Below are 144,179 nucleotides of genomic sequence, written 5' to 3'. Positions count from 1 at the left end.
CCACACTGGTATTTAGGTTGCTTTTGTTGTTTGTGTGACATGAAACCATGGTTACACACATTTCTTCTTCCTCAACCAGAGCGAGGGGAGTTCATCTCAAAGCTCTGTGTTGTATTTAAAGATAATTTTTATGGCCTTTGGGTTTATTTATAGGACAGCTGAAGATAGACAGGAAATGTTGGGAGTAGAGAGTGGGGGATGACATGCACCAAATGATCGACAGACCGGGAGTCGAACCTGCGATCAAGTGCGGCGAGGACTATAGCCTCTGTACATGGGCGGCTGCTCCACCGACTGAGCTAAACAGCGCCCCCTCTGTGTTGTATTTAATCCCTTCATCTAAAAGAAGGGTGCTTCATTGAGCTGCAAGAGTGACGTCATACGGAGTGGGAAGGGTCCTGTTCGGGAAAGGCCCAATGACTGCTGCCTCCACCCAGTCATACACAAATCATACATAATCAATCATACATACACAAATGACGATGGCAGGGTGTGGCTTCATTTGGCTACAGGCCGACCAAGACTTGTGTTGACCCCACCATAAAATAACCATGAAAATGACCAAGCAGAATAAGTCCAATTTGACTTTGTCACCTTCCTTGGCTGACCTGGTCAAACATTCCAAGCTCCACCATCTAGTATCTTTTTTTTTTTGATGAGAGTAGATGTCACTCTAGAGAAAAAAGTTATTTTTGGTAAAACTTTTCAGAGTTCATGGCTATTAGCCTTTCAAAGAATATTCAAGAACAACAAAGAAACACCAGACATCCAACTAACCTATAGCTCTTCAAATTCTTTGATATTAAAAGCAAACACTCTGTAATTATGAGTCTCCCCTGCACTCATTTTACCATTGTACTCATTCGACTAGTTTTTGGACTCAAAAGATGGAATATATGTTTTGTCAAACTAAATATAATGCGTCGGATTGAAAGCAAAAAATGTAATGGTGCATTCTGAACATAAGTATAACATTTAATAAATTGAAAACCTGCTGATAATATATGGTACATTTCATATTGTGGGCAGCTGTGACTCAGTGGTAGAGTCAGTCGTCTTTCAATCAGACTACATGTCGAAGTGTCTTTGGGCAAGAGACTGAACCCCAAATTGCTCCTGGTGGCATAGCCAACGGGTATGAATGTGATAACTGATTGACAGGTGAGCCTCTGCCATTAGTGTATGAATGTGTGTGTGAATGGGTGAATGTGACATGTAGTGTAAAAGCAGCTTTGAGTGGTCGCAAAGACTAGAAAAGCGCAATATATGTACAGTTCATTTACCATATGCAAGATGGTAAAAGGCATCCCCAACTTTACTGGGTTTTTAATGTGAATTTAAACAATACATTTAAACTCTGAAACCAACAAACACTTTTTCAAAAGAAACAAAACAGTGGAACTTTTTTGAATTAGCTTTTCAAAGTGGATTAAACACTGCCATACGTAACCTTTTCCAAATTGATGCAATGTGTTTGTCCAAACTCTGTTTTCTTTTTTCATGAATGTATTTTTTATTTAGCGGTACTTTGGTAAAGCCATATTATCATTACCCTCTTAGACATTTATGTTGAGCACCTACCTGCAATGTTTGTATATTGACATATTGATCAATAAAAAAGGGAAGAAGGCAATAAGTAACCATGTAATGTGTATCTCTCAGGCATATTTGTTAACTACAAATTAAATGCAAATGATCCTATCCAAATATATCTTAAAATGATCTAAAAAATAAAATTTAACATAACATGAAGGCAAATGAATAGGTTGAAACTATGCTGGGCAGTTTAAATGGACTGTACTTAGGCACTCTTCTAGTCTTTGTGACCACTCAAAGCTGCTTTTACTCTACATGTCACATGTCACATTCACCGATTCACACACACATTCATACTCTGATGGCAGAGGCTGCTATGTGAAGTGCCCAACTGTCAATCGGTCTTTACATTCATACCCGTTGGCAATGCCACCGGGAGCAATTTGGGGTTCAGTGTGTGGCCAAGGAAACTTCGACATATGGACTGAGGGAGCTGGGGATCGAACCTCCAGCCTTCAGATTGAAAGTTGACCCATTTTATCACTGAGCCACAGCCATTTGAAAGCTTAAAATGTTATGTGTTAAAATATGAAATCAACACATTGGTTGTTAGTAACAAGCAAAGTAATTCTTTATACCTTCATAAATGGTAAATGATAAAAGATGCTTGCAATCATACTCATTTAGGCTAGCAGGTTAATAGCAAGAAATCAAGGTTGTTCTACTGAAAAATGTCCCAGCTAAAGTTAAAACTAACTTACAGTTATTACTTTCCTGTCAGCTTGCAAGGTTAATTGGTTATGGCTACTTTCAGTTTAATCCATACTAAATCAAAACATGGCTTTTAAGAATTAAAGAAGAAGCATTCATAGGTTTTCTTATAGGAGCCATTTGTATAATGTTGCTCGGTTTATCAAAATGAGTTGCAAATGGACATTTAAAGCCGCAGTAACTAGCAGGCTCAACAAGACAGTGCTGCTACATGACAACAAAACATTATACAGGTTTCCATTTGGGTCGCTGCATGTCTGACCAGCTCCAATCTACCATTCTGAGCTGTCCTTCACAACTGACTTAGCGGACTTTGTCATAGCTTTGTTATTTTTTAATTTTAAAGTTTGAGAATTGCACTCAGCTGTCATGTTTTCTGTGATTACTATTTCACGATGTCTTCATTATCTCTATTACTGGAGTACTAGCATGATAAGTTGAAGAGGAAAATAAGAATAAAAACCTGAGACACCTGAGACCTGTGACACAATTTTCCAGTGGCATTCTCTCGTTCTCTCGAATAGTTGTTGAATAGAAAGCAGTAATGTGTTTTTTCTGGCATCATTCTTTTAGGGCTTTGGCCTGTAAAGCAGCAGAAAAATAGAGAAGTTATTATCATTGCTGATGATAACTCCAGGGGCCATTCATGTAAGGACAAATCCCAGGGGAGGGTACGCCTGCAATGTGAACATTATTATCAATATAGGCAACTCCCCTGTGAAATTCCAACCCCACCCCCCACCCCAAAATAGAAAGGAAGCGGTGAGGGTAGATTTCAGTTTCATGATCTGTGGAGAATGTGCTCAAGATCCAGGAATACAAACTACACCAAGGGCAAATACGCAGTTATCAGAAGCATCGACATAATTAAAATATTCATTTCATGTAATTACTGCCTAATCCAGTGGGACACCAAGTGCTACATTATGCACTTCCTGATATTGAACAACCTTTGCACGTGTTGCAATGCTCAGTAATATTAGATGGTTTCAGTCATTTGGTTGAGAATGTGACTTTTGTTATTTTAATTGCCTTTCTGTAATCGTTTCTATAGAAGTAGGTTCAGTTTTGCCAAGCAATTCAGAAGATTTTCTTCCGTCCCAATCATTGTTGAGAATGAATTTAATAGAGATATTTGATTCCTTAGGTTCACTGAGCAAAATTAATGCAAAACTAGGTCTTATAAAAAAGTACTTATTGGAAAAGTGTGTTAACCCACTTATTAGAACCACCAGACGCCATCTTCTGTCTAATATAAATAAAGTCCTAAAGCCGGGATATACTTCACCAGGACATGAAGGCACCAGTCTTTTATTTCAAAATGAGAGGAAATTTTCTCCATAATTTCTTCATATTTGGGGATTTTTACATTTTCCTTGACGATTCCAAACTATATTGATTAATGTTAGTATAATTTCTGAGCCTTATCTTTCCACAGTCACCTCAGTATTGTAACTGATATAAGCTGTCTAAATAAACATTTACATCGGCAATTTTTCATCATTATTCAATATTTATTGGGGGTTTGTTGTACTGAAAATAATGTTTATTTCTGTTTGTATGGTTTTCAATGGAGTTGAGATAGCACAAAGATAGAATGCAGTGAGCAAAGTGAGATATACTGCATCATTTCTTTTGATATTATTGTATCAAATGAACATGCCTTTTTGTATGTGCTGATAAAAGAGCTACTACTGCACTTGTTTACGCACTGAACTGATTTACTGTCTTCGAAGATACAGTTTTTGATGCTATAAAGCAAAGTTTTCTTATGCATTCCCATAAATTCAAACCTACCTGTAACCCTCTTCCCATCTTTCGCTGCCGCATTCTGCAGCTCTCCCTTTCACTCTTTGCTCTCTCCCTATCTCTCTCTTTCTTCTCTCTGTTTCTTTCTGTCCTCCTATCCGTAGGGTCCTGAGGGGGGTCGTTTTGCTCGGGTGCTACAGTGGATTCCCTGTAAAACTTCCCTAAAACGCCAACTGCCAGAAGTGTGACCTCTCCAAGACAAAGCATTGTCATCAATCTCATTTATCAATAAATTGTCAAATCACATCCTGTCACTGGTGTGGTCCTTGCTAGTGAAAGTTACTTTAAAAAGAGTTGATGATCCACTTCATTTCAGCCTTTTTATATACTATATTTGTCAAATAATTTGAATGTTTGAAAAGTGTTGCTATTTAAAGTGAAACTTCAGTCAGACTTTTTTTAATCGTTATTAAATTTGCACATTACAATTAAATTGAATATTACTCAACCAATGTGAAAGTAGTCTAGAAATAAGCATCCCTAAATATAGTCTTGTGTCTGCTGTTATCTATCAGGTGGTAAATGATCAGGTGGCACCAAAGCTTGCAGCGCAATGTCTTTTATGGTCAGCACACAAAACTTTAATAAACATAAGATCCTGTCTGTCTGGAGATGTAAATAATTAATGCTCTGCCTCATGCGTGATTATACACAGTGTGCCTCTTTTCATTTTCGTTTCTGTTGGGCAGTGGGATCGCTTCAGTGGCTTTAACATCAATCCGTGCTTTGACATGTATCATACAGTAACCTGTGTTTTTTTCAGTGTGTGCAGGGGCACAGTGGAAAGAAATAAGTTGAATATGTCGGTCAGCATAAGAAGAATGACTGAAATCCGCCGTATAAATACCAATACGCCTGCCTCCAGGCACACTGGGCTCTTAAAGGGAATGAGAGCTGACACTGTGATTGGTTTGATTTATGTTAGGCCAAAAACACACCTATGAATAATCCAGGGACTTAAGCCAACCTCTTTGCGCCTTGCGCCTCGGTTTGTGCCCAGATTGTGCGCCTTGTAACTAGCAAAAGTGCGTCAGACACGCACTAAATCACTTTTTTAGACTGTGCAACTTCCGCCGTCTAAACAGGGCCCTTGGTCTGTTCGTTTGACAATAAGGTTCAGGAAGCGTTAGCTCACTCTCTTCGACCTTCAGGGTCAGAGAGCCCCTGCACACTGCACATGTTTTAGAGTTTAGTTTTAGATTTAAGCATGGAGAACTCCAAAAGCTCCATATGCAAAACATTTCAAATCATTTTTGGAGGCTGCTAAACTCTATAAAAGGCGCCAGCACTGTGAAAATAAAAGCCACACCTTTCTTGTCTTTTATTAAATTAAATGTGTGTAAACTGTATTCAATAAATGTTTTTTTCTAAATTATAAAACAATCATTTATTCCAAACAGTTGTTTGTCTCTACAATAAACAATTATCATGTCTGTACTTTGTGGGACATAGGCAACAGGTTGCCTGTCACTGCTCCAACCACAGAAATGTGGTTGTCTCCTACTGATAACAACCCTCAGACAGGCTGAAAGAACTGAATGTCACTGATGAGGTGCACACACCCAGTGTCATCCAAGCTGTACAGTTGTTAATAATGATTCGTAGCATTTCCACCCACTCAGTGTGAGTAACATTTCAGAGAGAAGAGACAAATCAGAGATGCTTTTTATATCTAGACCTTTCAATCAGGACCTGACCTGCCTGTAATAAGTGACACCCAAGCCTTGCTGTGTAATTTATGTGATGCCTCAACAAATTGCCTCACAGGGGACCAGAGGAGAGTTTCTTTTTCTGGTAGATAAAACCCTGCAGAGACAGAGACTTCTCATACTCTGTTTCACTTCAAGCTGTTTTTAACCTTAACTTCACCTCCCCCAAATATAAAAGCTGTTTTTGAAGATGATCAGATAAAATATATGTCTATAAACAGCTGTAAAACTGCAAAGAAGCACAATGACTCTGATTATATGAATCTCCACCACCATATCATTGAAGCTGTTGCAGCCTTTATCAGTAAGTATCTGGTAATGTGTCTGTGGTGGCTTCTATTATTGCCTTAAGTCACACTTCTGTCTTATTACATCTCTGAAATTTTATTTGTTTGTAGAGGCAACACAGGTTTCCCACTATAATTGTCTCTCCAGGGACAAGGGTCTTCATGTGGGAAGGAAGGAGCAAACATTGGTTTTTGACCAATTTTTATTTGACCACAGATGAGACCTGGGACTAACAGGAGAAACTCTGGGTTTGTTGGACCAGAAATGCTGAGCTCATTTTGAAAGTATCCCAAATATTTAGTCTGTTCATTCAGATGCACAATATTTATGTTTGATTAAATTAAACATATTTGTACATTTTCGGTCTTAGCCAAAAAAATAAAGATGGTAAATAGAAAGATCACAAGCATAAAATTGTACTTTTAGTTTATCCAAAGGGCAATAACTAAGGTTTTGAATGAATGTTTATAATATTCTACATGAAAAGCTAAAGATACTTTATTATATGTAATTGTGCAGTACATCTGAATTTAGTAGCATGTGGAAATTACGTTTTTTACAAATACTTTTGATTTCCTATTCTCTTTAGCAAGATATACAGTATATCCCTTTAACATTTAGATTTGCATCTTGTTCGTGATAAAGCCAATGGAATCTGTATTACAATGAACAAAATGTACAGTCCCCAACTCTGTTGCAGTGTGTCATAGCCATGTGCTGTTCAAGATTTAAAAGGGATGGACAATGTGTCACTTCTTTATAAAAGCTATCCTTGTGATGCCTGCTATCTTTTCGTACTTGCCACCCCCAGAGTTTCAGAGAGACATCTTTGGGTAGGAGATAAAGCATACAGGGAGAGTGAGATCCCCTCGCAGTGTTACTTCAGAAGGAGAGCAATAGATTATCAGATGATCTCCTCTCCCACATCCACATTAAACACAACAGCTGACTGAGCGTCTGCAGTCAGACCCTGAGACAATCCGCCAGACAGAAAACAATACGTTTCATAATAAAACAAATAATTTAATCTTGAATTTGCAGCATGTGGTTGCACTAAAAGTGTAATACGATGTTTGTCTTAATGGATTTGAACTATTACTGAGTGGACTTTTAGTGTCAATTGTCCTTTTGGTTTGCATCTAAGGGTGTTCATTTAGCTTAAGAACTATAAATTGGACTTTCAAACCCATAATAGCTTTGTCGACATTTATTTTAATTGTAATTATAATTTTAATTACTCATATTATATTTGGCAGTAATAGTGGGCAAAGTAGCATTTAATAATGCAGCCCGACAACAGATATTGAAGACTTTGTTGAACACATTAAAAATCTTTCCAATAAACTCCCTCTGTCAACATCCTTTAAAGGACCCTAAAACCACTTAAATGTAGAATGTCTGAGCATCACGGACAGTGTGTTAACATGATGCATTCAAGAGCAGCAAGTAAGCAGTGCAGCTGCCACAGCTTCAGTGCTGTGCATACGAGGGATGTGTTCCGTCATAGTTGTGAGTGTAGGTCATGTGCGGTAGTTAGCACACAGCTGAACAGATAATCTCTGTAGTTACTTGCGTACATGGAAGTAAATAGGCGAGAAACACAAAAATGACTATGATACAGTGCTGATACAGTGCTGATGCAGGGAAATTGCTTATCATATGTTACATCATACCTTAACATCCTAACATTACCTAACACTATAAAAGGCTTCCTATAGAATCTATTCAATAAAATTGAGGTAACAATTTGCACTTTACTGGATTGAGTACATTTTAATCTATGTTTTGTATGAAGAGGAACTAAATTTAACAACTATGACACACTAAAGTAAATAAGGTACATTTTACTTAACATTTCTCATTAGATTACACAACTAATTACTTTATAAAAATGAGTTTCAATAATTGTTGACAAATAGGGACAGACAACTTTTCATGCTCACATTCACACCTACAGGCAATTTTAGAGTCCCCAATGAACCTAGTGAGCATGTCTTTGGACTGTGGGAGGTGTCATGAGTTTCTAGTTTGGTTCTGGTTTTGTCTTGTCTGTATTTTCTGTGTTCAGTTATTATTTCTTGTTTTACCTTGTCACTTTTTCCCTTGTCATGAGTTTTCATTGTTAGTTTTGTATTTAGTATATTGTGTTCTTGTCTTGATTTAGTCTTCACCTGTTCCCTTGATTGTCTCACCTGTGTCTAATTAGCATCACCTCCCAAGTTTATTTAGTCTTTGTGCTCCCTTGTCTCAGTGTCAGTTTGGTCGTTTTTTGTCCAGGTATATGATCTCTATGTTACCAGTGTCCTTCCTTCTCATGGCTCCTCGTGTGTTTGGATTATTTGTTACCTGTTCTATTTCATTCTTACTGACCGCCAGAGGCAGTGCTTAACACTGGATCAAACTTTATTTATATAGCACCTTTCATGCAAAAAGAAAGCAACACAAAGTGCTTCTACAACACAGAAAAATTAAAAACATAGAATTAAAAACACATCACAATAATACAAATACTGGAAACCTACCCCTCCCGACCCACCCGCAGAGGCACACATACACTTTATCACACACAGATACAGACAGACACACATGTACACGTATGCACATACACACTCACACACATACACCCACCCACACACACGCACGCACTCAGGATAAAACATGGTAAAGAGACATGGCAGGACACTGAGGGGAAAACGCTACCTATGGGAGCCATCCGCACCGGGAGGGGTCACAGTCTTTGCCTGCAGGGAGTGCCACCCACAGAGACCATCCCTACCCGGAAAGACCGGGATAGACTCCGCACAAGGTGCAGAACCCCACGGTCCTCCGGGCCTGAGGGATCTCCAGGACGACGTCCCCGCGGGCAGACCAGACACAACTCCCAGTGTGGAGGGCTCCCATGAGGAAACACTGGAGCTAAAAAGTAAAAGGCTAAAAGACAATAAGATAGGCTGAGATAAATGTAAGAAATAAAATGATAAAAATAGAACAAAAATAAAATAAAATGCATTAAACTTTGAGATAGAAAGATTTTAGAATAAATAAATAAATAAAAATAAAAACTAAGGCTTAGAAGATCTAATAATAATAAAGTCCAAAAAGAATTAAGAATAAATCAATAAAAATATTAGATATTAAAAATAGAATAAAATAGTTAAAAGAATAGGATAAATCAACAGTCTCTGCGGTCCTGATGCTCTCCGGCAGGCTGTTCCACAAACGTGGGCCACAGTAACTGAATGCTGCCTCACCGTGGGTTTTTGTCCTAAAATGATGATGTTATCCATCTCGCGCATGCGCAGATCGAGTATTTAATATCAACAAAGTCACAAGTGACCTAGGATGACGTAGGGCAGCCCTGCCTACATAAGCCCACATCATCATCAAAGATGTCCCTTGTATCTTCTCGCAGGTAATCCGCGAATGCAGGTTGAAACTATAAGCTTGAAATAAAAGCAGATAGCCGGTGACTCTTCGCTGGTAGCCCTGTAACCACATGGTTGGAGCCAGGGTTTCGTCCTCTAAGGGCTGCGTTGGGTATACTACGGCTAAACTTAACTTTGCTGACAAACCGGTGTTTTCGCCCGTCCGGGCAGCATGACATTTCGGGTAGGCAAACACAGGAGCGTCTTCTCCGGCTCCGAAGCTCGGCTGGAAGGGTAAGTATTCACCTTTGTTAGCGTAAAGTAACGTAAGGATAATATATTAAAAGAGGCCTGTTTTCGGGGTTCCTCTAAACTTTACTGTGGCTGAACGGTGTGTTAGCACTTGCAGTGAGCATCAAAGGCTGGCATCGGGATAGCACTAGCCTGTGCGGTTGGGTTATTGATTTATTGATTTATTGATTTTTTCCAGAAGGGACAACGTATTGTTGTAGTTAATTCACTGTGATGACTGTTTTCGCTCGTTAAAGCGTGTATTATGTTCCTCAATTGGGATTTCAGAGCGGATGCTCCCCAGTAGCATGTGTTTCGTGTTATCGCTCCCTGACGATTGTTTTCGCTTGTTAAAGCGTGTAGTGTACCTCCTTAGTTGTGTGTTTTAGAGCAGATGCTCCCCAGTAGTGTGTGTTGCTAGTGGGTAAAAGCTTCCTTTGTTGCACTTAAAATATTGCTCCCTGACGATTGCTTTCGCTTGTCAAAGCATATTATTTACCTACAGAGAGTAGGGTAACATTATCTTAGTGATTTAAGTTTTTGTTACTGAGTATAATTTCATTTGTGATCGGCGGAGTGTCCGTAGTGAGTATATTTCGCTGCTATATTAATGAGGAGTATGTGTTACTAAAGAGTGCTTTCGCTCCATAGTAATCTGTTACTAAAGAGTGTGTTTGCTCCCAAGTAATTAAGTGAACTGAGTAAAGGACGAAAAATACATGCAGGCTGGCCCTATCATGTTAGACTCACATGCTTGCCGCACCTGCATGGCTCCACTGCTAGCTGCAAATGGACATGATGAATGCCCCACATGTCTCGGTGTTGTCCAGCTGAGGGAGGGGCTGTCTGATAGTCAGTGCATGAACTGCAGTTATATGCCGCGTGGGCTAAAGGTAGCCCGCCTGGCTGAGGTAGAGGAACGGCAGCTTGAGGCTGCCCCCGTCTGGTACGCTCTCCTCCTAGGAGTGCTCCACCAAGAAAGAAGGCCAAGAAAGTTGACTGTTTGGCAGCCAAAGTCGACACACTAACCTCTGAGTTTGCAGTGTTTAAAGATTTGCTCCTTAATCTTCAGCCTGGCAGCGGGACTTCAGTCCCAGTGCACAGCCCTCAGGCTCCTAACCCACAAGGATGGGATGAGGACGTCCTGTCTACAAGGGCCTCCTGCAGCCAGTTTTGTGAGGACAGGCCTGGACTGGGAGAAGGGGAGTCTCCACCCATGTTTCCGACACCTCTTCCCAGCAGTCTGGAAGTGGGTCTAGGGCGGGCTCGGAGACTGCCCAAACCACAGTGAAGCCAGTTGTCCGCATGGCACTGGCACGCTTGGGGTTGGATGAGGCTCCAGCAGCAGGCACTCCAGCTAGTGCATTTTTTAGGTGGATCCTGCCGCAGGCTACTTTTTCTGTGCCGCCCTCCCTGCCATTCATTGATGAGCTCCACAAATGCTGGCCAGACCCCAAATCCTTTTCTCACCACACCAGTGACAGCAGGGCCCTGGCTTCCATGCAAAATACCAGCAGTTACGGACTGGATCGCATGCCAGCCGTTGAGCCATCTATTGCCTCCCTGATTGTGTCACCCGAGGAGGCACTGAGACGTGATGCTCGCTGTCCCAGGCCACAGTGTCGCATCACAGATGACCTTCTGTCAAAGTGCTACGATACGGCAGCACGCATGGGCCGTGTTGGGAACTCCCTGTCCCACCTGATATTAGCCCTGTCCCAGTCCCTGCAAACCTCCAGTGTAGACGCTTTCGTCCAGAGTCTTAGTGATGCCTCTGTGCAGGCATTCGCCTTCATAACCCGGGAGCTTGGTAGGCTGATGTCAACACTTACTTTGACTCGCCGCCAGGTATGGCTAGCCCAATTTCCACTTTCAGAGCCATGCCGGAGGGTCCTCCGCACTCTCCCTATAGTACTGGGGGAGCTGTTTGGCCCAGCAGCACAGCAGACCTTGGAGTGGGAAATCCAGGCAAACCAGACTAGGCAGCAGTTTGCTAGCCTTCGGGGACCTACACCCCTTCCGAGACAGCGGCCTCCACAGGGTTTTGGCACCAACCGCCCTCAGCTACCAGCTCGTCCAGGTGGCTACCCAAGGACCTCACATTTCTTCGTGCGACCTGATAACCGCCGCCGGGCTCCCACACGGCAGGCGCCTCAAACGCAGAGGGGTCGGGGGTCTGGGCATCGCCCCCCCAGGGCCTGAGTGCTTGGGGTCGGCTGTCGGACACTTCTCCCAGCAGCACCTCAGCTACTGGGAGAGCTGCACTACAGACCCATGCCAGCCCCCAGTTTTCAGTGGGATCTGACTGACCACAGTCAGCGATCCCATAAAGTCTCGTGCACTCAGCCAGGAGATATCCACCCTCCTGGAGAAGGATGCCATCGAAGGCGTAGATCTTCAGACACAGCAAGGTGGGTTCTAATTCAGTTTATTTTTTGATTCCCAAAAAAGAGGGTGGGTTTCACCCTATACTGGACTTACGAGGGCTGAACAAATTTCTAAAAGTGTTGCCCTTCCACATGCTACGTACAGCAGACGTGCTCCAAGCCGTGACACGGTTGGTTCACATCAATCGATTTAAAGGATGCCTATTTCCACGTCCCCATAGCACCTCATCACAGGCAATACCTGCGCTTTGCATTCGAAGGACAGGCCTATCAGTTCAAGCTCCTCCCATTTGGTCTTTCCCTAGCCCCACGGGTCTTCACGAGGTGCATGCAGGCAGCACTGGCCCCGATGCAAGCCACCGGTATGCAGATCCTCCCTTATTTAGACCATTGGCTGATCTGTGCCCCCAACCGGGAATGGGTGGGGGCACACAACAGCCCTTCTATGCCATGTGACGCGGTTGGGCCTAATCGTCAATCATGCCAAAAGTTGTCTTGTACCCAGCCAAAGGATAGCGTTTATTGGGATAACCCTAGACTCCTGACAAATGCTTGCCTACCCAACTCCACGACGGGTAGAGGTCATACAGCAGCTACTCCTCTGTTTTCGGAGGAACAGGAGGTTAAGGTACAGCCTATTCCTCAGGCTGATGGGTATGCTGACTTCTGTAACATCAGTGGTGCCACTGGGTCTCCTCAACTTGCGGCCGTTCCACGTTTGGACCAATGGCCTCCATCTAGATCTGAGGTTGCACGGATTCAATAAGGTCAGGGTGTCCAGTCGATGCCTCCTGACATTGTGGCCATGGAGAGACGGGGCTTATCTGGCCAAAGGTGTCTCATTGGGTTCAATCCCTTCGTGCCACGAGGTGGTGGTGACCGATGCTTCGGCCTCCGGATGGGGGGCAGTATGGCGGTGCAGAGCAGTAAGGGGACTCTGGAGTGCACAGGAGGCTCCGGAACACATAAATGTGCTCGAGCTCCGTGCTATACATTTGGCTCTCCGCAACTTCCTACCATATTTGCGGGGCAGGCATGTTCTCATACAGTCCGACAACAAGTCAGCCGTCTACCATGTCAACCGCCAGGGAGGCACCAGGTCGACACAGTCATTACACGTAGCACGGCAACTCCTTGTATGGGCTTTCCCTCACTTATCCAGCCTCAGAGCCATGTACCTGCCAGGACCACAGAACGTGGTGGCCGACTTTCTCTCCCGCCAGAAGCCTCCCTCAGGGGAGTGGAGACTCCACCCAGAGCTAGTAGAGGCAATATGGGGCAAATATGGTACAGCAGAGGGGGACTTGTTCGCCTCGGAGTCATCGACACACTGCCCCCTCTGGTTCTCACTGATGGAGACAACAAGTCCATTGGGACAGGATGCCCTGGCACACCCATGGCCAGATCGCCTCCTTTATGCTTTTCCACCATTTCCACTCTTAGCTGTGACGCTACACAGAGTTCAGCAAAGCAACCACAGACTCCTGTTGGTGGCCCCGAACTGGCCAGGGAGACCCTTGTTTCCAGCAATGTACAAGCTTCCGGACGGGGATCCATGGTGCCTGCCCTGGAGGAGAGACCTACTCTCACAGCTGGGGGGCCAAATCTGGCATCCGGACCCGGAACATCTGCAGCTTTGGGTATGGCCCCTGAGACTTTAGGGTTTCACACTCTGGTGACCCGTTTCCTTAAAGGAGCCCAGCGGCGGAACCCCCCACAGGCTCTCAAGGTTCCCTCATGGGACCTGCCTCTGGTGCTGTAGGTCCTTCGTCTCCCCCCTTTGAGCCTCTGGAGCAGGCAGAGCTAAAGTGGCTTTCAGCAAAGGCTGTTTTTCTTCTGGCAATGGCGTCAGCGAAGCGTGTGAGTGAGCTTCATGCCTCGTCAGTGAGTGAAGCATGTATGTGCTGGAACTCAGACGGCACAGGGGTGGTACTTTGGCCTAACCCGTCGTTTCTCCCAAAGAGGCTGGCTCCGGCCCACTTTAATCAGGTCCTTGAGCTAGCAGCTTATGACCCCGCTGGCCTACAGGATGAGAAAGCTAGTTCAGCAGAACTACTCTGCCCAGTGAGGGCCTTGTCACATTATATACAGGCAACTGCTGGCTTTCGCCACTCTAATGGCCTGTTTGTCTGCTATGGTGGCCCTAGAAAGGGGCACGCCCTGTCCAAACAGAGACTTTCCAGGTGGATTGTTGAGGTAATAGGGGAGGCATACAGGTCAAAGGGACTGCCTCTGCCTCTCAATATCAGGGGCCACTCAACCAGGAGTGTCTCCACTTCCTGGGCAGCACTACGGGGGGTGCCTCTAAATGAGATTTGTGCTGCAGCCACCTGGGCTTCACCGTGTACCTTTGCCCGTTACTACAGGGTCAATGTCGCTGCTCCCAACGCATTGGCGGCAGCGGTTTTTCAGGAACCCTCAGGCCATTTCCGGTAAGGTGGGTACTGATTCCTCGTGACTATGTTGGTAATAGTCATCCAGTGTTAAGCACTGCCTCTGGCGGTCAGTAAGAATGAAATAGAACGAGAGTTACGTATGTAACTACGGTTCTATGAATTCTGGATGACCGCCAGAGTTCTTTGTCACTCAGAATCTTGGCGAAGACAAGCAAAAGCAATCGTCAGGGAGCAATATTTTAAGTGCAACAAAGGAAGCTTTTACCCACTAGCAACACACACTACTGGGGAGCATCTGCTCTAAAACACACAACTAAGGAGGTACACTACACGCTTTAACGAGCGAAAACAATCGTCAGGGAGCGATAACACGAAACACATGCTACTGAGGAGCATCCGCTCTGAAATCCCAATTGAGGAACATAATACACGCTTTAACGAGCGAAACATCAGGGAGCGGTGAATTAACTACAACAATATGTTGTCCCTTCTGGAAAAAATCAATAAATCAATAAATCAATAACCCAACCGCACAGGCTAGTGCTATCCCGATGCCAACCTTTGATGCTCACTGCAAGCGCTAACACACCGTTCAGCCACTGTAAAGTTTAGAGGAACCCCGAAAACAGGCCTCTTTTAATATATTATCCTTACGTTACTTTACGCTAACAAAGGTGAATACTTACCCTTCCAGCCGAGCTTTGGAGCCGGCGAAGACGCTCCTGTGTTTGCCTACCCGAAACGTCATGCTGCCCGGACGGGCGAAAACACCGGTCTATCAGCAAAGTTAAGTTTAGCCGTAGTATACCCAACGCAGCCCTTAGAGGACGAAACCCTGGCTCCAACCATGTGGTTACAGGGCTATCAGCGAAGAGTCACCGGCTATCTGCTTTTATTTCAAGCTTATAGTTTCAACCTGCATTCGTGGATTACCTGCGAGAAGATACAAGGGACATCTTTGATGATGACGTGGGCTTATGTAGGCAGGGCTGCCCTACGTCATCCTAGGTCACTTGTGACTTTGTTGATATTAAATACTCGATCTGCGCATGCGCGAGATGGATAACATCCAGTGTTAAGCACTGCCTCTGGAGGTCATCCAGAATTCATAGAACCGTAGTTACATACGTAACTCTCGTTTTGTTGGACCTCTTTTGTTGGATTTTTGTTACTGGGACTCTTGAAGTAAGCTTTTGTTTGTTGCCTGTTTGTTTTAATAAATATCATTGTCTGCACCTGGGTCCTCACCTTTTTGGTTTAATCTGAAACTGTGACAGGAGGAAGCCAGAGTAGCCGGAGAGAACCCACGCATGTATGGGGAGAACATGGAAACCAGAATGGCCCTTTTCGTCCGATCCGGGGTTTGAACTAGGAACCTTCTAGCTGTGAGGCAACAGCACAAACCACTGCACCACTGTGCAGCCTTTTGGGAATACAACATGCTCAAATAAAAATATTAAATACATTTTTATTAAATTAAATAAATTAAAATAAAATGTTAATCAACAACATTATCCTGCGCGTGTGAATTTACTTCCTAATATTCAGGAAAGTCAGCCAGTGCAACCGCCAAGAGAGGGCTACAAATTTAAATTTCTTGTCATATACAGACACACCGACTACAAATTGTCTGGTATATCTAACTAATAAATATATAAACACTTTCATTCATTCTATGATACACAGCAAAATGTTGAACAGGAATCTTAACCTCAACCCTGATGGCACACATACACTCGTGATACACGCACCGATGAATCCAACCCTGGCCTGCAGCCAAGAACAAACGTTGACGCTTGCACAGTTTGCAATACAGGCCTGAAATTTTTGGGTAGAATTTATCATGTTATTTTGGGTTGCAATTGTCACTGTTGAAAATTAGGTAATGCAGGTAAGCTTTACTGATTTCAATTAATTCACTTGCTGACTTATACATTTAGTATAATTTACATAATTTGCATGGATTTTATTTACTACCCTCAAAAATCATTTTTTTTATATGTGCACTTGCATGTTATCATTAAACCGAAGTACAGATGAGGCTTTAAAAAATGCAATTTAATTAATGAATATTTTATATATACAGTACTGTGCAAAAGTTTTAGGCAGGTGTGAAAAAATGCTGTAAACTAAGAATGCTTTCAAAAATGGAGTTGATATTTTATTTTCATCAATTAACAAAATGCAGTGAATGAACAGAAGAGAAATCTAAATCAAATCAATAATTGGTGTGACCACCCTTTGCCTTCAAAACAGCATCAATTCTTCTAGGTACACTTGCTCACAGTTTATGAAGGAACTCAGCTGGTAGGTTGTTCCAAACATCTTGGAGAACTAACCACAGATCTTCTGTGGATGTAGGCTCCCTCAAATCCTTCTGTCTCTTCATGTAATCCCAGACAGACTCGATGATGTTGAGATCAGGGCTCTGTAGGGGCCATACCATCACTTCTAGGACTTCTTGTTCTTCTTTACGCTGAAGATAGTTCTTAATGACATTAGCTGTATGTTTGGGGTCGTTGTCCTGCTGCAGAATAAATTTGGGGCCAATCATATGACTCCCTGATGGTACTGCATGATGGATAAGTATCTGCCTGTATTTCTCAGCATTGAGGACACCATTAATCCTGACTAGATCTCCAACTCTATTTGCAGAAATGCAGCCCCAAACTTGCAAGGAACCTCCACCATGCTTCACTGTTGCCTGCAGACACTCATTGTACCACTCTCCACTCTCCAGCCCTTCGGCGAACAAACTGCCTTCTGCTACAGCCAAATATTTCAGATTTTGACTCATCAGTCCAGAGCACCTGCTGCCATTTTTCTGCACCCCAGTTCCTATGTTTTTGTGCATAGTTGAATCGCTTGGCCTTGTTTCCATGGCGAGGTATGGCTTTTTGGCTGCAACTCTTCCATGAAGACCACTTCTGGCCAGACTTCTCCGGACAGTAGGTGTGTGTACCTGGGTCCCATTGGTTTCTGCCAGTTCTGAGCTGATGGCACTGCTGGACATCTTCCGATTTGAAGGGAAATAAGCTTGATGTGTTTTTCATCTGCTGCACTAGGTTTCCTTGGCCGACCACTGCATCAAAGATTCTCAGTGTTGCCCGTTACTTTGTGCTTCTTTAAAAGAGCTTGAACAGCACATCTTGAAATCCCAGTCTGCTTTGATATAATTGGTTGATCATACACCTGACTATCATCCCACAAAATCCCTGACTTTGTGCAAGTGTACCTATAAGAATTGATGCTGGATTGAGAGCAAAGGGTAGTAACACCAAATATTGACTTGATTTAGATTTTTCTTTTGTTCGCTCACTTATCATTTTGTAAATTGATAAATATAAACAATAATTATTTATATATATGAAGCATTCTTAGTTTACAGCATTTTTTCACACCTGCCTAAAACTTTTGCACAGTATAATTTTTCTTTTACAGCATTAGGAGCATTACTAATTAGTGTTTTTAGTTACTTGTAACAAACTCACTGAGAATTATATCCTGACACAGATATAACAAGCATTTAGTGTTTTTAGTTAGTTCGTTTTGATTTACAGCCAGTGTTTTTTCTTGATTTTATTGAAAGTCAGCAGCAACCTCCGGTGTTAAAAAAATGAAGCCAATGGGGAAGTGCAAAAAGCTGCAGTTCATCAGGTGTCCACTTGGGGCTGGTTTTAGAAGTCAAGAAAACAACATTATTGCAGATGTGAAATGGGGAATTTTTTTCTAAACTCGTTCAGTGTTTATCATATATTTATTTATTTGTCAGCCAGAGCATATAGGAGTCAGGAGTTGTTGGATTTTCCCCGGAGAGGTTACAGCAGATTTTATTTTAATCTTAGTTTCCTGGTACATGTCGTTCACCCCGCTCCCTCTCCTCTGGTGGAAGCACATAGTTAGAGACATAATCTCAAAGTTCTCAGTTTCGTTCTATTTGGGGGCACCTAATGGTGATAAAAGGCAATTGCAGGTGCATACGTCCCAGATAACCAGACGTCTACAGTTGGCTCCCTTTGTTATGGTTGTAACTCTTGATTTTCCTCGCTGATGGTCACTTTCCTTTTTAGACTGTTTGCCTTCATCTGAGCGTCAAATTTGTTTCATTTTTCTTTGGATTTTCACTTATTTTTGAAGTTGTATCTATCGTCATCAATCTTTTCTTTGTTTGTTCAGCCATAGTAGATTACTATTTTCTTGCAACACTTCAGAGACCGGAAAAGCAGCAGCTTAGCTCCAACCACGGCTGGGTGATGAAAAAACGGACAAACATTTATTTAAATGTAAATCTTCAAGATTATTTCTTTAAACTAGCTCTTTCACCAGCTAATGAATCAGCCACGGGTACGGACTGTTTAGTTTTGATAACCAACCCCTCGATCCTCTCCAGCACCACCCTCTCTTCCAAATAATTTCTGGCTCCAGAAAACGTAGCAGTGGCCAAATCTCGAACTTCAGGCTGCATTTACGCATTTGAGGAACCAGTGGGTGGAGTAAATTGGCTACATTCATTATTTATGCATGTTCTATGGCTGAACACAGTTGTTCACAGAAGCAACAGAAGCAGCAGCAGAAAAGCTCTGAGAAACGCACTGTTCACTGTCAGCACCAGCCTGTCCATACGGAAAGTATTATTAACAAAAAAGGCACATAACGACAATTCTTCAGAGGATAAAGAAACATAGACAATCAAAGTTGTAAAAATTAAGATGCTTTTTTGTTTGTTTTTTAAAGACAAGACACTATGATTCTTAAAACTACCAAAATTCATGATGGTTACATTAACCAATAGTAGTTACTGTAGAAGAGGTATTGGAGAAGACTGCCAATTATACCTTAATATTTAAATTGTCCAACCAATAAAGTCTAAATTAAGTAAGAAAATTTGCAATAATAATTCAAAGCAAGAAAGTGCCATATGTAGAAATCAAATCAAATCAAATCACTTTAAGGAGGAATCAACAGAAAAACACTTTTGTTAAATGCACATCATTGTATTATAATTATTACATTGACTTGTTTCAACATAAATATGTTGTGCATTTATTCTGAGCAAAATGTATGGATTGGCTTCTCTTAAAATGAGCTATGAAAACCTTCAAATAGTACCCTGTTGAGCTAAAATTAGGTTAGCATGTCAGCTGTGGCTATAGCATGCCTGAGACACACTCAGGCTCCTGGTATCATAGGACAAACCTGCTTCTGAATGACTTCCCCTGTTTGATTCCATACAGAAACAAAGGCAGATTAAAAAAGAAGCAAGGTATACACTGAGCCAGAAACCCCAGCATGACAGAGGAGGGGACACCTCATTAACAGTGGCCGCCTGGACTGATCCCAGTACTCAATCTGGGGAGGAAGAGCCAACTCACTCCATTACAGGGAGGAGAGAGACTTCTAAAGGGCATGACCATCTGGAGCAAGCTTCACTCATTTTTTCTGAACTGCATATTGGTGGGAGGCAAAGCCCAGACTCATCAAGCAGGATGATAATCAGGTGCCACATTCATTCATATTGTGGGTGAAATATTTTCATGGAGTATTCATTGCTATAAGTGTGAATAAGAACAACATAATCTTTTCCCTCCTGTTGTTCACAGTCCATTATATGTCAGAGGAATATCATGAGGTTATGAACACTCAGTTTCCAGTGTTGGGATGACATTCGTCCCCTAAGGACAAATGGCTTCACATGAAAAATTGATGTGGGGCAGAAAATACATTCAGTCTGATACAGAATAAGTGTGACTATGAGACTTGTACAGTAGTAACAACTTACCCAAATAGATTTTTTGCTGAGCAGGCGCCTGGCATCAGTACCAGACAAAGACACGTGGTTGAGCACGGAACAAATTTTATGAACATGGCATACTGATTCATGGGTCACACTGAGTCCTGGAGCTATTGTCCTGCATGTAGTTCACTGCTGAAATGTGACATGACTAGGCTTTTGCTTATAATTAGAATGAGTGAATATAGTATTTTTTTCTGTAAAATTAGAGACTAGATTTGTGGTGTATTTTTTGAGTAAATCCTTGGAGTCGGAAAAACCATTACCTCTACAGTATAACATCACGTTATGTATGTACATGTATTGCCCTTAAAATGCCATCACAGTAATCCCATTGCTTCCTAACTCTGTTCAACATACTCACAAGTGATTTTGGGCCTTAATAAGTCAGCTGGCAACTGGACTGCATGGAACGCAGCTTCCATGCTAGATCTGTGCTCCGGATAAAAACATTGATAATCAAAGCATGACAGTAGGTTTTACATTTCAAATAACCCACGGTGCATTACCAGCAGTTATTTACAGTGTAAGCACTGCTCATTAATTTTTAAACAGGCCCTTAAGGTCTGGTTGACAGACAAAGCTGGCAAGCAAAAGCAGGAGAACGAAGTGTTGTTGTTGTTCCATTCACAATATGAAACATGGTAATGGCACTGAGCAAAGTGCTACACAATGCATTAATAATATGTTGATGATGCAACATGTAAAGGTCATGGCCACTGTCTCTGCACACAGTCGTTCATTAAACAGTACATATTTATGTACGATGATATTTAATGTGGGCATCAGATTAACATTTAAGATATTTAGCAGATGCTTTCGTCCAGATCAACAGCTGAGATGCACCTAAAGATTCACGAACATTACCCTATATTAATCCCCCTTGGTCATTTACTATCTGGAACATTTTTTTCCTACAGACTACTCTACAAAGGAGACAGCTTTTCTTGCCATGAAATTGATGCCACTGGGAGTACTGGGAGTCCCAGATAGCACAAATAAGATCGTACAGCTGCCATGTCGGTTTGCCGTGTTGTTAATGTTAGTCTGGTTGTACGTACAGGTGCGTCTCTGCTCTGCTCTGCAATAGTGAGACTGTGACAACCTGTACATTGTAATCCTCCTTTCTAGCTTTCCCTGCTACAGCTTTGTAATGCCATTACCCATGCATGTCTCATTAATTCCCGTCATGGCCGAGTGGCCCATCACTCCTGCTGTCACCACCTCATAAGAACCTCCAGTCACCACACTGCAACCCAAGGCCTCTTACAAAGCATAGGGTGAGTAGGGAAAATGGTGACCCATGTAGCAGCCACAAATCATTGATGAGGGTCAGGCTGGCTCAAACTGTGAGAACTCACCTTGGGCTTGGCTTCTTGCAGCCCTATAAATGAAGACTGTTGTGCTCTGTGATGGATGGACTGCAACAAATAGAAGGGAATTTCAGCATTGTTTGGCCATGATAAGGACTGTTTTAAATTGCCTTAGACTCACATATTACTTGACAATATATTTGAACACTGAGTGCATTTTTTGTTATCAGTCAGTGTACTATACATGCTCATGCTGATGCCAAAAACTGTGATTGACAAAGTGAATGATATTATCATAATCATTAAAGTAAATGGAGCTGTGACTAGACTTTGTGCTGTGTTGTGTACTGAGGGTGCTAATAATGCTTTAAAAGTGTTTATTGAAATGAGTGGTACTGAGTGCTTTGTTCACTCTTCTATTACACAGCTTCTTAAAATGGCAGTATTTGTCATTGTGATAGCAAATGCAAAGCCAATCCACTGCAACAGAGTTTGCAAAGTTAAACACAAGACTGCGGAGCAGATGTTTTTTTTTTCTTTGAAATAAATATGAAAAAAAAGGTATAATCTCACAGTGCTGATTAGTATCTACCCAAATGTGTTTGGGTCCAGATTTGCAACTCAAGTTTTCCTGTCATATGCATGGACATTTAGAGGAAAACATATAAACTTTCAACGAGAATTTTGTAAAGTTGTATTGTATATCCATATATATTATTTTAATAATATACTGTAGTTCAAAGGGACTTAAAGATCGCTTCCATGTTAGTATAAACTTTTGGCTGAGCTGTGGTAACTCCATTGCATCACTAAGACTGTATTAAAAATGGACGACATGACAGCTCCCTAAAAGTGAAGCCAAAACATTTCGGGTGCCCCCTGCTGACTGGGTGCAGTATAGGTCATAAAGCCCGCCTTCTCCAACATGGAGGCAGGTAGGTATAGCTATAAAATCAAATTTTATAGTTTGAACCGCTATTTTGGCAACACTTTCATACAATGGGAGCAGATGGAGACGTGTCGTCCATCAACAGATACAGTCATTGATCAATGAGAAGAAGTCGTACAGAAAGAGACACAAGCAGAAGGCTGACATCTCATGTTTACAGCAGATATAGATGTGGATAAAGGTATTTGAAAGAGTAACAAAGCAATACTCATATACGACAACAGTTTACTGGCCCGCATCATATAAGCAAAACCGGTTATACAGACATCGTAGCATTCACTTTCATGCCAGGATAGTTAGCCCCACCTGTGTTGTGTTTCAATGTCTAAGTATGCCCCGTTATATCTAACTATCAACCAAACTGCTGCAGGAAGTAAAGTCTGCTGGTAGCTGTTGACTTCTTAGCTGTAGAACATAAAGCCCCCAAGCCCCCCCCAAAGTCTCTTAAGTATTCCTTAGCATATAGTAGGTGTGTGAAAAGTGAGTATGTATGAGAGCTGGTATCAGCAGAGTCTAGTCAGGTAGAGAAAAGGAAACGTGTTTTTTTTACTGAACAGTCAGCTAGCAGCGCAGCTCCTGAAAGAAGAGCAGAAAACATGTCACACTTTGTCACACAAAGCTCAAAGTGAGTTTTTAACACAAATTTAACTTAGAGTGCTTTGCTTTATATGAAAGGCAGTTAACTTGATAACATAAAAAATTGGGTCGACAAGAGAGCTTTTGTTGCAGAATTCATCATCAGACTTAATGTAAGCACATGGTTATTTCCTGGAGGCAGACCAGTGCAGGGCCAGTACAAATTAAAATCACAAAAGAATCAATTTTTTTGTTCACAATAACTTCCAATTAGTTTACTCGAGCAGTTTTTCACCATTTTGCTGCTCCGGATTGTTGATTGAATGAAATGCTTTAAGCTTGGCAAAACCTTATATTTTTAATGTGCGATGAAGGATATTATAACCTACATTCCTAGCACACACCATTTTCATTTTACCTCCAAATAAAATGGTTCAATTTATCTGTTATGATACAATACATCAACAACATCCATCCATCCATTATCTATACCGCTTATCCTGTTCAGGGTGGCAGGGGGACTGGAGCCAATCCCAGCTGTCAGTGGGCGAGAGGTGGGGTACAACCTGGACTGATCACTAGTCAAGTTCTAGTTTTTACAGTAAGTCTTGATACATTTTGTATCATCTTGTATATTGCATATTTTTCTTTCTCTGTATACCAACAGTTACTAACTCTTCCAAACCAAACTTTCCAACAGAAGAGACATAAACAACAGAACCATCAATCTGAGTAAAACCTCAGGCATTATTTGACATCAAATCACTACTGGGTCTTCTGTATAAATAAGGGCTCATGCTACCATTTTCATGACGGCAATGGAAATGTGTTCAAATCTTTAGCAAATAATTTCCATAAACACTCTTTATGAAAATGATGAAGTGTTGTGTCCTGACAGCATGTCCCTGTACACACTCCAAAGCTAAAAAGCAGTTCCAAAACCATGTCCGAGGTGGCTTAAGTGTTGCCACAACTGGAAAAGGTGTGGATTTGAGAGTTTTAGCCCTCCAAAAAAAAAAAATTCTACATGGTTTGGTATATACGATGTGCAAAATTGTTTGCAGAATTTTGAATTATCATATGGCACAAACACACAACAGATTGCTGTTCAGGCCATATGACCAAGGCAAGACAAATATAAAGATGGAAAAAAAAAGTAACATCATGTTCTAAATGTGTGACATGAAAATAAAATATGAAAGAAAATTTCACAAATTGTGAAAGTATTCATTTTAACATAATGCATTACATAAATTTTAGTTTTCCCACTGACCATGCAGGGTTTAGGCTGCCTGAAAAGGTTATTATAAAGGAAAATATAAAATAAATGTTTAATTTTAATTAATACTCCACTCATCTCTCTCTTCTGGTATTAATTATTCATTCCAATCAAGTCAAAGTGACATGATTGTTTTATGTTGTACACAATAAGGCCCTAAAACTGACAAAAGACATCAAACAAATGAAGGACTTCAGTAAATGACTAGATAGGTAACATTTTCGTGATTACAGACTACGTCTACGTGATGTTAAAACTCCTCTGATCTCTGAAGTCAAAAGCAGCTGATGTGCACAATCGATCTATGTGGCTTTTATCTGTGTGGTCAAAAACAAGCTTTAGTATCACAAATTTTCAGCAACATGAAACAAGTATAGTTATTTTTTTGCAATTTGGCGTAACTACAGTTCCAGAGTAAAATTTTCTCTCTTGTCAATGAGTAAAAGACACTTTTCTGGTCTCGATCCCAGCCATTTTCCTTTTTTCTCGACCATCAACATCCCCTACTGTCTCTTCGCCTCTGCCATCATGCTATACGGACAACAGCAAGCTAACACCGGAGCTGTTTGCCTTCAGGGCTTTCTGCCAGAAAAACCTCCAGCATATCGTACCCACTCAACCCAAGTTACAAAGCGCAATATAGCATGTAGAGTGCAAATAAAAGATGTGCTGCTCTCCCTATTACAAGTATTAAATAAAAAAAAAATTCAAGCTGTTATGTTAAGTTGAAATATTTATTTTAATCATTTTACACAGCAGACAATGACTATAAGTGTGCTCCAAAGGAACACTTACCAGTCTGAGATTCTGTGCCTCACTCAAAGTTGTGTTTTTTGTCAACATGATGAATTTTAGTCCAATATATAACTTTTTTTTCCCCTTTTTCCTTTCAAAGCTGGAAAGGATATCATAGCAGCTATTGAGCATTGTTATTGTAAACACACACACACACACACACACACGCAGTGATGATGTACATGAAAGAGGGTGAATTTAAACAATGACAATAAATATAAATAACACATTTTACATGCACAGTGGATTTTTGTCCTTCACATGTACAACTGATCTGGTTATTGTACATGAACTGTTTCTGACACTCTGACTGAGTTAGGAGTTCATCAGAGTGACAGCCTGTGGAAAGAATCTGTTTTGTGTCTAGTTGTTTTGGTGTTCAGTGCTCTATACCACCTACCAGAGGGGAGGAGATTGAACAGCTTGTGTCCGGGGTTGGATGGGTCTGCAGTGATGTTACCTGCCTGTTTTCTGACCCTGAAATGGTATATGTCCTGAATGGAGGGCAGGTCAGTTCTGATGATCTTCTCTGCAGACCTGATTGTCCGTTGTAGTCTGTTCCTGTCCTGTTTAGTGGCAGACCCAAAACAAAGAGTGATTGAAGTGCAGAGAACAGACTGGATGATGGCGGTGTAAACATAATCATCAGCTCCAGAGGCAGGTTGAACTTGAGCTGGTGCAGGAAGGTGTCCACAGTAGACACTGTAGTGTAAGTGTGGTGCTGGGGGGGTCCCACAGTCATTCAGCTCCAGATGGCTCTGACCACACCAGAGGACCAGCTGTTCATCTAGATGACCAATGTGTGTTCCGAATATGCTGGAGATAGTAATAATATTGGTTGAGTATCAGCCATCACATTTTAGACGTGACAAGTTGGATGAGCTACCCATTCTACCCATTCCTAAAAGGCAAAGGTTTGACAATTAGTTGTACTCCTTGCGTGTCTTTTCTTAAAGTAATAATCTAGAAGATTTATATTTAAAGCTGCTCTAAGGAACTTTGGGTTTGTGTTGATTTTGGCACAGCCTGTGGACAAAGCCATACCTCTATATCTCTTTGCTGATTTTGTCCTGTACATGCTTAAGTGGTGGTTTTTAACAAAAAATTGTATCCTGCTTTCTGTAACCGTCATATGTATCACTCACTTTAAATAATAAAATCCACTCAGATGAAGGCAGTCTAAAAAGCGACCGTCAGCGAGGAAAATCAACGGTTACAACCGGAGCCAACACATGCTACACTGTCTGAATAACTGGCAGGTGTGCTCCCTCAATTATGGATTATCGCAATAGGTGCCACCAAAGAGAACAAAACTGAGATCTTCGAGATTATATCTTTAAAAAAAGACAATTTAAATAACTTTCCTCCACATGCTGAAAAGAGTTCTAAAATAATAGAAGTGTGAACTCACTATCTCCGATCCTCTGTCTACCATCCTTTGCCCCCTGCCGTCTGAAAGAGAGTCAGAGATTACACGTTAAAATGCAGAAAGCCACCGGGGCTTTTCACAAGACAGTTGAAATATAAAAGCTGCATTATACATCCACTCTTGATAGAAACTGTCAGAGATGATCTTGAAAAACTCAGAGCTTTTGCTGGATAAAACTATGTTGGTATATGGAGTTCAGACTGTGATGTGTTGTAAGTAACTAGAAACAGTGGAAGAGAAAAGCTCCCTTTACATCCCATTCTCTGACAGTGGCAATTGCTTTTTCTGCTTTTATCAAGTGGTTCAGCCTCACTTAGATGCAGAACTCAAAACTGTGAAAATTGTCAGCACAAGCAAAATCCCACCCCGTGGCAAAAAAGGCGTTCCCTATTTTCCCGGTGGCAGTCACATAAAAACAGTGAACAGAGCAGACAAATCATTCCCTTTTTCATATTTTCTATTTCCTCAAATCGACTGTCAACAGATCCTCATGAATTTGAATTTCATGACATTTGTGGGCAAGCAATTCAAAGCTGAAACACTGTTGAGAAAAGGTGTTGATATCCACAGAGATGCTGGGAAAATGCTATAATATTTCCTCACAACAAAAAACCTGGTAAATTGAAGTGTTGAGAGAGAAGGCAATGGCCTCAAACAGAGCTCAAAGACATGGTTACTGGACTGTTCAATACTAAACGAAGACTTTTTTCTCTGGAGACCACTGAAGCCTTCCTGGAGAGCAGCGCTGCAGTCTTCTCCTCTGTGGCAGCCTTCAAGGTGCAGAAGATAAGAAAAATGAGAAATGACACTGTGGGGAGGCTGAGCACTTTTCTGTCGAAAAAGTAGACATGCTCCCGCCAAAGTATCTGTTATTTAGACTTTTTGTCCCATGGAATGGTGTTTTGCACACTTGATGATACCTTGCAAAGCTTTCAGCAATTAATTTATGTCCTGCCATATTTGTATGTTTAAATCTGTTTCTATTTAAAGGTCTTATGTAACTTTCAGAAAATCCCCATTCCTAGTGACACGGTCGTTGAATGAACTGCAGTCAACCTTCTTGTACACACTGTCACTGACACTCACGCATGAACGAGCATCTGGGATTTTTGCAAAAGACACACGAAACTGAGCATGCTCAATCTCGGAACTCACCAGCTCTGTTTACTTTTCATTGATGAGACGTGTTTATTGACTGCATCATCAAAATCAGCACTGTTTGTCATAATACCTAAGTTAGTATCATGTTAGCTTTCCAAGTTATCTGTCAAGCTAGACTGACAACACTGACACACACTCAGATGGTATTTTGGTTGTCATAACGTTAGCAAGCTAGCAAAGGTTAGCCAGCTAGCTCTAACTTAACTACACTGCATGGATCTGGCGTCTGGCAATTACCATCCAGATCAGCCTCAGGTGTCTGCGTGATTTAGCTGATGTTATCCACTCGACGGCATTTTGCTACGTTGCCGAACTGGCAAATCGTCTGTGATAGCAGACAAGCTAACGTTTGCTTGTTTGCTAACGGTAGCTTGTTGCCAGCTTACAGCTAGCTGGCAACAAGCTACCTTAGCCTAGGCAGATAATACAACGGAATTAACCAGCCCATGTGTGTGTGTGTGTGTCAAAACTGTATGTTTACTTTATGTCATTTCAGTTTTGCAGAGCTTGTTGCAGGTTTAAATATTTCTGATTATTCTAAACCTATTATTTATCCTACTATTATATTGTTTCCATGCAAGTTTAAGATCTATAAAATCTACAGGGTATTGGTTTTGTTTAAGGGGAACAAGGAAACGCCTCTTATCTTTTTGTACAGGTCATGGTTGACTGCTTATTTAATAATAATCATGACCAAGGTTTTCCAAAGCCCTAACACACGTGAATTAGTGTGTCTTCCTACTGATTGGGCCCTATCAGCACAAATGCCCATATTGGTCTCTTTAACACACAACAAAATTCATTTCTTTTGAAGCTCAACAACTTTCCCCAAATGTCTGTATTCAATGCTTCCCAGAGGTATTAATTTCTATTATTCCAAACTTGCACATCACGTCATGACTTTTCAGCTTTTTAAAATTAAATTACCATTTTCCAATGGACTTCTAATTAACCTCAGTTTATTCTACCTGTGGGCAGTGATTATCCAATGAGTATACCCATTTAATTGGACTTTAAAAAAAAATAAAAAAAATTAAACCTCATCTTGAGGCAATTAGGCAATTATATTTTGTCTTATAATTGTGTGTTATTTTCATATTTATTCCACATGTCATTACATTTGATGAATTCTTTTTGTATGTTAAACACAATGCAGCAGAATCCTCTCTAAAGTAAACAGAGACTGAAAGAAAAGTTGCCAAATGACACATATAAATCTTTACTTTCTATCCCATGGGTTCTTCTGAGTCACCCGTGGAGCAGGAGCCTTAGCTGGAATCACAGCTCTCCATTTTAAAATTGGCTTCACAGAGGGTTTGGTGCTCCCTGTGTTGGCGGCTGTGTAGAAGGGATGGACAGCATCTGTGCTACCAGCTGAGTTGACTTAAGCCTTCTGGCACTAGTTTCATTTAGAGAGCGGATGTGGCATGCCGTGTTTGTTTTAGTACTACATGGTTTGTTCCAGTCAAACTTCAGTCTGTCTGTAAGTCTCTTTTAGGCAGTATTTTTAATTGTGGAGGTCTTTTTGAAAAGGTGTTGCTTAGCAACAATAGCTGTGGTTCAGTCATGTGTACTTGTTAATTGTTTTGCGAAGTTTCTGCAACGTCTTTAGAGAACAAAAGGAGACGATGTTACAGAACACATGTAAGCAGCTATAGTGCAATATTATAGTTTTTCTTGATTATATCTTTGGTTCTAACCGTCTTTAGAAAAAATACAAAACAGTTTCAAACTTCAGCACAGGGTAGAAATAGTACAGAAATACCCTCATGAAAACCTGGTCCAGCGAGATTCACCTTTTACATAACATGACTCTAAGCACCTGACCAACACATCGTATGAGAGCTTAGTGAATGTCCTTGAGTGGCCCAGCCAGAGGCCAACGTTTCCCATCCAACCTGACAGAGCTTTAGAGGAACTGCATAAAATCCCTACATCCAGATGTGCAACAATTGTTGCATTATGCCAAGGAAGACTCAATGATGTAATTGCTGCCAAAGGTCCCTCAACTAAGTACTGAGTTAAGTGTCTTAATACTCTAGTTAAAGTCTTTTTTTTTTTTTCTTCTTTGCAGGAATTGTATTTTAAATGTGTGCTTACAACTACTATTTATCTTCCTCTTTGTAGGATGTTCTTTAATCAGAGTTTATATTTATCTACCACAGTATATTTATTTCCATGCATACCTGTCTACAACATGAGTGCATGTATGAATATTGATATCCAAATTTCTGCACTGCTCCCTGGCTATAGATATACTGTAGATATTCACTGTAATATTTTTGGATATGAAGATCTTGAACTAACTGAAATCCCATATTGAATCATCTAACCAACAAATGCACATTATGTTTATACGCTTGTTAAGAATTGTCTTACTCAGGACTCCCAACAATAAATCCCAAAAGTTTGTCAACTAAAACAAAACTTTACATGAACTTTTTACAAACTGTTTACAAAAGTTTCAAATTTCATAAATCTACAGTGTGACATTATTATACAAGCAAACAAACATGATCATATGGAGAATTGTTAAGCAACCTTTAAAAAAACTAAAAGGAATGTCTGTGTGGTAAATTAGGAGAAGGGAAAATATCAATGGCAAGGTTGTTGGGTGACAGGTCAAATTCTTCATTAACATCAACTGGAGACATTTAATTTAATAAAGAAAAAAAGTCTGTTCAGTTTTCAAATTGAAATAGTCTTTCTTGATCATGCCTTTCATGCCATGGTCGGATAATTTTCCCTATTTCAACACTGGAGTTTTGAGGGGGAGAATGTTTGCCTCCTCTAAAAGGAAGAAAAACTGATCTGTGTTCAAAGACTCCTAATCTCTATTGGCAGTGATGGTTTGATTGACACTCGTTGGTGAAAGGTTAAAAAGAATCAGCCCTGAAGCTCATTGACACAGAAGAAGGCGACGTCTGGGCTCTTACCCTCTTGAGCTGAGCTTCAGAGTCAGAAAACTGAATCTAAGGAGCAATTTGATAGATTTCGGATTCAAACTTTGTTGTATTTTTGGAATATGGTTGTACACGCCCATGCTCTCTCACTTTTTCATTAGTTGAGCATGTTGATTTTATTCACTTTGCAGCATGTTTGAACTTGTCGGCCGCCATAACTTTGAGTTTAATAATTAAAAAAAGATTTAAACATCTGTCTTTGGTATAAATCTGCATTAAAAGGTCAGTCAGATTATGGATTCTGGCTTCAAATAAACAATTTTTAAAGCACTTAAGGTGCTTTTTATATGTGTGAAGCTGGCAACACTCCATCATGATGTAGAGTCATAAATAATCAAAATGAATGCTTATTGCTAAGCTAACCTTGTAGCTGCCCCAATCACGCTAAAATAATGGAAAATAAATAAATAAATAAAATGCAGGACTAATGTTAGTTCTATACTCAAATCTACATACTGTAACTTTGAAATTATATGTATATCTACACTTTGTGTAGATTTTAGATCATATACTACTAACAGATTTTTTGTACACTACCACCCAAAGTGTCTTCTCTACAACTCGGTTAAATCAAATGTTTTCTATGCTGCAGGTAATTGGCCACTTGTGACTCATTCAGAACAATAGCCTGCAGCTTCTGTGTTGGGGTCTCCGCTGTCTCAAGCATTGTCTCTGATATTGCCTCTGCTATTTGGGTCTGCCTTGAGGACACGTTTATGGCTGTGCCTACCACAGAGGAGTGGAGCTCTGTTGCTCAGAGCGGTGCTGGAATTTTCCTTTCGGCTGTCAAACGTAGTTCTACGAGGCCTTGCTACTTCTGCATCCCATCTCTTAAATTACAAGGATACTTTCTCATGTGTTCTTTTGGCCGCTGTGGATGCTAATCATTGTTTCTGTGTGAGTAATGGGGGAACAAGTGATGGACAAGTGGGACTCTGGCCAACTCAGTCTTTGGCCTGCCTGCTGATCTGCAACTACTAGAGCTTACCACTGAGGACCCTCACCACACATTTGTGTTGCAGATGAGCCCTTCTGGAAAAACCTGATTTTGAAATTTCCTGGGCGCACCTTTCCACATGGGTGCTAACCTTCAACTACGTCTGTCCCAAGTTTGGCTTGGTTGTGGAGCATGTTTTTAGCATCCTTTTTTGTCATTAGAGGATGTACAGGGTTGCCACGGAGGTCCTTCAGTGAGAAGGATGTAAATGCAGGAAATTTTGGTGATGAAATTACGCCCACGTATTCAACCAAAACTTGAATGTCAACCCTTTTTTGTAAAACTTGAAACAAGTTATATTTGACAAAATAAAGTGATATTATTTGAATTTTACAAATTGAAAAAATTCAGATAATAAAACAAAAACATTGATCTACCATACTGCTGTACGTATGTGCTGTGAATGGTAAATGGACTGTACTTATATATCGCTATTCTAGTTTTTGCGATCACTCAAAGGGTGCTTTAACACTACATTTCACACTCACATTCATACACTGATGGCAGAGGCTGCTACGTAAAGTGCCAAACTGTCAATCAGTTAGCACATTCATACCTGCTAGCTACTGAGCCACAGCCGCCCCACTGTGTGTATTGTGCGTATGTGTGAAAGAAAGACAAGGTAAGAAGATAGATAAAGAAAGATAAGAAAGCCTGGTTCATTCCCTGCTAATAATTTGACTCATACATTTTTTTTTTTTTTAAAGATCATTTTTTTGGCTTTTTTTGCCTTTATTCATAGGACAGCCGAAGACAGACAGGAAATGTGGGGAGCAGAGAGCGGGGGATGACACGCACCAAATGGATCGGCAGACCGGGAGTCGAACCCGCGATCAGCGCGACGAGGACCGCAGCCTCCACACATGGGACGCCCGCTCCACCAACCGAGCCAAACCAGCGCCCTATAATTTGACTCATAAATTTGATTGTAAATATGAAATTTAACAAATTCCAAAGCTGATCCTGTGAGGAGGGTGGTGGGCGAGGTGGGGCAAGTGGAAGATGCATTCTCAAAGCCAGCAGTATGAGCTTTTCAATATCACCCTCTCTCCCCTTCTCCTCTTCCACCAAGTGTGAAATGCAAAATCATCTTGTGAAACAAGTGCATTTGAAGAAGTTCAGTCAGGACTATTTTGTCAAAATAATCTTTATTTACTTTGTACAAGTTATATTTGGCGGTATGTTCTGTTCTGGGACCCCCTGCTCTTCCACGCACTTGCGTGGAAAGCCCGAGGCAGGAAGAGCACACCTTCCTGCCCTTCATGAGCCATCATGAATGGGAGCGCAGTGGCAAAGACCCCCCAAACAGAACAGCATGAATAACAATGCATGACAGGAGGAGCTGGGGTGGAGGTGGGTTGCAAATCAGCCAGCAGAGGAAGCAGCAAAGGAAGCTGGGCTAGAGCTGTTTAAATAGAGCCCTCTGAATGTAATTTTCCAATAGAAAGCATAGGGGAAGTCAGCTGAGCCATCAGCTGATTGAGGATTGGCTTGGCTTGCTGTTGACAGCTAATATAGAGCTTGACGTCGTGGCCTGCCAGTTTTACCAAAAGTCAATGGCTCTACCACAGTGCTAGCTCTTTGAGTGATGAAGCTTTTCTGTAGTTCAAATTTTAAGCCGTTTTAACATTTTCCAGACAAACTGACATTGTCAGTGTGGGACGCATTCTCAAAATACTGTTTAGTTTAGACAAAGGTGGCACCTGACTAGAGCGAGCAGGAGGAATCTTCCATTTACGACTGTCTTTATGTTAACATCCCAACAAATGTATCGGGAAGAATTGTCCCGACAATTGCCGGCTGTTTCACTTATCTAGGGATACTAGGGGGCTGGCAGAGTAAAGAACATACATATGTCCACGACCAATGAATCGGGACATTTGGGCTGATACAATTTTTTATAACATGTTCCGCATGAGTTTGCTATGAGTTGTGTCTTCACTTGTCAACCAACCTCCCATAGCCTGTGATATCCCTGCTGCTGCCTCTGCTTTCTGATCCTTCACTGGTCCTGCGTCATACTCTGTGGTCCTCACCCCATGTTACCACTAGTGTCTCTTTGAATAACAAAGAGGTAAAGGACATACTGGACCGCAGAACAGTTACTACTTAACTTAGTAGTTAGTACTTTATGCCTAGCCCTGTCGTTTACACACAATTTTATTTACTCTCCTTTCTCTTCTCCTTCAGGTAAGTGTCCCTAAGATCTTTAAATGGCTTAAGGCAAACATCTCCTCTGACAAAAAAATGCACATTAATGCTAGTTATTGGTAGTGCTAACTCGGTTCATTGCAAAGTACAATGGCTAGCTGGGAAAAAGTAACAAACACGTATTTGCAGAACTTACCAGGTTTCCAGATTTCTCTGCTCACTTTCTGCCAAGCCTTCTCCTTTTAAGTTCTGTCTTGATTCATTTAGTTCTGTGCAAAAAATTTGGTTTGCTTTTTGTCTGAAAAACCTTGGGAAAGAGAAAATAACTTTGGGGAAAAAAAACATCGACTGGATTGATACCAACATGTGCATTTCTCAGCAGAGATAAGAAGGAAGCAAATGGCTCACTAACTAGATTTATCAAGACATTTCTTTTCATGGAACTAGTGGTGGAAGTTGCTGTGAGCCATCTCGCTTTCTTCTTTCTCTGTGGAGAGTTACACATCCGCAGTGCCAATGGTGAAGGAAGTAGTTCAAGTCATAACCGCTTCTGTCCTAACATGTAATATGGAAAAAGTTTTGGTTTAAAATGAATTAGGATGTCATAACTGATGCAGAGGTCACACATAATGTTAAAGTCAACAGATGTACTTTGAGGTGCACAACAAAGTTATAGATAGTTTTCATTAGCTTATATGCTAGCATCGCCACTAAACCAAGTTTTAGCTCAATTAAGACAAGAGTGACATTAAAATGAAATTAAAAAAAGGTTAAAATATATATTGGCTAGTCCAATATTGGGTATTTAAGAACCTTTTTATTTCTTTAAAACCTAAAACATTACATGATATGAACCCTTTCATGTCTAAGGCAGGAGACTGCATGAGGGCCATAAGTCAGTGATGAGAAAAAATACAATATACCTTCCAGTATAAGGTTTGAACAAATATACATCCTTATTGTGCTTTATCTACAGTTTCATCAGGCACTGAGGAACATGAATGATGTGCGAGGAAGCTCTGTGGCTGTGTGAAGCAGTGGCAGCCCAGGCCGTGCTTTGTAGTCGCCAGGCCAGCAGCCATTTGTCACACTATTGGCTTTTCAGCATACAGTAGAGCACACAGCCAGAGCTGCTCTCTCATTCATCAAACCTAAGCTAAAGAAGACATTTCACTTTAAGTGGACAAAACTTAATAGAGTATATGGTATGAACTGCACGAACATAGCACCTTTCTTGTCCTCTGACCACTCAAACTTTTCACCACATTCTATTCTAATCTTCCAGTCCACATGTATCAATGGCAGAGGCTCCCAAGCAAGATACAAGCCTGCTCATCAGGATCTACAGTATTCCAATACAACCTCAAACACTTGCTTAATGTTACTGTCTAAAAGAGCAAGTTGTGGTTCAGTGTCCTAGCAGCATACATGGAGCAAGGGATAAAACTACTGCTCTTCTAGGGGTGCTGGTTTAGCTCAGTTGGTAGAGCAGGCGCCCCATATACAGAGGCTACAGTCCTCGTCACACTGATCACAGGTTCGACTCCCGGTCTGCCGATCATTTGTGCATGTCAGCCCCCACGCTCTACTCCCCACATTTCCTGTCTCTCTTCAGCTTTCCTATCGAATAAAGGCAAAAGGGCCAAAAAAATAATCTTTAAAAAAAAAAAACTACTGCTCTTCTGATTAGTGGACGACCTACTCTACCATTTAAGCCAAAGCCACGCCTGTAGCCGTTTCGCTGTCCCTGCATGAGCACCCTGCATCATTTAAATTCCTACTTTAAAGGCCTACGTTACTGTACCAGGTCTCTGCATGCACAGAAAAATACACAACGAGACAAAATTATCATTTAAATGAGAAGTAGTTATGTTCTTTGTAACAATATCATTATCTTCAAATACGCCAGGCATAAAATTGCAATATGGTGATTTTCCCTCAAATTATAAGTGAAACAAATTAGCATGACACTGATATGAGCGTGCTTCAGTTTTGGTTGAGGCTGAGTTTGAGTGAGTTGTCTGAGAAAATGTGTTACAACATTAGGAACTAAACAAGCACTATAGTACTTCTGGCCTGCTGGCAATACAACAAGAACAATTGGACATGTTGTGCTGGAGAATGCTGAGATTTCATTATGCTGTAATTTGAAAACAAGACAATTTTCTGTGTTACAGCTCTCCCACGTTACATGTCCAACCTGCCATTTGACCACTATTTGTATCCGTGCTACTGGTTACAATACTGTAATAATTTTAATAGATTGATTACTGTGTACTTACTGAAGGTGAAATTACAGAGAACCCAAGCAGGTGGATAATTGCTATGCTGCCACGTTTAAGAGACAAAAATAGAAAGTTCTACACAGTCCAGACAATGTATTTGCTTTACAACTGTTGATTAACTTTTAATTTCTCTTAATGAATAAAAAAGACATAATTGTAAGTCCACATAATATTGTAAAAAAAAAACAGAGTAAAGATGTGTCTTTGAGTGTTTACCCTGTTGTTATTATGATGCCATATAGGAAGATTAAAGCTGCATAGTAAAATTTTTGACTGTGTGTGGATATACTTCAAAACAACCTAAAAAACATCCACCACTGAATTATTATTATTATAATTATTAATATTATAGATTTCTAATGTTATTTTGGCTGTAGGCAAACCTTGAGCTCTGTGTTGGTGTCCATCAACTTTTGAGGAAAGTATTTGGATCTATATCTTACTAGTCTACCATGTTTATTAGCCCCTCACTTTCTTAATCAGCCTGTCCTTTATTGCTTAAGTGCTGAAGTTGCAAACCTTCCAGTCCTATCCAATTTATTTAAATCAACACTTGAATGCCTTGTTGAACGGAGACTGTAGTTCGTGGTAGACTAGGAGTAGCACGCATGGAGAACAGAAGGGAGGCATGCAGAGAGGTTATAATGACAATTATTATTGTATTGTATTATAATGACAGCTTACAGATACAAACATCAACCCATGCAGTTGTAAAACAAAATGTACAGTTACAACAAACAATGGAAGATGTAATCAGTAAAATCAGTAGTGTAGGAGTTTAGTGTAATGTTCTATAGCACAAAAAATAAGCCAAACGACAACAAAAAGCCAAATGGATATCTCGGAGACGAAAGGGGCAGAGTCTGCCATTCCAGGGGTAGAATAAATTGCCTCCTCAGCGAACAATGCTGGATGGAATTAAGGGACAGGTTTGTTTTTTTCCTACAGAGCATTATTATTAACTGTTTGTCACTTCAGAGCTGAAGTAACTACAAATGTAGATTGGACAATTCCAACAGCTGCTTCGGATTAAAAGCTGTCAATTGGCGAAACATTGAGTATCCTTTTATAACTTGAATGCCTACATTATATTGCTGTACAGTTGATCCATCCTGCTATTGATGGGATGGAACTTGAATTTCTTTAGTAACAAGACCAATGTTGTTTGTTAATATCACTAGTATGTTGGAAAATATGATTTGAGATCAGTTTATCAGCTACACATGCCTGCAGCTACAAGGTTACTGTCTTTGTCATAATAATTAAAATCCTGGGAAAGATAAGGATCTATTCCAATACAAATAGGACTCTTACTCTTGTCTGATTTCTTTTTCCCACAGTAACACCCCATACTCAATTTTCAGTAAATAAGGTGAACCAGGATGACAGGTAAGGTGTCTGAATTCAAAGTGAGAATGCAATGTGTTTTCCCAACAGGTAGAAAACACATTGCAGGGAGTGCAATACTGGGTATATAACGAATTTGCGTGGCTGTTATGTTGCTGCGACTGGGTTTGCCTCTTAAGATATAACTAAGCATTTAATAGGATTTGGCATCTTAATTATGACCTTTCATTTCAGATGATGGTATTAGGCTGTTGTGTAAACCTGAATATGTCCGCATTTCCTTAAGTAAAACCTCTTTATCTTATAGCAAACAGTATTTTCCATTGCTTGAGGCATTTGTTTTGTCATTTCAAATGCCATCTGGGTAAACACAGTTACTGCTGCCATCTGTTTGATCAAATTTAGTTTTTGTTAATTTCAAAGACAACCACTGTTCACCCTGCTTATGACTTGACAGGTGGGAAAGGTGTGAAGTTGGCAGTGTGCCACAACATCATACCCAGCAGGCCAGTTGCTTCTTTGTTCGACACCCTACAATATGTTACTGCAGACTGAAGCTTTGGGGCTAAAATAAGAACAGAATAGAATAGAAAACTATTGTATTGTGTACTTTTTGAATGCAAAATGCACAAATGTGTCTATGACTTGCATGTGCAAATATACCTTATTTAAAACACATAAGGTTACACAAGGTAGCACATTTAGTTTAATAAAAACAGAAACAGTAGGGCTACATTGAAGGAGGGCACCAGGTTCCTAATGGTAAATTTTAAGGGGTGTTCAATAATAATAATATTTGGTGCTATGTGCAGTATGAGGTAGCAGGCTGACTTTAAAGTGTCCTTACTGATTTTGGTATTTTATGGCAACTGGGACAGTTTTTTCTTTTTCTTTGCAGCAGGGACACTGTACCTTTCGCCTGAAGGCAGATGCTGAAAGTGATTAAATGGACCTCTGTGGTCCTCCTTTCCATGATGATGGGACAGTTGAGTTTGTTTGCAGCCTGTGAGTAGGAAGTTATATGACATTTGATTTTGTAAAGCTGGAGCTATTTTATTCATCATCATAGTTTCACTTGAGCACTTGAGTTGCTGCACATTTCTTTCCTTTCAGGAAGTCTTCTTGTTTTGTTTATTTAATAATTAATTCAACATGATCCGAAAAGGTAAAAGACTGGTCTAACGCCTTTCCCAGGTATTTAAAAGTAAATATGATTGGTGACAGAATTAACTAAATACTAAAACTAAAAAGTTGTTCTAAAGAATAATATGTCAGATAAGTGCAATGTGAAGCAAAGTCATGAATACGGACAAAATATTCTGAACTCAAGCATCTCCCACTAATCTTTGAAACACGTTTCAGTTCAGCATAGGCCAGGTGTTTTTCTAAAAAGACTAAAATCAACAATGTGCTCAACCCAGTCCAAGAATGTGTTACTTCTAGCAGGATTATTTTAATTCCTTATTATCAGGCTGCCCCAGCAAGTCTCTAAAGCCTCTCCAGTTGGTCCAAAATGCTGCAAAATTTCAAAAAATCACCCCACTAGAACATCACCTCCAATTGCATGCTTTGTTGAAGTTTGATCCTTTGTGTTTATTTGCATTGGTTAAACACGATCAATAAATATGTCAGCGAAAGTAAACAACATCATGTCTGGGTTCATAACATTCCCCCTCAGAGCACACCACAGTCACTTTCAGTGCATTCTACAGAAACTCTGTTTGGATTAACTTTACTGCTGCTTTCAGTTTCACTTAAGCCTGTCAAAATCCATTTTCATGACCTGTTAGCCTGTTCATCTGTCTACGCTGAGTTTATTTTCTCTGTTACTAGCTAGTCACACAGAGGCATGCTGGCAAACTATAGTGACTAATTTGGTCTAAAGGATACCTATATAACTACATAATGGTGCCGATTTGTAAAGAAAAATCTGATATGCTTTGTGAGGTCTGTCCGAAAGAGGACAAGCAGACAGCCTTTTGAAATGCTTGTTTTTTCAATGGAGGCCATGTAGGCTTGGCTGACCCTGGGTCGTGCATCTTTCTCACTTGAGTTTGAAATATTTTACTCACGTGTTGCCTAACACCTCTGGCTAGAGGGAGCTCTAGCAGATCGTGCTTGACTAATTGTCCAGATATACTACGAGCGACCCTGCAGTGCTGCAGAGAGAAGTTTGTTTTTGGTGTTGCTTGTGATTTTCCGAGTGGCAACCTCTAGTGTTAAAAATGAATCCAATCGTGAAGCTCAAAAACCTGCAGTTTCTCGAGTGTCCACTTGAGGCTGGCTCCAGAAGCCAAGAAAATAGCATTATGGCATATGTAAAAATAAAAAAAATTAAAAAAAACTGTTGAAACTCTGTAGTTAATAGATAATAAGACCCTTATAAGTCCTTATTAGATGCTTATTAACATTTTTTTCACCAAAACATTCTGTATCTATCCATCTATCTATCTATCTATCTATCTATCTATCTATCTATCTATCTAAATTGTATCAACCTTGATCCCCCATGTAGTGCTCATTACAAATGGGAGCCACAAAAAGCAGAACTTTTACTAAGTGCACAATAAAGGATTTATTAACATTAATAAGGCACTGTTCTCGATCCAGTAGCTGCAAGCAAGCATAATTAACTGTTAATAAGTGCATAGTTATTTGCTCATAACTGCATAGTTTAGTATGTATTAATCTTGATAAAGCAACTGTAAAGTTTACTAAAGGCTTAACAAAGGCATAGTAAGTAAGTGAGTAAAACTCAATGACGTTGAGTTTGTAATGCTATTATAAACAATTCTAAGAAACTTATAAGGCTTTTATTAACGCTCTTAAGCTGTCTATAAATTATTTACAAGTTTCTTATATGTGCTTATAAATATCTTATAATCTAACAAAAAAACATGTTTCTAATACTATTACTAACACTTATAAAGTCTTATTAATATATATTTAATGTTAATAAGCATTTTATAAGGACTTATAAGGGTCTTATTACCTATTAACCAACAAGGCCTTTAATAAAAAGCGTTTTCAAAAAAGTTTGGTTATAAATAGCAAATTTCTCTATTCCTTAGAACTGCATAGGGGCTGAATCTGTGTTAATTATACGAAGCCTTCATTTATACAGTAGCAGCAGGGTCACTTAATTGACAGGTGGATGCTGCTGGCTGTCTGCTAGACATCAACACAGTCACAGTCACTGAACTTAACTGTGCCATGTTTGTGTTGTTGCTTATTGGGGATTTTTTTCAGGCAAAAATCAGATAACTAATCTGGCTTGCTGTGTGATTTGAAGAGCTATCTGACCTGAAGAAGTCTGTGTATAAACGTTACGATAAGCTAACGAATCAGCCACGGGTGTAGACTGTTTAGCTTTGATAACTTGCCATTTGCCCACCCCTCCCTCCTCTGCAGCCGCACCCTCCCACGCAAATATGTTCATTTCTAGCTCCACAAAAACCAAGGCGGGCAAATCCCAAACTCAAGGCTTCATATATGCAGTCAAGAAACTAATGGGTGACGAAACGGTGGCTACATCCATTATTTATACAGTGTATGTAACTTCCCCATCTGCAAAATAATTGCAAGCGTGCAAGACTTTGTAATAAAAAATAGCACATCACTCAGCCTGTTCTGTGACACACCCAAGGACATTCTTGCTGAGAAAGAATAGAACTGTCATATGTTCCCTTGCTTGCTTGCTTGGAGTTCTTGTGCTCCCTTGTCTTGAAGGTTCCTGGGGATCGTTGCTGCAGACCACCTGCTGCTGTGGACCTGCTCGACTGCAACAACTACTAACATCAGTCTTCCCCATAGTATCATTATTGTTGCTGCTAATGCTAATAGTAGACCTGTTGACTTCAACTGCTACAATTACGATTACCTCAGCCTTTATCATTACTCTGCTTCTCTCGCTAATTTATTTATTTATTTATTTTGCTAATCTTCACCCTAGTCTACCACTATTATTGGCATTGTAACCATAATTATGTGTCTGTTGTTGTTTATGTAACAAGGACATATGTTGTTGTAACAAGAACATATGTTGTTGTTTCTCTCTTTGCCTGTCTCTATCCTGCATCTCCTTCTATCCCATTTTCGGCCCATCCAGTCGAGGCAGATGGCTGTTCAACATGAGTCTGGTTCTGCTCGAGGTTTCTGCCTGTTAAAAGAAAGTTTTTCCTTGCCAATGTGCCGAATATTGCTAAGTGCTACTCATGGTGATTCATGTTGGGCCTCTCTTTAAATAACAAAACAAAGAGTCGGTCTAGACCTGCTCTTTTTGTAAAGTGTCTCGAGATAACTCTGGTTATGATTTGGTGCTATACAAATAAAATTTGATTTGATTGATTTGATTTGTTCACATCACTTTAAGTAAGGAATCGGTGGTTTGCGCAGATGGTTTCTCAATATTGACTTTTGCATGTAAATTGTCGTGCGAAAAATTTCAATTTCACGTTTCAAACACAAGGTCATGCACATTATGGTTTGCAGATATACTTCAGATCTGAAATGTAGGAAAATAATAAAGAAGGTGATAAATACCTAAATTCATTACATTACTCACAGCCTTGTAAAGACAAGTCAATATGGCAGCAACAAAGGGAGGCCTCCTTTTGAAAACAGACAAAAATTTATATTGGGATGTGTTGGGATTCACTGCATCTCCTGTCAGTACCCGATCCGTCCTGGCTGCCCGATCCGTTCTGCGCATGTGCAAAAGTCAGCGCGTGCGCAGAATTGAACCTGTTTTACGACACTGCCCGATCTGTTCCACGCATGCATCGCTCGACTCGAGAGAGTTGTGTTTGTGTGCTGGCGGTTGAATTGGCATGTAACATTAGATTAGAGAGTTGTGTCATTGGGTTGGCTGTCAAATTAGCTAGTTTTACCAAATTAGCTAATTAGTATGTATGATACAGAGTTCTCTTAACAATCTATGTTAATAAAACAAGCAGTTGTGCAACTTTTCTGTGCTTTTATGTTGGCTAATAACGGTCACGTACTGTTATTTGTATTGCAGTGTAGTGTATTTATCTAATATTGTGTTGTTAATAAAGTTATAAAACTTGGCTTGCTAACAGAGCAAGGCCTCAGCAGCGATGCAAGATCCTGCTGAAAAGATTACCGGTTTACTCAGCACAAACTAGTTACCGTAGTGTAGCAGCAGCTGAAAGAGTCTGCCCGCTTTTCAAATAAGGACAACGGAGCAACGAAGGACCAGTTTCCCTCCAACCGGACACCAACACAACAACTGCAACTTCACCACAACCACTGCTCCCCCAGCCCGGTTGAGCAACAGGATCATCGGCCTAACAAGCTGCAACACAGCACAGCAATGCCTTTCCATCCACGGTCAGGTAACGCAACATCTGGGCATAGCTAAAATAACTCACAGTACCGGCTAAGCAGGAATGTTTACTGTATTGTAATGTTATTGATTTGATTTGTTACCGAGTTGTATTGTTGTAATGTCTGTTTAGTCAGGTATTGATGGTAGTTGAGGTTACTTATGCTTACACAAACACATAGTCTGCATGCTAAATTAACCTCGCTCTTTTCTAACCCCGCATTCTTAAGACTCATAAACATACAATATTTTGGACGGACCTTTTGACCTTTTGACCAGACTAAACAGCCAGGAATTAAACCTCCCAGTTCTTTTTCTGGGTCTCGACCCGTCCCATGTGCTCAGTGCAAGTTGGTTGAGACAAAGGACAGCATTCAGTGGCCATCTTTGAATCGGCCTTTTTTCGAGTTCTTTGTCTCCCCTATTTGCCACTGAAGCCATGTGGTCTCTTAATGGACACAACCTCCATTTCGGTCTCTGCCTGTCCTGAGACAGACACACCCTTTTTCTCTCTCTCTCTCTCTCTCTCTCTCTCTCTCACACACACACACACACACACACACACGTAAATATTAGCATTAGTTAAATTACATGTTTCGTGTTTTAATTCTGCTTTTGTTGTCTTTTTGAATAAATCATTGTGTGGAATAAAATGCTATCTATTTCATGTTGCACAAGAATGAATACTGCCAGCCTCTTTTGCGTTTGAACTCCAAATCCTTCAACCTACTAGCTATCAATAATTGGGTTATAGTTATTAAGTTAATTATTAATCGAGTCTATATTGATAGTCTAGGTTATTAGATGGTTATTTTCTTAACTTCATTAAGTGGTGCCCCATACAGAGGTGATTTAATTTAGATTAAATCATATCATTTATTTAATTAATAATTATTTTAAATAATTGTTAATTTCTTTTAATAGCCATTTTTAATACCTCCCTTTACTTATGGAATCTGACTTAGAGGCATAGTCCGGTCCGAACAGATGTAATGAAATACTGCATGGCAATAAACTGGTCTTGATGCACATTTGATTGTGAAATCTCTGCTCTAAAAGACAGGATAAAGTGATTTTAAATCAACCATAAAATTGCAGATGGTTATCCAGTCTACGCCAGTAAATATGTTAAATGACTATCATCATTACTGCCTCCCCCTGCCTGACCAATGGCATACATCATTACCTTACCAATGAGATGGAACTTCATCTTTCTCGGTGGAAAGTGTTTTATTTGATTTTCACAACAAAGCAGTCATTGTGGAATTTTGTCTTGTGGCATGATTCTTTTTAATACGCATAAAACTCATATTTAGTATTCCCAATACTTTAGACCAAGAAAGCAACATATTAATGCTCTGATGAGGCTGTAAAAACATATCATATCTGTCATCAGTGAACTAAAGGCTGTACTTTTATGGATTAACCTTTTACATTTTCGAGAACATTCTCAAGACACAAAAATAAACACAAAGCCTCAAATTGATTTATAGACCGAGATCAAGTTAAGTTATGTGAGCCAGAAGAAAACCGTAGCAGTAGGGTTCCGGTCAGTTAGACAATGAAATCAGATAATCTGCTCCAACATCAGATAAGTGTCACCTGTTAGCTTCTTGTCTCATGCAGAGAAGATCAATGTCAAAGAGGTCATCATTCTCATCTTCTCAAAGTAATCTCTCCAATGGCACTGTGATTGTTTAATGCCCTTTGAAAGATTATTTTGGCTGTCCACTACAGTGCAACGTCAAAACACAACACAGTGTCACTATAAACTCGTATGTGCATTCTCCGTAATCTGAGGAGGAAAGATACAGAGGATACAGAAAGGCCTAAAATCCATGTGCAAGCCATCCCATGTGCTTTCAGAACATCTGGCCACAGAAAAAGCCATATATTTAAAAATAATAATAATAATAATAATTATATAGATATATATATATAGTTTTTGCATTAAGAATGTATGTTGTTGCTTCATATGTAGTGGTTTTAGCTATGCAAAAAGTGTGTTTTAATATGGATAGATTTTGGGATATCTGTCTTTGCAATTTCTGTTTTGACCAGAAATGTATGAAGAAGGATGTTTTTTTTTTTTTGATGCATTGCAGATGATGCAGGACTGACAAGGGATATGTAAACAGTGAGGGGTAGAAAGTTGGTTTAACTTCATTCAAATGAAGGTGGAATTCGTGTAGAAAGCTCTTCATATCTTTTCCAAAACTCACAAGTGATGCTGTGATGGATCAGAGGTTTAGTATCATTAGTATGCATCATCTCCTGTGGAGGAGATCTATTGTAGTTTCTCTCACTTGTGTGTCACTTTCCTCATGCAAGAAACACTTGCACAGACACACTTGCACAGGTTCACTGGTATGTCTGAGTAATTTAAGAGCATTTGTGGTATTCAGTTATTTACTCCTACTTATAATTTCTTCCGAAATACGCACAAAATAATAAAGGACTCTCATATGAGTCATGTACAGATTGTCTGCCTCTCTGCAAAAGGGTAAACCACTCACTTAACCTGAAATTATAATGCTCTAATCTCAATAATTATTAATTAATGTGACACATCATCATAATAAAATATATTACAAAGCTTAATGCCAGAATGACATTTTCATCATTATCATGTTTTGCCAATCTACTGTGAGGTTTTAAGTTTGAAGGATATCATTCTCATATTCTGACACAGCAAATCCTGCAGTTCAGTAATTACATAGAAATGTCTCACTCCGGCATTTGCCCAAGGGTCTGCTCAGTCAATGTGACAATATAATAATGATAATAATAATAATACATTTTATTTGTATAGCGCTTTTCATGGTACTCAAAGTCACTTTACATAATTAAAAACAACTAAAGAAACAAAATATGAACTAATAGAATATCTGCTGAAAGCAATGGTAACACGTCCCTGACTGCCTCGTGGTCGCCTCTGTTATTAATCATGGACCGTGTTCAAAACACATTATTTAGACTTAATGTTTAATCTTAGTTTATTCTTTCACAGTTTTTTTTTTTAAATGTCTTCTTCTGGTGCCTGAATCAACAAAGGAAGTGCAAAAGCCTTCTTTTAGGGGTATTTTTTCAATTTTATGGATGCTGAGTGTGCTTATCAACAAACATCACAAGGGCACACCTCATTAAATGGTTTGGTTTCTATGATTAGGTTGAAACAAACAATTTAGGGCAAGTTTGTCTTGTTAAGAGGCTTTACTGAATCCAATTTGGAACACTGTTGCGCACGAATCTCAAAAAAGAGGGTGCTAGAGGTTAAGCTTAAGGACAAGAAAGGATATTTGTGTGAGGCCCTGTGTCTCAGAAATTGTTGTAGGCTCACTAGGGTGAGAAATCAAGAGCAACAAGTGAAAAGCAGAGGAGTTGATGGTGCATGATTTATTCATTTGCATGGGGTCTTTCCAAGTGCATGATCTCCTCCGCAAATGTGTGCACACTACTCGCAATAATTATTGTGTACCTGGGTTAGCCAAGCTTTCTTATACTTTGATACCCACCTTGGACTAATCTATGCTCTTTACAAGAACTTTTGGTGGCTACTTGGTTCTTTAACAATGTTTAGAAGGTTAAAAGGAACATGCCAAGTGCAGGCCCCAGCCTGCACTTGGCACAGAATTCTACAGAATTTCTAAAATGCCATTTTTCAATAAATACAGATTTTCTGAGAACACAAAATTGACACTGTAGGCATTGCCACATATCGGCTGAGCAAAAATGAGTAAACTCTTTTTTTAATCTAAAAACCAGATAGCTGGGGCCGAGGTACTATTGCCCGGAGGAAGTTGGTTATTCTCTTAGCTACCACTGAGAAGCAGGTCTTGATCTTGAGCAGTTGAGCACGATTTGTACATTTTAATATAAAAATATTAATAGTGCAGTTTTAAAATATAACTTACATTTTTAGGTTGTGTGTTATTTATTGCTTTTTTCAAAATGCAGGTATAGAATTTAATTTTGAAACCCAAGATGCCTCATAACACTTGAAAATGCTAGACATGTCATTATTTGTCCTTTCCCCTCATAGTTCAGAATGACATATTTTGCATCTTCATAAAACCATGGCATTGTGTGGAACTCTGTGAATTGAACAATGCTTATATGCTCAACATTCATTTTTAATGATGGACATGTCGTCTGCTCAAGCAGAATAGAAGAAAAAAGAGATGCTGTGCATGACAAATTTCAGGTGAACGAGAGAGAAATTGTATTGGAATATGTATGCCAGTGATCAACTATGACACCAGACTAGCATGTTTATATCAGGTGGAATAGGTGCCGCCACCTGAGGCCATTTTACTCTACACACAGAGAGAGCAAAGGACAGAAACTGAGTTTTGACAACCTCTCATCTCCTCATCTCATCTCTTGAATTTATGAGATCAATCCCTCCCTTATATCCTTTATTCTGGCCATTTCATGGTAGAAGCCAGCAAAAATAAAAAAATGTGATTATTATTCCCTTTCTGATTTATCTATTTTCTTTTCCTCCTGAAGGCAAGAAGAAATAGACCCTTCCTTTCTATTTCTGTTCCTGTTCCTCTCAAAGTATGTGGTCATTTCAAAGTGCCATGTTAGGGGCTTATCCAGCTTATCCATCAGAAACTCTTGCAGAATAAACAAAAAACGTAAAATACTTGAAAGATTGTTTTGTAGAGGGATATCTACCGGTGGGTGATAACAGAGGTGGAACTCTAAGACGTCAGTGTGGACTTCTTGAAAAGTGACAAATTTGCTAGACAACAGGACTTAGGCATTGCCTGGCTGTTTGTCTTCAGCAATCTTATCACCCAACTGCAACAACCTCCAGTGGCTACAGAAGAGCAATGTGAGTTTGAGACAGAGACTGAATCATTCGTGGCACCTTCAGAAGTAAAGGTTAAGGCAGACAGATCACCATTTGTGGCCAGTAGACATGTTGCTGCTTTTCTGCCTCATAGATAATTCAGATGCACAGTGGACTGATTCTTACTCAGACTGTGATGGTAGCTACAGCTCACTGTGCACCAAACTGATAAAGGGTAAGCTGAGAATTTCACATAAAGAGAAGAAATTTGTACTGTCCTTAAGATAATCAAGCAGGGAACCTTTAAAGCAATACTGATGCCCAAAGATGGGCCAACTATAAGTGAGGTTAACTGTTAAAGAGCCGTGCAGTGCAGTTCAGGAGTTTAGCTATGAAAGAACAACAGGACAGAAAAAAACCCCGACAGTACATGAACCTGTCAATGGGGCTAAACAGGTTGAAACTTGGTAATTAAATGATGTTAAGCTTTTAGTTTAAAATAGACATCAAAAATGTATATGCAATATTAACCTACAGGTCAATATTTGTTTTGTACTCTTTTCTCCCTTCAAACTCCCCTCACTACTGCTGCTGTTTATTGTTCCTGAGTAAGTCATCTTATGGTCTGCATTGGCACCCATTGAAATAGAGGCTCTACTCTTTATTGTCCTGTTGCCATCATGAGTCACAATATGAGTTTTATTTTTATTTTTCCCATCACCACACACATGCTTGACTCAGAGTCAACATACTAGCTTAACAACAGCTTCCGGAACCAAAAGTTTTCCATCGCAGGGTTAGTCAGGGTTGAAGACTTGTTAATCCCTACTTTCTAAAACAGGCCCCAGTGCCAGGGAAGGGAGCAACATTGGCACCAGATAGCACAAGTCCCTACCTGATTTACTCAAAGCCTTCTTGTCAGCACTGCAGCAGCTTGGAGCCAGTGGGAAGGGCCACAGTGAGGCTCTGGCCACTTCAGCCAGAGAGTCATTAGTCTTACCCTGAGCTAAGACCGGGGCCCAGGGGAAACACCTCCCCTCCTACCGAGCACAGTGTCAGAAAGAGGCTTTGTCTGATTGATTACACTACAGCTTTTTTCCACGATAAAATACATTATTAAAATTAAAGGACCATGTTACAACCCATATTCATCTAAAGATATGCTGACATGGAAACTGCGGCACCTGACTACATGCGATGGAAAAGATGCTGCATTTTTTCTTTCTTGTTCAAAAAGCCAAAGACTTTTTTTTACTACAATAAGCTCTATTTATTTAAACATATGTATTGAACCTTGCTTTGCCTTCACTTTTGATGCATGATTTTTTTCCTTAGCTTTGAAAATAAGGTATCTTACACCATGGATTCTCCCAGTGTTCCTTGCTGCACAGCAATAAAACTTTTTTAAAGGAGAGTAATTGAACTGCTAAAGCACTGAAAAGCATATGACAATTGATACAGTATATTAACATATGTATTGCCATACACTTACAATGAAAGGTCTATTTGTGCTGCAGAAGACCTTGTATACAGGGTAATAATCTTTAAACCTAAATACACTGAAACAGGATTTGCAAGGAGCCATTTGGACAGTAAAGAGCATTTGTTCAGTGCCCTCAACAGCACTTCAATAAATAATACAAGCAGCACTGAAATTGCATTGTTGCTGAATATTGCCCCGGGCAATTCTGGATTACCTGTTTCTCTGCCGTATTAGTTCACATACAAAGAGATAGGAGGTATTGTGGAGGAACTCTGTGGGATATAACCATGATTTGAACTTAGACTTGCTTTAATTAACCATTAATCCAGTCATTACATGTAATCAATGCTGCACCAATTTTGTTGTGATTTCATGATTATTTGCAACATATCTGGGGCGGGTTAGTAATAACACAGCAGCTACACTGAGTCTGCATGCTGAAACCTGCAAACACTTGTTTTCTGGCCACTCGGGCAGCAGAAACAATTTGTGAGTATTACACTGACCTTTTAATTATATATGGCGAACTTGTTGACCAGCGGTTGCTTACTTACACATCAAGCAGTGATGGAGTAACATATATTTGCAGTTATGTATAAGGCCACCCAATGAATGTTTTAGTCAGATATCTAATACCTTTTAGTTCTTTTTCTGGTCCCTCCAAACACCGTAGGGATATTATGTCCACTTTGTTAAACAGCTAGACTCAAACTGTGTCTGTATGCTGCTTGTTTAGTGTTTAGCAGCTGAAGAGTCATATATTTCCCTCAGGAGTTGGTGGAGGTCAAAAACACAGAGCCAAAAGCAGAGTGAGCATTGCACTAACATTACAAGACTCAGATGAATGTTAATGTTGCTCACTATCTTCTTGTTTGTGTAAATATACAATATATTGTTTGCTACCACAAAATATATTTTGTAAGCTGATAATGTTATCAGTTATCAAATAAAAAGAAAAACAAATAATGAATTGAATTCATAAAACAAACACCTTCTGACTCCTCCGCTCCTTAGGTGAATAATAACCCTCCAAATGTGAATACAATTCTAAACCATCCTTGCTGGAAGATATAGCAGGCGTCTCATCATTTATGCTCATCGATGCAGTAAAGAACGAGACATTAACACATGGCTGCAGATGAATGCAGAAGTGAGGTCAAACATGGAGCCACCTGGATCTGAAGAGGCCAATGCCTCACTCTCTGACCTGACTGTGTTGGGCTGCGTCCAGGGAGAAGCAGAGCTATCTGAGGTGTCTAATATAGGCCCATCTGCCTGCCTCCCTTGGGTCCCCTGCTACCTTTGCCCCGCCATGTGTTCCCTCATAGCCTACATTCCAAAATTGGTGGCAGCCAAGCCCACATTCAGCATCTGCCTGTGCTAGATACGTCAGTCTGTGCCGGCCGACTCACAGCGCCTCCACAATTACTGAGAGGATATTCTTGCACTCCAGGCTTCCCACACCTCTCCAGTAAATTATCACCTCCCCAGAAAGAAACGCTGTGGTGCCTGAGAGTTTGGATTACACATCATCAAGTGCTGGGTCCAGACAGTTGACATCGCTGTGTAATCATCATTACCCTCACAACTGTTTCTCAAGTAGGATCAGAAGGAAGTCAGAGCTCAAGTATTGTACAATAAATGCAATGTAAATGCCTCGATGTTCAAGCAATCCTCGTATGAAAAAGCGTTTTTTTTAGTGCCTGTTAAAGCTCCAGTGAGGAGTATTTCGCTAGTTATGAAACAGACCGATATTAATTCCGATTACTCTATATGACCTACAAAAGCAAACCAGACCATCAGCGTCAAGATTGGTTATTTATTTGTAGTTATTTTTAATGCCTGAAACTGCTGGTGGGGGGTAGGTGACAGACGAGGCGATAATCTGCACGCTGCCTTTGTTGACATTTTCAAGGGCAAAGTGAGTGATACATAAGACTGTTAATGAAAGCAGGATGAGATTTTTTGTTAAAAACCACCACTTAAGCATGTACAGGACAAAATCAGCAAAGAGATAAGAGGTAAGACTTTGTCTACAAGGGGCGCCATAATCAACACAAACCGAAAGTTCCTCACAGGAGCTTTAAGCTGAGCTCCAAAGATTTGATAAAGTGCGGTGATAAATGCAGCTACACAGCGAAATTTGAAAGATAACCATATTAAAATGACATAGAATACAATAATATCTGTTGAATGTGATTTAGGGAAATTAAATGAGTGGTTGACCCTGAAATGGTTTGTCTTGTTGGCCAGGATTTAAATATTTACCTATAATGCCTTGCACAGATTTCACCCAGACCCAAGTATCGTAATATTCCGTTTCAGAATCAGAATTGGGGATTATTGCCAGAATTAATTAATTATAAATAAGTTCATGTGTTATATAATCCATACATTTTATTTACATCATTTTCCTGTGATAACATGTAATTTCCGGTTGCTTTCTTGAAATCTCGACTTATTTATCTCCTTATTTCGAGAAAAACAAAGCTAGTTTTCCCATTAAAACGGATTAATTTATCTTATTATCACCAGATAACAAAGCTTGTTTTCCTAGTAATAACGGGATAATTTTCTGGTGATCTAGAAAACAAGTAATTATAAGTATTGGTTAAAACAAGCAGTAAGTATACGCTTGGTAAGTGTTTCTAGGTTGCTTATCTCTCTCATCTATGTGTGGTGGGGCTGCAAGCCAAGTTAATGCTACCTGAGGTCAGCTTGTTTTTAAGTGCTCTGTCTTTCTTAAGGTTAGGATAGCTTCAGTGTTTAGTTTACAAGATTTTTTACTGGTAGGCAGATTTATGGTCCCTTCTGGTCCCATTAACATTACTAACCATATATCTTCCCGGGAGTTCTTGTGCTCCCTTGTCTTGAAGGTTCCTGGGGATCGTTGCTGCAGACCACCTGCTGCTGTGAACCTGCTCGACTGCAACAACTACTAACATCAGCCTTCCCCATAGTATCATTATTGTTGCTGCTAATGCTAATAGTAGACCTGTTGACTTCAACTGTTACAATTACGATTACCTCAGCCTTTATCATTACTCTGCTTCTCTCGCTAATTTATTTATTTATTTATTTTGCTAATCTACACCCTAGTCTACCACTATTATTGGCATTGTAACCATAAGTATGTGTCTGTTGTTGTTCATGTAACAAGGACATATGTTGTTGTTGTAACAAGAACATATGTTGTTGTTGCTCTCTTTGCCTGTCTCTATCCTGCATCTCCTTCTATCCCATTTTCGGCCCATCCAGTCGAGGCAGATGGCTGTTCAAGTGATTGATTGATTGATTGATAAAAAAACAGGAAAGCAGTTTCACGTTAGCATTTCTCCAACCCTCTTCAGGGGACACAGGACGTCAGAAGGGGCTGGCAGTCAAACTGCTGCTAACATCTGATTGCTTGTTTCTCAGACAACTGTTTACTTAAATCTTTTTTTCTGATTAAAAGATATATAAAAGTGATGCTGTCATGTCTTGATTGGGCAAGACATTTGTCGGCTAGAAGTGTTTTAATGTCCAACCTCTCAGCCAACGGTGACTTTCAAGTAATTGCAGGGATTTTATCTTTCCAGAGATTTAAAAAAATGTATTGTGTTTTCCTTCTTGAATGGCATCGGCATATAGCATATTTTGCAGACCATCTTCATTTGTGCTTTTACTTTCAAGATATCCAACTGTAGAAAACGCAGATTCACTTTCGCTGCATCTTTCTTGCTCAATTGCACTTATTTTTTCCCCTTTTAGTCCAGAGCTCATTCACTTTTTTTTACCAATAATTATTTTTAATCGTTTAAAAAAAATAAGAAATCAAATGTAATTTTTATTGACTCTTGTGGAGCTTACGGCTTATTCTGATGTCTAATAATATCAAACAATTGTAAATGAAGTACAATTTGCCTGTAATGTAAGTCCATAATATTCAGTACAGTTATTAATTTATTAAGAAGAAACTGATGTCCCTAGAGGTAAAAAATATTGCTATTACCTTACCAGAGAAATAAAGCGACCTGACAGGAACCAGTTCATAATTAAGTTCCACAAATGTTCCACATTGCACATTGATGTTCAGCATGCCAAAATGGGTAAAAAAAAAAGAATACAGTTTTGCTATATTTCTCTCTGACTTTTTTATAAAAGTTGCTGCTCACAGCGAAAAATGTGTTGATGAATGAAGCTCTCATACAACGTGAGTTGCTGACAGCTCTGGAGACCTAGGGGACCAATTCATTTGCAGCGCAAGTGTGATATGTTGAGATCAGTCCCTCAGATGTCCCAGACGCCTGACTTTGAAAGAGTCACATGCCTAAGCTGGCACTGGAAATTCAGCACTGCTCCAAATGAATGAGTGCTTTAGAGTGCAGAGCCTTTGTTGCCACTCTAACACAGGATTTCTCATTACCTGTATGAATCAGACATCCATGGGGTGAATTTCCACTCATAGTTTCTGATGTGGACTACAATAAGTAAGCACCAATACATGTCTGTCTGTTGAAGAAAAATATGTATTGTCTTGCGTTATCAAGGAATATAGAGTCATTCAGCATAAGGCAACAGCATATTTACACTATGAAAGGATAATTGGATCCACTGTTTCCTTTGCTTTTGTGATGTCGGCCTCCCGGCATTTTTTTGGCAACATGGGAAGATTTATATGGCAGGGGAAGGAATCCATTTTTCGTCTTTATTTAATGCTGCTATTTTTTCCCAGTGCAAGACCTTCGAGGCAATTCTGACATTCATTTGAGTCTTGTTTTATTTATAACTCAGATTTCGATAAAATACTGTTGGAGCACTTTGTCTGAAAAAAGGCTCTATCACGTCGTTGGAGCTCTTAAAAGTCCACCTTGTGCTTGAAGTCATTGACCCTCCCTCTCCTCTATTCATCACTCAACAAATGGCAATGCCCACAGAGAGGCTAGCTTCTATTCCCTGCTGTGAATTCCATTAGAGGTACAAACACACAATAGAGTACTTATTTTAAGACTTTGACATTGCCATTGTAATGGACTGGGGTCACAGGAGGGTGTAATAATGCATAAAAACTGGTTAAACTTATGCAACTGTATGGCTTTAACATCATAGGAAAATATTTTCACCTCTATCCTGCATGCTGCTGCAGGGGTCTAAACGTAGGAGTTTACCTAAATACATATATCGGAATGAATTATGTGACCCTGTGACCCAATGCGCACAACACAATGGAGCTATGTGTGAATTGGTGTGACAGTCATGTTCATATCAGTCTACATGAGCAATGTTCTCTTGGTACAGCCAGGCTTGTACAAAAACATTAAGCAGACATAAATTGAGAAACCTCTGTATAAAACTATGTGTTTATTCACTTGTTCACTTTATTTTATTCACTTGATAGCACAAATAAACAATACTATCCCAGGTCTGTTAGTGTTTAGGATTATATTTAGTTTAGATTTCCACTTAGGGTTATATTTAGTTGAGACAGCCAAACAGGGTTAATATTTCAATTACTTTTATTGGCAGTTTTATTTTATAGAGACTGACATTGAGTTGATAGTTCAGTTTGTTTGAAGTGGGGTTGTATGAGATACTTATCAATAGTAAGTGTACTACATACAGTGGAATCTGGTCAGCACGACCCCTGTACTGAGAAATCGGCCGTAGTGCCGGCAGGGAAGCAAGAATATGCCGCTGCAGATAGGGTCAATTTTATATGTAATTTATCCACTTATAAGGGAGTCTCACCTAAAAATCGGTAGTGGCATCGATTGTACGCTATATTTGAATATTTTACCTCATTTCACTTTTCAGTAAGAACGACTTTGTGTGGACCACAACACATACCTGTTACTACGCCTGCAGCGTGCGGTGTCGGATCAGCTGTTTGTGTCAGCGGCTTGTCGAAGAGACAACAAATAAAAGATAATAAAATATTATGGAAACAACAAAGTGCTGTTCATGCTGGGGACCAGAGGACATTGTTTTCCTTCATGCTGTGAAGTGTTTTATACTGTTGGGTTACAATGGTGTTAGATAGCGGTGGCTAGCTGCACTCAATATAAACATCAACATTCTCGGCACAACAGGCCTGTTTCTAAACACAGGGGCTGTGCTGACCGGCATCCATTGTATGTACACTTACTATTGATAAGTATCTCATACAACACCACTTCAAACAAACTGAACTATCCCTTTAAGTAGAGTCCCCTGTCTACAAAGAGTCTTACCTGTCGGGGGCTTCATCATGCATGGTCATCCAATGTTTAACCCACCTGTTAAACGTTGGATGACATCATCAGTATGCTCAAGGGCACTACCATTACTGGGAAGGAAGCTGCTGACATTATTAATATGCTTTCAATATATGTGATCCGAATGGCAAGAATAGCACATGGTGAGATGCATTCAAGTACCGTAGGAAATTAGACATCTTTTGTGAAATATTCCTGTGTGCGTAATATTTTTCTGGAAGAGGATAATTGGCATGCCCAGCCCAGGAGTGAGGATGGTTAGGGCCAAATGCTAGCATATGGAGAGGTATGCCACTTTATCTTCCATGGCGTGTGGGATGCTAGAGATAAAGTTCAGGAACAAATGCCAGGACTTATGCTGTTATCAGTTGATTTATCCCAAGTTTATTATATTAATAGTGTACCTGCTGCAGGATAAGTATAAAAAACTTTATAGTGACTTAAAGCGACAGAGATTGGTGGTATGATCCCTGGCTGCTCCAGTCCATATGTTGCAATGTCCTTAGGCAAGATGCCAAACCCAAAATTTCTGTCCATGTGTGAATGTTTTTTAGGTGTTTCATCAGTGTGTGAAAAGGTAAATTGTTGTAGTAAAATGCTTTAAGTGGTTGGATGACTAGAAAGGAGCTGTATGCGCAGTGCATTAAACATTTAAAGCTTGCGTACAGGACTGTCACATAGAAATGAATGATAACAAAGGATTAGTGTGACATTTTCTCTGTGTGTTTGTTACTATTTCAGGTTATGTATATCTATCAAGCTGAATTGTGTCTTTCTGAATCCTCAAAATCATACACGTCAATCCTGCATTGGTTAAAAAGAGTCAGGTTAAGCCTGCCGGACATGATATACTCCACCCTGAGTTTCTCATTGAAGGACACATAAATACCACTCCCACCCTTTTTTTCAGTAGTCAAAGGTGCACTGTTTGTATCAAACACTATGAATTACTTATATCTCCATTTAACTTTCGTATGCTGCATGCACTTAATGGGTAGTGGCAGCACACAAGATGTTAATGAGGTTGAAACAAACATTATTATGAACTGTGTGCATGTGTCATTAATTACATACATATACCTATGCATTCTGTAAAAGCTGGAGTTGTAATGATGCCTTTTTTTTGTCTCTGTTTAAAGTCTATTCATTATTTTGGTGCTGGGGCAGATATGGCATCAAAATGTTTGAGCACTTAATTTTATCTTTAGTCAGTCATGTTTTCCAGAAGTGAAAACTCTAATATAACGATATGCGTCAACATAGTAGAATTTCCAATTCATTTTCAATCCATGTTAAATATTTAAACAAATGAATGACATATGTTATTTTTAGAATTGAGTGGGAGGACATTTTTTCCCCATCATATGTCTATGAAGGGGCCTCTGCCAGTGTGGAGAGGCTGTCAGACCCAGCGGAGGACATAGACCGCCCCGAGGAAGACTGAGGCTCTGTTTACATGGAGCCTTGTATGTCCGATTAATATGGATATAAAAGCCTTAAAGTATGAAAATGCTCCTTATAAACACCTCAACTGGAATAAATGATTTTCAAGGGATTGTAGTGCCGTGGTTAAACCTCCATTTTGTCATAAGTGCTGAAGTGAAATGCGTTGTCTGAAACATGTTGTAAGCTGTTGCTTGATTTACAGCAACAAAATAACAGCAACCACCAAAGTGAACAGGTGATAGATTCCCATCTTCAGGGAGCTGATCAACAGATGCCAAAGTGGTATTTGTGCTGTAAGATAGTTGTGGAGGAAGAAATATGTTTGTTTATCACTTTTTTGCATGTTGTTCAATTGATGACTTGTGACTTGACTTGACAAAAAATAAATGACTTGAGACTCGACCTGGACTTGCAAGTTAATGACTTGAGACTAGACTTGACTTGAGGCATGATGACTCGGATGACTTGCGTGTGTTCATAAGTATGAATGTTAACTGCTATATATATAAAATGATATAATTCAGTGTTGTAGAGTGTCTGTCTAAATATCAGTTATGTATGCAGCGCAAAATGGGAATCATGATTAGACGACTCAAAAAGCTATGTAATTGTCAGTCAAACTCCTCGCAACGGCACTCGTAACGTCAAAGACCCCCGCTACCTGATCTTTTTTCCCCAAAGAGAAGCCTCATCAGTCGTACTCATTACTATCTGGACAGATAGTACGGTCTCAGACCAGACCATCATCATGGTTGCGTCTGTGCCAAGAGTCCTCACTTTTGGATTAAAAAATGTCAGTGAAGGAAAAAAACGAACGAAATAAACCTTCTAAAAAGGGAATATTTTTTGGGTTGAACGAAATTTAGCTTATTTGTATTGTGTTTGACGTTGTAGTCTAGCTGTTAGTATTTCGCTGTTTAAAAGCAATGGGGAGGGAATATAAAATAAATAAGCTATTTGTTTTTGCTTTGATAACATTTATTAAAATTAATATCAATGATAATAATACAGATACAATTCACTGTCATACTTTTTGAACAGGTAAAGTTAATTGGCCAATAATATCATTATTAGACGGGCTACTAATAACTTGTCTTCTCTCTTTATAAAGACTGGGTAATACAGGTAAGAGTGCTGTATCTTGGGTGGAAAAAAAGGGACTTGACTTGGGACTTGACTTGCTTTAACTTAGGATTCGACTTGACTTGACATAACCTGTGACTTGACTTAACTTGACTTGGCCAAGAAAATATGATTCGGGACGTGCTTGAGACTTGGACCAAATGACTTGAGACTTACTTGGACTTGAGCAAAGATGACTTGGTCACAATACTTGTTATACCACCCGAACACTGTATTAACGCTCATGTCATGAAATATGATAGCATTACAATAATGCTATTGGCTGCCCATCAATAGCAGTGATACTATTATAGAGTATCATGTCAGCACTAGACCAGCATAAACTGGCATAGACCAGCTTGTACCAACAGGCTGGTCTTTGCTGGTTTTTCAAATAGGACCTTGTCCCATAATGAAGGATAGGTGAAGAGTTTTTGGACGAATCAAAGTAAAAGTATATTTTGCCTGAATATTATATGGAATTTTACAAAACATTTGATTAACATTAATTACATTTCAGTATGCAATACTTAGGAAACATAACATATGCCTTAAAGCCTTATTAGACTGGAGTGTTTTTGAAATAGGGCCTTCTTTGAATCCCCTGCAGGGTATCTGACATTTATGCAAAAATAGAAGACCATGGATTTCATCTATCACCTCAGCTGGTAATCCTCGAAGAAAGTAGAAAGATTTCTACTTGCATTACATGGTTTTTTTTGGTGCTTTTTTCCCCAATAGGTTTTGTCTAAACTGTGTTTCTCATGCTGTGATGTGATTCATATACTCTTTAGAGAACAGTAATTGTTATGTTGCAGAATTAAGCTCTGTAAGTAGATTCCCCTGCCATCACCAATTGCATGTGAATAAACACATCCAGCTATTCACATTGTTGCAAAGATGGAACAGAGCCTACATACGCTAGCAGAGGGTCCTTTATAAACACCTGAAGGTTGTATATGTGAGAGCTTAAGCTTCTAACTGCTGCAGCCAGGCAAACCAGGCTGAGTAATGACAGAATATCTAAAGCAGATGTGACCCACGTGGTGAGAACCCTCACAGTGACACTTCTCACTCCCTACCATCAACCATCAGACATGATTACAGCCCTTGCTCCATGATCCAGTGTCGGTCTGAGCCCACTCCTTTGATTTCACATGATTCCCTCCTGCAGCCTAGGTAATCAAACAAGACGCTCAACTCAGACAGAGACTTGACCGTGGCGTGACATTTGTTGAAGTCACATCACAAGTAGGAACAATTTGTGAAACATCTTCTATTTTATTCAGAGGGAACGAGGACTTTTCACCAGGTGCAGCTGCTTTCTGTCCAGTCATAATTTACTGCTGACTGGAGTTGAAGGCCGATATCCATACAGTAATGTACTTATCTATGGGTACCGACAAATTGCAATGTTAGTACGAAAATGCAATAACAATCAATAATTTTCTGTTCGTGGTGACTGAGACCAAACAGGCAGTCAGACCATAACCAATATGTAAGAAATTAAAGCAATTTAATGACATTGAAAAAAACACCAATTAACATTCTTAACATGCAATGGCTGATACTTTACAAAACATTGCAATTGTTCTGAATATGGTGCTAGAGTTAATGCTGAACAACATTGTGACTGTGTTGAATTGCAGTATATGGAAACTAACAGAGTGAGGCTTGTTAAGACTGATGTAACAACCTACAGTATATTGCATCTCAGCATGGTAGAAAGATTTTGAATAACATGCAACCACATTACATTACAAGCCGTATGTACTTTCTGCTTAATGGGGCACTTTACCAACTTGAAAATGAAAATCAGTTTATTGATTATGGAGAGTACTACCTCAAATACAGTTGAACATTGTTCTGTGACTGTAAAAAATAACAGATGATAGCAAAGTGGTGTCACTGGTTATTCAACTCGGATGCTGTAATGCTGGAATAAATTCAACAGAGTATGGCATTTACCTGATGGCATCTTTACAGTGAAATAAAAATGAATTATGGGGGTGCATGAGCTAACATGTTTTACGCTTGACTCACTCTAGGGACTAATGGTCATGGGACTCTTTTTTTAAAATGTGTCTCAAATCCTCCAACATTATGGAAGTACAAAATGAATACACTGAAGAGTTACAAAATTTCGATTTTTGGACATCTGGACAGAGCCATACTAGTTTGTTGTTGTTTTTTTTGGCCATTTCTAGTCGTGGCAAAGCTAAGGTAACCTGCTAGCTGTGGCTTCATATGCACCATACGGTCCCAAGAGTTATATCAATTTGTATAACCTTAACCCTTTTCTGTTGAGAGACTTTGTGGGTGATTTCACTAAATCTTGTTTTTAGAGAAAATTCATTTGAATAAGCAGCTATTGGCAACAGTGGCATTAAACTGGGTTCAACATTTAAATTGTACATGTGGTTGTAATACACATTCTTAAAGAGAAAAGTTCTTTTTAAAACTGGATAATGGATTACATTTTTTTTTTAATAATTTCAAAGTTGGGTATAGCCGTGGTCGGTAATGGGATGTAACAGGAAGCATGAATGGGATTTGTGGTGTATACTGTCCAAAGGATCTAAATGCTAAACAAGACAAAATAACAACATGATATTTTCTTTTTACATCACAGAGTGCATGACTCGATAATCAATGTTTATGATATGTAATTATATGTCAATTTCCTTGTTATTTTATCAGGTACAAAACGACTGAAAAAAATAAGTTAATAAGCAACTTTTACACATCTTACATCATCTTTAATAAAATTTATTTCAAATATAAAAGGTCAGTAATATATCCTCCAAATGAAAAACATCAACTTGAAATCCCGGCTTGACTCTGGTTCGCAGTGTTGGGCAGTAACACGTTACTAACGCATAACTGTAATATTATTTCTTTCCCCAGTAATGAGTAGTGTAAGGGATTCAAATAAAAAAAATAGGAATAATATTACAGTTAATAATCTAAATAACTCTGTGTTACTGCTTTGCTGAAATGGGATTTGTGTTTAACATTAGTAGGTTTTCTTATGATGACATGCACGCATGGCAGGTCAGGGCAGGTCAGGTCATCTACTGGCCAATGGGCTTAACCGAGGAAAGGTGGGTTGACAAAATATTTTCCTTTTTAACGGAGCAATAAGTAGAAAGTAACTTATTACACTTCCTGAGTAACTTGCCCAACACTGGTGGTCTGCTACAAGATAACATCAGAGGCAAAGCTGCATATAATGATGTGCAATGGACAGTGAAACATTTGTACAAACAGTTCTGCAGCTGAAGAAATGGAGATAATGAAAACAACAACAAAACAAGCCCTCTAAATTTTCTGTGTAATAATAATTATTAAAAAAAGACACTCGGCACGTACAATATACACTATATATACACAGTATTTAGTAATGGTCATTCTGTTGCAACTTGACAAAACAGAGTTCTATAAAATGAGGGTGGCAGTGTGCAGTTGGCAATGACGCATTACATTTGACACAAAACCCTGTGCTTGGTATGGATAATGTCTGTTTCCTCTTTCATTTGTTCCTCCCAGCAGGTTTAATGAAAACGATGTCCGGGGTACGATGGATGGTGGTTCCACTCCTCATGCCGGGGTCTGAACGGTGCCTTTGATCTCAGAGGAGGCTCTCTTCTCCTTTCGCCCTGCATACTCGCCGATAAAGGAGCCGTCCTCGTTGAACTGAACATCCTCGTCACCGTAGTCCACCAGGCTGTCCCCACTGTCCCCGGCTTTGATCTCTCTGCTCAGTGAGTGTTGGCTGCCCTTCAGTGGCTTCTCGTCGTTGTCACTGCAAGAGAGGCTCAGTGGATTTAAAATCACCTCATTTCACCCATGGCTTCACTCTATGGCTTATTTGGAGAGGAGGGGGGTGCGGGCTCAAACTATCACTGCCTCTACAATGAGCCACTGTGACTAGCATTTAACATTGGCTGACCAATGGTAAATGGACTGCACTTGCATAGTGCCTTTATAGTCTTCCAACTACTCAAAGCGCTTTACACTACATGCCATTCAAGCAATTCACACACAGACATTCAAACACTTATGGTAGTTGGAGACAGAGAGTCCGGCTGAGAAATTGTTTCATTCTGTTTTCAGTCTCTGTGCTAAGCTAAGCTAACTGGCTGCTGGAGGTAGTTTCATATGTATGGGTGGGTCGAAAGGGTTTTCCTATGTAACTGGCCGCAATAAAGCAAATAAGCATATTTCCCAAAATGTGAAAACTATTGCTTTAAGTTTAATATATTGTTTATTAAGTTATGTGACAAGTTAAAGTGACTCACTGTTTACATTGTTGACTGACTTTTGATAAAGATATTTATAGATGCAACCAAACAAATCACATAATTATTATTTCATTTAAACTAGTTAGCAGTTATTAAAACTGAACACACCAGCTGAGAAATAGATTTATTAATAGCCGCTACACCAGCTCTTCAGGTCAACTTGAGTATTCAAAGTATGAATCCTGTCACACTGAGCCACTTTCGACTTCATCACATTAGCATTTGTTTTGCTTTGCAGATCATTCTGTTTGCAGAATCACACTGAGATTCATATTGCAGTAGATTGGTATGAATTGGACGACTAAAGGATTAATGAGACATGCCCAGATATTACTGCCCTGGTGATGAGCTGCTTTCAATTATACCCATCGGTTTCAGCTTCATGCTGTGTGCTGGGGGGTCTGTGTTTAGCTCCGTCACTGTATGGTGCAATGTCTACCACCAACTCCAACACAAAACTGTTTCTAACATAAAAATCTCTATAAAGAGATGCTACCACTCCAACAACACTGATGTGTAAACAGCTAATGTTGTTTACCACATACTTTTCAGTTACTCAGGCCATCAAATGTCTTGAACAGAAGGAGTGTAAGGCTCCACATGAACCTCGTGCATGCTGGGTTGGCTTTTCAGCGAGAACAGAAATGCAGAGAAAATTACTGAGAGAAGAGGATGAAATGACTGCTAGCAGAAGAGAAACTTGTACATTGTTGCATGTCAATTGCAGTGAGGTGGTGAAATAGTGCTCTGAGGGTTATGCTTACCTGTATTCACAAAATGTGTCATCATTCATACCCTGGGACTCCACGTCTGGGTGAAGGTCTTCTTTTTCTTTTACTGCTCACAAAATGAAGAGAAGAAATCAGTGATTTCCACAAGAAATAGCTGCCAATGAAGATCACTGTGGCCCCTGACTGTTTGAACTAGTTCAAGGTTCAGTCCTTAACTCAATGCACTATTACCTTAATGGAAGGCTAGTGCAAGCCTTAGGAAATACAACAAAATGTAAAATGAATGTTTAAAGGAAGTTCAACTACATTCTTATAAATTTGGTCAATGAATCAAATTTAATATAAAGGTTTTATCTTGTAAAAGAAAATCTATGTAAATGTTTGTTTATATACATGTGAATTTCTTGATAAAATACTACATACTGAACAAATGTCAATGAGTAGTTGTTACACACAATAAAAACCCACATTGCTCCGGCAGATGAAAGAAAAGGTTGTAAGAGTGACAGGTTGTAATTGGAATTTAATGAGAAAACAAAGGACAGAGCTGTATCTTCTCTTTTTTCTGCTGACACGTTAAGCGATCGCTGCCCAGACGACAACCTGATGGCCATTAGCTGTGAATAATAAAGCCGATAAGGACTCTCATGTCCCCAACAGGAGGAATAACATTGAGATACCGCAGAGCTTATGTCATCATTCCCTGCTCAGCCACCCCATGCGCAGCATTTGCATTTTGTCTCGCTGTAGGCTGCACTTTGTTTAGATTGTTTCTGGAAAAAGCTGCGTGTCTAAATAATGCAAAATTCAAATGCTGGACAGACAGTAGAAATTCAAATTTCCCTATCAATACACAAGCGTTTTTTTTAGTATACATTTGCATTAAAATAATTTTGTGGCCTAAAAAAAACATCAGCTTACATATTCCTGTAATATTCTAGAATGATTGTAATATCTTTCAGAGCGACAAACAAGGCAAAGAAAATACAATGACTATTGGATCAGCAATTACAATTCAAGCAAGGTGATGTGTGTACTTTTTAGTGAGCACCTACCAGAATATTTTCCCCCTTTATTTCTGTTGACAAAGCAGGCGATCAACACAATGAGTGTGAGGAAAGCGATGGCACACATCAGGCCGATAAACCAGCCCTGGGTGGATATTCCTCCGTGAATGCTGGCCAGACCTGAGGGGAACAGAAGCAGGTGACTTTGACACGCCTTGGCCTTTCCATCAGGACACATGATTGAATGTTTACATCGACAAAGCCAACCAATGCAAAGGCAGACGGTGGCAGGCGCGCTGCTGATGGATACGGTCCAATATTAATATTAAACAGCTAATCCTGCTTGTCTAATTAATCAAGTAAGGAATGCTGTACACATGTAATTCCTCTCAGCGAGTCTGCATGGCTTAAATAGTGACACCGCCAAAGACCACACACCGCGACGAGAGTCACTGCTCAAGGACACCAGGGGTGCACCTGCACCATGTTTAAACAGAGGCCTATCAGTTTTGCCTGCATTTTTTTTTCTCTTTTTATGTTTCCATTTAAATAGTTTTGGTTTCCCCCCCTCACCTGTTGACCCGGTTGTGATAACATCTTCAAATATACTAGAATTATCAACCCAGATGTTGGGAATCAGTCGGACAGTGTACACAGTCCCAGGTTCAAGTCCGTCAATGATGTGGAAAGTCTTAGAAGTGTTTAAGGCATCTGATATGTTCCAGACACCCTCACCTGTGAAGGGGTGAATGATTAGGGTGGGTTAGTACTCATGAGAACGCACGACTATTGTATCTAGTGAAGACATGAATGAATAAGCTAAATTTATCACCTACAGAATCTAATCAAAATCACTCTAACAATAAGAGAAAAAGATTGATATAAGCTTACGGTTTTTCCTATATGCAATATAAAACACAGTGTGCCCTCCTCCAGATATCCAGCTGATATTTGCGGAGCTGTCACTAACTGCTGAGCTAACATTCAACAGGACTGGGACTGATGGAGAAATGAGACAAGATGAGAAAAAGGAGAAAAATGGCACAGAAGGGTTAGTAAAGGACAAAGCAAATCAAAGCCATGATGGAGACGTAAAGAGTGTTGTCATTATACAATCAAGGATGTTACTCTTCACCTTCTTTAAAGGAAGCAAGCATGCTCTTTTGTTTCCTAACAGCTACTCTAAGGAGGCATCAATTACATATGACAGCGGGGACATTGGATGAATCCCTCAACAGCAAAAATGACAAGAAAAATGTGGATATGGAAATAGAATCACAGGCAAAACCTGCAATGGCGAAAAGATCTACAAAAAGATTTTTGAAGACATTTTCCTTCAAACTATGTGATTATTTTTGAATTTTCATTTCATGTTCATCAATCATTTTAAATTTATATATATCAGTCTATTGATTTTTTTTTATCAATTAATTAATCTAGTCATGAAATGTCAGAAGTTAGTGAAGCAGTAAAAAATATGGAAGCTTCATCCCTGGTTATACTGTGTGTTTAATGTGTGCATCTATAAATACTTTAATAATAAATTTCTTATCATCATCAATTTCTTTGAAAGCAGGAGCAAATATCACGCTTCATCTACCTCAGAAATACGTTGAAGCCTTTTGATTCCCAACTGGGATGGAAAAAATCTAATAATGTAGTGAATGATGTGCATTATTAGTATGGAAAAAGTATGCTTTGATGGCAACTGCCTGAGCCAGTCAACAAAGCCCAATCCAGTTCATTTCCCCGTGGCAAACATGCAAATCTTCTGCTGTGTCTCCAGCTCAGGTGCATTATTTGCTCATGTGATAATTCAGACCACAAGGACACCTGCGTCTGTGCTGCCCGTCCCAACCACTGCAAATGACACTGACTAATGTTGATGGATTAGTCTGCAAGTATGGTAATTCCAGTCATTGGAACTGAGCAATGACTTTGACTGACATAGGCCCCTGAACTAAAAATATTGCAAGGCTGGCTGCCGTGTTTTGTCACAGTGCTCCTCAGCTTGCTAATGCTGCAGGAAGCAGCTGCTCACCCAGCAGGGAGTAAATGCCCTGGAAGACGCCCCTTCAAAGTCAGGAGGCTTTTTTATTAGGAGAGGCCAGAAAATATTCTGATATAGGAGCTTTCAACAGCTTCCACTTATCCACTTATCTCAGTGTCCTGTAAATATCACCCTCCCAGTATGAGCTCACACCTACCCGGCATGGCCAAGGAGAACGTTCCTGCTCACTATTTGCTCTCAGCTCAGACACTGCTATGGACAACCTCTTGTCCCAGAGCGATGTTGCTGTTTACCCAGTTGAAGATTACATGGAAATGTCAGGTGACTGTTGGGTCAATACACTGACTTGTACAGGGGGGACCGGGGACCAACAAATCAATCACTGACAATTAGACATATTTGTCCCCTTCAATGACTGCACTTTACAGCTACACAGCTTGGAATATAGATCTAGTTTCCAAGATTTCCCTGTGGTGCAGTGGAGAAATTAAAACCAGCTTTTTAATCAGTATGCACTTGTCTCATGACAAACAATGCAATGGAGCTGCTTTCCTACCCTTGTTTACCCTAGAAACAACATCCATTATTAATTCATTTAAAAAAAAAAGAAAAACTTCTGTTTGTATTTAGTTATAAATTACCCTGATATAGGGTGCATATCAGGATATTTGGTGTCTCCAAATGACAAATGTTCTGAAAAAACATCAACTCAATGTATTTGATTTAATGAATTCCGGATTGATTTCACTATTTCTTTGTCTTTGTGGTTTACGCTGGTTGTGTCAAAATGTGCTGCAGCTCTACCTATGGTTGAACGAGTGGGTTTGGTCACTGGGGACTTTGGAGTGCTTGCAGGTGAGGGGGAAGCTGACTTGCCTGAAAAGAAAGACAGACCTTTTGGTTAACAACTGGGATAGAGCTTTGTGCGCTGCATTCTACTGTTAGCACGCATGCTATTTTAGGCTAAACTCTAAAATTAATTACTAATTAAGAGGACTACATGTCTACAGTGAAATGCAAAGTAGAATTAGAAAAATGCATTTTACATTTGTTTATACACAAGGTGAGATGTAGTGATTTTTGTTTTTGACTGGATCATGCCTTTAAAAAGGGAATTCATTTCTATTTGCAAATCATTAAAAGGGAGATTGACTAATAAGTGGCATGTCTGTCATGTTCTTCCTGGGTTTGGCTCTTAAAGCATCATTTATTTCCTCAGCTTGAGTTAGACACGTAGCACTGAGTCTGCTGTTACTAGGATTAAAATCAATATTCGTTTACATTCGCTAATGAGCCAAGATTAATATGAATTTATAATTATGTTACTCATTAACATGGCTATTCAAGAGGAAGCAACAAACTTTATCTTAGAAGAAGTTGACGTTTTTCTAATAAAAGGAGGCATCAGAGTGCTCTCTGCTGATGGCAAGGGCCAACAGCAGACAAGGTCAATTATCTGCAGAGGTGCCGAATGTTTAGAGCTGTTTAATTCTGCACCAGCAAAACATAATGTGTTGAAATACTTTTGTCTCAGAACCTGATGATTAATCCACGCTACTAGCATCCACATCTATCCATATTTCTACATCTAAAGCATGCATCCACTACCTAAATATAATAGCCATCACTGTAAAACATGTTATACCAACATGCAGTTCATTTAGAAATATACACCAAATGAAACTCTGTTGGCAAGAGTTTTTCAGGGCAGTTAGAGATTGTTTGCATTGGTATTATGTTCCACAGTTTGCACATGAACACAGATCTACATACTGAGGCCAGCAGTGGAAGCCAAAGTGGAAGCTGGGGGGAAAAAGAAAAGAAATAAAGAAAAAGATAGAAGGGACAAGCAAAGCATTGCTAAGCAGACATGAACTTTCACATTAACGATGCACACAGTACGATCCAAGGTTATCAAAGCAATGCACTTTTTAGTGGTGTTTTCACAGAGAGCCAGCATAGACGCGTAACAAAAACACCAGCACATACACACATTGTGATAGTAGAGTTGCCACAAAATAACAGTGATGCTCAAATCTTTACAGCAACCACACACACACACACACACATTTTTAATAGCTCCACAAAATTGCAATTCAAAACAAAAAAAATCCTGCTCCCTGTAATCATTTTTGTTGGCTCTTAAGCATTCAAATAAACAAACCCTAAGAGCCAATTAAGTTTCTCTATGTGATTGCAAGGATTCTTCCAGTAAACGCCAAGTAATCGCTCACATATTCAACACCTGCAGCTTGCACTCAAAATTAAGTTGTGCTCTTTGTTTTTCATAATATACCTTGAATTTTTTATCTATTTAAGGTGCATTTCTATTAGAAGCGCAACCCAATTATTTATGCTGACAGTATCTGTTGCTGCAGTTCATTTTACTGACACTCAGCTGATCCAAGGATCGTTTCCTGTTTCATTTCCCATCCAATCATTCATACCATCGCCTGAAGTCTGAAGTCTTGAGCGTGAGTCAGCTGAAGTATGATGTGCAGTCATCAACAAATAATATGTAATTGAAAAGAAAAGATTAGATGCTATAGGCAGCCTCATTATGATTACTTACCCACCAACTCTTTCGTGATTACACCATTCAATAGCAAAACCTTCAGTTTCCCTTCTGCTCAAAGCAATTTTCTTTCTTAGGTGATTGTTTCATGGCTCAAGCTCTCTGTCCAATCAATAAGCACTTGCTCTCTCATGACAGTGACAAATGAAAACCTCTACCACATCCATATGAAATTGTTTATCCACAAAAATTACTTACATGGAGATATGACAAGCTTGGCTGCCCAGGCATATATCATATTCCACTAGTTCAAATCCATTTTGTAACAGTGAAATGGCTTCGTCACCGACTTTACTTAGCCTGAGTTCTGCCTGCCAATACTGCAACTCAGAGCTCTGTGTTCTTGTTGTCTACATCAGAAAGCTCAAACACACCCACTCCTTTTCCACTCACTTGTTTCTAGTGTAGTGGTGCACTCCTCGCTGACAATAGGCCCACAGCCAACCGAGGTGCAGGAGCGAAGGTAGAACTTGTATTTGCTCACAGACTCCAGGTCGCGCAGAGTCCACTTGACGGTGTCTGGTTTGCTGATGTCTACTGTCTGCAGTGGCCCCACTTCCTCTGTGTCGTTGACTAGATGAAAATAAAGAAAATAAACATAACAGCTTAACACATGAGTCTGCAACATAAAAAGGTTATCACTTAAGTTTTAGGTTTCAGAAAATCTGAAAGTAAGGTGGTGACAAATTCGCTTTTAAGATTAATTTACTCTGCAAGTATCCTGAAAAGTATGTAAACAGGGCACAGTTTATGGTTTGTAAACTACCCTGTTTCACACTGTAATAAGGTCTTTTCCCTGGTGATATTGTATGGTCTATTACTAAAATGTACATGCACAGAAAAAAAAGAGAAGGAAAAGGGACTGTCTCATTCCTCACATGCTTTCAACTTGTTAACAAGTACCTTCTTTAATGGAAAAAACAAATATAATTTAAATGTAAAATAAAATATGTTGAATATATGCTTCAAAAAGGGAGATTTCCCAACACACATTTAAAAAGAGAAAATTGATGTTTGATCTGTGAGAGATGAATAGCTTGTGCACTACTCTTTTAAGCTGCCTGTTGGTAAATATATTTCAATAGAAATAGAAATAGAAATAGAAAAGGTATTTAGCTGTTTAATTGAAAATGATCCATGTTATTGGCTCATGGATTCCCGAACTACATTTCCTATTGCTCGGTATTTTGTTTCATTTATTTAAAAATTAAACAAACAATCATTTAATACTTTCACTATTACTCTATTATATATATGATATATAATAGTACTCTATATTTTGAAATGTTTGTCAGTGTGACTTTTTATGAAAATATATTAGACAAAATAATTACGCTATACATTTGCAAACTCTTATACCTAATCTATTGTCTTTCTCTCTTTTACCTTCTTATCTGAGTTGGTATGGGTGACTGTCCTTATTTTATTGATACCCCATATGCACAAGATGTAAAACAGAAAGGTTGCCAATTAACTCTGTGCTTCAGCAAACACTCAGATGTTTGACGTTGGACTTGCACGCTGAAACAAAAATCTCTCCTGACAATTATAAGACATTTCAGTGATGCCAGAGAAGCAAATGTCATTTATCATTTGGACTTGTTTTGTTGGCTTTATGGGAAGACAACCCGTCATTTGCTTGTACTTAATTTGAAATGCTTTTTGCATTAACAGACAACAGACTGTGTCCTGCACATTCATAACTAGAATTTATCTCTGTTGTCTCAGTCTTCATTGTGATGGCAACTCATTTTTCACAACGTAAAGCAGCACAGTGGGTAGGAAGGTGGCATTTTTGGTCTTTGTAACAAAAACAAACACAGCAGGTGTTGAGGTGACCTTTACTGTGAAAAAGGTGCTACCAACTCTGGTAGGAGGCAACAAAAACAATGACAAGAATGTATTGCTTGTTAATATTTTTGCCCGGACACCACAGACTGTTATCATTCATCCTAGTCTTCATGAGGTAGTTTTGACTCAAGAAATAGAAATTATGGCTGGCGCGGACAAGAGGCTGGAAGTATCATGTTTCTACCCTTTGGATGGATACTTTCACACTTATTCAGAAACTCTGTGGGCTGAGAGCTGCTGCACATGATCTTAAAGAGTGAACTGGCTGAAGCCTGCAGACCTTCAGACACCAATATTTCCAGATATTCTTCAGCCATAGTGAGCAAAATATGGCTGGCCTTATGTAGTGTGAAAGAGGCTGAGACCTGCCAACACAGAAATCATCTGACCCGACAGATAGTATGTCTTTAGCTCAAATGGGAGGAAAAACAATGAAAAGATGCCAAGGTCGTTTTTCATTCCCACTGGTGTAGATATTTCAGATCAGAGCAAACTTCACACAGTACTCTTGATAAGTTACTCTCCAGCAACTCTAATAAAGAATGGTCTTAATTGTGAAATGGGCCAAGGAATATGGTAAGGTGTAATAGCTCACACACAAATGTGACATGTTTTTGCAGTAAACTGCTCTGAACAAACAAGAGAAATGGCTGAATGGATTCAATGTGAGCCCTCATCTTCACTTCTGTGACACACTTATCTTTGCCTTGTCAAGTGGTGTGACTAGCTTTCTTAGAGGTTGTTTAGTAGTGGTAAGTCTTCACTGGCCTATTCTGCCCCAGGCTTTAGAGTGGGTTGGCAGCTCTTTAAGGAAGCGTGACCATGACAACCATTCAGCCGTGAAGAGAACTTAAGGCTACATTCAGGAATGCTTTCGTGACTTAGACACTGAGGAAAACTTTCCTTATGAGGTCGGTGAACAACTATTATAATCACTACAGAGTGTTCTGGTACTGGGAAATAACCTTTATGATATCCATATATATTCCTTCATATTTATAAGTAGGTCAGTGTACTTATAAACTCACTAATATGTTTAGTGACAATTCATAAAATGATTGGTTTCACAGATGAAGTATGTCATATCAATGCAGGTTACTATTCTTACACCCTGGTATTCCTCCATGCTCAGTGTGTTACCACTGATACAATTGGCCTTCCTGTTAAACCTGTGAGGTGTGGCACTATTAAAGGCTGAAAAGAACTGCCCTGCAGCTTGAGATCACACTTGTGTCACTGATGATACACTGACAGCTGGCGTAATTATACTCAACATTTCGCACATGATTTCCTTCATGAAGACTTAAAAACAAGGCATACTTTAAAGAGTCCATCAGCTATATTACTGTGGAACAGTGAAAACGTCCTCTCTTGAAATACTGGATGACACTTGGCCTTCTTGTGCAGCCGCCAAATCAAACTTAATTAGCCGGGAAATGTGGCTCAGCACAAAGATGTTGTTCGAAGTTAGTCACATGAGCTTTGATATGACTTTTGTTTAAGGACAGGAAAGTGGTTGCACTCGTGGGATTCAGTGATGGCATCCCATCAGACTGTGAGCTATCGTGGAAATGTCCCTTACAGACAGGATGAGGTCAGTAAAACTGGCCCTTAACAGAGTGTGACACATTGGCTTTGGTCAGCACTAGCTGAGCCATGATCGTGACACGCAGGCAAGCTGACATAACCCTGACATGTTTCCTATACACGCACTTTGACCTCGCTATGACCCCAGCTCTATTAGGGCTGCACAATGATTTTCCTTTCCTTGCTTAGGATCATGGGTTAGACTATCACCAGCAGGCAAGTTCCTTCCATACTTATCTGTATCAATACAATACGATATAAAATACTATTTTTATTTTATTTGATATTTTCTAATAGGCACCAAAAGCCTCATTTTGCGAGTGTCCTGTTCAAGACAGACAATAGCACAAATACATAGCTTCAGACTTAAGGTATGAGACGATATAATCTCAGTTTTGTTCTATTTGGCTGCACCTTTGGTGATAAAAAGGAATTGCGGGCACATATGTCACGGCTGTAACTCTTGATTTTCCTTGCTGATGGTCGCTTTCCTTTTTAGACCGTTTGCCTGTAATACCACATACTGCAAATGCAAAAGCTTTCATCAGTGGGCCATAGGCTGAGACTGTAACTTTGGGATTTTATCAATTATTGTTATTGTTAAGAGGATCAAAGCTGAAAAGGAACAGAGGGATGTAAACGCTATCAAACCAGGAAAAAAGGAAAGAAAAGAAAAAAAAAGCACATTTTATAAGCAACACACAGGCATTGGCATTTTATCTGAATTAGTTAGGTTGAGCATGAGAGATACGTACTGAGCTGATACTCGAGGAGGTACCCGGTAAGAATGCCATTAGGCTCCATTGGCTGTGCCCACTCCAAAGAGACAGTGTGCTTCTGTACATCCATGACCCTGAAAACAGGATTTTTCTCGGGGACTGTGGGGGCAAAGAAGGTGATACACACAGTCAGAAGTCCCCTTCTGCAACCCAGTTTCCCTGGCTATTATTAGATTTTCCTTTGAGTAGTTGTGAATCAATACCCTCCATGCTGTTTTCCACAATCTTACCTCCCTCTGGGGTTTTGAAGTTGACGGGATGGCTGCCCGGCCCGTTGCCCCGCCCATTGAAGGTCATGACGATGAGGCTGTACTCAGAGAAGGGCGTCAGTCCCGGTACCGCAGCATGGTTCCGGTCCCCAGGGAGTGTAAGCGTATGTTTTTCTCCGTGGCTTTTCTTTGACTCCACCAGACTGCGCAAACGCCACCAGTTTATCTACAGGAAAGTGACACTTAGAGCCATATAAAGCAGCAGTCACAAGACATACACTGTACATTACAGATATGAATGTGTGTCAGACAATGTTGAATGAGTAATTGTGTTTGCAGGTCTCTGCAGAAACACATTGAGCTGGCCAAGTAAAAGAGACTGGCTGGGGTGAGTGGGGCAAACATTTAGAACAAGGTCAGGGCCATTCCTTTTAAGCTGTGTCAAAAAACAAAGGTCTGTTTTTGAAGTATTACCCTGTAGCCTCCCAGATGTCCATGTAACTTGTCCTTGTGTATACGCGCCCAGCTAACCTTGACCACAGAACTGTTCATCACCTCCACAGCTACATCTTCAGGTGCAGCAGATGGAACTGTAAAGGTAAACATATATTAGAATCTACAGAAAGTTGAATGACAACTGAACAGTGAAAATCCAGTTCACCTATTAGGGACTGATATCACTAGACTCTACCTACACTTACACAAGCTAAGATTATGAAAACAACCGCTGAGCTAAGGGGAAATATTCACTTAAATAACACCACAACTGAGTGAGGGCGCAACAAGGGGAAGAATGATGACCTGAGGTGACTTCCTGGGGGCAAGTCCAGAAGAAAGCTAAACACAGGAAATGAATTAATGAATTAACTGAAGTATTTACTGACTGCTTTACCGACTTGATCTAAACCTCATCATTCTGCACAAAATCTCATATCCTAAAGCTACACTGGCAGCTTTGCACTTCACAGATCCAAATGTCAGTATAAGGGGAGTGGAGAGTTTGTGACCTTCAATACCAAGAGCATATAAGTTTAAGTCAGGAAACTCTAAATGTATGACAAATATTATTTACCAGGACAAGCTTCAATCTCTTTTCAACTAATATTGTAACAAAAAAGATGCAAATATTCAAAGTTGTTTCTCAAATTATTCTAATAATAAGAGTGAGTCCATCGAGAAAGCTCCACAGTCTTTACAATTATCAGCAATTATTCAACCAATTAACAAGGGCCACTGTGGTCTAAAATACTAAACACAGGATAATCAAAGGTATATCTGTAGCATGCTAAAACGTAGCATAAGGGCCCGATCAGACAGAACGCGTTTTAGCAGCTGGAAGTGGCTTTTTGTAGTTCTTTTTAATAATGGGTGCTTTTTGGGTGCTGCTTTTGCGTTGCTGAGCGCCTCACGTTTTTTGAGGAAAGGCTCTGAGCACATTTGTTGCAGATACATATATGCATATTTCTTCTTGTCCCACAATAAACAGGTCTGTTTCGTATATTTCGTAAAAATAAAATGCACTGTCCTTTACTGAATGAACACAAGGGGCGATTTAAAGCATATTTTAACACACGTTACTCTAATGCCTACACAGTATTTTCACCTGTTGTGAATGTGATACAAAAGATTTAAACCAAAATTTCACACAAATAGCCGGGAACAATGAAATCACAAATTGCAAGTCCCCCAGTAAAATAAAAAGAGGATGTCTGAATACAGATCTAAATTAGATCTAAGATATCAGACAGTCGTGGCTGCAGAAAGGGCAAAGGAAGCAGGGTAGAATTGCTGTGCTTATCATATCCCACACGGACACTGTCAATTGTTGTTGGCTAAGTTGTGTACTTAGGGGTCATCTTGGAGTAGTTAGCAACGCCTTGGCGTTCTCCCAGATACAAAAGTTGACAGTAGAGGAAATAGGCGCAAAACCTGTCCAATCTGTGTGTGTGTGTGTGTGTGTGCGCGTGACAGAGAGCGAGAGAGAGAGAAAAAGAGAGAGAAAGAGCTACAGGGAACTGTCAATGATTTCTTTGCAGGTTTCTCACTTTGTTCATTTGGTCCATTTTTCATAAAAACATATGAACTTGAACAAAACACATCAGGTCAACAAAGATCACTACTCACAGTCCTCTCCTGAGTAGCCAGACACTATCTTGGGTTCAGGGCCCCAGCCCTGATGGTTCCTGGCTTGGATCTTGATCTCATAGGGCACAAAGGTAGGAGTGTTCTTCACCACAAACGAGTGTCTCTTTACCATGTGTTCCTTCCAGTCCTCCTCCACATCCTGTCTCCTGTAACACACCTTATACTCCAGACCAGGACCATTGTGCTCAATGGGTAACAAGGGCTGCATAATAGAAATAAAAGAACAATGGTGTGAATAGTTTCAAAGAGACTTTCACAGTTGCTTGAGACTGGAAGACTGGGATTAAAATGACAAGCTGGCCAAGTGAACTGTGCTTGGAAAACGGGCAGTGTTATATCCCACTATCTAATAAAACAATGGAACAATTGATCTGGTCAAGCGGCATGGCTTTTCTTTGGTATAGAGCTTGCTAAGACATCATAGCTCCTTAAAGAAATCAGACCATGAGAAGAGGAATGAGATACCATTATCCACAAAAGCTAATCATTTACAGCGGGAGAGCTCATGAATCCAGGATTCAAGGGCCCACAATACCATGACAGGGCAACCAGTTAAAAAGATTGATCTTTTTACAATATAGATGAATGAATTACTATATGTGTTAGAAGAAAAAGGGCCCTTTCAAAGCTCTCCATTCTCTTTCTAGTCAAAGAAAAGAACCGTTTGATGAAAAATCCACAACAGTGATCCGGAAAAGTAAAATCTTAAGATTTGAGCCACAGAATGAAATGAATGGGTCATTTGTGTTTAATTCCTTTTGGTAATTGCCTTAAAAACACTGATAAAACTACATCTATGGTCTCTTTGAGAGATTCTTTGACTTCTAATTGTGAATAATTCACAAAAAGGTAAAGGTAGCCAACATTGCTAAATTTGCTGTAAGGGGATAAAAGACCAAACTCTGTTTCTTACCTCCCAGTTGATATCCATTTCATGTGGCAAATGACCTTCGATTTTGATATTTTCAGGGTTCTTGTCAGGAGCTGTAGGAAAGAAAGAGTATAGATTTTGTCTGTGTTGTTTGTGGAAGAAGTCTCAAGTAAAATAGGCATACAAGGGAGCAGATTTTCAACAAAAAAAAGGTCTGAGTGTTTTGTAGTTCACATAGCAGCAGTGTTGGCAACTCAAGTGGCCTGGAGGACCTTATCAAAAAACTATAATAAACAATGACAGAAGAAGAAGCCTCAGACCTGACGGTGGGGTTTTGTATCTGTCTGTGGGCTTGCTGGGAAGACCCCTCCCTACAGCGTTAACACCAGACACGCGGAAACGATAGTCGACGTGGCCATGAAGTTTAAGGATGGCCAAGTTGTGGTTCCCAGGTATTCGGAGCAGCTCCTTCCAGTTGCCTGGCTCCCATTGGCTTTCCTCATATTCGATAATAAACTCTGTTGACAGGCAGAAAGACAATCAGCGTGGTCCCTCGCTGCTATTGCTCTTGCCAAAGGATTGCTTATCTAACCACCAGCTGTGCAGAAAACTCCTCAAACCCTGCTCTGGGCTTGTATATTTCACAGGGAGACTAATCGTAATTCATGCTTGGATGAATCAATAATAGATTCATATTGTACAAGGTGGTTTCAAACAAATCTTTTTACATGCAGAATGATGCCAAAATACCTGTAAATCATACTAATAGCATTTACTGCAAGAAACCCTGATTCCGTACGGACTGTACTGTATCTACTGACACCTGAACACACAGATGCCTCATACCTGTGGTTGAGCTGTTGTGATCGTCCCCTGGGATCCATTTCAGTTTCACACTTTTGCTTTTGTATTCAGACAGTACCAAGTACTCAGGTGCATCAGGGACATCTGAAAACCATCAAAACAACATGGCTTTGGAAAATCAAAGAAACATCAATCTCCTGCAACAAAAAAAGGCCAATCAAATCATCCCCAAAGCTAGAGGATGTGGAACGAACTGCATCGCTGCATAGGCTGCAACTATTTCTTGTGGGCTGTTTGTCTGACACAGAAGAGAACTAATAAAGCCATGATTTGCATGCCCATGCTCTGCTTTGGCTTTTTGACATATTGACTCTAATGAATGTGTCATGCATTAATGTAGCACCAGGGGGTCACTGTTCTCTTGGCCCAGAGTACAAGCGTTGTTCATAAGTTAGCTCACCTAACACGGTGAGCAGAGCTGAGGCTGTCTGTCGGTCCACTGGAGTTCTTGCCACACATGTGTACACACCCTGGTCCATGTGGCTTACATTGATAATCTGGAGAATACCATTCTCCACAAAGTATCTGTTGGCAGAAAGAAGGAGACACAATATTGATTGATAAAACTGAAAAGACATTCCAGCTGGGATTTCGGCGGCAATGCTGTAAAAAATAAAATATAACGCAGTACCCTACCTTGAATTCTCAGTGTAGTTGAGGGCTATCTCCATATCATCTTTTTCCCACAGGAGCTCAAAGTCGTTGCTGAAGGACTTGTCGTACTCTGCCAGACATGAGAGCTGGGCTGTGGTACCTATTAAGATCTGCAGGTCCTCAGGAGGCACAACTATTCTAGTGGGATCTTTCAGAGGCACAACCATATTAGTTACATTTCAAGGACTAAGAGCCACCGAAACACTTTTTCCAGCCATAACTGTTTACCTTTCACATAAAGCATGGCTTCAATGGCAGATAATCCCTCTGTGTTTTTAGCTACACATGTGTATTGCCCTTTATCGTCCTTCTCAGCATTGTAGATCTCCAGTGACCCATTGTCATGAACAGTAAACCTCGGTCCCTCCACAGTATCAGGGGAGTCATCTTTACTCCTGAACAACATGAAAAACCATTAAACTCTCAAAGTTGTCAATTAAATATGCAGACAGCATAAGTTTAAAAGGATAAATGCTACAGTGTGGCATTAAAGTAGAAATAAAAGTTCCTGACTAGAAGGCCAGCAATGAAGAACTTAATTTGATACAGCTGGACTGTATGCAAAGACCAGTTGAGATCTACTGCTCTCTGCTGGTGTCTGGGAAATGAGAACAAACTGCACACTTACCAAGTGATGGTAGAAGGAGGAGAGCTGAAGACTTTGCAGGGCATCATCACTCCCTTCCCCTCCACAGCAGAGTAATCCTCCCCCTCCTTAGTTAAAATCATGGGAGGCAGATCTGCAAAGACCATGGAGTACAATATGATCATAAATCTATATCTGTAAAGTCCTTATGCAGATTTTCTGCTCTTCCCTGGTATACTATCAGGAATCTTTGGCAATAAAAAAACCATTTAGCATTATCAGGTTTGCAATTTAACATTTATTAAAACATGTTAAACAGTAAAATGATGAGGCAGATAATGGTGGGTTAAATAGGAAAACAACATGGTTGGCTTCTCTGTGCATAAATTGTTGGCTCCTTTGTGTCAAAAATGATTTAGCTGTCAGGTTGTCAAAAATGTGTCAATGTGAAAATGAAATCAAAGAAGAAAACAATGGAATAATGAGTTAGCTGAGTGCATGTACCTTATCAGTTTTAGCCAAAGCTTCTCATTAAAATGGTCTGTCTCTCCTAATTGTTTACAAAGGCAGCAGCTGGGACTTAACATTCAGAGACTGTCCAGCTTTATTAACTCCCGTGTCACTGAGAACAATCTCCCCACTTTTGTGCAAAGCGATGGAAAGCAACATTCTGTCCTTTCATTTTTTTATCTGCACTTGAAAAGCAGCACATGTTTGTCTTATGGCCCTGGAATCAGTATGGAATTTCACAGGAATCTGTTAGCATTTAAACAGCAGGGAAATTGGCTTGATGCTCCACAGGCAGAACAGCTAGCCTGAATGAAGGAGTACAGCTTGTAGACAACCCTCCTTCCCTGGACTCCTCACTGCTTTGTGGGCATATGCAAACGTCAGCGCCAGCTCTCCAGCTTGACACATCAGTGTCAACAGATGACTCACTGCAAAGTCTGACACTTACTCACAAACACTGTGAAACAAATACTTTTCATAACAAACCTTTAGACTGTGTTTTTATGGACTTGATAATGACATGATAATGAAACTGTACCCTCAGTCATTTAATATTTCAAGAATGTTAAGACTCTAATTCAGACTCTATGCTTAACATGAACGCACACAGGACTCTTATATTGTCCGTTCACTGTACTATTTTTAATTTGATACTGTAAGCTTTTTGCACTCACCAATATCCTGCACATCTGTACAGTTTTTAATTACAGCTGTTGTACATATTTTGTATTGTACGTATTGTTTTTGATATTTTTATTCTCATTGCCTATTTTTTATCTTGTTCTATTCAAGTATTTTACTTATCTTTATTGTAGTTGTGTTGTAATTGTTCTGCACCAAAACACCAAGTCAAATTCCTTGTACATGTAAACCTACTTGGCAATAAACTCTCTAATTCTAACAATGAAGTAAAAGTTGTCATACTCACTCATAATCATGATGTTTGCATTGGACAGAAGGGTTCCATGTCTGTTAGAGGCCTCACACTGATAAACTGCACTGTCAGACGCTTTGGCATTATGTAAAACTATGGTATCATCTAATGCCTTCCTGTTGGCTGCAGGAACCTCTGTAAAGAGAAAAGTACATTAAGTTAACACCGACGTTTTAGTACATTTCCTTTTGTGGCGCAACACTGTATTTAGATTAAAGACAGCTGACACCACCTTCAGATCTATATGTACTATGCACAACTTCCCTACAAATTTTGAAACCTGTGCCCTTGTATACAACCCTACACTTGCCAATAGCTGGTGTTCAATCTTGAATACAGCATAACCCAAAAAACACAATACAAGCAACTGTTGGGGTTGTAACTATTTTATACTATTCACAGAAATCTGACCTGTCTGATTATATATCCTGACAATGCTATTCCTTGAGCTCAGTAAATCTGAAGACCTGTAAACACAGTTCGGAGTTCCCTTTTAATAAAGCATGCTAAAAGTACAACTTATCCTGTGACTTATCCTTACACTGTGTTCCAAATTATTATGCAAATTACATTTTTCTCAGATTTTCCTAAATAGTCGATGCAAATGACAGTCAGCATAATTGTCAAGTCATCAACCGTTAGTTTAATGAATTCGAATGTCATTGAACAAACCTCCCAATGATAACAGTATTTTTCAAAAATAAAAAACTTAAAATGCACTGTTTCAAATTATTATGCATGACAGAGTTTTATAACATTTTATAGGTTGTTATGAACTGAAAATGCTCGTCTTTTGAATTTGCAGCATTAGGAGGTCATATTTACTGAAATCAAAAGCTATTTCAATCAAAAACATCTTAACAGGTCAAGTTACATTTTAACACAGGACCCCTTATTTGATAGCAGCTTCATAATTCTTGCATCCATTGACCTCAAAACATGACTCCGCCACCTCCTTGCTGACGTCGCAGCCTTGTTGGGACATGATGGCCGTCCACCAACCATCCACTACTCCATCCATCTGGACCATCCAGGGTTGCACGGCACTCATCAGTGAACAAGACTGTTTGAAAATTAGTCTTCATGTATTTCTGGGCCCACTGCAGCCGTTTCTGCTTGTGAGCATTGTTTAGGGGTGGCCGAATAGAAGGTTTACGCATAACTGCAAGCCTCTGGAGGATCCTACACCTTGATGTTCGTGGGACTCCAGAGGCACCAGCAGCTTCGAATGTCTGTTTGCTACTTTGTAATGGCATTTTAGCAGCTGCTCTCTTAATCCGATGTTTTTGTCTGGCAGAAACCTTCCTCATTGTGCCTTTATCTGCACGAACCCATGTGTGCTCTGAATCAGCCACAAATCTCTTAACAGTACGATGATCACGCTTAAATATTCGTGAAATATCTAAGGTTTTCATACCTTGTCCAAGGCATTGACCTATTTCACGCTTTTCGGCAGCAGAGAGATCCTTTTTCTTTCCCATATTGCTTGGAAATGGTCGTCTGCTTAATAATGTGGAACGCCCTTCTTAAGTAGTTTTTCCTTAATTGGGCTCACCTGGCAAACTAATTATCACAGGTGTCTGAGATTGATTTCAGTGATCCAAAGAGCCCTGCGACACAATACCATCCATGAGTTTAATTGAAAAACAAAAAATGTAATCTTTATGACACTTAAATACAATTTGCGTAATAATTTGGAACGCGGTGTAAATTTAAGATACGATTTCACCTATCAATAGTGGGGGAATTCACAATAACAGACCTCCAGAATCTCAATCCAGGATCACTAAGGCCTGAATTTACGATCATACCCCGAGTTAAACAAGCCAAGGCTCTCCTTCTCGTCTTTCCCATCTCTTTACTCCTTGAAAGCTATGTTTTTATCATTGGTTACATAATGGTTTAGACGAGTTTTCACATTTGGATATTTCTTCCATACGAGTGTATGGCATAAAACCTGCACCTTTACAATTTTCTTTATTAATGTAGCCATAATACATGTGTTTGGTCTGGTCTGTTTCATCTTTATCAGATACCCCAGTGGTTTCCCACTAGATGGAGTTCAATTCAAAGAAACCAGAGTAAGTGACAGCTCAGGAGCTCTGAGCATATCACAGCAGAATCCTTCACCATCCACTGAGAACTTACTGCCTCTCTATCCATGTTTTAACTCTTTATATCATATTATAAAAGGATGCAACACAACAACCTTTGAGCATTTTGGTAATTTAAAATTGCTCAATGATCATGACTGGAGCTCAATAGTAAGGTTTTATATAGTAAAGAGAGCATAAGGAATGGCTGTTGTGGGACTGACCCTGCAGTGGTACACCATTCACCCTCCATGTTATAATTGGCTGAGGAGTCCCACTGGCCAAGCACTTGATGAGCACGTCTGAGCCGATCATGCGAAGCTGACTCTCAGGCTCAGACACCCACTCTGGAGGCTCTGGAAAGACACAGTCGGCATTGTATTATCAAACTGATGAGTGTCGTTACAAGGAATACATGAAATATGTACAGAAGGTGGACAGAATTACACAGTTATATATATACATATATATCTATGTATATATATATATATAAAGAAATATGTATAGTAAAATGTTGGGACACACCTTCTCATTCAATGGTTTTTATTTATTTTATTTATTTTAATTATTTTCTACATTGTAGATAAATACCAAAGACATCAAAACTATGACATGACATAAATAATTATGCGGTAAACAAAAAAAGTGTAAACAAAGTAAAATTTGTTTGATATTTTAGTCTCTTCAAAGTAGCCACCTTTTCCTTTGATGACAGCTTTGCAAACTCTTGGCATTCTCTCAACCAACTTCATGAGGTAGTCACCTGGAATGCTTTTCCAACAGTCTTGAAGGAGTTCCCATATATGCGGAGCACTCGTTGGCTGCTTTTCCTTTACTCTGCGGTCCAACTCATTCCAAACCATCTCAATTGGGTTCAGGTCATCTGATACAGCACTAGATCACTCTACTTCTTGGTCAAATAACCCTTACACAGCCTGGAGGTGTGTTTTGGGTCAATGTCCTGTTGAAAAAGAAATGATGGTCCCACTAAGCGCAAACCAGATGGGATGCCACACTTTACACTGACCAGCAACATTTAGTGTCCCGCCAATCTGCTCCCACAAATGTGCTTTTCAGTCTCTGTCTAGCTCTGGGTAGACATAAATGGCCAAAACAAGTTGCTCCTCCATGTTTGGTGGTAACCAGGGTGACGAGTGGCGCCCCTTTGGATTGGTTGCCTGAAAAAAGTGACGAAGGCGACACCAGCGCCTTTCTTAAAAGATGCTGGGTGCAGCGCTTTTTCTCTAGGCGGCCGCGTACACCCTGTCCTCACTGGAAACAATTGAAAAAAGACACTGGCGCTCAGAAAAAGGCGCTATGTGGACATGGGCCTAAGTGTAAATCGCCAACAGTGTCACCAGCAAAGCCACCATCACATCTCCTCATCCATGCTTCACAGTGGGAACCACACATGCAGATACCATCCGTTCACCTTCTCTGCGTCTCACAAAGACACGGCGCTTGGTGTCAAAAATCTCAGATTTGGACTCATCAGACCAAAGTACAGATTTCCACTGGTTTAATGTCCAGTCCTTGTGTTTCTTGGTCCAAGCAATTCTCTTCTTCTTGTTGGTCTTCCTCAGTAGTGGTTTCTTTGCAGCAATTCGACCTCAAAGGCCTGATACACACATCTCCTCTGAACAGTTGATGTTGAAATGTGTCTGCTACTTGACCTCTGTGAAGAATTTATTTGGGCTCCAATCTGAGGTGCCGTTAATTGGCAATTTCTGAGGCTGGTAACTGCAATGAACTTATCCTCTGCAGCAGACGTAACTCTTGGTCTTCCTTTCCTGGGGTGGTCCTCATGAGAGCTAGTTTCATCGTATCGTTTGATGGTTTTTGCGACTGCAATTAATGACACATTCAAAGTTCTTGAGATTTTCGAGACTGACTGATCCTCATGTCTTAATGTAATGATGGACTGTCGCTCACTGTCTTTACTTAGTTGAGCGGTTCTTGCCACAATATGGATTACTACAGTAGTCGAACAGGATTATTTACCGTATGCCAACACTACCTCTGCACAATACAACTGATGGTCTCAAACACACTTAGAAGGCAAAAGTTCCAGTAATTAACTTTTGACAAGGCACACCTGTTAATTGAAAACCATTCCAGGTGACTACCACATGAAGTTGGTTGACAGAATGCCAAGAGTTTGCAAAGCTGCCATCAAAGCAAACATCATCATCATCGTCAACATTTACATAACATCCTCCTTAACCGCTACATAAACATACAATGTACTCTAAACATACTAAATGGTGGACAGTGAAGTATTTAAGTTTACGATTTCTTTTGAGTGAGTATCTTTTCTGCTACGTTCTACTTCTAGTCCACGTCATATGGAAATATTGTGTTCTTTATTAAGAGAAAAAAAATGTTTATACCAAAACTTGTTAAATTGTAAAAGAATACACTGCTGTGTAGTTCGATTTCAAATGTCAGTGAGTTGTTTGCAGCTCTACCAAAGACATTTAACTAGCCAGTCAGAAGAAAGAAGTTCATCATATGAGCTTTCAGATTTATGTTGCCTTCCTATCCTTAGGTTGGGAACCATTACACTATAGGACCTGCTAGTTTATACTGTAAAACACAAACTCTCTCTCCTTAGGCAAGCAACGGAAGTAAAAAAAATCTGCTTACACCATCATGCATTAGTGTTAACAATCTTATACTTCCACAATAATCTATCAGTGAGATGGGCCATTTCTATTTAGAAATAGTACTTCCTGAATTTCTTGACTAATAATATTTTTACATTGTTGTATTAATACTTGTATGTCATGAATGCACCTGAGTACTTTTGTCATCATAATGGAGTATTTTTACATTTCATTTGAATATGCTTCTTTAAAAAATGTAAAGGGTTATTCTGTTAAACCAATGACATCTATTAAATGATTGCAAATAACTAAGAAGGCACTGTAAGTTCACAGCATGCTGCATTACCTTCTACTGTCACTGTGAAGTAATGAACAGCTTCTCCATGTGTGTTCTTTGCCTTGCACATGTACTTCCCGCTGTCCTCTGGTTCAACTCTCTGTACCATCAGCAATTTCCCATGATTCTCCAGTTTTGCTTTAACAGGGAGTTTATAACCAATCTTCACCCATTCAACCTGTGGAGTTGGACTAACAGAAAGGGAAGAAAGAGTTAGATATGTTCTATGCATGATAGAAGATGACAATGTGAAAATGTGATAACATTTTTCAATAAATAGAGAAAAGGGCAAACTAAACAGTGTTTAAAGCAAATCTGCTTTACATCTACATCACTTTTAAAAAGACTTTTGGTTAGTTTTCAGACAAAAAGTCAGTGTCAGAAACTCAAGTGATTAATAGGTAGTATTACTCACAATCCCTCAGCAATACACTCCAGTTTTAAATCCTCCCCTTTGACATGGTGTACCTCTGATCTGACACCAGAGGGCGTCAGAAGAGAAGGTCTCCTCTCAGGGATGGCATTAGCTAAGGAGGAACAGCAAAACATTAGACAGTATTATTCATATGTGTACCAATATGCATACATATGCAAACACCCGCCTTGTGCACACAACTGTTTATGGATAAAGCAAAAACATAAGGGTGTTTTACTCTAAAAAAACTTACCAGTTTCTGCACTAATGTCACTTTTTTCTGAAATGGAGGTGGATGAGACAAAACAAAAACCATGAACATGACAATTGCATGGAAACACATGACAAACATAAGCAAAATCAATATAATAACATCAAACCAAGGGGATGCACATAAAGAAAAAGAAGCTTTGGACGTGTAGCAATGAATATGACAAACGTATAACAAATGACACCTACTTGTCTTGACAACGACAGACATCGCGGTCTTCTGAACAATGGTTCTTATTCTCGGGAAGGCAGCGAAGCAGCAGTAGTCTCTCCTGCTGTCCTTCTCCACCGCATGAGAGAAGTAAAGGTCTCCATTCAAGCCCATTGACACCCTCTCATCCTGTTCTATGTGCTGAAGGCCTAAGCACAGAAACACAGTTATTTCATGTACATGTAATTTGTCCTAAATTAATAGAATTCAGACTCAACCCATATTTTAATCATCACATTCAATTTTGTTTTAAAACCTGAAAGATTTTGCTTCTTAATAAAACTAAATGTAACATATCATGGGTGAGAACAACAGATGAAAATGTGTGTTTAGAAAAGAAAAATGCACTTTTAATAAAGTGCTTTCACTTACTGATAGTCATCCAGTAAATCTGCAGGGGAGGTATCCCTTTAGGTGGGTCACATTTTAAAGTAAAAGGCTGGCCTTCCTCCACCACAACAGGATCGAGTGTCTCTTTAGGAAACTTTGGAACATCTAGAAGAGAGACCAAACAAACAGTGGTTAGTGAAGTCAGATATGAGTGAATTCATAATTAAAATCATTATTCAGTACTACTCCTCTCCAGAAGATGGCAGTATCACCATTCTTGAATTCAGTGGAAGGCATATTTGTGTTGACTGAGCTCAGTATCATTCAGTAGATTCTAGGGGTTTTTTTTTGGTTCTAGGCCTGCAGGAACAAAACAGACTATTCTGTGTGGCTCGTCACTGAGTGGTTGAAACCTAGCCAAATATAGTCAAAGTCCCTTTGTATTGAATTTTCTTTGAGAATTTATGTAATGAGCTTGTGAGCAAAATGAAAAATGTAGCAAAGGAAATGATGGAGAGGCCACATGCAGTTGATGCTTTCTCAGATACAGAGGTACAGATAAGTTGCTGCAAGGGGTGGGGTGCTCAGGAGCCCCAATGACTTTCTGCCACATCCAATACAATGAACAGCTCACAATGGAGGTGCAGTCATTACACAGAATTGCTGCCCCTGAATCACATTGAAAGCACTGTAACAGAGCACCACACACACACGCACACACACGCACACACTTGCAGATATATGTTACTCACGGGGCACAATGAACTCTATCTCCTTCGATATAGCAGTCCCCAGTTTGTTTGAGGCGTAACAGCGATAGGTTCCCTGGTACTCTGTAAGGTTCCCATTGTTGGGTATCACAAAGGTCCCAGAATTCTCCTCTTTCATCAGCCGGGGGTCTAGAGAGGGGTCGAATTCCTGGCCATACTTCGTCCATCTGAATCTACATAAAGAAAGCCAGTGTTAAAATGTCCGTTAGCTAAGACTGCAGCATGCTCATTTTCCAAAGGTCCAAATCAAAGCACCCAAATGCAACATGTTGATGTGAAACTGTTGTGGTGGTTGTTTGGTGTGTGTCTGGCTGCTAACAATCCTCACATCCTTCTATCTGAAGATATGCATAGCTTGGTACTCACTCTGGCTCGGGATTCCCTTTGGCTTCACACATCATGGGGAAGCTCTCGTCAAAAGGGAAGGCGATGAGAGAGCTGGGCGACTGAGCTGTGATGGTGGGCAGCTGCTCAACTGGGCAACAAACAAACAAGCATGACAGTGTGTGAAACAACACAGGCCTCATTATTCAGTATCTTATGTTCAACATGATACTAAGTCAGTGGTTCCCAACCTGTTAGACCTGTGACCAAACAAAGCCTTGTCTACCTGTGACCCTTTTGTTTGGCCTAGAGAGAACATACAATTGAGCGGTTTAACACCAGAGTATTTCTACTACCAGTATTGTTTAATTTTTTAGAATTTTAAGAAGCCGGAATTAGGATTTTATAAGAAAAAACTGAAAAAAAGAAGAAAAAAATTACATAATTTAGACAGATTAAAATGGGTTTTCCTGTTGATCATTTTGGGACTACTTATAATAATCATTTTGGGGATATTAGGCAGGTCTTGATCCTCAGATTGGGAACCACTGTACTAAGATGTCTGGGATGGTATGTATCTAAAAGTAGAGTTCTATCCCAAAACATTATTTGATATAAATACTGACATTAAGTTTACTCATACTAACTAAAACATTTGTTTTTAAAATGACAATCTCGAAGATTTCATTTTCGTTCTCTACGGTTGGTTCCCTTTGTTAAGGTTGTGACTCTTGATTTTCCTCGCTGATTGTAGCTTTACTTTTTAGACCGTCTGCCTTCATGTTAGCGTCAAATTTGGTTCTTTTTCTTTGGATTTTCACTTATTTTTGAAGTTTATCTGTAGTCATCAATCTTTTCTTTGTTTGTTCAGCCATAGTACATTACCATTTACTCACAACATTTACAGAAATCGGAAATTCCAGTCCATAATTCTACTATACACTGCAAATGCAAAGGCTTTGGTCAGTGGGCCATAGGCTCAATCACCATTGTGTTAACTCATTCGGCGATAGATAGTGACTTAATCGTGACATTTATTTTCATGGAAATCTTCAAAATTATTACTTTAAGTTGATGGTTTGACTTATTATCAGTATTCTATTAGATTTGTTTTATTTTGGCATAAAACTCTCTCATTTGATCTTGAATGACTTCATGATGACAGAGTTGAGATGCATATGGAAAAAACACAACAGGCTGAGTATTAATAGTACTGTGTGACCAAATGTAAAAGGAAAATGAGGAAATGCCATGAGCCCTAGAGACAAGACTACTACTAGTATTATGCTTTCATGAGAGATGACATATGAGATTCAGATCCAACACATATGGCTGTAGTAAAGCTGCTGCTTTGCTGAACAGTGAGCCAGGAGATTAACACAAGAAAGCCGAGACTGTCACTAATACCAGCTACAGTATGTCAGAGTGAACTTACTGTTTACATGACCTAAAACTACAAAATCCATGGAAGCCAGGGGAAAATAAACAAAACAAAAAACAGTCAGCACTTTGGGAATTATCCCTTCATGTCACAAGCATTCTCTAAGTAAACCCTTTTAAACACACGAGAGTAATGCAAAACAGAAAACTGAATTATAAAGATATTCTGACATCAGGAGACCAAAATGTTTTTGCCTTTTCAGAAAACCTGTTTGAACAGTTTTTATCAAGCCCTTAAGAGACTTTTCTGAATAATTTAGAGGTTTGATATGTGTTTCCAAGGAAACAGGGATACACGCAGATCCAAGACAAAAGAAACAAGAATTCTGATACAAACAAGATAATTGCTGCAAATGTATTCTATTCACACAATGCTTGATGATTTTAACAGTCTCTATGGTGTGATTTATTCACTTCTAAATTATTCAACCCTTTCTGTCTGACAAAAGCACTTCAAGTTAAACCCAGTACAAGGTCCTTGTAGGTGAGCGTTAACATTTGTATGACTTTTCTGTCCTTTTTGCTTCATAAATGCTTTGCTCATTATTGTGTACTATTGCAGTTAAGTGTATATCATGTCAATTCAGCCTATTCATACTATTTTTTTGACATTGTAAAACATCAAAGAGCCCAACAGGAAACATCTGATCTTTTATCATTACCTACTAACATTTTCTTATTCCAAGTTAATTCAACTTAAACTATGTCATTTTTCATATTTTGCGTAGCAATTTCTAAACATGAGGTTGTCTAATTTTAAGTCTTAACTTGAAATGATGACAGACTTTTCAAACATGTACAATTTAACATCAAAAACTCTCCAGGCACTTATTTTGTTCCTCTTGCATACATGGTGAAAATTTGTTGCAAGTCATTGTTTTGTTTTGTTTTATTTTGAAAGGGACTTATTTTCTTTGATACAATGAAAACTGCTGGCAGTGTGTCGGAGTAGTTAAGAAAACATGTTGTTTTTTTTGCCATTTGATTGAGCAGTCCCTTTACAGTAACTCTAGCAGTCACTGAAACAATGTGTAACCTCCTACACAGAACAATTAAGCACTCACCCTCCAGTGGGATGTCGATGGCTGTAGTGGAATGGAAGGCACAAAAACAGGTGATCAAGCACACCACGGGGACAGATCCACGGCTCCTCTGCAACCTCATGGTTTCACAGTAACTTTTGGATGTCCACAGGAAATGAGTGTTCTCTCCTTCGTTCTCAGTTCATTTCTCTGGTGCACCAAAGATGCAGTACCTGTGAAAACAGCACAGACGGAGAAGGCCCCATGAATCCATCCATGCGTAGGCAGACAGAAAGGCAAACCCCAAACACAACAAATCCCCCGTGACTGGGAGCCTGACTGCTCCCTGCTCAGCCAGGCATAACCAGGCACACCGCACATTTTCATTTGCATCAACAGGGACTCTGGTAGTTCAATTTTTGCTGTGACAAAGAAATATTCACATTAAAGCTCCTATCATCCCCTTCCCCTGGGACTGAAATTGTTTTGTATTTTGAAGTCTGTGGAAGTGTGTAGTGAGAGTGTATTTTTAATGCGACCATGAAAATAAATAAACAGAGAAGGAGCCTGTGGATTTATTAATGCATAGCAGATGTTCAGCATTACTGGAAGAAAGGGCATTTATTCCTAATTGATGCAAAGACTGAAATCAAAACTACCATCAAATTTTAGATAATATTCAGCCCATTTAATCTCAATGTTTTGATCTGTGCCTGTATGTTTCTGATAACAATGTCTGAAAAAGATTAACAATGCAGCAACACATTTATCTATTATTGCAGAAAATGCTGCCTGAGGGGTGTTTGGCATAAATAGCATACATAGTAAGCACGCAGAGACAGTAAGCTGTCTGCACTCCCACATTGACAGGCTGCAGAGTACAGAGCACTGGATGATTTTCCAGCCAACAGACCAGAGTCTGGACCATAAAAAGCACATGTTCGGTCCAGAGTGCAGGATAAGGAGGACCAAAAAGAGCAATGTAACGGAACTACCGTGTCTGTAGCAGTGTTCTGTAAATGCTCTGGGTTGTCAGTTAATTAGTTTTCCCTGTGTTGGCTGTGACCCAGCTCAGCAGGTCATGCTGGAGTAATTAGCTGAATAGCTAAGAAAGAAACATTTAGAACATTTTAGAGAAAAGTTAAATCCTCACATTGTTGGTCTACAGAGAGCTGTGCAGTGTTCATGAAAAACAGAACTGGTTTAACATGCAGGGGGCACCACACTGATAAAGTCCAGTAGTTGCAAATAATGTATCAGCGCTGATAAGGCATCAATCGCTGCAAAAGGAGGCATGCGTTATTAAGCAGCAGCAACCAAGACAAGAGCTCCATGATAGATAGTGAATACTAAATCAGCTGTGCAATTAGAAAAGAGCTTTCTGTTCAGAATAGTGTTTGACCAACTTTTGTATCTTCCTGCTGGCTTAACAAATTCAACAGGAAACACTGATGTCAAAATCCTGTTGACCAGATGTAATTGAATAAGAAAACTTCATTTATTTAGTCCCTGTATTTTTTTAGAAGAACCTGTAATCTGAACTTTGCAACCGAGCCTCGTATACAGTAAATGGAATAAACTCTGACTGTGACTCATTACTGACCTTTCTGACCCAACTTGTGACCCCTGCCCCACCCACCTACTGCATTGCCAACGAGGTTCGAGACTCTGAGTGTGCTATATCTATTATACATCAGCCCCACTCAATCACAATTGACTTTATTTCCAACTGAAGATTTGTGTCTCAGAGCTAAAAGCCAAACGTAAAAGTGCCTGAGGCATTCCTTTGTTTCAGTCCTTCCCAGACATGATGATTTATGTTGCTTAATGCAGATTAAAATCAAAAGATAAGGCTGTGCTAATTGGGCTGTGCTTTGTTGGTAAGATTGGACTGGTTAAGATGAGGAGAGTGAGGTTACAATCCCCAGAAGAAAATTTGTTCTCATTGTCCTATTGTGCTGGCCAAAATCCTTCACCAGCTCATGTTCAAACTTTGCTTGATCATCTGTCTCATGATTTAATTTGTTGTCCCTCATTAAACTTTTATTGAGAGCTTGGCCATCTGGTTCAGGGAGGACCGCACTCAGGGCTTCACTGCTGCAAGTGGTGGTGTGTACATTGTAGTCATAGGTATGGTGCCTATTGGGCCTATATGGTGCACACAAGAGGGGCCCTCCTAAGCTTGCCTGATTTACAGACCGCAGGTTTTTCCTAATCTCCGCCCCTTTCAACAGCGATCACACCAGCCTGAGATTGATGTTGCTGGCAGGAGGTTAAAAGCTGCTCACTGTGGGAAGGCCAATATGAACCCTAACCTTACTTAGCCAAGGCTCGGGGGGGACAGAAGCCCTGTAGTGGAAGGGGCAGAGAGAGAAATTAAGCCATCTCGGCCCGCACTCAAAAACTCCTGATTGTGACAGATGTGGAGAACTCTCTGACAACTTTCTCATTTTCAACAAAACAATGTCACTTTTTTAACAGACTACATTGATTACAAATGCATTGGAACCTAACTGTTACCACTATCATTACAACTGCTACACAATCACAGTCACAGTAAAAACTGGTGTCGAGGGTAGCATTGGTGGGGATAACGATGCAGTTAGAGTATTTCTACATACATGTTTAACTTTACGCCAAAGCTTTTGACTAGTTATGGACAGTGGGGTGCCTGAGACATACTTTAAGATCCTGAAAGGAAAACAACGTGGTGAAATCAACTTCTCACTATAGGCTAGATGATAAAACAATCAAAAAGTGAACAGCCTATCACGCAGCAAAGATAGCAACAACAGCCAGCTGAATTACACACACACATCCCACTGCAAAGCATTGTTTGAACTGCTGGTGAAAAAAAACGGCTGTCATCTGTAAAAGACAAAAAAAGAGTGAAACTAAGGGGAACAAAAGCGACGATGAAAATGTTCTCCAATTATCCTAAGACAAAGAGGAAATGGCAGCTTAAAACAGCTTTTAACCTGAACAGCTTGTATATATGTATACATAAAAAACCCCCACAACAACAAGTTGCTTCCAAGCGCATTCTTCACACTTGTGGATGTGTTGTTAAGTAAGTAAAGGGGTGGAGTCCAAGCACAACCATTCAAGTTCACTACAGTAGGACTTGAGCTGGCACCATCTGCTTCCTTCTCACCCAAAGAAAACAGGCAGAGAAGTGTGGGCCAACCGTAGTTTAATGTGCAAGCCTGTAATAGGATTAAGCAGATCCTCGTCTTGTCAGGCTGGATTAAAAAATTCTCTCTTTGCTAAAGACCTGAGATGGGAAGACAGCAGGTCCACACTCCCCTCTCACAGTCCTGATAAAGCCTACACACTGATTCCCATTTGATCATTCTAGAACAATTACAGCGGCCGAGCTGATTACCACTAAGCTGCAATTGACTCGCTTTGCTTTTGATGTGTGTAATGAGTGCGGGTTTTTTTTTCGGTTTTTCTTTTGTTCTTTTTGTCCAATCAATTGCTCATTTACTTTGAAAATCTGACAATATGATATATACAATATTTTCCCCTTTAGCAATGATTTGTGCAATACAGTATTCCACAACAAGCTTTTCCATGCAATTTATTTATTATTGAAATACTGATCGCACGAAAAAAAGAAACAAGATGCTTAATGAGATAAGGACGAGGGAGCTAATTTGCTGGATAATATGTTTGTCGAATTGAGATTTGGCTTGATTTTACAGCAATTTAGAAAGCATGGCAGTTCAATTATCACACCATTACTGTTTCAGGGGTCTGTAGCTTTAGCAGGGTGAGGGGACTGAAGACTGGAGCTGGGCAGAAGAGAGACAGGAGGAGGACAAGGAGAGGCTCTCAGGTGTGGAAAAATAAGGCTCAGTCAGAGAAAGATATAGAGCTGCTGCACAGATTAACTGTGTGGCTTATGAACCTTGTGCTATGAACTAATGAAAGACGCCCCTCATGACCTCACAGGATCTCTCCTCACAAGAGAGAGAGAGTGGGATATAACACATAGTAGTTACCCTGCAGTTACCCTGCATACAGTGCTACAGGGGTTGGATGCCCTGGAACAAGTCAATGTATGATGTAGTTAGAGAACAAATAGCTTCACAGGTTTTCAACCACTGGATGGTTTTATTTTGTTATTGCTGTGCATTTTTCTAAAAGGTTTGCATTTGTCATGTCTAGAGAGCATGAGGGCCTTCAGAGCCTCCAATTGACTGCTCTTGTTTGTTGTTGTTTCTGAAACATTTGTTAATGGACATTCTACAGTAGTAGATAGAATAAAGAATAGTGTCCTTTAGATTATATCTTTTCTTTTTTATGGTGCTTATTATGATGAGGTAAGATAAATAAAAAATGTTGGTGCACTAAACAGGCCACTTTTGTTTTATGAGCTTGGAAGAAAAGTCAGGATGGTTTATTTCTTGACTATTTTGACTGCAATCTGTGTGTCTACTTTGGTTACTGGTCTCTTTTTGCTCAATGATGGTGTCTTGTAAGCCTGTAGTGGGCTAGACATATCATTTATGCTAGATCTAATTAAAAAATCAAATCATAATTGAACCATTAAATGCTGAATTAAAATGCTTAAACCATAGATCTTCATGACATGACATAAACCATGCAAAATGTTTATAGTGTGTTGGCTAAAACAGATGCTGTCAGAGCCCTTACTTTGAACCTTCTAATATGTTTAAAGCAACAGAAAAGGTTGCAAAAAGTGCACCTGTCTGCATCACAGCTTACAGCTTTTTTCATTTTCCCTCTGATCTGTTCTCTTTGAAGTCCCACAGGAGTGGCCCTCGCCCAGGACAATAATCACATTAGTGTGTGATCCTCGCTGAGTAGCCGGCAGAGAGATGAATTCACAAGTTGGACTGCTGGGACTGGAATATTATTTTGTGAGAACTAACACAGCGTACTCCTCTCCACATTCATTCACTTCGTCTGACTGATGCTGGCAATTTCCCCAGACGAAAGTGTGCCACAGCGAGACATGATCGATGGCTCTTATATCCCAAATCCTCACCTCCATCAGACCCCAAAGCAATTTATTTCTGCCATGAACCAGAAATTTCCGATGTCCCTACAGCACGCACATAGCAGTAGCAAAACCACATTTTAAAAGGAATACATTTGCTGATTTATCCATTCTTTTAATCCCTGCAGGTGTTCAATATACAGACAGTCTAAATCATAATTTCAGCCTGTGAAATGAGAGGTTCTCTGCTGACTGTAATTCAGCCATTGTATTTCCTGTTCTGTGCTCGATTCCAGCATCTGGACAGTGTTTCTCTGGGTAAGCTGTTTGACTCAGCTGTCTGATATATTTATCACTTAATAGGGTCAAGCAGAGGTTGTGTTTGACAAATGGAATGGAATGAGCTAGAGACCAAACACTGGACATGTAAGATTTTATAATACAACAAGGCAGATTATTATGATATTTTAATCGCAGCAAATATTTTTATCTGTTGCCTGTAGCGTGGTGTAAATCTTAGAGATGAGACATGCTCTCAATTGTAACAACTTTAAGACTATTGTTTTGTGAGTAACTTCTAGAATCTAGTGGCAATGAGGTTGCATGCTATGGGGTTAAAAACATTAACACTGTGTTGCCAGTTTATTAGGTGCAACTAGCTCAAACTAATGCAGTTAAACATGACAGTCTTGCATTAAATCCTCCTTTAATGTAACATTGTAATGATTTTAGTTGTTTTCTCAATTGTACAGTCATTTTGCAATTGGTCGTAATGTTAAATTGTTTTGGATTATAGCTGTTTCAGTAATTTTGCCCACCCAATACAAATCAAAGAAAGTGGGCTATAACAGAAACAACTCAAATATTGTCACAATGAGAAGTGAAGGAAAAAACTTCCTTTTGTAATGTGCAGTTAGGTCTACCTAATAAACTGGCAGGTGTCTAGTTTGACAAAATTACCAAGCAACAGATCAGAGAAGTGATGAGAGACAAGAAGAGGCATTTGTGTGCTTTCTGTCAGTGTTTTCCTCTCCAAATAAAACTAATAAAATAAAACTAAAGCCATGTTGTAATGTAAAGCAGACAAGCTGTTTGTTCAATTAACTTTGAACAAACAGCTTGTCTGCTTTACATTACAACATGGCTATGAAACAAGTTTTATTGAAACCAATAAAAGCAAGATATGACTAAGATAAAAAATATCTCATAATAAAACTATTACATTTTTATACATCATTTGTTTTAGGAATGTTAAATGGACAATAAATGTTAAAACAACAAAGTGGATGTCAGCACTTGTAGGTCATTTTGAATGTCATCACCGTTTGATTTCAATTTGCTTTGGCAAGAAGCAGAATGTATAGACATGAATGTGACACAGCCTGTATTTGTTAGGGAATCTTATGATCCTAACATATTTCATTTTATCTTTAGTCCAATGTAAAAAGTAGTCTAGTTTAACAAAGTTAAGTTTAGGGCTTTTTGATGTTATATCTTTACTTTTTAACTTGTACATCTCCAATTACGCATTATAAATGTTCTCCACTGGATGTGTTATGCAGTAACCATTTAAATAATTATAAACTTTGCTTTTTCTGTGCCAAAAATTTGGATTTGGAAGTCACTGTTGACTAGTTTGTCATAGAGCTGATTTTGCCTTTTGGTTGTTCAAAACTAGGTGATGTAGTCTGATAGAAAGAAGAAAACATTTTGTAATTATTGTTAAAATAACTTTTTAATTGAAGTCAATTTCAATAAAAAAAACTATTATATAATGAAAGAAATGTAATGGCCCATCGTTCTGTTAATCATACAGGGCTCAGTTTCCACATTGGCTAATAACATATTTTTCAAAAGCAAGAAGAGAACCTAATAAAGTAATTGTAATTGTACTTTTCTAACAATGTGAATCAAGAGTCAAAGATTTAGAAACAAAATCTACTGAATGTCTCTTGCTTATTAAAAGACCAAAAGACTCTTTACCCAAATCTGCTGCAGCAGTTTTATATCCATCCCTAGATACTAAGGCATACTTACAAGAATTTTCTTCATTCTCAGCTCTGGTCCCCACGAGAGGAGCAACTATTCCATTCCAGGTAATAACATCCACAAGAAAAAGGAAACTGAGTTTGGTCAAATCAGCAGTAAAGTGGAGAGATCTGAGCGTGTTCTGTGTTGTGTCGTACAGGCTGGAGACAGTGAGGAACAGAGGCACTGTAGTCACATATGTTGCCAAAGCCTCTAGCTTGGCAAAGACGCTCATTAAGCCACTGACAATCATTCCAACAAAGCCCGATCTAGAGGCTATTCACCGGGTGTGTACAAAGGAGAGTGGAGGAATGCTGAAGGCTCAATGAAGAGTGTTTATTTGCAATGATCAATTGAAGAAAAAAAATGAACAGTATACAAGGGTGGAGCATGGATCATCTGCTGTGTTAAAGGCTGTTAATATTTGCTCCTCCTGCATCCAATTCTATAGAAATCAATAAATCTGTGCTCATTTTATTATTATGCATCTGGATTCAAGTGGACCTGAATGTTTCACGTCTCTGAACAAGCCATTCACTCAACAACTGCAAGGATGGACTTGAGTGGAAGCTGGGTGACACGTCAGGGGAAAGCTCAGTGCACAGAGAGTGCTGAGACTGTCGATAAGAGCCTTCCATCAGCCTAACAAAAAACCCTGCAGTCTCTCTCCCACGACACATGAGGGGGAAGGGAGGAAGCACCCTCAGTCTGGATGATGTATGGTGTGGACCCTCGTTTGAGACTTGGGTTTTAACAAGGAGAAAGGCAGAAAATGAAAGGGGGGAGGAGGGTCAGGCTTGAATTATGCTGATGTGGATCGTAACCGCAGTGAATGACCAACCCAAGGCATGGCTGTTTGAGGGAACTTGCAGCCACAAATAAGGTTACTATCACTGGGGCCTCACAAATGCTGACAATTGGGAAAAAGTGGAGGTGAGATTGTGGCAAATAATATTCAACTGATTAGAACCAATGATTGTATATATAGATGGATGCTCTTATTGTACAAAATTGATGCCAAAATAGCTCCCGTGATAGGCGCCGTCATCTTGCGATAGTGGCGTCATTTGAGCCAGAGGTGCACAGTAGAGATCAGCGGGTGGAACCGCTGTAGCCACTTCCGTTAACTAAAACACACATTTTTTATACACACATCATTTATTTGGTATGTATACAGATTTTAGAGTTTGACTCGTCCAATCTGTTAACATGGAGGAGGCAGGCTTTATGACCTATATTGCAGCCAGTCAGCAGGGAATCGAAATGTTTTGGCTTCACTTTAAGGGAGAAGTTATGTCGTCCATCTTTTTATACAGTCTATGATTAGAACTATTATAATTTAAAGAAGTTTGCCAGCCTTTCTGTGATATTGGAATTTACAAGCTTTCTTTCTCGCTATTTGAGAAAATGAACTGACTGATTTCAAATGACTGACTTTCCATTTTATCTAGCTTGGGCTTATTATTTAGTTAATTGGATTAAAAAAGCAGATGGAAAACTTGAGGAAGCAAAAGCTGATACTGAAGGCTGAGATTCTCAGCAGTCGAGGGGACACTGGTCTTTTCATGATGAGAGCAGTCAGCCAAAGTCAGTAACTGAGAACACTCAAACACTTCTGCAGCGCCAGAGCAAGGCCCTTAGAGCCCATAAGCACTCTTTGAGCTACAACAGGATGGAGCTGCCATTATGGCCACACAAACAGAGGGAAGCCTTATGAACTTTGCACAAATGCTTAGTGCTCCGGGGCTGGACAGCTCTGGAAGCCCAGGGAGATGGGTAGGTACCGGGGCGGGTTGCCAGTTCCGAAAAGCTTAGTGTTGATGCACTCAGGCCAGACAAACCTGACATTGTCCTGGGCACTGCCCCGGGGAAAGCCTCTTCCCCTTTCTCCTGCTTCTCCGACTCATTCACAATTCCAGTCCAGTTGATTCACGGATTTGGACATGACTTACAGAGGCAAGAAGGCAAACATTTATTCACACTTTGAACCAATTGTTTAAATGACACAAAGGAAGTCAGAGAGAAAGTGTAAGCAGGCCTGCAACTCAATAAACTCTCATAAAGTCAACTTGCTTATTTTTTGCTCTCTGTATGCTTTACTTGACATGTCATTTGAAACATTTCCCACCCTGATAATGTTTTGAGCACACTCTGTCTTCACTTGGGTAGGACTCGTTCAGAAATGTCATTTAAAATTAGATAATCCAGTGAGCAGAGAATGTTAACAACATCTCTAATTTATGACACATCTCTTATTTCCCTCAAGCAGCAATCACTAAATGTTATCAGACCACTGCAAGATGAAGGTCTGCAGCCGTATCATATCAGTGAAACTAAAATAATGCTCTCTTGACCTAATGCCCCTCCTTGTGCACAACCAGGCCGAATGCAAGAAAGGCACAAACAACGGCAGGCCCATTGAATACTAAAGCCATGTTACTCCCCTACTGTGAGCTTTGAGAGCAGAGAAAGACAAATGCAGGTGGTTACTCACTTAGTTAATGGTCTTACAAAAAACCTCCAAGTGTTTCCTGAGCAGGCACTCACTTGATACCCAAAAATTTCCCTCAACCTGTCAAGATAAGATTAATGTGAATACTCAAAAGGGAATTTAAAAAAATGAGTTAAGGTAGAGCCATCAATATCCCTGAAGGACAACAGCTTGCTGAGGTGGCACAAAGACTGATTCACACTTCTTCCATCTTTTGGCAAATATGCTGGCTACACACAGTGTGGGGTTTTTAATTGAACTTTGGGCACACGGCCCATTTCACCAAAAGTCGTCTGTTGCTCAGTCTGTCAAAAACGGTCAATAAGCCTCTAACCTGGCACTCGCTGATAGAAGCAGGGCAACCTGCCTTTGGCTGATACCATTTGCTCTGTTTTCTGAGCTTTGAATCAATATGGAAACCACTGCATTTCTCTGTATGGTTTTCTTATAAGTTGCCATGGTAACACGTGACCCTATCTTCATATTGATCTCTTAGGCATTGATGAAAAGTTGTCCTGGGTTGATGCATTGTGGAGCTGTTAACTGCAGCATGCTATAAGCATGTTAATACATTTATTTCAGGTTACAGTTTGAGAATTTCATTCTCTATTTGAACTCAGCAAGAACCTGTGTGATATTGCCAGAGTTGTGACTGGTACTTTTTATGATCAGTGACTGCAAATGAAAAACAGACAGAATTCCAGCAATGAAATTGCCCACATGTGCATTTCTCCATTATCCGTGGCACTTTAACAGCCTCCTCAATTATTTCCAGATCCTCGTGACAGCTGATTTATTCAGTGCTGCATACTACAGATAACCAGATCAAACGACACATTAACAGCAGAGGGGGGTTGTACACATTTTGTGGTGAATCTGAAGTATACAAAGTATTTCATTTGTCATAGAAGTGTAGCTTAAAACAGGTCTGCAAGTTAGGCTTAAAGAGTTCCAGGTCTTTCAAGACAAAAACCAGCAGTACACTCATAGGAGAGTGTGAAAGCAGGGTTGACTGCAGGACATGGAGAGCAAAGGAGAGAGACTCTACCAGACTGTCATCCAGCACTCTCAGCCAGACTGCCGGCCATCAGAGCCTCACAGATGGTGCGCTCAGCGATCATGCCAGTGATCAGGGGATCTCTTCTCCTGATTAGCACACCTACCGAACACAATGTTCACAACAACGTCTGCTCCGTCTCTGGCTGTATAACACCTTACAGTAAGCACACGACTTTCACAATCAGCCAAAATAAGCAAATGCTCTCTCCCTGACTAGACTGCACAAAACCTCGTGAAATATTCTGAATTTAATGAGAGTTTCTAATATTGTGTCAGTAAGCATGTTGACAGAATTCAAGTTGAAAAAGTTGTCAAAAGTACAGTTAAGAAATGGTATGTGGTAATGCCCAAATCTCAAGTTTGTTTTTTCTATTTCTATCTATCTAAGTGATGATAGTATAAGCAGCATTATGCCATTTAAAATGTCCACATTAAACAATTATTCACTGTGATATGTGATTACATGTTGAAGCAAAATTGTGTAGCCCCAATAAATTGAAACTTGAAATTAACTTAGATATGTCAACCTATGCCTAGACAACATGAAAGAAGAAACAGTGGATCTGAACCTAGACAAAAGCAGACTGACTCTTATGCTTTCTTATCCTCTCCTCTGTAAACAAGTTCAGATGAAGTGTCCACTTGGACCTCATTTTAATCATGTTTCCACAAAGAATCAATCACCTATTTCCCCCCAAGTCTCTTTTAGCAATGGAAAAATCCTCAGCTATAGCTGTTTAGAGTGTGTACACAGCTGATGGAGAATATAGAGGCAAACATGAGCCTGAAAATGAATTCATTAAGATAAATGCAGTGTCTCTTAGTAAAATGTGTAGGCATGGTAACAAGGCTTGGCTCTGCTTTGAGATACACCCTGGACACACAGCCTTCAAAATGGTTGGAGGGATCAGCATGCACACACTGGCACAAACACATTTTGCGCAAACATACTCATACATGCAGAGACCTGCTCACACAAATGTAAACTCTTGCCAGATTCAAATCACTTTCTCCAGAGAGGGTGCTCAGTGTTAATATGACTGAGAGGTCCTGCAGGCAGGAAGCTAAATGAGAAGATAATCTCCATCAGCAGCCCACCTGTCAGAGACAAGGGTTTATCAGGAAACACTCAAGGCACTAGCAGCGTGTTCTCCGCAATAATATTGTGCCAACAAGTATAATTAATTATTTCTGGAAAACAACCAGTTCTTTTTCCACCTATGCCTTTTCATAATAAGCAGTAAGGAGCTAATAGCCTTTTCAGGAGTGTCCTGCAGGCCACCTCTTCACACACACACTTGGGGGTCAGACCTTTAGGAGCACTGAAGCAGAGTAAGCCTGTCGCACTACACAGTTAATCCTGCAGTGGAAAATGTCGGAGGGATCCGTCTCACATGGACGCACAGCAAGAGATGAGGAGGCGGACCAATATTTGAGACAAATTAAAGATGTGTGGGTGGGAGGCTGGGTCTGTGTGTGTGTTTGTGTGTGTGTGTGTGTGGAGGGTTGGGGCTGTGGGGGCTGTGGGGGGTGAGGCCTTTTCTCTGTGTGTGTTTTTACACAGACATGCTCGTCAATAGGTTGGCTGCCCAACTTTCAAGCTTCATCCTGTAGGCTATTCACTGAGCACACAAAAAGAACACTGGCAGGTCTACTTCAGTGATTGTGTGCGTGTGTGTGTGTGTGTGTGTGTGGGCTGACAATATTGTCCAGATGTTAATTTGCCTTGGCAACATTGAGAAATGTTACATTTTTTAACAATTACCTTAAAATGTGTTGTTTTCGGAGAACGTACAATACAACCACATTGCTGTGTTGTCTTTGCCTCTGACCATAAGGCATGTAGTGGTGGGAAACCCATAGCCCTGTTATTCTCAGAGCCTCTCGTGATAGCCAATTAGCTGATGTCAGGTGTAGCAGCCCACAGGCACAATCCTAAACTACACCAGGAACTGTACTAACATATATTTAAATATCCCTCCTGGCTTCCCTTGATGGATTGTGCTTGTCAGTGATTAGTTATGTTTTAATGCTCAATAAAGTATGCTTCAGGAAAATAAAGAACATTTTAGAATTCCCATGCCTTAGTGCAGTAATGGCTTATAAAATCAATATTAACTATTTGCTGTGTCCGCAGGGGCCTGTCGAGGAAGTGCAAAAACATGACATTTGCCTAAACCTCATGAACATAGGGATAGTCTAATAAATTACAGACACCCTGAGAAATTTATGGATAAGCACAAAGCAGCACCTGGTGACCTGGGGCAAAACAGGTAGCCTACAGTTTGTTAAGCATAAATGTACCCAAATAGTGAAGTGTAATGGTATAACTGTTGAACAAGTGATAAGGAAGGAAATGTAAGTATGCTGAAATATCTACCCAGCATCAAACCACTACGGCAGAAGTGCGGTGTCTCAACAAATCAAGAGCTTAAAGCTCTTAGTGTTTCTAAGACCTATTGCCACTTGAAAGGATGCTGGAACATATTAAACAAATGCCTGCTTCAAACTGAAACACAAGGCACACCCAGAAAGTTATCTTTTCACAACTTCAAAGGACACATGGGGCATTAAAAATCCAGTGAAAGGGGCTTTTGGAGTTGGTGCCTTTGTCAGGCTAACATCAAAAGCTCTGCCTGAAGACAGAATGTAGCTTTGTGTTGTCCGTGTGTGGGTGGAGGTCCGCTATTAGTTGACAAAAAGTCACATAGAGGAGAACTGAGTTTTTTCTCTCTCTTAAATTCAGTTCCAGTATAACAGTAACAATATTTGGGGGGAAAAATTGAGGTATTTTCTGATGCTAGCAGTAAATGGGGTCCTCTTTCAACAAGGACAGGTCTGAATATTGTTCACGAAAAGAAAAGACTGACAACAATAAAGGAACATGCAAAAAAAAAAGAATAATAAAATACAAACAAATAAACCACTGTATTGTTTTAATTAAAAAAGAAACCATTTATCCAATGTTAGAGCGCTGAGATCAGGAGTAGAACAGTAATCAAAGAAATCCTTATCAGAAAATTTTTTTGCATGCTCCTCAATATGAAATTAAGTGAAATTAGCATTCTGTTTGCACATCAGCTTTCGCAGCATATCTATGCTGCATGCCACAGCTCAATAACTAACAGCACAGTGAGCTCTGGAGGAGACGATAATAGCATCCCTCTGTAGGCCAATCAATACAAATTGAGTTCAGATTATGAATGGTGTCTCTGGCTCCAGTTTCTATTTATTAAACATTCATTTTGTTTAAGTATGTGACAATTTAGATCACACAAAAATTAAGCCTTGCTCTGGTAAGGCCAGGAAAGGCCAGGTCATTCGTTTTTAATGTTACATCATCACGCATACAGTAAGGGGTTTGACCTTCAGGAGGTTGAGGGGTAAAAGCTCTACATCTCAAAAGAACAAAGAGGGAGCTAATTCAATAATCAAAAGCTAAGTGGAGAGAGGTGCTGAGTAAAGATTTAAATACTTTTGCAGCAACAGCATTTGGCTACTATGCTGCAGTCCATCATCTTCAGTGGGATTTAATCCAATTTTCTTAATCATAAAATCGAACCCACGACAGGACAGAGTGAGGAAGGAAATGGAGATAAAAATCATTAAGTTGGCAGGCTATCCAGATCTATAGACTCGGCCTTGGAAAAGAAAGGTGTGTTGTACTCATACATGGTACTTTAAACGCTGGTGCAATATAGAGATATTTTGTGGTTTGGACCGCGTCCCAGTAGATAGTAAGCCGGGCATGCATTTGACCGCGTGGTAGCTCCATGTGGTGGCTGAATAATCAGGTGAGCTGATGATTAAACACAGCGTTGAGAGCTAAATGGCCATCCAAAGGCAAACAAGACAAAAATGAGCTGTTCCCTCTGCATTGTATAACTTTGGGACAATGATAACAAAGGTGGGTCATCAAAGAGGATGTAGCATTGACTAAGTTCTGAGAAGCTGTTATCGTACTTGTACAACAGCAACGTATTTAGTAATGCATAATGCTTCTTTCAAACCCAATTGTTCTCAAAAGACTTCTTTGAACAGCAGCTGTTTGACATGGTATTGACTGTACTCTTCTGACTTACTTTCAGTGTTTATGACTCATCATTCTTAGTGTTATAAAACATATTAAATAGTGGTTTTCCCCCATACTGAGTTCAGATTCAATACTCAGTTTTCCCCAAAATTTTAAGCAAACTCACTGAAAAGCTGAAAGCTTTGGATTCTAAAACTAAATATAATAGAGTTCACAGCATAGCCAACGGGTATGAATGTGACAACTGGTTTACAGTTGGGCACTTTACGTAGCAGCCTCTGCCATCAGTGTATGAATGTGTGTGTGAATGGGTGAATGTGATATGTAGTGTAAAAGCAGCTTTGAGTGGTCGCAAAGACTAGAAAAGCGCTATATAAGTACAGTCCATTTACAATTTACAGTTAAGAGAAAACTTTGATGTACTTGTCTGATCAATCAAACTGGTCAATACAAGATTGAACGTGTGCCACAGGTTGACCAGAATGTCGCTCAAGAAATACCTTTGAAGCAGTTGACATGATATCAATGGGAAAGGGCCCGGAGGCTGGAGAAAAGTGCCTTCCAGCACCAATGCAGATAAGGAATAATTACTTTCCAAAGCAATCACTAAACCCTGCCTGCCCTTCATTTGTTTGCTTGCAGAGAGTTTCTCCAATACAGAGCCTTGTGTTGAAATTTACATGTGGGAAAACATAGTTACCGGAATTCAATATTTCCCACTGGAATGGCCTACACTTCCAATGACAGCACATGTTTTAACCGCAACTTTATTGCATAATTTTTCCCTCAAACACTGTCCACAAAGTCTATGTGACCGCTCTGATGTGTGGGCTGATTTAGTAACAAAACCATGCAATGCCGTTAACTTAAAATAGATATTCTAAATGTCACAATCCAAGCTTGGTTCTAAACAGCGGTTTCAGTGACTCTGGTAAATAGGAAAAAAATAAAACCTCAATGTTCGTTGTGACTTAACAGGCTTGTGTACATCTTCTGAAAGGGAAAATAGGAGATTCGGAAGCCCCGTTCCCCAGGATACAAGCGGCCTTGTTGTCATATTTGTCATGTTCTGTAATGTGTCTGGCTTTTTCATGCAGACTGCAGCCGCAGCTACCATTAGGAAGGACCATGCCATGTCGTGACATGGGAACCCTTAAAAACGTGTTAAGAGCCGGAGGCATTAGCATTTTGGACGCGACTGAATAGAGGCATTTGTTCCTCTTCCTGTGCCTCCCTGAAAGACTCTATTAAAGGGAGGTTTAGGAATTGCTCTGTTTTGGATATTGAAGTTCGGGCAGCATAGAAAGATCATTTAAGAAGAGATTTTCATAGAAAACATTTGATTTTTATTTATTTTACTTTATTTGATTTTACACAATTCTTCATTTTTATAATTATTTGTGTGTAATGAAAACATGAAATGCTATTGATACATTTAAAAAGATATTTAGTAAAAAAGTTTTTCTAGTTTAGTTTTCTTTTTCTTTATAAAAAAACAATGTGTTGTTGCAAACAACAAGTTTCAAATATTGATACAGATTAAAGTACTGCATGTTTAATGTTGTTTGCCCGGAAGACTATTGTGTGACAAATAGAACAAGTCAATAAGAGCTTCACTTATGAAGCTTTCCTAGCTGTGACAGAGGATGAAGTAGAACACATGCAAATGAAAATGTATGCGCCTTTAACATAGTCACACTCTTCTTTTTTTCACATACCAACAGATTTAAGTGCTTTACAGATTCCACCTTGTTGCTTTTTAAAAACCTAGTGATGGACTGAGCAGAAATCCTCTCTGCTGTCGGCTACATTAAGGCAGGCTCTGATTGATCTCTTATTCTAGCTCACGCTGTGGTCACAGCAGGATCTGTGGTCAGTCCGAGGCAAACGTTTCACTGTTTGACATCCAAGCTTTAATCTCAACGCCTTTTACAGTTTACGTGTTACATTTAGAATGACTACTTAATCTGTAATGCTTATTCCTCAGGTCTAACGATCAACAATGACTGGTACTACTCTCAAATTTGATCCTCATCAGTTGTCTGCAGTGGCAAAGCTTAGCTACTTATTCAAAATGGAATACAGAATTGATCAAAATTAAAGTAAACCGGATATGACATACATCTCTAACAAGAAAATATGAACAAGCATGTCAATATATTTAGTTTTGGAGATGTGTTGCCCATAGGGATGTAACGGTATCTCGCTAGACAGTTTAAAATTGGTACACATAATAACATGACAGACGATTCAAATCGGTGGAATGAAAAATTAATCGCGCTACCATTTCTAAACAGCAGAGGGCGCTATATGCCTTTGACTTCTCCTGTTTGCCATAATTGCGTCTCTTGCATCTGTAGCGGAATAAAGGCATGCAGACATGACGTCAGGAGGTGAAGATTTTGCAGTTGAGGATACACTGCCAGTGTTCTTGTTTTCTTCCTATAAGATCGCGACCTGCTGCGATAAACCAGTGGACAATCTGTTTCTCTAGTACTCGCGTATGAGTCATGAGTCATAGGGAAGGTAAGGAAGAGAGAAAGAGACGTCCTCTTATATGTCCTTCCTGTGAATGTTTTGATTGAGGTGCATTCTCTCATGGTAATAAGGACATTATTATGCCGCTGTTAAAATGATTTTGTTCAGCTGGTTGGTGCTGATGTTATTTTGCACTCAGTTTTAGATCATTTCGATATGCTACGATATTAACATTTGAGCCTACACTCGTGGCTCACCTTTTGTGAGAACAAACTAGGGCTGCACCTAATGATTATTTTTTTATCGATTAATCTAGCGATAATTTTTTTATCGATTAATCTAACGATTATTTTTTCAATTAGTCGATTAATCTACTTACTTATTGATTATTCTAAAGATTATTTTTTTAAGATTACTTTTTCTCCACGTCATTGTGTGACAATATTAATAATGCTAAAAGTAATACTAATTAATAATAATAATATCAATAATAATAATAGACTATTTGTCAGATGCCTGATCAGAAAAAAACTCAACCTCAAATTGAAAAGGATTGCTATGACACATAGATTAATTTAATCACAGTATGTCATAGCAACCGTTTCCCTGAACTGGAGAATCAGTATTTTTACTTTTATTACTTACTAGAGTAGGGTGAGCTAATTAAACAACAGAACAAAGTACATCAAATCAACAGTTTTTGAGAAGGTACTACAAAGGCCAACTTTTTACCCTTCCCTCAATTAAAAGATGGAGTTTGAGCATCTAAACGCATCTCTCCTCTCCTCTCAGTTGTACCACTGAAGTGCGCATTAAGTGAGTGGTCGAGCAAGTACGAAAGAGAGAGAGGGAGAGTGACAGTAAATACGAGCAGAGCAGAGAGAAAGCACAACTTTTGTCGTGCTCCAGCTCTTAACTCAGCCCTCTTGTTTTTGCGACGCATCGACCCACATTATACAAATCCACACATTTTCCTTATATGTTCAATACATTCATTTGATTTGATTTAAAATATAAGAAAGTATATTCAACATTTGTTTGATAAAAGACTCATATTCAGAATTTGAATTCAATCTCAGCATCGTGACTCGCGGTCGAGGTGAAATAAGGACAGATTTAAAACTGGAGCAAATTTAAAAAATGATGGCATACTTACATAAAAACATATAACATCTGAATCATCCTAATTTAGTATTACTTAATCATCCTAAGTAATACTTAGGATGATTTATTTTCACACATAACTAATGCTGAAAAGGCTGTTGGCTGTTATGTTGTAACATCAGCCACAGTTTGCTGATGACATGCTGCTGTAGGTGTATTGTCTCATTTCTTGTTCCAAATGTTTCTCTTTTACTGGTAGTTTATTTTTGCTGATCTAGCTCTGTTGCTCTCGTTTGAATGGCAAACCTAATGTAGCTCCTGTTATAGTGCGTACCCACTGAACACAATGCTGGAATACCTAGCAATACACACCAGGCAAGCGGCACAATTTTTTCACACATATTTTCCCTCATTATGTCATAATCCTGCATTTAAAGAAAATGGTGAAATACTATTTAGTAAATAAACATTTCGGGGCGTTGGTCTGAGTGAAAAGACTCCTCAATTCACACCAATAAGTGACCAGCAAGGATGGTTGGACACAAGTGTAGGCGAATTGGTCGAGTGCAGTGGGTCCACACTGTTAGCAGTATTCTTGCAGCACCAATGTGCAACCAAAATGGCTTCTCCAGGGAGCCCTGACTGGGTGTACCACCCTCTGGGCCATATGGAGGATTGATCTCCTACAATCAGTATTGATTGGGTAGGACAGAGTCAGCCATTGGGCTAATCATCATCAATGACCCCCTATCCACCAGAATTACTTTAGATAAAGAAGTTAAATCATACATTATGCACTATCAGGGTTAAAGTTAAGCCCACCAAAACTACTTTTCTGCATCCAATAAATATTTGAGGCCATAACACAACATATAGTTCTGCCATGGCATTCATTAATCAGCCTGTTCAGTGGCAAGGACAACAGGGAACCACATAGATTTAATTCTATCTATACAGTGAATTTGATCGCAAGCTCTCACACTGTTAAATTACTCTGAAAGCTTATTGATCTGTGTGGATTTGGAGGAATATTGTGCCTAACAAGGAAAAAGGGCAAACACAATGACTGCAGGTCTTCAGTTAAGAGTTCATTTGGATGGCTGCAAATCTTTACTACCACTACAAAAAACAGAAAGAGGGTAAACTATATCCGCCTTTCCATGTAATTGGAAAAAGATGGCCATGTAAAGCTTTTCACCATGACTGAAGAAATAAACCAACTTGATTAATGTGCCTTGTCATGGCCTTGTATTGATTTTCAAATATTGCATCAACATTTTCTTGAGAAATAGCTGTGATAAATCTTTATTTTCCAGGAATATGCATTCAGACATTTAATACCCCACCTTTTGAAATGAAATGTTTTTGCTTTGAAGATGCTTCTATGGCTATTTGAAATCTTCAATGCAATTAGGGGTTCAGGGATAGCACACCCAAAGCAATCAATTTTACCAGGCCCATCCCCCAGTTTTGCACTGCCACTGCTGTTTTTCTCCCCTCCCCGCTCCAACTCCCTAACATTTAAATGAGAAAAAAAACACCATCTTCTCCAGCCTTTAAATGAAGATAAATAAGGACAAACTCCCCAATTAGCTGGCTTTGATGATTTAAGGGCTGTTGAAAGAGGATGTCACCACTAATGCACTCGTGGTGACGCTTTGGTACAAGGGTTTTGTAGGGCCTGCATCCTGCTTGAAAGCAGGAACAAGACCATGAATTCATCTCTCTTGAATTAATTCATGTGTTCACACTCTCAAGTCTCAGATGAGCCTTCTGAATGTGCCGAGGCAGCAGAACGGGGACAGCCATTAGTGTCCACAGCCGTACAGTCCTAATGATGATGGCTGTAGACTTGCTGTGCTCTGCATTCTGGGCAACAGAGCTCCTGGCTCTGGCCAGACAAGGAGGGATTTTCCAACATGATCTTCTGAAGATAGTAGCCTTGTTACATTTACAAGACAAGGACCAAATGGCTCTGAACAATATCCCTTTTTATGCACTGTAGAACGTATAGCAATGATCTAAGTTGTGTTTTTTTTTTTTCAGTTTCCCCTCTTTCATGTGAATTTCTACTGAGCTTACTTGGAAAACAAGAGACATAAGGTTAAGGACCTATAAAACAAAGATTAAGTACAAATTAGACAAATCAAAGCAGCAGACTCTGGTGTCATTTTAACTGGCTGCTGTTTACTGACAAAGCTTTTCCCTCCGTTTAATGGACCCACCTCCCGTGTTAACACTGCAGCAGACATGCAGACATGCAGACATGCAGACTCATAAATCCGTCACTGTGTGTGTGTTTGTTGGAGGGGAGGGGGGGTATACAGTTTTGGTAATGCTTTTAACACTTCATGAGCAAAACTGGTTCCTTTTTGGTGCCAGTGTGGGGTCTTTTCAGGCTGAGCAATATAATGGAATCCCCCTCCTAGAGCTGCGCTTATGGCTGTCTGATCAGCATTGGCCCTCATTTCACAATTCACAGGGCAGAGACAGACAGACGTGACTCCACTAGCAATGCACACACTCCTAGCAACAGTAAGCTCCTCCAGCTACATACAATATGAATAACCTCACAGTCCAGTACAGGTGAATTTGACTAAGTGTTTCAATTACAGGTGTATTACCATCTGTGTTATATAACCATGTATGCCCAACACTACTGTAGGCAGTATACAGTACAGCATTTGTTACTGGTGAATTGGTACATTGAGAAAATGTAGAGAGTGAAAACAGCAACATATTTGAATAATATGTCTTAAGATAATGCAATTTTATTACACAGACGTGTGTGAAACGCGATCACATCCCTACAACATGCTACAGTACATTACATCTCCTTGACGTAGTGGCTCATAATACCACTGCTGTGATTGCTAGAAAATCCTCCTCTCTTCACTGTGATAATAACATGCCTCTTTCAACTTACAAACTGAACATCAGTCTCCTGTTGTGAAGTCAAGAAGAACTCCCACAAAAGCTGCAGAGGACTCATTGTTTTTTGTTGTATTTGAATAGTTCTTTAAACTCTGTTGGTGTAGCAAATTACAGAAAGGATGCTATTTACTTCATAGACTAGGGCAACTGAAGCTTTGGGTTGCTTAACAGGGCTGAAAAATAAGGGTTGTCTAAATGGAAAGAAAAGTGTCTGTTGCAGAATCTGCATGAAGTTTCTTTGAGAGCCAGCAAAGAATGTCCATGTCCACTGGAAGGAATGCTGTTTGTTCTATTATAAACAAGGCAAACGTCTGCCAGAAGACTGCCCTTCATAAAAAAGGCACAATGCACAGGGTTAATAGAATTGCTTCGGCACACTTTCGACCCCAGCTGAAATCCCCCCCACACTGCAGGTGGTAAAGAAAAAGAGAGGCTCAAGTATTAAAGAGGCCTCCGTGTGTTAGTAATGACATTCAACACGGGACAACAGAGGAAGACCTGACTGTAACCTTCACACTCTCCACACCTCTTCTACTGGTGAAACACAGGAGGAAGTGAAGCCATCTGTAACATTGGTCTGGCTACAAACGGGGAACAAGGGACTGTTCCCAGCAGAGAGATATGATCCAAATGTTTCAACAGCAGGTGAGTTACACCACACAGCAGAGCCAAGGGGCCTATACAGCACCAGTTTAACCAGAAGACACCAATATACACCAATGGGGGACTTTCCTCAGGGCGTATTGGCCAGTGCTTCGCCCACTTTGCACTCTGAAAAGGATAATCACCAATCCATGACACAGGCTGCAAACGGTGGCTCAGCTGGGGCAAGTAGCTGTTAGAAAGGGATTACTGAGGTGTAAAATGGTTTAAAAACAGGAGGTATTAATTTGTTGTATATAGTGAAGGAAAAGCGCATGTGAGTTTATCAGCTGTCAGAAAACTGACAGACCTCAAGGCTAATGGTGTCAATTATACGTGCTTTCTGAGGTGATCTTGGCGAACATCCCATGTCAAACTGTCATCCCATGAGCACCATGGCCCCATAAATTATCATGACCCCTGTAGGGCTGGCAGTCTCTTGTTCCGACTATTTTTGTAGGTTGGATAAATCACGGAGGTGACATCAACGTGACTTGAATGAGCGTCAGATTAATACATGTGTTTTTGAAGGGAAAACATACACTTCACACACGTTATACTCCCCTTTTACTGACCCCTTAAGCTACAGGGAATATCGAGGCCCATTTTAGCACAGGAGCACATGTGTTAAGATGTGTAAGAATGTGTTAGAAATCTTGTCAGTATACATTACAAGTCAGCAAGTCTCAATAAATTGTCATAAGAGCCTCATAATGTAGCAGTAGAGCCCTGTTAGGCTTTGATATTTACAATGGTTATATTTTAAAAGTCATCCAAAAACGGGCCACCATTCTGCATTTTTTTATCTCCAATTTGAAGATTTTTTTTTACTTTTCTCCTATTAATTCATGAGAAAAGCCATAACGCATGACTGACTAGAATTAAATCCGCAGTTATGAGAGATTTTGTTAGTCACAAGTTGTCTGTGGCTGGTGTGTGGCTATAGCACACTGTGAAACAAAGTTACACTGCTCTTTCACTGAATAATAACACTGCCCATGTTATCATTCTTGTGGCAGAAGCAAGAGAATTAGAGGTAAAGCTGCCACATAACTGTCACTCTCTCAAGAAAATAAATCACGGCAGCATGAAGTCAATTTAAATGCAAATGTAAATGTTTAAGACAACAAACTGCCTACAGTATGTTATCGCAAGAAGTTGTGGTGCTGAAGTTAAAGACCACCCTGTCTTCTTTGCCAGGAAGATGACACATTGCCTCGGGCTTGTGACACACCCAAGGAAACCGGAAAGGTCAGCAGAAGCCAAAGACAAATCAGCACCCATGCAGACGAAAAAAGCCTGTGTTACATGTCACATGAAGACTGACTGGAGCATTTCAAGGCTGAAGCCCCAGATATAAAAGTAGGATTTGTCGAGGATCACCTCTATTGATCTGTTTTTCTTTCTCAAAGTCATTGCTTCAAGCATTTAAGCATTTTCAAATTGGCAAAGGCTCTCACGCTGAAATGTTGCAGGCTTTGTTCAAATACAGACTGAAGAAACTGTGCTCAAAAAAATTCTCTGTAACCTGAGCCTGAACTACTTCAGATTGTAATGAACGAGAACAAGAATTAAAACAGATTATGGGAATAAAGATGTCTGCAGTTGTGAAGTAACAAGAGGCTATCAAAATGCTCTTAGAATAAAAATTATAACCTAATGCAAGTATAACCTTGCATGAGAGAAATCTACATTGATCAATGCATGTAGACAAGTTAAAATATTTTATCACTGAGATGCAGGGCACTATTTGTTTTCTATTAAGTAATTTTCTGTCCTAATATCAACAGGACTAATCTGAAACAAACATCTGCTGCTGTTTCCCAACGTATAAGCAATTCTGCTCTGCAAAAACATGTTGTTCACATGAAGATATACAAAGTTTTCTCAGTCCTCGGATCACTGCCAATAGGAAGACCTTCCGGCTGCATTTCTGTAAAAGAACAAATCATGGATAGAGGCAATTTAAGAAATACCTTTAAAAATAAAGAACTTTCGGTCACTCTAACCATGAAACTAAACAGTTCATCATTGGGATCTATTTCATACTGTACTATAAACAAACAACGGTGTACACAACTTTTACATATAATATCAAAGTGAAAATATACCTACTTAATTATCCTCTGAAATAGGAGTCCCAAGCTGCTAAGTTACGGTGTTTGCCTGCAATTTTCTAAATGGAAAATAATTCCAATTATAGCGGTTGCTAACATGGTTGCCATTTCATAATTAGCACTACACATAGAATTAGCCTTCCTCTTGGAATTGTATTCTGGACAGCCTGCATTACAATGATTAGCTAGTGCAATTTAACCGTAATTACCACTATACCACTGGCCTCTTGTGTGTTCAAATTAGTCAATTTGTGACTAAAATGCTTTGGAATTTAGCACTGAACTATTTCCTTTTAACCTCAACACCATAACAGCCTTACTTAACGAGAATGAAACCTTAAGACTGGTCTCATTTGCAGCTAAAGTCATCCCCTGATACTCATTAGAACTCCGCTGTAAACCGCAGAAAATGTTATAAGGTGAGATCGTTTGCAATCCAATATGAGACCATAAAACATGTTGCACAAGAAGTCTTGGTTTCTCCCCAAAAAATCTGGAGCTATAAAAATAATGAGGTCAAGAAGGTCTGAAGTTCATAGCTGGTGATTTGCGGGTCACACTTGTAAAAAGAGCAGAGCTCCCCCCAGCTGATGAATTCATTGGATTTGTACCAGCTTGGCAAGATTCTTCCCCTCAACATTTGCTCTCTCTGGGGGGCAATATGAGATACAGATATGCTGAGTTTTGGCTCTTTGTAGCGACCCTACAGCACACTACAAAAACTTTCACAAACTATCTCAACATAAAAAAAATGCTAAATGTTAAAACTGCAGTAACACACTCATAGACAGTATGAGGTAGCCAGGATGTGCAGTAGAAGACCAAGGCTGCAGATCCAGGCTATTTCCTTTCAATAATGTCTATATGACGGGCTCCAATCAGTTTGTCCCCATTACGACAAAATGATACGGTCATTTGTTGTCTGCACACTCTCAAGCTATGATCAAACCTAATTGACAAATTGGGACAGATCAATACAACTGCAACAGAAAAACAGGATTGAGCTTGCTCGTGTGTTAGCCCACTTAACAAATTGACCACTCAGCAGCATATCCTCTTTGTTTCATGATTCTAATCATGCTTGATCTGCTCTCTAATCTTCATTTGGAGGATAGTGCAGTGCTTGACTCAGGGGCTCACTGGGCCAGTAAACAGACTCTTACTATGCAAAGCAGACACCGGACTAGCATGTTTACGCCAAATCAACATACATGGAGCTGCACTGGCTTGGGGCTCCCAGCAATCCAGTTACAGGACACAACATAGACCAACACAGTTTAATAAGGTCCCAGAGGAAGCCTGTGGACATAGAGCACTGCTGCCCTCACTATACCCGGTCACACTGACATATTACTCGCCTACAGAGAGATCTACTGCTACAGTACTTAAGGGACACATTGTCCCATACACATGATCAAGAACAAGTCTGTACAATACCATGTGACATTTTTGACTCAGGTATTTTTTCACAACATGCAAAGAGGATTTTAGTTTGAAATCTTTAAACTGTATGTTTAACATTGTTTTGTTCCTCAAATGACAACTGAGTACAGAGACACAAGGATGAAATGTTTTATGTTTTATGACTATATTAAAGCACTTTCTTTGATTAAAAAAAGTTAAATGTTTACTTGCATTAAATCCATTCCACCTCCCTGTGTTTTATAAAGAAGTCGGAACGTAACAGAGGCGTAACAATCCCACCTTGAACTGGCAGTGTAAAAAGCCCTTAAAAAGCCCTTAAGAGTCTGTGAGGACGAGCCAGAGTTTTGACCCCACTGATGATGAATGTGCACGCAGGAAGTTTCTGCACCCTTGTTGGATGCACCAACGAGGCTAAGGGAAGTCTGCACAACATTTAACAGTTAACTTAACCTGCACAAACGCCGGATCAGCGGCTAAATTAAAAATTACCGTCCATGCTGGCAATTATTATCCAACCAGGAAAGCAATCATGGCTTCTGCCCTGCAGGCCAAAATTGTTGTTTGTTTTGTCAGCGGGAAAAAAATGTTTGCTGCCATTGGCTGAAAGATTACACTCCATTTAAACAGTTGTCCTGGCCCTTGGTATTACACGTTGAGGTGTGCATCAGCGCACTGAAACCGAGTGGACCCAGCTCAGCAGAGGAGAAACACTGCTTACAAAATTGCCAAAGAGGGAGTCCCGTTAAACAAATTAAAATTCCAGATCACACTAACGAAGTATACTGTGTCTGTCATTATGCCTACGACATTGCCTGCTCCTAGTTGATTTGTGTGATATTAGACACCCCTGGAAAAAGACTGGCCATAAAATTATCTACACAATACAAAATATTTAATCATCAGGTGAATACTTTAACTTCAGGCCTTTCCATAATGGATGGCTGTCAACCAAACAGCCGACTAGTCACTTAATACAGCCAGCTTCTTTTTGTATTGTTTTGTATTCTAATAAAATAGTTTGGACTAACAAGTTACATCTCACTTTCCCTGTACATTTTAAAAGCACTGGCCTCAGCTTCAAATCAACATGAAAGATGCCTGTCTGTCTGTCAACCCTGCCCCTGCATACTGTGTGTGAGTATTGGGAGGCGGGGGCACTCAGTTGAGAAGAGAGCGGATTGGGCAGAAAGCAGACTTCAGAGTTCGACACATTATTAGCAAAATGATTGAAGATAAGAAGAAGAAGCATTGCATTTTACTGCACAGAGAGAGGTCATTGTCAGTACGGGCTGCTTCAGAAAACACTGGAAAGTAACGTGATGCCTGCACAGTAAGCATTAAAAGTTTTCCCAACACCCCAAGCAGACGTTGGCTTAATGAATGAACAAATACAGCAGAGCCATGTCTAAGTTACATTACAAATAGTAGGCAGTACTGTAACCTACCACTTTTTACTGATTTAAACATAAATTGCAACATGGTGGTCTTCTCCTCCTCTGAGCCAGTGGTTAGAAACAAAGCATCACTCTACACTCATATAAATACTGATGTGAGAGAGCAGGGACAATATTTGCGCACTGTAAAAGTCCCAAATCACGACCTGATCGGAACTACGAAGGCATTTAATTCACTGAGTCACAGATATGCGAGAACAGGAACACTGTACATGGCCCGCGAGTGCATGCAGCTGGTGCATGTGCACAACACATACAGTGAACTTCTATTGGGAGAGAGGGCAGGGACGGCTGTTAGAGTGGCAGTTCAAAAACCTCTTATTGATAAGTAAGAAGACAGTCTAAGCATATGACAGCTTAACAGACTACAACTGTTTCAATTTGTTTCTATATGTTGTCATGTATTAAAAGATCCAAACTGTAACACTGTAAGTGGGCTGTTGATCATTGTAAGTTACTTCATTAAACAGCATTTGTTTGTCCGAAACTCAATAGCTGTTCACAGACTGGGTGGGCACAGAGTGGGCATAAACGTACAAGAGGCCTTATTCTACTTTACAAGAAGTTTACAATTGGGTTAGCAAATTCACTAAAATATGTCAGAATAAATATCAGTTTGTACAGAAGTCACCGAATTTGTGCTTTTACAGCCAAAATGTTCTGCCCTTCAAACCGCTTCTGCTATATAACACAATAAGCCAAATTTCTCAAATATATAAAAAATTACTTTTCAATTCGAGAAAAAAAATTATAATGGACCTCTTTCGATTTCACCATGACAAAAGAAAGAAGTCATGGGAATGTTGACGAAGATCATTTCCTTGCTGTTAGAAACCAACCTTTAAACAGTGGTGGTACAGAAAAAGATAAAGTACTTTTCGGTTTTATCAAACTTAAAATGAACAGATTATATTGTTTAATTAAAGCATGTGGTATTGAGAAGTATCAAGAGTTTTCCGAACCCCAGTGACTATTTATTCATTTTTGGTGGCATCTCATCAAGAGGACCTAACGCTCTGGTTGCTGGTCACTTGAAAGAGTTTTGAGGTTTTCGACTGCTTACTTGACACAAACTGGGGCACGTGAAACTGATTTAATTCCCTCAAATGAAATGATAAATAGTACCAAAGTCAGAGCACCATAGTAAGAGGGTTCCCTTCTGTCCCAGTCTGTCCTCTATGTCCCCTGCCTGTCACATGTGTCCTCCCTCATCCTCTGTGCCCTTCACCTCCATGTCCCAGGGGTCCCCTTGCAACGTTATCCATGCAGCCACACACAATACCCTTCATGGGACACAAAGCCAAAGATACCACACTCCTCTGTTCCATTCTCTACATTTGTCACTTTTATTTCTATGTTCTTTGTTCGCCTTACCTCTGTATGCATGACTTATCCCAAATTGAGACCGCAATTGAAATGGAAATCACCCCTGAATCCCAGTGACTTAAGGGCAATAACTTCTTACTCTTTGAGGCATAACTGTCAGTTTTGCTGTCCCTCTGAGAATCTAATGGTGGTGTTGCCCTTTTCCTCAAGGTTTTCAACATAAGCATTGGATTTAAAAGATATATGCTGTAATTCAATAGCTAAATCTGAGGGGGAATGCAGGAATCAGGACAATACAATTGCAAAATGAGTTTGAAGCTGACAGCAATGCAGTTACATTAGAATACTTGTCATAAAGAATCCTCTTACGGCCTCTCTATTGGTTATGCCTTTCATGTAAGCATAATCCAAATTGATTAATTTAACATATAAAATACTATTTTCAAGCTATTGGTGGCGGGATAATGGTACACATCACAGACTTTGTACTGAATAGAGAATGAGAAATTCCCATGAAAAAATGATCAAAATCCGCCTGGAGGAAAGGAAAATAAATGTTGCATAAATGTTGATGCTCGGCCATGACAATAACAAGTTTTTTCTGAATAATGAAATGTAAACACAAGACACTGTGAAAGACATGAATGCTTTCGAGTCCTGTTGCTGGCAGCAAATCACAATATGTCTGAGTAAAATGTTCCAGCTTTGGGAAAACAGCCTTTGTGCATCAGAAAAAAGATAATTTCATGCCAAACTATACCTTCAGGCAGGGATGTGTGCATAGCTCATTGCCAGTGTTGACAACTGACCTCTCATCCCCTCCTGCTGGGATAAGAAGCACTGAACATATGAGATAACACTGGCTTTACTGCAGGTTTGTCCTTCAGTATTAACTTTACTGATTAATTGTGTGTGCGGCACAAGAGGCCATTGATCATGTTCACCCAACAGCCACAGTGATGCAGTGGCCTGTTAAATAAGAAATAAACATGGATTCTCATGATCAACACCTCTTATCTGTGTATCTCCTCTCCTCCTCCATCCCCCATCTGAGGCTGCATGGAGGGAATCATTTTCAACACTCCTCTACCTCTCCTCTGAACTGGTCGCAAGTATCATAAAATATCTGGTGAATAAATATGCACATTTTCTGAGAGCAGGCAAGCAGATGAATATTTCATGTAACCAAACATTTCCTGAAGATACTGGCTAGAATGTGTCTTTCCGACTGTCATCTGTGACAAACATGAAAGAGGAAGGTTCAGGTATGGCGATACTGCAGCACTCTCAACTCTGCCTGCAGCACAAGGAGCATGAGTCGTCACTGTAATTGCTTGTAGCGCTCTGGTGCCTGAGCTGAACCTCAATTAGGACCTGGGTACTTGCTAGGCTCTAGACCTTTACGCATGTCTGCCAGTCTCTCAGGGAAATACCATCTAATAGCTCAACCCAGTCTGGTATCTCTACAGTGTTTGTCATCATCAGCTTACAGCTGTAAGATTCCTATAGTTCACTTTTTTGCATCACCGCCAGAAGCAAAACCTGATAAGAAGATAACCAGGCAGCTAACATGGACAATTTGTCAGATACAGCAAATTATGCTCATTGTTGTTTCTAATCTGTAATAGCCATCTGATACTCCAAAAAAACGGAGATGCCCCTTTACAGACTGTGCACAGACATGATAAAGACTTTGGAGGGGTTTTAATTAACAAATTGACAGAAACAATTAATAAGAAAATATTAAACCTTGTACATCAAACAAGGAGAATATATGTTCCACTCTTCCCTGGCCAAACGTGCACTCACATGTAACTGAGACGAGACCTAAGCCACTCTGAATCTTGATACATCTTTCAGTATGCTAGGGATGCAATGGATCACTGAACTCATGGTCGTGACTTGAACACAGTTTTGAGTCATGGATCAGATAACTGTATTTGATCAGCAAAAAAAGGAGATTAGGAGATTATAACTTTGCTTCACATGTTACAATACCTTCACAGTTTTGTCCACCAACCTTCTCCATTATCATTATATTAGTAATCCAATACATGCAACAAAGGCAAACTTTCTAAAGTCAAAGTAAGCCCTTCCTCCCTGGCGTAACATGCGAGTGGTGGTTCAGTAAGGTACAGAGAAAAAGGACAGGGGGGAGCAGCGTTAGCGAGAGCAAAGTATGGAATCAGATAAATAAAACACTTTTTGCCCATTGTTTTACAGCAGTTATGCTCTTAAGGACAAATAACCACACCACTGCACAGGCCTGTGGGAGAGTGGGGGATCAAGTTTGAATCCATGGGAAACCACTCAGCTCTTGGTTTGTGCGTAGCTCAGCCCCAGCCTCGGTCATAGCGAAACAGCCAAAGTCATGTGGTAGCTAAATGTTTTTGCAGCTTGCAGCTTAAACTGCATTTCACACAATGGTAACAGTTTTGTAATTAATTAGTGGTTCACATGTGTGCCATAATCTGTATTAAAAGGAAATACATTTATACAAGTTAGACAAAATCACAGCCTTTCTCATTTCTATCTTGAATGCACTTCCTGCCTTTAAATGCCTGTTGGGCTGTCAATACTGTCAATTCTGACAGTCAATAGTGCTAAAGCCATTAAAAAAACAGTTCTACAATAAAATGTTCAACCCAAGGCTGGCAAGGGAGTAGTAGAGAGAACCACAGCAAGCTACCTTTAGATCATATAACTAGGGTGTTTCATGGCTATCACAAATAAACACAGCCACACCTCAGAACTGCGGGAAGCAATGCAACTGAAGCACACACTTGTCCATTAAGGGCACTCTGCCCCGTGTGTGCTCAGCCCAGACCTCAGCAAAACGACCCACACACCTGCCGCTCTTTACATGCACAACAGAGAGAGCAAGATCACAAGAGACAGACGAAGACAGCTATGTGGTCATTGCTGTTATTTAGTCCCAATCTCACACCCTGTGCGCTGTTGGATGGGGGCTCCAAACCAATGGCCAAAGGTTGATGCCCTGAAATGCCCTGAACACAGCAAAATACTGATTAAAAAGATGTAGGCTATAGCTATGTTCCTTTTGACACCATGGAACAAGGCTACAAGAATATTTTGATTAAACTGATCGTTACAAATATTTTGATCAATGCTTGATGCACTTTCACACATAAATAAAAAAACCCACTGTTTTTACTTCAACCTCATGCTGCATTCCTGGTTTCACTGCAGTTAGTTGTGATTGTCAGGTGGTTGAACAAGTTAGTTGCTTTGCTGTGCGGCACTGACATAAGTCTCACACACTTACTTCAAAACAATGGATGATAATCCTTTTGAAGGACTAGCCTTCTGTTGCAGACATTTGATTTTTTTTGTTTGTTTTGATGTTTCTGAGAGAAACTCTAAGAGGAACACGTCTGTCAGTCCTGAAAGATATCACTTTCTCCTGCTGAGATTTCTTTGATTTTTTTCCCCCTTTGTTTAAGGTTGGATGGTGTCTAAAGTCATGTAAGCCCCTCGAAGCTATTTGTTGATTTGTTGTATTGGGCCATATAGAAGTGACTTGACTAAACAATTACTGTTACCATAACTTCTGTTTCTCAACATATAAGAAGACATCTGTTTGTGGCTCAGTATGAGTCTGTCTGCAGCTACAAAGGGTGTTCTGTTTTCTGCATTTTGTAATCTAAATGATTAAAGGGATGAAAAAGGTCCATGAAATGCGTCAGGTCAGAGCTGCATATTAAGTAGTGAGAAGGCTGGCTGCTGACATGGACCGGCTGGGAGATGGTCGACACTTTGCTTGTCCAATTACTGGCTCTCGCTCAAATTGTTTGGTGAGAAGCATTCGACCTACTTCTGGACACAAAGCACCACTGCCCTGAATACAGAGAGGCTTGGGACCACGTGTGATGACAAGTGCCATTAAAGGCTCTTGTCTTTGGCCTAAAAATTAAATTCAGTCAACCTACCTGATATTTGATAATTTTGGCTGTCAACACTGGAGATCATATGTGCTTATGGTCTGAACTGATGGGATGAGCAGAGGACAACATAAATAGGATCTGCTCTTCTTGAAGAGCAGCTTGAGATGATTACAATCACTAATAGCGGTCTGACCTTCAGAATGTCTTTGTGTTTAACATTAAACAGCAGCAGGTACAGCCATAGGAGCAATGGCACTTGTAGTGAAAGCGCATACTGCAATCTTCATTTTTCTGAAAATATACCTTTGCCTGTTTGAGACAATATAGGCCAAGCTGATTTTGTTGTGAGCAATACAAAAGACGCATCAAAAGGAATAATTATGGGTAAACTATGAACCATTTCTGTGTTTCCTGGGATTCCCTCAAAGGCATTTCTGTAATGACACACTACACAAACAACACTAAGGAAACCAGCATTTGAATTTGCAGCACACAACGTGTGAAAAATTAGCATAGCTCGTAAATATTCATATTGAGGGAATCACTGTGTTAACATGATAAATATCTGGTCTATAAATGAACCACGTCAAGCACACTGGCATAATGCACAACTGTTCCATCCACATCCCCATCAATTACCAGAGCTTTAAGTAACAATGACAAAACCAATCTTTCACTTTAAACGTCATTATAATGTGATTTTAATGTAAATATTTGAAGCTTCACCAGTCATTTTAATCTTGTTTCATGCTTGTTTCACACTTGTGCAACAAGTAAAGGAGAATGTCTTAAATGTGCCAAAGGCTTTAAGAGAGAAGAGGTAGTTGATCAGTGAAAACATTCTAAAATGCATTGTTAGTGCTTTGGTCAGAGGGTTCAGCTGCTTGAGAAGGAAAATCTTAGATAAATATCAAAATTCTCTTTCTTATTCTCCGCTGATATGCAGTGTGTGCAATTACATTATGCAATTAATTTCTGCACATAAAACATTGCTGTAGTTAACTCATCAGCAGGGCCTCTACAAATATATCAGTTTATGCAGTTTAGTTTTTTTCCTTAATATAACTATTGCTGTGCCTGTCACATCACAGGCCAAAAAAAATGTATTGCCAACAGAGAATGAGATAATGCTATTCACCACACCGGATGACAAGTCATGATTCAGTTCTGCGGTTCAGTATTCAGTATGAGAGTCAGTGATAAGCAGGATGAGATCATTACTGTGTGATGGGCAGTGTAGTGGTAAATAAGGATAGCACAGAAATTTCTAGTCAGAGATATATCAGGCATCACAGACACTCATAAAGCTAAGGGAAAATTAAGTATCTGGTCAGAATGAGTCATACTTATCATCTCTACTACCCCTGCAAAATGTTAATTTAAAGCGGGCTGAAAGCTTCATGATCATATTTTATGCAGGGTAGGTAAACCTGGTTAAACTGGGTTAGACCTCCACCGATTAATCTAGCACATGACTGTTAATGACTTATTTTAAGTCCCGTTATTACTCCACTCATAAATAAATAACATTAAAACAGCAGTCGTGACTAATGACAACCACCTGCCACGCAAAGTAGCATAAGCTCGGTCCGTGCAGGTGCCTGCTGAAATCAACGTTACCAACTGAGAGCTTCGTGTTCAAAGCTAGCTAATATTTGTAAGAAGTGCAATAACTAACAACATTTAACAGGGAGAAAATGTGAAAATAAATATTCCTAATGTTAAAGCGTTCATAAATCCACGGAAATTCTGAAAACTCACCTTCAGGTGCAACTCATGTCGTGGCAGCCGTTCACAAAGTTGAATTTTCTCCACCGCTGGAAAAGGGCAGAGGGAGGTTTGGCTGGTAACGTAACGCCGCTTTGCCTTGCAGTTGGTCTGAACCGGAGTAAGCTACCTCCCTCCTCCCTTGGATGCTACTATCGCTCCCCCCGCCTCTACAAGAAAAGTAATAGCGGTTTTTTCCTCCACCACAAAGACAGACTCAAAGAAAAGAAGGGACCCTATCGCAGTCAATAGGTTTTACAAAACCCCATGGCAACGCAGAAAAACCGTGAGCAACTTCCACACGTTGTGACCGGGTTAAAGCGCTCCCCAGCCCCCAAAACAGTGACAGCGACATTATTCCCAAGCTTCAGAATGAGCAGGTTTAAATGGGGGGAGGAGGAGGAAAGTGGAGTACTAAACTACTCCGCTAGTGAGGATACAGATGAATGAAGGGAAGAAAACATTTTAAACTCTCTGTGCAGTTGATTACGTTTGTTTTCATGTAGTAAACTTGAGACACTTGATGTTCATTATCTAGCCTACTAGGCTACTTAGCCTTTAGGATATTCTGTTTTATCCCTATTAGTTATTATTTTGTTTATTAGCTTTGATTTCAGTTAAGTATTTAATATTCTTTCTATTTAACGTTTAGATTAAATTCAAAGTATTTTTTCCAACTCTAAAGTGGACATGTTGTCCATAAAGGTGCATTCTACACACTACTGTATATTCTGCCATTGGCCACTGGGAGCAGCCTACTAGCCATTTAACTATTGCTGTTGGTGACTGAGCGACTATTAGCCTAGATGATACGAAATGCCTTTGTCACCTTAAAATGCTGTGATATGAGAAGGGTGACATATCTGGTTCAGTTAAATAGATGTGACAAAGATCTTTAAGGCTGGAAAAATAAACTTAACACAAAGGACCCAAATATTAGAAGAAACATAAAGAAAATAAGTAAGTAAATAGATTAAATTAAAAAGCCTGTGTCATTAACATATCTTTATGTACCACAGTTTATTTATACTTATCAGGCGGCATTACATATAATCTGACATTGATCAATGATATAAGCTCAGCTGGTCTATCAGATAGTCACTTCCACATTAATAACTTTTAAGGCCATTGGGTAATTTATGGTAGGGCCATCACTTTTTAACCAAAGTGTATGAACCATAATGACGATTCCAAATTAAGAAAATGAATGCCTATGAGCACAGCAGACCATAATTTGACTTGTGACAGTTGGCTCTCCGAAAATCAGCTTTACCTCATGCCCTTTTCACTTTATTAATGTTGCGCTATTTGCTATGAAAATGGAGGGCAACAGCAAGTCAAGTCATCCTTAGTAGACAGTGGCCCAATGCCTTACCCTCACGCTTGCCAAACAAGCTTGCTTTGTGTACATTTATTATGGGGCCGTATACTATGGGCAAGTCCAAAAGGTAGTCTGCTTATATGTGAACGAGTGGAAAGGCCACAAATTGGCTTTAAGAAGCCTGCATCAGAGCCCACATGGATTTGAAGCTTTTATAGTGGGACAGCCCTAAACCCTCACATACTAAGACACAACTTCCCTGAGAGTATGTGAGTCTGTGAATGTGGAGATTGGATTTGGGCCAGTAATGATGCCTAAGTATCTGAGAAGGAGTGAGTGAAAGTATTCTGTGTTCTGTTCTGCATGGACGATCAATCTAACAATGTTATATACATTATTATAACACTGAAAATTTCAGAAAAATCTGGAGTGCACAGAAGTTTAAACAACGAGTCATGAAAGTGCTCTTTGGTGGGAAATTCAAAAGGTGAAAAAAACAAGGCACTGTTCTGGGGGAAAAAAGAGCCTTCATTCAATTGGCCATTTCATTATAAAAATGCCAAGATAGCTTTTTTTTCACTGTTTTGCTAAAAAATTATAGGTTCAAAAAATGACTATGATGTTTACTCAAGACCTTTCTGAGGTGTCACAAAAACTGAATATTTCAACCTCCTGAGATGTGTATATTTAGTTCTAAATGTCTATTTTTTTCTCAAATGTACTTATTTTCTTTTTTAGTAATGCTTCCTTTATTTTGATATATATTTTATGTCTTTTATATTTAATATGTTTCACTTCTTACATGGAATTTCACACAATTGTGGGTTTAGATTTTTGTTGCGATCAGTGCATTGAGGACTATGGCCTCTGTATATGGGGTGCCTGCTATACCAACTGAAATAAACCAGCCCCCCCAGCCTGTGTATTGTAGACTAATAGTCTGCAGGGATCTGTGATTTCAACACCTTTGACAGCACAAGATCATTAAGAACTCTTTGCATCAGAGAAGCGGGCAGTAAAGGTCAGCTAGAAATCAATTTAGCCAATAACCCGAAACCCTCAAAGAGAAATGGAGTGGGTTTCCAACTCGGAAATGACAAGGTGGGAAGGACCTCTCAGCCTTTCCAGTCATGTTCAGCTCGTCATTTCTGGCTCAGAGGGTCATTTTGAATATATGTTTGTTTCCAGACCACTGTGCTACCAACAGACTGGATTTTATCAAATTTATAGTTGTTGTTTTTTTATTTAATTACTAAAAACAAGAATGTCACTGGATTTATATTGTCACATCGTCTATTTCCTCCACTCAAATATATGACTGATTGACAGGGTCAGGAGCCAGCTGTCTCTTGTCTGTTGGTCTTAAATGAGTTTCAGATTGAGCCCGAAACCTCCCCACCCTTCTTTTCTTCCCCCAGTGTTTTAACTAATCTTTCTCATGGTGCTGGTGAAGTGCCTGCATGGATACTTATTCTTAGTATAAAGAAAAGCATTTATTTAAAAAATGTAAACATTAAAGAAATACATTTAATGGTAAAAAAAAAAAAGTCTTCTTTATTCACAGGTTCCCATTTTAAAGGTCTGTGTCTCTGTGCTAGGCGCGGACAGAACATATGTTCTGTTTCACATTATTATCTTATTCCTAATAATCACCAACCAAAATATATTTAGAACATTAGATACTGTAATCAAGAACAAAGCTAAGTTTTGTTGAGAAGGCAAATGTAGAATGGTAATGCCGGGTGTCAGATCAGTGGAAAGAGACGTCAAAAAGTACAGAAGGATTTTAAATCCACTCGTCACTTGGGGGAGGGGACATGCCGCTCCTCCAGAAACATCATTTTAAGCACAGAAAGGGGAAGACTGTTGGGATTTTTTTTTTAAAAAACATTATCGTTTTGATAGTAAGTTACAATTGCTTTAATATCATTGTCAGAACAGAAAAATCTGCAAACTTCAATATTTCAATTGAACATCAGGCACAGGCCTAACGTTAGTCTCCTCAATTAGAGTCAGGGTCATTACACACCAAGCACACACCCTAATCTCCACAGCCTCACTTTCCTCCTTGCTTCTAATAAATCACTCCCTGCATTGGCGCTTAACTTCGGAAGTATGGCTTACATTGCGAGAAATCCTCCAAAATTGTCGTATAAGACATTCAAACTCTGTTCAGGCTGCTGAAAGGGTAGAATTCCCAGAAAAACTACTGAGGACATGACCTCACTGTCCTCAAAGATATACAGTCTGTCTAAACTGCTGTTTAAAGTATTTGGAGTCTAAGATGCTTTAGCCCAGGTGAAAGAGTTTTAAGCAAATATCCCCCCCAAAAAATACTGTTACCTGTTGCGAAGTGGTTCACATATGCACGGCAACTGAAGTGGAGGGATCATAATCGGGCTTCAGGTAACGCAATTACACAATAGAGAGGTCTTAGCCAGGTCATCTGTCTGTTCTGTACACACTGGATTCATCTTCATCCAACCGGCACCACAGAGGCAAGACTAAGTCCTGTCTGTTACACAAAGAAGGGAAATGAACAGATTGACTTGAATCCAAATAACCTGATTTAGGGTATCATAATCCCACTGAATGGATTACACAATGGCTTGACTGAGCAATAATTGTAACAAGATATCTGTGTTAGGTGTTCGGTGTTACAGTGAGTGCTCTTTTCAAATCAAATTAGATTTGATGGAACATCTGCTTCCTTCTTTTTCAGCAGGAACTGCCTCATCTATAAACGGTAAGTGTAAGACTGTAGCTTAAGGCCCTGTTCTCAGCTGACCCTGCAGAGGCCCTGGTTAAAATGGAATTATATGTAAGTTGATTCACTGTGTTCCAGACTTTTCTTTGTCAGGGCGTTTATGGTGAGGTCTGACATAAACATACAGTTTTCTGGAAAAGTTATGTTTGGTATATCACAAGAGTATGTCACTTGTGTTAGGTTTTCAAAAAGGGAAATTTCTAATCCTTTAGATTGTCATGAAATCAAACTAATTGGTCAGTCATTTTTTAAGCAAAAGCCATTTAATGCAGTGAAATTTTGTAATGATAATTTCCCTGTTCAGTTGTTTTTATTTTTTTCACAAGACAATCCAACATAATTGGATTTAATTGTTATCAGTGTCACAGTTTCTTGTTCATCCTCTACAGCCATACCAGGGCTGTATTATGTGAAAACTAGAGGTGTTAAACTGCTGCTGCTTTACATACACAAAACATTAGGCAGATTAAATTGTAAAGCAGTCAACGCAGTGTACTTTTCACTCTGGTTGATACTGACAGCATGCGTTCACTAAAACTGACATTTTTGAAAACAGATCTTTTTTTGGAAAATAGTTATCCTCAAGCAAAACAATTTCATGCAAAGAGTGAGTCACACAAAGCTTTTGACATACACAACACTGACATACGCACTTAGATGGTGCGAGCATGCTAAGGTTAGCCAGCTAGCTCTAACATAAATACACTGCATGACTCTGGCATTGTGCTTCGTAACCAAACAGCAAAAAACGGCGAACCGGCAAATCATCACAAGCATTAGCGAACATTAGCCAGGCAGGGCGGCTGGAGAGAGCTGGGATGAAGCCCTTGTGCTGTGAGAGAAAAACGCTGCACCCGGTGAGAGAACGCTGCACGCAGGTTTTGTTTCTATGACAACAATAAGTGTTGGGTCTGTTTTGATCCCCAAAAGCAATTTAAGGTCTCCCTGATTCGCATGCCCTGCCAACGTTGAATTTAGTTTTCCCCATGACGTTGATCACATTCCTGTTTGGTCAGACGGGCTACACTAGATAAAACTTTTTTTTGTTTTTTATTCTTATGTGTAGTTTGTGTTAGTGTTGTTGTGGGTGCCGGTCGTTTGTTGGCATTATCAGTCTCCATTTCACACCTTACGTTGTCTCGTGTTGCACACTGTTGACTGTAGTGGAAGAGAATGAGCTCTCGGCAGAGGTACTCGCAAACACGCAGATACGTCACATCCTCATGTTTTGCAGAAAAAATGTCCAGAGTGCTTGACATGATCAGCCCACAGGTTGTTACAGGCAATGGAGGAAATTGGGGAAGGTCTCAATTTATCAGTTCCTCTACTATCCCTTAACACTTTGACAATAAAAAAATATATTTGATTGATGAATACATGTAAAATCTTACATATAGCATCTTTAAATATTAAGCATCTACATTATTGTACACTTTTTAATGCACATTATGAATAAAAGCTGTTTTTCTCTCCCATATTTTCCTTCCTTTAGGAATAATTTATGTTCAGACATTTCTCAGGTGACGTGCTGCTGGCCATATAAACCATAATTACTGCAGGGAGCTAAACCCAAGACATGAAATCATGGCACCTCCCCAGCTAGACAGGGCAGGGCCTCATTACGTATTAGTAAATGTGAAATTTCCAACGGAGACTGAGCAAGGGGAGAAGAATGAGCTGGTGCCGTCAACGTAGGCTCTGAAAACAAACCCAACGTTGTCAAAGGTGTCAAAGTTCACGGGCAGAGCATGAATGAAACCACCCCCCACAGCCCTGCTTCCGTCTTGTTTTTACTGATGTGATCCCCCATCTTTCTTTCCCTCTCTCCTTCCCTCTCCCTCTGTTTCATGGAATATCACTGTGGGGCAGAAATCCCCTCATTGAAGTCTTCAGGGCTGCATAATGAGAATAAATGAGCTGGAAGTAAATATGCAGGCTGTATGCTGTTTGCCGCTCTATACCAGTCAGCCCATAGGCTTTCATCAAAAATTAAGATGGATTGTGTCGCCAAAAGCCCCTGCCTTTGGTGACACAATGCCGCGCAGTGTTTTATTTATCTTAAGCTGAGCTCAAAGGTTTTTAACATATACATTCATTCCAATTTGGAACATTTTGTTTTTATGCTTTTATCTTTGTAGTTGTGTTTAGTTTAAGTGAATGAGATGGTGATGATCTAATATGTGGAATGTCATTTCACACTTACACACACCAATAGTAAACGTGTTTTTTATCACAATGAAGGGAAGGGTCTTGAACCTTGTATGGCTGTGGTGGTCAACTGACATCTATATGACCCATGCCTTTAATTGCTCCTCACCAGTCCTGTCAAAGCAGAGTTGGTGGCTTCAGTATATAAAGTACAGGTCACATGCGCAGGATCAGGTTCTCCTTAGAAAGCAATACAAAGGGTCAAATATAAGTAAATGCAACATGAGACCCCAAAAACAAAGTATGCTTTCTAAGCTGCAGGTAGGTCTCCTGCACATACATACCACTAAAGGAAGTGGACATGATGACAACAATGTCAGGTTCCAAATCTGCTGCGGGGTCTGAGGATCCTCTTTTAAAAAGCTAATTTGAACACGAATTTCCTATAGAGTATATTGAAAATTCACTAAAACATGGGATGAACTTATTATTTTACAAACATATCAATTATGGATTATTAGACAATTTTGTGAAAATGTATCAAATTCATAGGAAAAAATTTAAGTTACTAAATTATACTTTCACTATACTTGGACTTCACGTGGCCTTTCTGACCAATACGATAGACATCATAGTACTATAGACGTCATCGTTACTTAAAAAAGCCTGAATACACCACTATGTGGTTAACTCATTTAGCTTTGAGAGTTAAGGTGGAGTGATTATCACTTGCAAAGCGGCCTGCTTTTACCACAAACATTTGTTTCACCTCCATCTAATTATTACTGTTGGCAACATGTTTGTTATAGCCTATCCACAATTTTATTTTCATGAATCATGAACTTAATGTTGCCTTTTCATGCATGTCATATGACTGAAAACGCTTATCTACACTTATTAAACATTGAAGTTTTCTACTTATCAAAGCATCCAAAGTTGAAATTATGAATTACAATTGTTAATGATTTTCAGGGATCAGTGCGTGTGTGTGTTGTGTTGTGTTGTGTTGTGTTGTGTTGTGTTGTGTTGTGTGTGTGCAAACACAGAAATCACAACAAAATAAGGGTTTTCAAATGGTTAAATAGATTTAAGAGCGATGTAGTTGATGTAGATGATTTATATCCTTATTTTAAGAAGGCATTGTATTTAATAACTGTAGTAAACTTTATTTTAAGAAACAAAACATGTCTGAAATCCCTTGTGACACAGCATGCTTACAATTACTATATACCCTTCAGGAAGTTACAGTTTAAAAAGGTTTAAATAGACAAAATAATGATGGTTGCATTTCATTATCTAATTCAGTAACGTTAGATTGCTGAAAGATATTCTACACATAAATCCTCCTACAGGAACTTTTACAATCGAAAAAAATTCTGTACAGTATGCTGTACGCTTTTTTTCAAGAATGGGCCTATATTATGGGAGAAGAATGGCAGAATCACAGAGAACAGCTGTGATTTATTGCATGAAGCCTTCCTGTTCAGTCTTCAAGTGGCTCTGCTCTCACCAATCCACCTGCAGCAAAGAGATCTAAATAAAGCAAAAACCTCTCCCACTTTTTACTATAAGAATGTGTGAGCAACATCTGTAGCTTCCCCGCGTCTCCTGTCGAGCCAGCCTTGTAGCCCCTCCCTGCATCACACAGGAACTGCTGGAGGCACAGCCGAGGCTTTCCAGTCGTAATTAATATCAGCAGCAGGTTGGGAGAGGGCGTTTTCCTTTGGCAGATTGCTCTGCGTGGAGGCACTCTCCCTGGAGACAGCGCATTGCTCTGCGTGTAGTGCTTTTTCATATGCCTTCGTGGGATCATTTACTCATCATGAGAGCGACAAGGAGCATCTTCTCACCTAATAAAGGCTGGGAGATACCATCGTTTCTGGATGAAGGCAGGAGGGGTGGGGGTCTGACAGTATGAAAGCTGTTTCCATGGCAATCCAAATATTGCAGCTATGAAATTTGGGCTGAGATGTAAGACTGGTGCAGAACGGCCGTCAATCATTTCACAAAAGAGGAAATTGGGAATAAGCTTTCCCTCTCTTCCTACAGTAATATAACTGTTGAGCCACTTGATAATGACAGAGTGTTATCATTAGATATGAGTGTGTGTGGTTTTTACGGGTGTGCTTGAGCATAGCTGTCTGTTGCAGATTTATGATTTGTTGACCACTGAGATGAGACAATTGAATGGACTGTAGCACCGGATCCATATTCCTAATATGATAGATATTTATGAATCCTTATTGCTGAAAATCTGAGACAAATCAGACAAAGCTGTGCACTTCACAGCTGTGTAATCAAAATATACCCCAAGCTGAGTTAAGAGTTTTCAACCTGAATTCCACTTTTGCAGCAGCTTATCTTAATACACAAAAAGCAACTGTCCATGCTGTGCTGAGAAAGAAATAAAACCCTGTGGCAAGAAAAGATGGGCCAGATTCACTGCTCTTCCCCTGTGAAAGAATTTACCGTTAGATAATTAAATTTCTGTGTGGTTGGATGCAACACAATGACTGTGTGATCATGCAAATAATTGCCTTTCCGCTTGTACTTGGGCAGATAGGTCGGAAGGCTTGGCCATATCAGATCTCTAGGAACACAAGCTACAGCTCACATTTACACACAGCAATGTTTGTTTATTAGTTCATTACTGTGAATGAATGGAGGCTGAGGATAAACAACATAATCATGTTTCTGATAAGGAAGATGTCATACATTGGTATTATTACAATAGGAAAACATCTCTCATGCTGTGACCGGCCTTGCAGGCTGCATAATTATTTCAAGGTGTAAATGATGCATTGATGTTACACTTGGTTTGCGGCTGCTCACTACTCTCAGGGGAGGTGCATAAGAAGGTAATAGAATTGGGCCCACGGGATAACAGGAGTGTTATTCTGTCTGTTTCAATTAAATGTCTTCAGGAGCAATCCAAGGGGGTCGGTACATGTTTGGTATAGGGGCAAATGCTGCCCACAGGGGAGCGGGGGGGGGTTATAATAACCAGCAGAGTGGCTTTAAAGGAGCCAACCAACAAATCAATACGTTTAAATCCAGAGCCCTATCAAATCAAGTCTTAAACCCTGGGGCTAATTAAAATGAAACAATGGAAATCAATAGAAATAATCCATCACATTGTGTGTTGTGTGTCTTCACACTTTTTCTTTAATATCTGGTCTAATAGTCACAGTGAAAAATGACACCATCTCTTATCATTTATACCAAGCATGCTGTCATAAAAACAAGCACGTATTTCCTTCTCTATCTGTAATCACAGGCAGCTGTCTCAATGGTTTATGAAGATATTTGCATAAACATGACACTACAAAACAATCTCTGGTCATCACATTATGAAGTGTGACAAGTGACCTTTTCAGTTCATGGCACAGTAATTGTAGCAATTAGAGGACATTGGCTTTTTTTTTCTTTGAGCTTGTTTTGAGCCATAACCTGGCCCCGACCTGGTTAGTTTTGCAGAGTAAGTTACCATGGTGATTTAGCCAGATTAAAAGAGAGCCAGCTTTGTGAAACTGCACGGCTCAACAAAACTGGCAAAGCCTCATTGTAGTTTCGCTTCTGGATTCATCCACTGGTTCAGCTTGAAAAAATATATCAACAACGGATAAGTAACAGCTTAGTAGCAGCTAAGCAGTAATGTATTCTAGCCAACATCTTTAGATTGTTTAAAACCTACATTTACCCTGCAGCCATTCAGGGTTATTGCAAATTGGGAGGCTGTGGCTCAGAGAACACAGGCTCGGTGGTTCGATCCCTAGCACCTCCAGACTACATGCCGAAGTATCTTTGGGTAAGATAATGAACCCCAAATTGCTGAAGGAGGCATAGCCTGTGGTGTGTGCCGCTTTGGACCAAAGAATCTGCTAAATGAACTTGTAACAATGTAACATTGTATGAATGTGTGACAATGATTAGCTCATTAGTGGCCTTGTATGGCAAAAAATTAGTGTATGAAAGGGTGAATACTGAAATGTAGTGGAAAGCACTTTGAGTTGTCAGACTAATAAGTGCAGTACATTTACCATTCTAGGTTATTGCAAGTTAACAGTATCTACATGCAGAGCCCTTGATGATTTGATGTTAATGTTAGCTTACCTTTGCATTTGTCTATGCTTTTTGAATTTTTATCTTCATTTTCAGGGAGGCTGTGAATGCATTAGTTCTTTTGTTTTTTTTCTTTTAAAAACTGGTAACCTAGCTAACATATTTGAGAGTAAGAATAATTCATAAACAACTTATTAGTTTTTTTCTTTGTGTATTAGTTGAAATTTCTGCAGACCCAGATGCAAATGTCTGTTAACTGTAAGTGGGGTCCTAACACAAAGGCTGAGAAACTCTGCATGACACAGAGGATGTTGTTAAAAAAGATTACACTATTGTCCATGTACAAAACAATTAAGAGGAAGCAAGGCTTGGTAAATCAAGTACAAATCAAGAGCTGGTGTCTGCACTGTGTTCTCCTGCAATTTACATGGTATTCCTGCAAATATTATTTCCTGTGTGGCTATGAGGACGAGACATCCTGGATCTTGTTACATGTCTGATGTCGACATATGATCTGATCTATGGAGGGGTCAGAGTGTCAGTGAGGGAGAGGGATTCACAGAGGCGCTGTCTGGAGGTCAGCAGCAGTGATTCAGGACTGGTTGATGTCACGATGACAGGGAACAGAGAAGGCCATGTTGGTGTCAGCGGGGAGCCAGACACTCCGACAAGCCCTGCTCCTCCTCCTGCTCCGTCCACTGCAATCTCTCTTTTAATGACCTTGCTCTCTTCCTTTCCCCATCCTGTCTTCTACATCTAAGTCATTAATACCCAGCTCCAGATCTTATCTGTATAATCATGTGTAGCTTTGATTAAATCTCATTATTCCTCTAATAACATTAGCAGTTAATAGTTTGGAATGAGTACATAGTTAAAATGTAATCATCAATGTATTATTCAGAGGAGAAAAGAGAACAGAGTGAATGCAGGCTTAAAAAACTTTACTCCCTTTCCTATGAGTACAACAAGAAATGGCTGGTTTCGTTGCCATGGAGATATAAGCTACGTGGAATCCAGGAAGTCAATTAGCAATCTGGCTGCATCTCATTAATTGTTGTCTGGCAGCGGTGAGTGGTTGAGTTTGGGATTTACTCACGGAGAATTACTCTTATAAGGATTAATGGATGTCTTATCCTGTGTTTTGCTTCAACAAGCATGGGACTTCTACAGTCTGTGCATCTGTGAGCTGTCAACAGTGTTAAAGTTGACGATTCAGGGCTCCATTTAAATATTCTATGTGGCCATTGTAGATCTCAAATGAGGTATAATCTGGGTAGACCACATGCTTGTCTCCACTGCCTGTGCTGCGTGCTGGAGGGCAGGGACGGACACAACAGGCTCTGCTGATAAATCTATCTGTGCAACAAAGTCCTCAAAAGACACACACACATACAAAACACATATTGCCCAGCCTGATTTGCATGAGCCTCTAAAAATAATAAGAAAAAGTTGCTTGCTTTTTTGTCTTGCAGCTCTACTGTGTCTCTGAGGATCAAGGGTGGAGCATGAGCAATGAGGAACATTACCACACAACCAGCCCCCAGATGCACAGAAAAGTAGCGTTTGATATTGCAATGTGAATTCCAAACAGCATCACCCCAGCACTAATGAAAAGCAATATGGATTCACCAAATGCAGTCCAGAGCTTATCATCAGCATCCGGCTATATCATGGCCCATATCAGGTCACAAGAATGCGGGAAAATGCTAATGCATTCTCTGTCCATTATCTCTGCCTTGACCAGTTTCATTATGTGACCTGATGAATCCACCAGCAGGTTCCATTCATTCATTCATTCCAGGCAGCAGCGAGGCTTCCTGTCATCGTGTCTGACAGGCAGATGACATCAGCAAGCCCCCAGGCAGCTCTGGGTATGCGACATCTCTTCCTCATCAGGCAAAATAAAGGAGGACTTTGATGGTATCTCGGAGTCGTAGCCCCCCCCAACACTGTCACTGTCACACGACAGGAGACTTCCATTTCCCAGTAATCAAGTTTCTGTCTGGCTTCTTTATGTTCAGATGAAGATCTGATGAAGTCCCACTTCCACAGAGCCTTGTCTCCCCTTCTCCAGACAGAATACCACCCCCCTAACCTTGTTTCTGTCTACTTATTTCCCACTTCAGTTCACATAATGAATATTTATTACAAACTTAGCAGTTAGAACCCTTGTTCTGCAGTGCTTGCTGGACTATCTTTCCAAATAAAGGCATTTTGATGTTGAATAATTAAAAATACTGGAATGAGTTTTAAGCTGTTTAAGAAACAGGCTCAACTTAATAATAATGCCTCAAAGAAAACCAGTATATCATGGAGATGATTACTATTTAAATATAATTCTGTATGCCTGTTTTCATTTTCTATGGTAAAGTTTGACAGTCAGTAGTACATTACACAGTTAAAATGAAAACAGATAAGATGTTAGGGGACTACCAGGCATGTATAAGACAGAAAAAGCAAAGAGATATGTCATACACTTTACCACCAGCCATTAAGTGCGTGAAAATCGTTGAAAGAGGGAAAAAAAGTTTCATAAAGTTGCTTTATTTAAACACGTTTCATTACTAATGGGCTTGGTAACCCACTTTATTCTTTCCATACAAAAAGTTTAATTTTGATTTTGAGATGGCCTAGATGCTGCTCATTCATTCTTCATTCACTCCACCATCACACCATTCAGTCAATCAAAATCCCTCTGCCTCTTGAACAAGCAAGATAAACAACTGCCACTAGATTTAGCTGTTTAGCTCCTGTTAGCTAAACAATGTCAGGCGTTGTGAATAAAATATCTAGCTGCCGCCAGAATTAAACACAGACACAAGCATCTCCTTCTATTTATTTTGCTCAACAAGGCTTCACATTTGCTACCGACTGAACCAGCTAGCTTACAAGCTAGCCTGGGTAGTGAGCCTGTATTTAGTGTCAAATGAAGAGTACTCCATGTTAGCTCCTTTTGTTTATAGTTAACATTGAGAAAAATCTCTCTTTTTTTGCTGCTTTGTTTCTGCAAGGAATATCTTTAAAATGTGGCAGAACTAATTCTGTAGGCCTATTAACCAGCGCACTGCTGCAGTTAACACAGTCTCTTTATTTTCATACTGAATAATAATCAGAGATCACAATTCATCTTGGATAGTTAGCTGGCTAGGTGGCTGGTAGCTTTGCCAACCTAAACAAAGGGATAAGTACAGGAACAGGTAGGCAGTATGCAAAATCAGTTAGACATGGTCCTTGCACTAAGAAAGAGGAACAAGCTGACTAAACTGATATGATTAGCTAATGGTGAGGTGGTGGTTACGTCTCTGTAAAATGATAGGAGTAAAACATTGCAAGAAAGGTGTCAGTGAAGAAAAACCTTATTAAGAACTTGAAAAGAGACATTTTGAAATAGAAATATAATCAATATAAAAAATATTTCATAATAATGAGGCCAATTAAAAACAAATACTCATTTAATTGTGTATTTTACACAATTCATCCACATGTTTATTTCTTAATGTCTCTTTATTCATCCATTAAAAAAAAAAAAGTTAAATCTTTTTAGTTCTTTTTTACTTTGACAAAAGATGAATACTTAATTGGCTCCTCTTACAAGTCACAGGCTTTGATAAGTAGATTTATTTCTGCCGTTTGCTAATAATTTGCGTCACTGTGACCTTGCATCACTGGTAAAAATCACTGATGTGCTCAGGGATTAGTGTTTAGCAGCCTTCTTTCCCAAACATCATCTTAATCCTAAGAAGATAATGGGGATTTGAAGGTGAATGGCTCGGAAAAGATGTCTCCCCAGCGGCCAGCGACTCTGAAACTATGAAAGATTTCAAAATGCAGGCCCTATTATGAACACAGGCCTGTAGGTACAAGCTGTGCTCTGCTTCCCTCTGTTGATTGTATGAAAAATTACACATTTTCAGCGCGACCTATTTTCCTCTCATATTTGTTGTCTCAGTCGCCCTCCTGTGGCTGTGGCTGTTTAAATCTAGCATCTTTGAAACCCATGAGACTTAATGTCATAGGTACTCACAGTGCTGCACAGTGTTTTTACAGTTTCCTTTCAGCATCAAGACCTAACTGTGCAAAATTATATCCCCTGGTGTCAATCTGGTTAAATCCCTGAAAATGATCAAACGTCATAATTTAACACCTGCCCACAGAGGGGTAGAGGGTACTCTAACCATCAAAAATGTGATGTTTCTAATTCAATATTCTTTTCAAGCTCCTCTTGACTTTGAGATCCCCTTGCCACTGGGGTATCCCATTATTTCCCCCACCATTTTCTCTTGAATATATAATTAGAGTCCCTTTTCTACTGTGTCAGCAGGGGGTTTTATACAGGGTCAATAGCCTAGTGATTTAACACTTGAGAGATGAATCCAAAAAGCCACTCATATTCATGCCCTTGAGCAAAGTTCTTGTCCTTAATTGCCCCAGTAAAAATACACTTTTTTCCAATGTGCTCCTGAATGTGTAAAACACATCATATTTCTTATCAAATTTATGGGCTAGGATTGTTCATAATGAACTCCAACAGCAGTATCATCCTACTTTATGGGAGCAATAACATAAAGAAGTATATTTTTCCCAGCGCAGCCGTATGCAAAGTAGGGCTGGTCAGTGATAACTTAGTAATTCATCCTGTTATATATAAACTTCTGGCCCACGGTTCTGTCCAGAGGGAGGAATGGAGCATACAAAGCATACAACACTCTTTGCTGACTGTTTGGATTCTTTTAAAAGAAAAATGTTGCTTTTAACATTCTTCCCCCTCGGTGCAGGAGAAAAACTGTCTGAAGCTTGGCTAGTGCTACAGACTCATATGTAAATCTACTCCTCCTCAACACTACTGCTAATTCCCATGGAGAAGATCTCTGAACTCCACTCTCACCCACAGCAACCTCTCACCAGCACAGCCTCCTGCCATGTGCCAGTGCCAGTCTAATCTCACACCCAACACCATCTGCTGCCAGCCCCCCAATTTGTTATTGGTTGCTCTGCAGGGAGAAACCAAACATGCAATTCACACCTCTGTGCATATACTTTTACTGATTTGACTGGAGTACACAGATTATCATCTAAAACACAGGCAGCTCTTCTTACAATAAAACCACCAGACTTTAACATTTAAAGCTCTTATGGCTATGACTGAGTTAATGAGTTCAGTAGTCACAGCAATAACGTTTGGACCACAAATCTCGTATGTTATTTTGATAGAACTTGTGTAAACTTGTTGTTAGTGTGCTGCTTAAACATGGAGAACACAGTGGCCTTCTCCATCAGTCCTTGAGACTGTGTTGCTCTCAGTTCTGTCCTTAGAACACAACGAAAGGATATTCTCAGATGTATTTTTAGTGTCACTGTCTATATATTTATCTTGTTTGTATAAATAGCTTTTCTCTTGTTTGGCTGGGAGGCTATTTGTGCTGATTTGTACTGATCTGTACAGTCAGTAAAATAACTGTTTTGCTGTAACCACATATTCAGAATATTTGTAAAATCTAAGTAGTTGTTGCTCATTTGGGACTTCAGGTCTGAGAAAATTAGCTTTTACATGGTGTATGAGATTAACTGCATCCATACAAAGAATGGGAAAATAGGAGTAACATGAGAATTGGTCTCGTCTCTCAGTGGATGTTTCTCAGTCAAAATACAGCTACACACCTATCATAAAGACATGTTTTCAATTTAGTCAGTACTGTGCAGAGAGCATATAGCGGTAAGAACTTTATTGCTCTATCCTCACCCTGGAACAAATGTTTTGGAATTTAATAATAGTGCTCTTATAGTTGTTGACTCTGAGTTTTAAACAGGACAAGAAGGCTGCAGGATGGGGTCTGCCATGAGACGCTGCTCAGCCAACCTTGTAACAGATGTGTCTTGGTAACAACATTTGTCCAAAACCTGCACTTGCGCAAACATTACTGCCTCTGCAAATATTTAATTATAGCATTAGAGCACTGTTGCCACCCTACTTTGGCCTTGCTAACAAGGCCAGCAGAGTTCCTAATTATTACAACTGTCAAGACCACTTCTCAAGGGCTACCGTCTTGGAAGAAAAAAATAATAAAAGTGAGCAGCAGAAGGCCCTATTTGATTAATTGGTGTAGCCAGTGTAAAGTGTGTGGCAGGCCTGGGGGGAGCAGGGCAGCAGGTAGGGAGCAATCACTCGGGCTGGCTGGAGAAGCACTGGGAAAGGCTGTTGACAGTCACCAACCTCATTATAGGGCTAGTCAGAGGTGGCTTGTTGCGGTGCAGTCTGCTGGAATGTGTCTCCATTGAAACACTGGAAGGGCTCTATAACCTGCTGGTGTGTTTTAGCCATGTCAGGCCGAGAGCTGAGCCAATGTCTGTGTGTGCCACTGCACCGTTTAGACGTTAATTATTCCCAAAGCCTGCAGGCTGAAGCTTATAGCCAGCTTGCTCTACAGTGGTACCTTTTTTACTTCTAGTGTTATTTTTAAAATGTTCCTTGGAACTATTTTTGTACGTGTAGTTACATTAGCATTTTAGTCTCAAGCTTTTTTTTGTTTTCTTATTTCCTTGTCTTTGGATTTTATTAATGTAAAGCAGTATTTTCTCCAACCAAGAGCAGATCCTGCTAGTGAGATGCAAAAAAGATTAAGACAATCCTTTGTCTGAACAAAGCAGATGTACTATAGAACACTGGCCTCGCTCTAGTGTCCCAGAACTGGGTTGAGATTCTGCATCGCTGTTGACATCCTGCTGCTCGGGTAATGCAAGATAAAACTGACAGAGCAATAACATTTCTACTCTCCCTAGACAGCTGCGATGGGAGCAAGGTATATTCAGAGGAGCAGACAGGGAGGTAAAAGCAGCACTTATTTATTGCAGACTTCAAAAAAATGGGCTGGAATCAGCCATGCCTACCTCATATCCTTGGTTTAACTGCAGCAAAACAAATTAATATAGAGAGAAGAGACATCACCGGTGAATAACCTGTTGAAGGATAAAAGTACTGTAAAACGACGAGAGCCAGGCATTCATGAAAAATAGTGTTGTGATGCTCCCAGATTGCACGAGTGAACACAACAATGCTTCAGTGCTCCCTGGAGAGAGAAACATCACACTATTTACAGCCCTGCTCTGTTCCAAGAGGCATCTTGAAAAACAACCTGTGTCACTTGCCGATAGGATCTGGGGTCGAAGTGATTGCAATGCAAAATGCAATTATCAGAACAAGGTTACATGCAGAGGCAACATGGAACTACAACAAATAGCTCTCCACAGCCATCTTAAGGAGCAAACAAACTGGATGCCATGAAGTACGTTAGGTCAATCGATTATATTCATGGGCTGAATCCAAATGTTGGCCCTCTGGACTTGCGAACTGAGCCCTTTGGAACTTCAGTCATACGTCCCCTTACATTCACCATCATCATGTCATCATGGAGGAAGCAGACCTTTAAGGATATAAAAGGTGGGAAAGAGGCCTAACTACTATGATGAATATTTCTTTCTGGCCTACATGATTCAAGTTACATTTTAACAAAATAAATGTATCAAATATTCATAACAAATTCATTTAAATTGTATAAGTCAGCACTCAAGAAATCTGATACAGCACATATTGCAATAAATTGTGAGTAATTAAATCAGTGAAGTCCAGTAAAGTCTGAACCCTCGATGGATTCTGTGGAGGTCTGCAGAAAGTCCACTTGAGGCCCTTTGTTGACTGGATGATTCATGGGTTTGGAGAGCCCTCATACTCAGGAAAGCACCACCAAAATCTGTGAATCTACAAGACAAGGGAAGTCTGGACATTTGGATTCAGCCACTTTCTATTGAAAAAAGAGCTCTGGCTACGCACTGCATGATGGCAAGTTGATAGACTGTTTGCAATCCTAATTTACATATGCAAAACTCCACCTATCTTTTATGCAAATGAGCTTGTCCAGAGTAATGCAACAGACTCATTAAACTATGTTCCATCTTTCAAACAGAAGATACTGATGATCATCTTTATTTTAAGTGTACTGTTTAGCTTTAGTTAGTTTGTGACCAAGCCACCATGTCTTCCTGCTTGAAACCAACGGCCAATCTGTAGATGCGTCCTTGCCGAAGGCCGACTGCCGGGTTGCATGTTTCATCATTTTCCATGTAATGGGCTGCTTGAAGTGTTGTTGAGGGTTGGGTAGACCTATTTTGCATGCAAATTAAATGACTAATGTTTATATTTTAGAACCCTATTCAAAATGAAAATAAATTATTTTAATCAATCAATCAATCAATCAAATTTTATTTGTATAGCGCCAAATCATAACCAGGGTTATCTCGAGACACTTTACAGAAAGAGCAGGTCTAGACCGACTCTTTGTTAAGTTATTTAAAGAGAGGCCCAACATGAATCCACCATGAGTAGCACTTAGCAATTCGGCACATTGGCAAGGAAAAACTTCCTTTTAACAGGCAGAAACCTCGAGCAGAACCAGACTCATGTTGAACAGCCATCTGCCTCGACTGGATGGGCCGAAAATGGGATAGAAGGAGATGCAGGATAGAGACAGGCAAAGAGAGCAACAACAACATATGTTCTTGTTACCACAACAACATATGTCCTTGTTACATGAGCAACAACAGACACATACTTATGGTTACAATGCCAATAATAGTGGTAGACTAGGGTGAAGATTGGCTAAATAAATAAATAAATAAATAAATTAGCGAGAGAAGCAGAGTAATGATAAAGGCTGAGGTAATCGTAATTGTAACAGTTGAAGTCAACAGGTCTACTATTAGCATTAGCAGCAACAATAATGATACTATGGGGAAGGCTGATGTTAGTAGTTGTTGCAGTCGAGCAGGTCCACAGCAGCAGGTGGTCTGCAGCAACGATCCTCAGGAACCTTCAAGACAAGGGAGCACAAGAACTCCCGGGAAGATATATGGTTAGTAATGTTAATGGGACCAGAAGATACAGAGTTAATGAGCTGCATTAATATGACAGAGAGAGAGAGAGAGAGAGAGAGAGAGAGAGAGAGAGAGAGAAAGAGAGAGAGAGAGAGAGAGAGAGAGAGAAAGAGAGAGAGAGAGAGAGAGAGAGAGAGAGAGAAAGAGAGTCAGAGAGTCAGAGAGAGAGAGAAGCTTGGTGTGTCAGATCCCCCCGGCAGTCTAAACCTATAGCAGCATAACTATGGGCTAGTCCAAGCCTGAGCCAGCCCAAGCTATAAGCTTTGTCAAAGAGGAAAGTTTTAAGTCTACTCTTAAAAGAAGAGAGGGTGTCTGCCTCCCGGACCTTGACTGGTAGATTGTTCCAGAGGAGGGGGGCCTGGTAATTGAAGGCTCTACCTCCAACACTACTCTTAGAGACTTTAGGTACCACAAGCAGGCCTGCATCCTGGGAGCGCAATGTTCTAGAGGGGTAATATGGCACTATGAGCTCTTTAAGATATGATGGTGCCTGACCATTAAGAGCTTTGTAAGTAAGAAGAAGGATTTTAAATTCTATTCTAGATTTTACAGGAAGCCAGTGCAGAGAGGCTAATACAGGAGAGATGTGCTCTCTCTTCCTAGTTCTTGTCAGCACACGTGCTGCAGCATTTTGTACCAGCTGCAGAGTTTTTAGTGACTTATTAGGGCAGCCTGATAGTAACGAGTTACAATAATCCAACCTGGAAGTAACGAATGCATGGACTAGTTTTTCTGCATCGTTTTGAGACAAGATGTGTCTGATTTTTGCTATGTTGCGGAGATGAAAGAAGGCTGTCCTTGATATTTGTTTTATGTGGGAGATGAAGGACATATCCTGATCAAATAGAACTCCAAGATTCCTAACAGTAGTGCTGGATGCCAGGCTGATGCCATCTAGGGCAGCTATATCATTAGAGAAAGAGTCTCTAAGGTGTTTTGGGCCAAGCACAATAACTTCAGTTTTGTCTGAATTAAGTAGCAGAAAGTTTCTAGTCATCCAGATCTTTATGTCCTTAAGGCATGCTTCTAGTTTAGATAACTGATTGGTTTCGTCTGGCTTCATAGATAAGTATAATTGAGTATCATCTGCATAACAATGAAAATGAATGGAGTGTTTCCTCATGATATTACCCAGAGGAAGCATATATAAGGTAAAAAGAATAGGTCCGAGCACAGAACCTTGTGGAACTCCATGACTAACTTTGGTTTGCATAGAGGACACATCATGAACATTAACAAACTGAGATCGATCTGATAGATAAGATTTAAACCAACTTAGTGCAGATCCTGTAATGCCAATTAAATGTTCTAATCTCTGTAACAGGATGTGATGGTCTATCGTGTCGAAAGCGGCACTAAGATCTAACAGGACGAGTACAGAGAGAAGTCCTCTGTCTGAAGCAGTAAGTAGATAATTTGAAACTCGCACAAGGGCTGTCTCAGTGCTATGGTGGACTCTAAATCCTGACTGAAAGTCCTCAAATAAACTGTTGTTATGAAGAAAGTCACATAATTGATTAGCGACTGCTTTCTCAAGGATCTTTGAGATAAAAGGAAGGTTAGATATAGGTCTATAGTTAGCTAAGGTGCCTGAATCTAGGGTAGGCTTTTTAAGAAGTGGCTTAATTACAGCTAGTTTAAAAGACTGGGGTACATAGCCCGTCGATAAAGACATATTGATCATATCTAGTAAAGAAGTGCTAATTGAGGGAAAGACTTCCTTAAGCAGCTTGGTTGGAATCGGGTCTAAAAGACAGGTTGATGGTTT

The 144,179-nt window shown here is 39.8% G+C and overlaps 1 protein-coding gene across 1 annotated transcript; it reads right to left on the bottom strand.

Moving 5' to 3' along the window:
• Positions 1-59,525: 59,525 nt before the first annotated feature.
• On the bottom strand, positions 59,526-123,231 carry chl1b (cell adhesion molecule L1-like b). The gene is made up of 29 exons (XM_069677940.1): positions 123,183-123,231; positions 89,499-89,689; positions 88,430-88,447; positions 87,037-87,145; positions 86,653-86,843; positions 85,943-86,065; positions 85,549-85,719; positions 85,343-85,369; positions 85,090-85,201; positions 84,684-84,865; positions 81,956-82,087; positions 79,633-79,773; positions 78,237-78,348; positions 77,837-78,003; positions 77,591-77,756; positions 77,355-77,479; positions 76,937-77,038; positions 76,411-76,608; positions 76,133-76,203; positions 75,199-75,421; positions 73,549-73,664; positions 73,096-73,300; positions 72,842-72,964; positions 69,042-69,221; positions 67,847-67,876; positions 66,878-66,949; positions 64,111-64,242; positions 63,089-63,161; positions 59,526-61,825 (listed from the first exon to the last, which is right to left on the bottom strand). The coding sequence occupies exons 2-29, from the start codon at positions 89,596-89,598 to the stop codon at positions 61,621-61,623; spliced, it is 3,606 nt and encodes a 1,201-aa protein (XP_069534041.1). The 5' UTR covers positions 89,599-89,689; positions 123,183-123,231; the 3' UTR covers positions 59,526-61,620.
• Positions 123,232-144,179: the final 20,948 nt, after the last annotated feature.

The sequence above is a fragment of the Semicossyphus pulcher genome, unplaced genomic scaffold, assembly GCF_022749685.1.
Source record: "Semicossyphus pulcher isolate SPU_LCO1_2020_fin unplaced genomic scaffold, fSemPul1.0.p SCAF_3, whole genome shotgun sequence".
Taxonomy (NCBI): domain Eukaryota; kingdom Metazoa; phylum Chordata; class Actinopteri; order Labriformes; family Labridae; genus Semicossyphus; species Semicossyphus pulcher.
The sequence above is the reverse complement of the archived record's forward strand: the minus strand, read 5'-3'. Positions and strand labels throughout refer to the sequence as shown.

Bases quoted from the DNA above. Each gene is read 5' to 3' on its own strand.
- chl1b (XM_069677940.1), bottom strand. From the start codon at position 89,598: ATGAGGTTGCAGAGGAGCCGTGGATCTGTCCCCGTGGTGTGCTTGATC. The intron at 77,039-77,354 runs GTGAGCTAACTT...GATGGTTTTCAG, and splicing joins AGCTCTGCTCACCGTGTTAG to ATGTCCCTGATGCACCTGAG. The intron at 64,243-66,877 runs GTAGAGCTGCAG...TGTTCCCCTCAG, and splicing joins ACCCACTCGTTCAACCATAG to GTCTGGCCAGCATTCACGGA.